At 37.0% G+C, this 108,918-nt stretch overlaps 5 non-coding genes and 4 gene segments (V, D, J or C); all 9 read left to right on the forward strand.

The window, feature by feature from the left end:
• Positions 1-243, forward strand: part of LOC102552841 (immunoglobulin kappa chain variable 12-41-like) — a 579-nt gene extending 336 nt beyond the window's left edge. Inside the window, 1 exon segment of the V gene segment in view lies at positions 1-243. This exon segment is cut by the window's left edge and continues 80 nt beyond it. Within this exon segment, the coding sequence occupies positions 1-243 (243 nt within the window).
• Positions 244-10,215: 9,972 nt separating this feature from the next.
• On the forward strand, positions 10,216-10,319 carry LOC120102598 (U6 spliceosomal RNA). The gene has a single exon (XR_005504233.1). It is a non-coding gene; the product is annotated as a U6 spliceosomal RNA (small nuclear RNA).
• Positions 10,320-31,784: 21,465 nt separating this feature from the next.
• Positions 31,785-32,382, forward strand: LOC690275 (immunoglobulin kappa chain variable 12-41-like). The segment is given in 2 exon segments: positions 31,785-31,930; positions 32,060-32,382. Coding segments are annotated over 2 exon segments (387 nt in total).
• Positions 32,383-44,559: 12,177 nt separating this feature from the next.
• LOC120102579 (U6 spliceosomal RNA) lies at positions 44,560-44,664 on the forward strand. Its single transcript, XR_005504215.1, has one exon. It is a non-coding gene; the product is annotated as a U6 spliceosomal RNA (small nuclear RNA).
• Positions 44,665-54,217: 9,553 nt separating this feature from the next.
• LOC102550806 (immunoglobulin kappa chain variable 12-41-like) lies at positions 54,218-54,827 on the forward strand. The segment is given in 2 exon segments: positions 54,218-54,374; positions 54,505-54,827. Coding segments are annotated over 2 exon segments (387 nt in total).
• Positions 54,828-59,611: 4,784 nt separating this feature from the next.
• On the forward strand, positions 59,612-59,716 carry LOC120102583 (U6 spliceosomal RNA). Its single transcript, XR_005504219.1, has one exon. It is a non-coding gene; the product is annotated as a U6 spliceosomal RNA (small nuclear RNA).
• A 21,246-nt stretch (positions 59,717-80,962) lies between these two features.
• Positions 80,963-81,067, forward strand: LOC120102589 (U6 spliceosomal RNA). Its single transcript, XR_005504224.1, has one exon. It is a non-coding gene; the product is annotated as a U6 spliceosomal RNA (small nuclear RNA).
• Positions 81,068-92,570: 11,503 nt separating this feature from the next.
• LOC690302 (immunoglobulin kappa chain variable 12-41-like) lies at positions 92,571-93,154 on the forward strand. The segment is given in 2 exon segments: positions 92,571-92,702; positions 92,832-93,154. Coding segments are annotated over 2 exon segments (387 nt in total).
• A 7,176-nt stretch (positions 93,155-100,330) lies between these two features.
• Positions 100,331-100,435, forward strand: LOC120102595 (U6 spliceosomal RNA). Its single transcript, XR_005504230.1, has one exon. It is a non-coding gene; the product is annotated as a U6 spliceosomal RNA (small nuclear RNA).
• The last annotated feature ends 8,483 nt before the right edge of the window (positions 100,436-108,918 follow it).

The following is a 108,918-nucleotide window of genomic DNA, read 5'->3' on the forward strand; positions in this document are numbered from 1 at the left end:
CAGGCAAGCCAGGACATTGGTAATTGGTTAGCATGGTATCAGCAGAAACCGGGGAAATCTCCTCAGCTCCTGATCTATGGTGCAACAAGCTTGGCAGATGGAGTCCCATCAAGGTTCAGCGGCAGTAGATCTGGCACACAGTATTCCCTTAAGATCAGCAGACTACAGGTTGAAGATATTGGAATCTACTACTGTCAACAGGCTTCTAGTGCTCCTCCCACAGTGATTCAGGCCATGACATAAACCACCCAGGGAAGCAGAAGTGAGAGTCCACTCTACTGCCACTGCTTCTTCTGGTGTCTCTGGATGCTGAGATTGTTTCACTTGGGCTAAATTCAAAGGTCAATGTGATGCTTTTGCATGAGGATCAGAGTAACTTTCATATCCTAATTTTTTCTTCCAAAAAAGAGCATTAAAACAGGGCATGCTTCTCATAATTCCCAAGAAAAAAAATAATTTTACACACACAGACACACACACACACACACACAGACACACACACACAAACACACACATACATAGAGATGTGGCAGAAAGGAAGAGAGGGAGAGAGATAGAAAGATTCCTTGGTACCACCATCTAAGAATTTGACAGGTATTTGACTTTGGGATAGGAGAGAAGAAGTCTCAATATGAGTACAGCTGAGGAATGTGTTCTTTGTATCTTGATGAGTCTCCTTAAGATTCTGAAAACAATAACCTTTGGGCCTTTGTTCTTTGTTTGTTCCTTAACTACTCTGTTTATGCCATGTTGATTACTTTGTTTATGCCTCAGGACTGACCATATTCTGTGTATGTACCTAGAATAATATAGAAGCAGACTGGAAAATATTAAACCGTCTTCAACTTCAGCTTCAGAACTTTCAGAAGTCGTGTTATAGAATTGTCTTTTGTCTTTACTTTTCTTTTTTTTTTAATCCTCACTCCTTCCCCCAAGACCCTCTTGGGTGAATGAGTTGTGTTGCATATAATTACATATATAATATATAATTATAACATATTATAATTATATTATAATTACTAATATAATCATATTATATATGTATAATATATTATTATAACTAATAATATAATTCTATTATATAATTATAATATATATATATGCTTATGTGTTTCTGTGTACATCACAGATGATGTTTAAATAGATACTTCAGTTGCAGAACTCTCTCTTCTTAGAGAATCAAGAGAAGCATTATCATACATGGTCAATTTATGTGGAAAATGTTATAGATTTAATTAGACATTAGTTGCCTGGAATCTTCTAATAAAACTTCCCACTAAATTTAAAATCTGGTTACAAATGGAAGATGCTGTCAACAGTAGGCAGCACTAGTAAGAACAGCTAAAGGAGCACAGCTTTACTATCCTTACCTGAGGATTTGAGTCACTCTCTGGGGGACATCACACTGTAGCTTTGTTGACAGTTATAAGTTTCAACATTTTCAGGCACCAGGATACTGATGTTGAAGATGAAATTTGTCCCTGTGTCCCTGTCAGTGAGTCCTGATCGGACCCTATGTTGTAAGTGCAATGCATCATATATCATAACTTAGAAACATTTCTTGGTTTCATTCAGAGACAATGTAAGTAAATATTACTATCAGGCAACATGTGATGTGGACGTTACTTTTAGATGTCGAAGGAGAGGGTGAAGATGGGGTTCTCGGAATGCCTCATCTAGCTCCTGAACCTGAAAAGCTAAAAAAAATATGTACAAAATAAATTATATTCTTACAGACTTTTTCTCAAAAACCTAGCAGCAATGATCCCTATTATTTTTTTTTTTTGGTTTTTAATGAATTTATTACATCGATTCATTTAAATGTTCTTTTATTTGATTCACGATATATTTAAGGTGCCAAGATGTTTTAATAACTTAGGCTCTATAGCGTAAGGTATCCATTAATAGCAGGTATGTCTTGGAAAACTAAACTTGTGCTGGAATTACATGTGTGCAAAGCATGCCCCAGCTGCAGTCATCTTTTTTTTTAATTTACATTTCGAATGTTATTCCCTTTCCCGGTTTACGGGCCAACATTCCCCTAACCCCTCCCCCTCCTCTTCTTTATGAGTGTTCCCCTCCCCATCCTCCCCACATTGCCGCCCTCCCCCCAACAATCACGTTCACTGGGGGTTCAGTCTTAGCAGGACCCAGGACTTCCCCTTACACTGGTGATCTTACTAGGATATTCAATGCTACCTATGAGGTCAGAGTCCAGGGTCAGTCCATGTATAGTCTTTAGGTAGTGGCTTAGTCCCTGGAAGCTCTGGTTGATTGGCATTGTTGTTCATATGGGGTCTCGAGCCCCTTCAAGCTTTCCAGTTCTTTCTCTGATTCCTTCAACGGGGGTACTGTTCTCAGTTCAGAGGTTTGCTGTTGGCATTCGCCTCTGTATTTGCTGTATTCTGGCTGTGTCTCTCAGGAGAGATCTACATCCGGCTCCTGTCTGCTTGCACTTCTTTGCTTCATCCAATGATCCCTATTATTAATTAACTCTTCTCACCTAGAACTATGAGCACCAGCAAATCTAGAAATTGCGTGGAAACTTCTATGCACATGCTTTGTCTTGGTTATAACTGATGCCTGCACAAATTTGGACCATATTAGTCAAGAAATATTCATGTAGTAGGCTGGGGTCTTGATACATATAAACCAGAAGGGATTGGGATAAGCAGGCTTAAACAACCATTAATATAGATTGCACTATTTTTTTCTTTGAGCCAAATTTGTATTACTTGTTTCAGGAACTCTTGTTACAAGTTACTAAAATACTTATATTAAATGAAGGAGGTAAAATCTCTTAATTCTAAGAAGGAGAACTGTAGAATCAGGTTCAAACAATGAAGAACAGAATGTGGTGTAACTGGGATCCACAGATCTTTTAAGAGAGATTTTACACATTAATTGTTTAAGGCTTTGTAACACTCTCTTCTTTGTGGCCCTAATACCCCAACATTCTTCTTCATTCTTACTGTATTTATTTCAAATCTGTATTATGGCTATCATTCAGAATTCTTTTGATTGTTCCCAGGCTCAACTAGTTAATTAGCATCCACCAGAAAATGACAAAAACCATGACATACAATCTAGGAAGTAAATCAATAAATCAAGTTTTCTCACTACACACTATTCTCCCTTTCCTTCTTTCCTCTCCTCTTTCCTTCTTTCTGTCACTTTAGTCCTTCTTATCTACCAAATATTAAAATTCCTTCATTTTCTCACAGCATATGTGTTATTTTCAGAAGGTTCTCGTGGGTGCCTTCTTATGAATTTCCATGAAAATCTGTTCCGTCCCTGTCCTCGTGCAACATAATACACATCAAGAGATATTGAACAATCTAGGCTCTACTACTATCTATACAGTATGTTCATGTTCATGTCCTGTTAAAACATCAGAGTTCATTTAAAAAGACTTTTTTTCAGTATTGTTAGACCTACATGCTTGCAAATAGCATTTTTTGTCAACAGCATGCACTGCAAATTTGTAAAGATATAAAACTGGACCTCCCATTATTTGCTAGTTTTTAAAATGCATCTTGTTTTTTTCATGTTCCTGTATCATGCAACCTTAGGGAGGAAAGAGTGGTCTCCTAACTCATGAAGAATTAAAATATGCCTCTGTTTTAATATATTTCACTCATTTAAGTGTGTCTAGTGAAGGATAATTAATGTGAATATAGTGTCCAGAGCATGAAAATGAATACAAAAGGTCTTATATAGTTAAGTTCACAGCATTTTAAAAAAATATTTTGAAGTTTTCACATAAGAACCACTTCCTTGGCATATCAGAGCTCAAAGTTGATAGACAGTCCTAAATTATGAATATTAAAATCACTTCATGTTAAGAATAAAACCCAATTAACAGAACATGGTAATCTGATACAGATACGTTGTGAAAATATAGATTATCATTAGTAGATGTGCATCATAGACTGAAATTTCATATTTCTATCAAGTTACCTCTGAAGTAGGTTAGTGGCATACTGACTAATTTGAGAATATGATTTTCAGGCATTAATGAATAATATTAGAGTTATATCTGTATTTGGATATCTTTAGTTATTCTGTTTATTTGTAATCCAAAAATATTTCATGGAGATTTTGTTTATTATATGAGTTAATTAAGGCTGTTTTATTTATTTTTTTTTATTTTGACTATTATGCTACACTTACTGATGACATTTCAAAGAACACATACACATATTATTTGTCCACCCAGTGTCTGTAGTTCTCTGAAAGACAGTAATAGTAACTACACTATACTTTTCTGTTGTGAAAATATGAGAGTCCTAAACTTCGAAACATTTATGAGCACAGCATGGACAGATCACACAGATATTCTGGGCAGAGAGCTCTGTATTCCAAGGGAGAAACTGAGAATACTATTTCCTACCAACATTAATGTCCAAAGAGCACCCAAACGAGTTAATGGCTATTACTCATGTTCTAATTCCTTATATCAAAACAATTACTTCATTTAGGTGACTTTTCTTTTTCTATATGCATTCCAACTGATGCTGATACCAATAAAATCAGGTGTATAGAATTCTGTTCTTATCAATGCCTCTGAAATTGTGCTGATATGGTGAAGACTTGGGTGTATAGCCACCTGCTTATGCCCGCAAATCACATCTCCCTGCCTGCTGCAACATTTACTACGACGTACAAAATGGATTAATTCTCTTAAAACAAACGTTCAAAGATTAAATATTTTCTTTTATGAATTACCTTGGTCATACATATATTCATTGCTGTCACAGAAATGGAAAAGCAGTTTAGATATTTGCCTTCCAAATAAGGACAGAAATGAACAAATAGGTAATGGAGGAAAACCTCATCCCTTCCATGCATATGAGAGTTGACACCACACTGGAGAATCATGTGATCAGGAAGCCTTACTTTCAGTAAAAAAAAATGGACTTTAGATTCAAAGAATAATCTGTTCTCAGTGTGGCTGACTGCCAGAGCAGCAGCAACTCCATTATCTGAGTGGGAGCACTCATGTCTGTGTGTAACTTGTGTGAGGATGATTCCTCTTAGGGCGTGAAATAAAATTTGGACATATAAAAGTTCACCTGAACTCTGTACAAAAACATCACATTGACCTTTATGTCTTAGCTACAGGAAACAGTTGCAGCATCTGGAGACCACAGAAGGAGAATTGTGGAAGCTCGTGCTCTTTCTTCTTCTTCCCTGGGTGGTTTATGCCATGGCTTGAATCACTGTGGGAGGATCACTGTAACCCTGTTGGCAGTAATACATTGCAGCATCTTCAGGATGTAGGCTGCTGATTTTGAGAGAAAACTGTGTGCCAGATCAACTGCCAATGAACTTGATGGAACATCATCTTCCAAAACATCTGCACCATAGATCAGGAGCTTAGGAGATTTCGCTGCTTTCTACTGATACCCTGATAAATACCTGCTGATATCCTGACTCGTCTGGCGTGTAATTGTGACAGTTTCTCCCAGAGAGGCAGGTACAGAGGCAGGAGACTGTGTCATCTTGATATCACATCTTGCACCTGATATTGGAAATTGAAAACAAATTCACACAAAATTTATTATGTCATATATAAGACAACGTTTATGGAGACCATGGAGCACTAACAACAGCCATATGTATGACATTCCTTTTATTCAGTCTTCTTCACCTGTAATCCAGAGCAGCACCAACCCCAGGATCTGATTAGGAGCACTCATGCCTGTGTGTGACATGTGTGAGCCTGACTCTAGCACACGGTATGACCTGGGGATAAAGAAGTCCTCATATCAGTGGGCTGTGCTCTGGGTATAAGCCAATCATCAAAGGCTAGGAACAGCTGCAGCCAGGTCAGTGATTCATTAAGAGGCCATGATCTCTGCTGGTTAAGATCCGAGAGACAGTATGGGTATATCTGTTGACTATGCTCATCTGAAAAGAACAGCTCCAGTCTGTGGGTTGCACTTATTTTGATTTCTGCCTGGTACAATATAGAATTTCCTTATTATGTTTCCTTTCATGGCCTAGGCTCTCAGATATGAACTCATTCTGGGAAATAAATAAATAATTATATAGTCCTCTCATATGTATTTGCATATGTTATTGAGAAGATGCAGCTACTACTTTTTCTAATTTTTATTTGTGAGATTGCATTTTAATTATGATATTTTGTCCTCTATTCCCTCCAAATCTTCAGAAATATTACTACTTACTCCCTTTTAAATACATGGCCTCTTTTTTCATTACTTTTTTATTGAATGTAAATATGTATTTCTGACTACATGAATATTCCAAGATATCAACATTTAATAATTCCATATACACGTACTCACATGTACATTTTCAGGTTAATTATTTGGACAATGTGGAACTAGAGTGATTTCAAGCCACCATGTGAATATTGATAATGAACCTAGTTCCTCTTCAAGAACAGTAAATCCTCTTAGTTGCTGAGACATCTTAAAACCATTCCCTGAAAATTACAACTTTATGTAGGTTATGGACTTTTTAAAAGCACATTCATGTTTATAATTTCTGTACTTCTCATTGTGTCCTTAAAACTCACCTTCTGTGATGTGTTTTATGGAAGCATGGTACAAAACATTCACATGCACAGCAATCATACGAAGTGTATTTATTTTCTAGAGATGCTTAGACTTGAATTTATTGTTACAAACATCCCAGGACCAGAAATGCTTCAGGAGGAAGACAATGAATATGTGTGCTAAATCTGCCTAACTGAGAGAGTCAACAGAGAATCCTTTCTTATTTTTTTAATTAATGTTTTAGAGATTCTCCCTATATTATACTCATCAAAGAATTTTACATTTAATTTTATGCCAAAACTTCCCATTTACATCTTGCCCTACCAATTTACCTTCTTTCATTGTCTTATTGCTCTGGCTAGTATTTTGAGTACTACATTATATAAGTAGGGAGAGAGTGGGCAGCCTTGTCTAGTCCCTGATTTTAGTGGGATTACTTCAAGTTTTTCTCCATTTAGTTTGAAGTTAGGTACTTGGTTGCTTTTAGTTAAGGGCCTTGAATTCCTGATCTTTCCATGACTGTTATCATGAAGGTGTGTTGAATTTTGTCAAATGCTTTTTCAGTATCTAATGAAATGATCATGTGTTTCTTTTTTCCTGGAATTTCTTCATACAGTGGATTACCTTGAAAGATTTCTGTATATTCAACTATCCCTGCATCCCTGGGATTAAGCCTAATTGATCATGATGGATGACTGTTTTGATGTTGTCTGGTATTCAGTATGCAGGAATTTTATTGAGTATTTTTGGGTCGATGTTCATAAGGAAAATTGGTCTGAAGTTCTCTTTCTTTGTTCGATCCTTGGGTGTTTCATGAGTAAGTGTAATTCTGGCTTCATAGAAGAAATTAGGTAGTTTTCTGTCTGTTTCTATTTTGCAGAATAGTTTGGACAATATCCTTATGAGGTCTTCTAGGAAGGTCTGATAGAATTCAGCACTAAACCCATCTGTTCCTGGGCACTTTCGGTTGTTGTTGTTGTTATTGTTTTTGTGACATTTTTGATAACTGCTTGTATTTCTTTAGGAGTTATAGGGCAGTTTAGATGTTTCATCAGATCCTGATTTAACTTTGATACCTGGTATTTTTCGAGGGAATTGTCCATTTCCTCCTGATTTTTAAGTTTTGTTGAATATAGGCTTTGGTAGTGGGTCTGATGATTTTTTTTTTTTAGAATTGTCTCAGATTCTGTTGTTATATCTATGTCTCCCTTTTCACTTCTGATTTTCTTAATTTGGATACACATTTTGTGTCCTCTGGTTAATTTGCTTAATGGTTTATCATTTTTCTTGATTTTCTAAAGAACCAGCTTCTGGTTTTCTGATTGTATAGTTAGCTTTGTTTCTACTTGGTTGATTTCAGCCTTGAGTTTGATTATTTCCTGCCTTCTATTCCCCTTGCATATGTTGGCTTCTTTTTGCTTCAGAGCTTTCATGTGTGCTATCAAGCTGCTAATGTATGCTCTCTCCTGGTTCTTTTTGGAGGCACTCAGAGCTATGAGCTTTCCTCTTAGCTCTGCTTTCATTTTACACCCCATAAGTTTGGGTTTGTTTTTCCTTCATTTCCATTAAATTCTAAAAAGTCTTTAATTTCTTTCTTTATTTCTTCCTTGACCAAGTAGAGTTCTTGAACTCCAATGACATGTTGGCTTTCTGTTGTTATTGCTGTTATTGAGGACCAGTCTTAGTCTGTGGTGGTCTGATAGCATGCACTAATTATTTCAGCCTTCTTATATCTGTTTAGGCCTGTTTTGTGACCAATTTCATGGTCATTTTGGGGAAAGTAGCGTGAGGTGCTAAGAAGAAGAAGGTATATCCTTTTATTTTTGAATGAAATGTTCTATAAGTATTTATTAAATCCATTTGGTTCATAATTTCTTTTAGTTTTTCTATGTCTCTGTTCAATTTCTGATATTTCCATTGATGACAGTGGGGTGATGAAGTCTTCTACTATTATTGTGTGAGGTGCAATGTGTGCTTTGAGCTTTAGTAAGGTTGCTTTAATGAATGTAGTTGCCCTTGCATTTGCAACATAGATAAATAAGATTGAGAGTTCATCTTGGACGATTTTTTTTCTTTGATAAATATGAAGTTGATGAAGTTTGGTTGCAAGTCAATTTTATTCGATATTAGAACGGCTACTCCAGGTTATTTCTTTGGACCATTTCCTTGGAAAGTTGTTTTTCAGACTTTGACTATAAGGCAGTGTCTGTCTTTGTCCTGAGGTGTGTTTCTTGTATGCAACAAAATGCTGGGTCCTCTTTATGTATACAGTCTGTTAGCCTATGTATTTTTATTGAGGAATTGAGTCCATCGATTTTAAGAGGTATTAAGGAATCGTGATTATTGCTGCCTGTTATTTTCATTGTTAGAGGTGGAATTATGTTTGTGTGTGTCTCTTATTTTGGTTTTGTTGCAAGAGTTTATTCTCTTGCTTTTGCTTGGGTGTAGGTTCCCTCTTTGTGTTGGACATTTCCATCTATTATCCTTTGTAGGGCTGGATTTAGAAGATATTGTGTAAATTTGGATTTGACATAGAATATCTCTGTTCCTCCATCTATATTAATTGAGAGTTTTGCTGGTACAGTAACCTGGACTGTCATTTGCGTTCTCTTAGGGTCTGTAGGACATCTGCCCAGGATCTTCTAACTTTCATAGTCTCTGCTAAGAAGCCTGCTCTAGTTCTTATAGGCCTGCTTTTATATGTTGCTAGACCTTTCCCCTTACTGCTTTTATTATTCTTTCTTCTGTTTTGTGCATTTGGTGTGTTGACTCTTATGTGATAGGGGGTATTTCTTTTCTGGTCCAATCTATTTGTAGTTCTGTAGGCTTCTTGTATGTTTATGGGCATATCATTCTTTCGGTTAGGGAAGTTGTCTTCAATAATTTTGTTGAAGATGTGTCCTGGGCTTTTAATTAGGAGTCTTCACTCTCTTCTATACGTATTATCATTAGGTTTGATCTTCTCATTGTGTCCTGGATTTCCTGGATGTTTTGGGCTAGGACCATTTTGCATTTTACATTATCTTTGAGGTATATGTCATTTTCTACCTCTGATATTCCCTCTTCTGTATCTCTTCTACTCTCTTGGTGATGCTTGCATCTATGACTCCTGATCTCTTCCCTAGGTTTTCTGTCTCCAGGTTTTTTTCTCTTAGTGCTTTCTTTATTGTTTATGTATCCAGTATTAAATTATGAATGGATTTGTTGAATTCCTTCGCCTGTTTGTTTGTGTTTTCCTCTAATTCTTTCTGGGAATTTTGTGTTTGCTCTTTAAGGGCTTCTAATGGTTTACTTGGGTTGTCCCATATTTTTTAAGGATATTATTTATGTTTTTCTTAAAGTCCTCCATCATCATTATGAAATGTGATTTTAAATCCAAATCTTGCTTTTCTGGTGTGTTTGGATACCCAATATTTGCTTTGGTAGGAGAACTGGGCTTTGATGATGCCAATTAGTCTTGGTTTCTGTTTCTTAGTTCTCTGTGTCAGTCTCTGGACACACTAAATAAGTCCCTTCATACTATGGTGGAGTCTCATCTTCCAGCACATTCCATTGTCTTAAATCTAATAATACTACATTCTATGTATAATCAAATTTTTGGACTGCTTGTTAAAACTTCATTGCATCCATAATGTATTATCTAAAGAAATATGTGAAATAATGAGATTTCTCAAAAATAGTCACACTGGTGCTCACTTTGGCAGCACATAATCTAAAATTGGGACAATACAGAGAATTATCATGTTCCTACTCAAGGTTGAAACACAGATTCATGAAGCATTCCATATTTTTAGACAACTTCCCTAACCTAAATAAAGAGATGCCCATAAACATACAAGAAAACCGCAGAACACCAAGCAGATGGGACCAGAAGATAAATTCTTCCTGTCACACAATAATTAAAACACCAAATGCATAAAACTAAGAAAAAGTATTGAAAGCAGTAAAGGAGAAAGTTCAAGTAATAAATAAGGGCAGACCTATCAGAATTAGAGGAGACTTCTCAACAGTCTCTAAAAGCAAGATCGTGGGCAGATGTCATACAGACACAAAGAGAACAAAATGTGAGCCCAGGCATTATACCCAGCAAAACTCTCAATTACCATAGAAGGAGAAACCAAGATATTCCATGAGAAAACCAAAATTTCACAATATCTTTCTACCAATCCAGTCCTACAGAGGATAATAGAAAGAAAACTCTATAACAAGGTGCAAAACTACAGTCAATAAATACAAGAAAATAATCTCACAACAAACCCAAAATTAGAGAACCACACAATCATAATTCCACCTCTATCTACAATCATTGGTCCTCAATATCTATCAACATCAATGGACTCAATTCGCAAACAAAAAGACAAAGACTAACAGGCTGGATACATAAGAAAACCCAGCTTTTTGCTGGATACTGAAAACATCCAGTGATATCTCAGTGATAAAGAAAGTTACTGCCCCAAAGTCAAAGCAAAAATGCTTTCCCAAGCAAATGCTCCCAAGAAATAAGCTTGGGTAGCAGTTCTACTATCTAATAAAAATAGACTTTCAACAAAACATTATTAAAAAAGATGGATACTATATACTAATCAAAGTCATAATCCACAAATTATACTCCTAATTCTGAACAACTATGCCTTAAATGCAAGGGCACCCACATTTGTAAAGAAATATTACTGAATCTCCAAGCACATATTGAATCTTATACTAATTGTAGGAGACTTTAACACCTCACTCTCATCATGGAAACAGAAAGTGAACAAAGAGGCAGTGAAATTGACAAATGTTATGAATCTAATGAACTTAACAGTTATCTATAGCACATTTCACTGGAAAAAAAATAAAAAAGAATATACATTTGTCTCAGAACCATGAGTACTTTCTACAAAAGTAACCATGTTAATTGGACACACAACAAAGCCTCAACCAATACAAGAAGATGTAACTAATCTCATGTATCTTATCATATCACCATGGACTAAGACTGGTCTGAAACAACAGTGAAAACAACAGAGAACCCACATACACAGGGAAGCTGAACAATTGTCTACTCAATGATAACTCAGTCAGGGAAGAAATGAGGAAAGAAATTAAAGACTTTTGAGAATTTAGAAAATATGAAGGCAAAACATACAGAAATTTATGGTATAAAATGAAAGCAGTGTTAAGAGGAAATTGCATAGCTCAGAGTGCTTTCATAAAAATAATTGGAGAGAGCATATACTAGCAGCTTAATAAATAGCACATGTGAGAGCATTAGAACAAAAAGAAAGAAACATATCCAAGAAGACTAGACAGCAGAAAATAATCAAACTCAGGGCTGAAATCAATCATGTGGAACAAAGAGAGCTGTACAAAAATCCACAAAACCAAAAGCTGGTTCTTTGAGAAAATCAGCAAGATAGATAAAATCTTAGCCATACTAACAAGAGGACACAAAGACAGTATCAAATCATACAAAATCAGAAACAGTAATGGAGACCTAACAGAAACTGAAGAAATCAAAAAAACAAAAACCAAAAAGCAAAAACAAACAAAAAAATCAAAAAAACAAAAAAGGAGATCCTACTACAAAAGACTACACTCAACAAAACTGGAAAATCTAGATGAATTGGACAATTTTCTAGACCAATACCAGTTTCCAAAATTAAATCAGGATCAGTTAAACCATCTGAACAATCCCATAACCCCTAAAGAAATTGAAGCAGTCATTAAAAGTCTCCCAAACAAAATTCTTGAGACCAGATGGTTTTAGTGTAGAATTCTCTAAACCAATACATCTCAAAATATTTCATAAAAAAGAAACAAAAGAAACACTACCGTAAAGGTCCTTACATAATTACAATGAAAACAATATACAGCAAGAAAATAGCTAACATCAAACTAAATGGGGCAATCTTGAAGCAATCTCACTAAAATCAGGGACAAGACAAGGCTGTCCACTCTCCCTCATCAATTCAATATAGTACTTGAAGTTAGAGCAAGAGCAATTAGGCATCAAATGATCAAAGGGATACAAATGATAAAGAAAGAAGTCAAGATATTGTTATTTGCTTATAATATGGTAGTATATATAAGAGAAGCAAAAACATCCCCTAGAGAACTCCTATTGTTGATAAACAACTTCAACAAAGTGGCTGGATACAAAATAAACTCAAACAAAAGGAAGCCTTTCACTACTCAAAGGATAAACTCTCTGAGAAAAAAATTACGGAAACTATGCCCTTTACAATAGTCACAAATAATGTGAAATATCTTGGTGTGACACTAACCAAGCAAGGGAAATATTTCTATGGCAAGAACCTCAAGTCTCTGAAGAAAGAAACTGAACAAGATTTCAGAAGATGGAAGGATCTCCCATGCTCATGGCTGGAAGGATTAATATAATAAAAATGGCCATCTTACCAAAAGCAACCTACAGATTCAATGCAATTCCTATCAAAATTCATACACAATTCTTCACAGAGAAAGACAGAGCATTTCTCAAATTTATCTGGAATACCAAAAACCAAGGATAGCAAAAACAATTCTCAACAATACAAAGAACTGCTGGGGGAATCAGCATCCCTGACCTCAAGCTATACTACAGAGCAATAGTGATAAAAACAGGATGGTATTTGTAAGGAGACAGGAAGATAGATCACTAGAATATAATTAAAGACCCAGAATTGAACCCACACACCTTTGGTAACTTGATTTTTGACAAAAGATCCAAAACCATCTGGAAAAAAGACAGCATTTCATTTTGTAATGATGCTGGTTAAACTGGCAGTCAACATGTAGAAGAATGCAAATTGAACCATCATTCTTATCTCCTTTTACAATGCAAACTCAATTGTGTCAAGGACCTCTACATAAAACCAGACACTATGAGTCTACTAGAAGAGAAAGTGGGAGAGAATTCAAACATACTGGCACAGTGGAAAATTTCCTGAAAAAAAAAAGTAGTGGCCTATGCTCTAATGTGAAGAAAAGACAAGTGGGACCTCAAAAAATTGAAAAGCTTTTGTAACGTTAAGGACACTGTCAGCAGGCCAAATGGCAACAAACAAATTGGAAAAGATCTTTATCAATCCTACATATGATAGAGAGTAAATACCAATGTACACAAAGAATTAAAGAAGTTAGATTCCAGAGAACCAAATAACCATATTAAAGAATGGGGTGCAGATCTAAACAGATTTTACAACATAGGAATCTCAAATGGCTGAGGAGCAATTACAGAAATGTTCAACAACCTCAATCATCAGGGAAGCGCAAATTAAAAGGACCCCGAGATTCCACCTTATATTAGTCAGAATAGCTAAGGTGACAACATATGTTGGAAAGGATGTGGAGATAGAGGAACATTCCTCCTTTGCTGGTGGGACTGCAATCTCGTACAACCACCCTAGGAATCAGTTTTGTGGTTCCTCAGTAAATTTGAAATAATTTTAACTGTGGACCTAGCTACATCACTCCTGGGCATATACTCAAAAGATGCTCCAACATATAACAAGGAGCCATGATCTACCATATTTATAGTACCCTTACTTACAATAGCCAGAAGCTGGAAACAACCCAGCTGTTCTGGGTCGGAGGAATGGATACACAAAATGTGGCAAATTTACACAAAGGAGTACTACTCAGCTATTAAAAACAATGTCTTAATGAAATTCTTAGGTGAGTGATGAAAGTAGAATATTTCCTCTTGAGTGAGGTAACTCAATCACAAAGGAACCCACATGGTATGTACTCACTGATAAGTGAATAATAGCCAAAAAGAAGGTCGGAATATTGTTAATCACAGAACATATGAAATGAAAGAAGACAGAAGACCACACCAATGTGTGGATGCTACAGTCCTACTGTGAAGGGGAAGAAAATACTCTTGGAAGTGCAGGGATAAATAGTTGAAGAGAAATATACGAAAGGTAATCGAGGGATTCTCTTCCTAGGAATCCATCCTATCGTCAGATACCAAACCAAGACACTATTGCTGATGCCACGAAGTACTTGCTGACAGGAGCATGGTATAGCTGTGCCCTGTGAGGACCTGCCAGAGCCTGAAAAATACAGATGTGAATACACATATCAAACATTGGATTAAGTATGGGGACTCCAGTGGATAACTTAAGGGAAGGACTGGAGGAGCTGAAAGTGTTTTCATCTACTGAGGAAGAACAACAGTATCAACCAACCAGACCACCCAAAGCTCCAGGATTTAAACCACTAATGAAAGAGAACATATGAGCGGACCCATGGCATGTGTAGCAGAGGGTGACTTTATCTGGCATCAATGGGATAGTATCCCCTTTGACCTGTGGAGATTTGATGACCGAGGGTAGGGTAATGCTCAGGCTTTGAGACAGGAGAGGGTAGGCAGGTGGAGAAGCACGCTCATAAAGGCAAGAGGAAGGCAGCAGGGCATGGGTGGGGTTGGAGGTGAAACTGCAAATGGGGATAACATTTGAAACACCAATAAATAAAATAATCAATTAAAGTAAAATAAAAAAAGAAAAATGAAGCCTAATAGAAAGAAAGAAACAGAAAAACACACTGTCGCTAAGAATGTTTGTTTAATTATAATACAGTGATTTATGTTTGGGGTGAGTTATGTGTATTCACTCCTAAAGGATAAAGGGTAACCACACACTACAGTGTTATTCATTTAGTCTGAAAACAGCACAAGGTTCTTTTCCACAAAGGAGATAAGAGGAACAGTAGATATGAAATTCACACTCAATTTGTTTCATAGCCATATCTACAGTCCCAAATATAGAGATGATATGGTCTAGTTTCTCAATAGTTAATTTTCATAAGTTCATACCATTAGCAATATTAAGGATAAAAATAATGGGCAAAAGAGACTTCTCAATATCCAATGAAATGTCACACTTTGGTGATCTTTTCACTGCCTATACTGATGTTTTGAGATCAGGATGGAAATTTTAGGATTTCAGTAAGGTTATACAATCCCACAGCTTTATTTGCTCTGAACTGGAGTACAATGGGTGTATAGGAAAGTAAACAAATTCCACATCGATCCTGAAAGGAATAGAAGAATTGAATGCCAATGCATCAGAAACTAAAATTTTCTCTTTTTTCCAATCCTTATTGTTACAGTGATTGACAGTCTAAAATCCAGTGATAGACAAGTGCCATTTGGTCCCCATGCTGGAAAGATTATTTTTTTTGATTTTTTTTTATTAACTTGAGTATTTCTTATATACATTTCGAGTGTTATTCCCTTTCCCGGTTTCCGGGCAAACATCCCCCTCCCCCCTCCCCTTCCTTATGGGTGTTCCCCTCCCAACCCTCCCCCCATTGCCGCCCTCCCCCCATAGACTAGTTCACTGGGGGTTCAGTCTTAGCAGGACCCAGGGCTTCCCCTTCCACTGGTGCTCTTACTAGAATATTCATTACTACCTATGGGGTCAGAGTCCAGGGTCAGTCCATGTATAGTCTTTAGGTAGTGGCTTAGTCCCTGGAAGATCTGGTTGCTTGGCATTGTTGTACTTTTGGGGTCTCGAGCCCCTTCAAGCTCTTCCAGTTCTTTCTCTGATTCCTTCAACGGGGGTTCTATTCTCAGTTCAGTGGTTTGCTGCTGGTATTCGCCTCTGTATTTGCTGTATTCTGGCTGTGTCTCTCAGGAGCGATCTACATCCGGCTCCTGTCGGTCTCCACTTCTTTGCTTCATCCATCTTGTCTAATAGGGTGGCTGTATATGTATGGGCCAAATGTGGGGCAGGCTCTGAATGGGTGTTCCTTCAGTCTCTGTTTTAATCTTTGCCTCTCCCTTCCCTACCAAGGGTATTCTTTTTCCTCATTTAAAGAAGGAGTGAAGCATTCACATTTTGATCATCCGTCTTGAGTTTCGTTTGTTCTAGGGATCTAGGGTAATTCAAGCATTTGGGCTAATAGCCACTTATCAATGAGTGCATACCATGTATGTCTTTCTGTGATTGGGTTAGCTCACTCAGGATGATATTTTCCAGTTCCAACCATTTGCCTACGAATTTCATAAACTCGTTGTTTTTGATAGCTGAGTAATATTCCATTGTGTAGATGTACCACATTTTCTGTATCCATTCCTCTGTTGAAGGGCATCTGGGTTCTTTCCATTTTCTGGCTATTATAAATAAGGCTGCGATGAACATAGTGGAGCACGTGTCTCTTTTATATGTTGAGGCATCTTTTGGGTATATGCCCAAGAGAGGTATAGCTGGATCCTCAGGCAGTTCAATGTCCAATTTTCTGAGGAACCTCCAGACTGATTTCCAGAATGGTTTTACCAGTCTGCAATCCCACCAACAATGGAGGAGTGTTCCTCTTTCTCCACATCCTCGCCAGCATCTGCTGTCACCTGAGTTTTTGATCTTAGCCAATCGCACTGGTGTGAGGTGAAATCTCAGGGTTGTTTTGATTTGCATTTCCCTTATGACTAAAGATGTTGAACATTTCTTTAGGTGTTTCTCAGCCATTCGGCATTCCTCAGCTGTGAATTCTTTGTTTAGCTCTGAACCCCATTTTTTAATAGGGTTATTTGTTTCCCTGCGGTCTAACTTCTTGAGTTCTTTGTATATTTTGGATATAAGGCCTCTATCTGTTGTAGGATTGGTAAAGATCTTTTCCCAATCTATTGGTTGCCGTTTTGTCCTAACCACAGTGTCCTTTGCCTTACAGAAGCTTTGCAGTTTTATGAGATCCCATTTGTCGATTCTTTTTTTTTTTTTTTTTTTTTTTTTAAGTTAGGATAGATGGCAGAGTACTTTATTTAATTGACAAAAATGATGGACTGGGTATTAGGTGTATCTTTTTTTTTTTTTTTTTATTTACTTGAGTATTTCTTATATACATTTCGGGTGTTATTCCCTTTCCCGGTTTCCGGGCAAACATCCCCCTCCCCCCTCCCTTTCCTTATGGGTGTTCCCCTCCCAACCCTCCCCCCATTGCCGCCCTCCCCCCATAGACTAGTTCACTGGGGGTTCAGTCTTAGCAGGACCCAGGGCTTCCCCTTCCACTGGTGCTCTTACTAGGATATTCATTGCTACCTATGGGGTCAGAGTCCAGGGTCAGTCCATGTATAGTCTTTAGGTAGTGGCTTAGTCCCTGGAAGCTCTGGTTGCTTGGCATTGTTGTACTTTTGGGGTCTCGAGCCCCTTCAAGCTCTTCCAGTTCTTTCTCTGATTCCTTCAATAGGGGACCTATTCTCAGTTCAGTGGTTTGCTGCTGGCATTCGCCTCTATATTTGCTGTATTCTGGCTGTGTCTCTCAGGAGCGATCTACATCCAGCTCCTGTCGGTCTGCACTTCTTTGCTTCATCCATCTTGTCTAATTGGGTGGCTGTATATGTATGGGCCACATGTGGGGCAGGCTCTGAATGGGTGTTCCTTCAGTCTCTGTTTTAATCTTTGCCTCTCCCTTCCCTGCCAAGGGTATTCTTTTTCCTCATTTAAAGAAGGAGTGAAGCATTCACATTTTGATCATCCGTCTTGAGTTTCGTTTGTTCTAGGGATCTAGGGTAATTCAAGCATTTGGGCTAATAGCCACTTATCAATGAGTGCATACCATGTATGTCTTTCTGTGATTGGGTTAGCTCACTCAGGATGATATTTTCCAGTTCCAACCATTTGCCTACGAATTTCATAAACTCGTTGTTTTTGATAGCTGAGTAATATTCCATTGTGTAGATGTACCACATTTTCTGTATCCATTCCTCTGTTGAAGGGCATCTGGGTTCTTTCCATTTTCTGGCTATTATAAATAAGGCTGCGATGAACATAGTGGAGCACGTGTCTCTTTTATATGTTGAGGCATCTTTTGGGTATATGCCCAAGAGAGGTATAGCTGGATCCTCAGGCAGTTCAATGTCCAATTTTCTGAGGAACCTCCAGACTGATTTCCAGAATGGTTTTACCAGTCTGCAATCCCACCAACAATGGAGGAGTGTTCCTCTTTCTCCACATCCTCGCCAGCATCTGCTGTCACCTGAGTTTTTGATCTTAGCCAATCGCACTGGTGTGAGGTGAAATCTCAGGGTTGTTTTGATTTGCATTTCCCCTATGACTAAAGATGTTGAAGATTTCTTTAGGTGTTTCTCAGCCATTCGGCATTCCTCAGCTGTGAATTCTTTGTTTAGCTCTGAACCCCATTTTTTAATAGGGTTATTTGTTTCCCTGCGGTCTAACTTCTTGAGTTCTTTGTATATTTTGGAAATAAGGCCTCTATCTGTTGTAGGATTGGTAAAGATCTTTTCCCAATCTGTTGGTTGCCGTTTTGTCCTAACCACAGTGTCCTTTGCCTTACAGAAGCTTTGCAGTTTTATGAGATCCCATTTGTCGATTCTTGATCTTAGAGCATAAGCCATTGGTGTTTTGTTCAGGAAATTTTTTCCAGTGCCCATGTGTTCCAGATGCTTCCCTAGTTTTTCTTCTATTAGTTTGAGTGTGTCTGGTTTGATGTGGAGGTCCTTGATCCACTTGGACTTAAGCTTTGTACAGGGTGATAAGGATGGATCGATCTGCATTCTTCTACATGTTGCCCTCCAGTTGAACCAGCACCATTTGCTGAAAATGCTATCTTTTTTCCATTGATGGTTTTGGCTCCTTTGTCAAAAATCAAGTGACCATAGGTGTGTGGGTTCATTTCTGGGTCTTCAATTCTATTCCATTGGTCTATCTGTCTGTCTCTGTACCAATACCATGCAGTTTTTATCACTATTGCTCTGTAATACTGCTTGAGTTCAGGGATAGTGATTCCCCCTGAAGTCCTTTTATTGTTGAGGATAGCTTTAGCTATCCTGGGTTTTTTGTTATTCCAGATGAATTTGCAAATTGTTCTGTCTAACTCTTTGAAGAATTGGATTGGTATTTTGATGGGGATTGCATTGAATCTGTAGATTGCTTTTGGTAAAATGGCCATTTTTACCATATTAATCCTGCCAATCCATGAGCATGGGAGATCTTTCCATCTTCTGAGGTCTTCTTCAATTTCTTTCCTCAGTGTCTTGAAGTTCTTATTGTACAGATCTTTTACTTGCTTGGTTAAAGTCACACCGAGGTACTTTATATTATTTGGGTCTATTATGAAGGGTGTCGTTTCCCTAATTTCTTTCTCGGCTTGTTTCTCTTTTGTATAGAGGAAGGCAACTGATTTATTTGAGTTAATTTTATACCCAGCCACTTTGCTGAAGTTGTTTATCAGCTTTAGTAGTTCTCTGGTGGAATTTTTGGGATCACTTAAATATACTATCATGTCATCTGCAAATAGTGATATTTTGACCTCTTCTTTTCCGATCTGTATCCCTTTGATCTCCTTTTGTTGTCTGATTGCTCTGGCTAGAACTTCAAGAACTATATTGAATAAGTAGGGAGAGAGTGGGCAGCCTTGTCTAGTCCCTGATTTTAGTGGGATTGCTTCAAGTTTCTCTCCATTTAGTTTAATGTTAGCAACTGGTTTGCTGTATATGGCTTTTACTATGTTTAGGTATGGGCCTTGAATTCCTATTCTTTCCAGGACTTTTATCCTGAAGGGGTGTTGAATTTTGTCAAATGCTTTCTCAGCATCTAATGAAATGATCATGTGGTTCTGTTCTTTCAGTTTGTTTATATAATGGATCACGTTGATGGTTTTCCGTATATTAAACCATCCCTGCATGCCTGGGATGAAGCCTACTTGATCATGGTGGATGATTGTTTTGAGGTGCTCTTGGATTCGGTTTGCCAGAATTTTATTGAGTATTTTTGCGTCGATATTCATAAGAGAAATTGGTCTGAAGTTCTCTTTCTTTGTTGTGTCTTTGTGTGGTTTAGGTATAAGAGTAATTGTGGCTTCGTAGAAGGAATTCGGTAGTGCTCCATCTGTTTCAATTTTGTGGAATAGTTTGGATAATATTGGTATGAGGTCTTCTATGAAGGTTTGATAGAATTCTGCACTGAACCCGTCTGGACCTGGGCTCTTTTTGGTTGGGAGACCTTTAATGACTGCTTCTATTTCCTTAGGAGTTATGGGGTTGTTTAACTGGTTTATCTGTTCCTGATTTAACTTCGATACCTGGTATCTGTCTAGGAAATTGTCCATTTCCTGAAGATTTTCAAATTTTGTTGAATATAGGTTTTTATAGTAAGATCTGATGATTTTTTGAATTTCCTCTGAATCTGTAGTTATATCTCCCTTTTCATTTCTGATTTTGTTAATTTGGACGCACTCTCTGTGTCCTCTCGTTAGTCTGGCTAAGGGTTTATCTATCTTGTTGATTTTCTCAAAGAACCAACTTTTGGTTCTGTTGATTCTTTCTATGGTCCTTTTTGTTTCTACTTGGTTGATTTCAGCTCTGAGTTTGATTATTTCCTGCCTTCTACTCCTCCTGGGTGTATTTGCTTCTTTTTGTTCTAGAGCTTTTAGGTGTGCTGTCAAGCTGCTGACATATGCTCTTTCCTGTTTCTTTCTGCAGGCACTCAGCGCTATGAGTTTTCCTCTTAGCACAGCTTTCATTGTGTCCCATAAGTTTGAGTATGTTGTATCTTCATTTTCATTAAATTCTAAAAGGTTTTTAATTTCTTTCTTTATTTCTTCCTTGACCAGGTTATCATTGAGTAGAGCATTGTTCAATTTCCACGTATATGTGGGCATTCTTCCCTTATTGTTATTGAAGACCAGTTTTAGGCCGTGGTGGTCCGATAGCACGCATGGGATTATTTCTATCTTTCTGTACCTGTTGAGGCCCGTTTTTTGACCAATTATATGTTCAATTTTGGAGAAAGTACCATGAGGAGCTGAGAAGAAGGTATATCCTTTTGCTTTAGGATAGAATGTTCTATAAATATCCGTTAAGTCCATTTGGCTCATGACTTCTCTTAGTCTGTCGACATCACTGTTTAATTTCTGTTTCCATGATCTGTCGTTTGATGAGAGTGGGGTGTTGAAATCTCCCACTATTATTGTGTGAGGTGCAATGTGTGTTTTGAGCTTTAGTAAGGTTTCTTTTACGTATGTAGGTGCCCTTGTATTTGGGGCATAGATATTTAGGATTGAGAGTTCATCTTGGTGGATTTTTCCTTTGATGAATATGAAGTGTCCTTCCTTATCTTTTTTGATGACTTTTAGTTGGAAATTGATTTTATTTGATATTAGAATGGCTACTCCAGCTTGCTTCTTCTGACCATTTGCTTGGAAAGTTGTTTTCCAGCCTTTCAATCTGAGGTAGTGTCTGTCTTTGTCTCTGAGGTGTGTTTCCTGTAGGCAGCAGAATGCAGGGTCCTCTTTGCGTATCAAGTTTGGTAATCTATGTCTTTTTATTGGGGAGTTGAGGCCATTGATATTGAGAGATATTAAGGAATAGTGATTATTGCTTCTCGTTATATTCATATTTGGATGTGAGGTTATGTTTGTGTGCTTTCATTCTCTTTGTTTTGTTGCCAAGACGATTAGTTTCTTGCTTCTTCTAGGGTATAGCTTGCCTCCTTATGTTGGGCTTTACCATTTATTATCCTTTGTAGTGCTGGATTTGTAGAAAGATATTGTGTAAATTTGGTTTTGTCATGGAATATCTTGGTTTCTCCATCAATGTTAATTGAGAGTTTTGCTGGATACAGTAACCTGGGCTGGCATTTGTGTTCTCTTAGGGTCTGTATGACATCAGTCCAGGATCTTCTGGCCTTCATAGTTTCTGGCGAGAAGTCTGGTGTGATTCTGATAGGTCTCCCTTTATATGTTACTTGACCTTTTTCCCTTACTGCTTTTAATATTCTTTCTTTATTTTGTGCGTTTGGTGTTTTGACAATTATGTGACGGGAGGTGTTTCTTTTCTGGTCCAATCTATTTGGAGTTCTGTAGGCTTCTTGTATGTCTATGGGTATCTCTTTTTTTAGGTTAGGGAAGTTTTCTTCTATGATTTTGTTGAAGATATTTACTGGTCCTTTGAGCTGGGAGTCTTCACTCTCTTCTATACCTATTATCCTTAGGTTTGATCTTCTCATTGAGTCCTGGATTTCCTGTATGTTTTGGACCAGTAGCTTTTTCCGCTTTACATTATCTTTGACAGTTGAGTCAATGATTTCTATGGAATCTTCTGCTCCTGAGATTCTCTCTTCCATCTCTTGTATTCTGTTGGTGAAGCTTGTATCTACAGCTCCTTGTCTCTTCTTTTGGTTTTCTATATCCAGGGTTGTTTCCATGTGTTCTTTCTTGATTGCTTCTATTTCCATTTTTAATTCCTTCAACTGTTTGATTGTGTTTTCCTGGAATTCTTTCAGGGATTTTTGCGATTCCTCTCTATAGGCTTCTACTTGTTTATTAATGTTTTCCTGTGTTTCCCTAAGTGTGTTCAAGTCTTTCTTGAAGTCCTCCAACATCATGATCAAATATGATTTTGAAACTAGATCTTGCTTTTCTGGTGTGTTTGGATATTCCGTGTTTGTTTTGGTGGGAGAATTGGGCTCCGATGATGGCATGTAGTCTTGGTTTCTGTTGCTTGGGTTCCTGCGCTTGCCTCTCGCCATCAGATTATCTCTGGTGTTACTTTGTTTTGCTATTTCTGACAGTGGCTAGACTGTCCTATAAGCCTGTGTGTCAGGAGTGCTGTAGACCTGTTTTCCTCTCTTTCAGTCAGTTATGGGGACAGTGTGTTCTGCTTTCGGGCGTGTAGTTTTTCCTCTCTACAGGTCTTCAGCTGTTCCTGTGGGCCTGTGTCTTGAGTTCACCAGGCAGCTTTCTTGCAGCAGAAAATTTGGTCTTACCTGTGGTCCCGAGGCTCAGGTTCGCTCGTGGGGTGCTGCCCAGGGGCTCTCTGCAGCGGCAGCAACCAGGAAGACCTGTGCTGCCCCTTCCGGGAGCTTCAGTGCACCAGGGTTCCAGATGGCCTTTGGCGTTTTCCTCTGGTGTCCGAGATGTGTGCACAGAGAGCAGTCTCTTCTGGTTTCCCAGGCTTGTCTGCCTCTCTGAAGGTTTAGCTCTCCCTCCCACGGGATTTGGGTGCAGAGAACTGTTTATCCGGTCTGTTTCTTTCAGGTTCCGGTGGTGTCTCAGGCTGGTGTCCTGCCGCTCCTGGGCCCTCCCCCACGGGAGCCCAGAGGCCTTATACAGTTTCCTCTTGGGCCAGGGATGTGGGCAGGGGTGAGCAGTGTTGGTGGTCTCTTCCGCTCTGCAGCCTCAGGAGTGCCCACCTGACCAGGCGGTTGGGTCTCTCTCTCACCGGGTCTGGGAGCAGAGAGCTGCTGCGGGCCGGGATCCGCGGGTGTGGGACTTCCCTGGAAAGATTATTAAAATTAAGATAGAGTTGGATCTTTGTTCAAAAAAAAAAAAAAACTCCAGAAAAAAGCAGACAATGATTAAGGGCAAATTGTATTATGCTAAAAACAAAACAAAACAAAAAACTGATGGCCAACACTTGAGACTGTTTCTTCTTGAGAATGATCAGGAGCATTAAGGAACATTCTGCATAGCCTATCACAGGTAAATTTGTGGAGAAACAAATACATGAGCAGTCCAATTCTTACTACTGGGAAGTACAAAAACACTGTTCTGGGATGCATCTTAATTATATGTAGTAGTGAATAATATAAATATAAAGCAAGACACCATCCCACGCTATTGATGGCGCCATAGGGCCTAATGGCATCTAGTGGGTATTTTCATTTCAAACAGCAAAATGTCTCCACCCGACTCACTAAGTTCCCAGTTTCCATTCTATGTTGCTGCCAGCTACTCTCTAGGCTCTGCAGGGATCTCACCATCTCTCCAGTTCCCACCCCTCGGTGCCATTGCAGTTCCATTCAGAGACTGCCTATCTCATGTGTCTTTTGCTCTGGAGTCTGATCATATTCTCAGCAACTGCCCCCTGTGGTTATAGTCAAAACTCTCAGTAACCCACTAAAATCAAATCTCCATAAGCTTGTAATTTAATCAACCAGATTTATTTCAATAAATTCTCACTCCACAAAATGTCCACACAATAAACTCAGAGCCAAATAAGATTGATATAAACTACCCATGTAGATAAGACAAATTGTCCTATAAAATCCATCCCTTATGAAATATTCATAACTACTGTGGCACTTTAAGTCCACACAGATCTGGGTCGCCCTTCTTTGCCTCCATCTTGGTTCTTCTCTTCTTCCCCTCCTCTCTCTTTTTTCCAAAATTGTGTGTCCACCTTACTTTTTCACCACCGAATCACAGCCATTGCTCTATCTTGCGCCTGCCTTCACCTGCATGCAGTCACCAATCCACATTTTACCGTTTCTGTATAATTAAAAAAAAAGAACTTTTCTCTCAGATGTAAGCTAAGCACAAGTATTACCATACTATGACTTATAAAGTATAAAAGATACCTAAAACCCAATCATCATGTTTGTCAATTCAATGGAATACTCTATAATCTACCTATTTATCTTATCCTAAGAAAGGCTTCAAATTTATGTGCTACATCTTGGCTATCTTGTATACTATCTGAAAGTTATCTAAATAAGTATGCATTCTCAATGTTGCATAGCCTGGATAATTAGTCTTCAACCCCATCAGAAATCAAAGAAAGACCAATACTTTCTGAAAACAAAGGAAGCCTAACTCAGCTTACCAAACTGAGGCTAGAAGTAGAGACAACTGCCAACATGTACATTCCCTTGTTAGCAATATATACAAACATCAGGCTTCAGCCTTCTGGCCCAGATCATCTGTCGGACCTTTGTAACAGAATTTTGAAGGACTGATTATTCTGACTTGGCAGAGCATATCAGTCAACTCTTTTGTGTAGTGTGTCATTTCTTGCACTGTAACTTGTCTGCAGATGAAATATGCAATTTCTGCCCAGTGGCTACCTAGCCACAATGCATTACCTCACCTGTTGGTACAGACACTCATTTTTTTTAATCCAAATAGGGGATCTGAACTAGGAGCAGATATGTCTCAACAACAAAAGAATAAACAACTTTGTGAATTTCTGACATTTCTGATAACCATCTATTCATGTAAAGTAATCTAGATTGTTATCCATTAACTATTCTTACCTATTTCTAAAAAGTACCTTGAAATTACCCTAAGAGTAAACTCAGAGCCATGGATTTAGTATCTAGCCCTTACATCATACTGCTTAATCATTTAGAAGCAGTTTATAATAGCAATTTAAGACTGTGTCAAAGTCTAGTATGTTTAAATGAATTGTATAGGCATAATGTCTATATGAGAGTAACAATATCAATCACAATTTTATATCAATAAGAAATTAGTATCAATGAAAACCTTAAATTTATATTAAATAAATTTTGTACCAATGTAAGAGATTATAACTTCAATTTAGTAATGAATAAAAGGATTTCTACCAAAATGACACTATGGCTGAACAGTCATTTCTAGATTCATTATATGACCATTTCTAAATTCCCCAGAATAACAACCTCAGAACAACCACCGCCACAGGCCCCCAAGTCCAGGGCATTGGGTCGTAACACTTCACAACTTCTTCAGACTGGGTATGGACATTAAGATATCTTGGGGGGGGGAGTAGGAAAAATGAGGAACCAGGTCAGGCCTTAAGTAGTCCACACCACTGATCACTGTAGTCTCTGTGTTTGTCCTGACTGGATCTGGCTGAAAGTCTTTAAGATCTGGAGCTCCAGCAGGTCAGTTCAGCATGTCTGAAGATAAGACTCACCAAAGCTATACATTCTCTAACATATAAATCTCAAAACAAAATTTTAATATCATCAAGATATCTGTATGGATTGTATCAGTCTGTGTGGTATGTACAGACTGGTTAGGATTAAATTCTTTTTGTTGTTTCATTCCTTTGAATCTAGTTATTCCAGGGGTATCCTTCTATCAAATATAATCCATATAGCTCAGGAAGATATCCAGATTGTAATCACCTTTGTTTTTCTTTTGTATTGCAAAAACTAAGTTTATATTTAGTTACTGTGGTTAAATGACATTTAACAAAGTAGTTTTTCTTGTGGTGCTAAGGATTGGATCCAGGGCACCTTTCCTAAAATCGCAAAGATAAGACCTTTTCCCCAAATCAGCATATGCATTAGTTGACAACCAGAAAAGCTTGTATCTTGTATTCTCTCCCAGATAAATAATATTTTCACAAAACTCAAAATCAATCCCATTTTGAAAACTGAACCAATATAAAAGCAATTGAAGTATAAACTCAAATATTATATGATCCTATTCTTAGGCTTTTCCAATCTATCATGCCACAAAATCAACCCAAAATTCCCATTGAAAGCACATTAGAGAATATGAACTTTCTGTACACCCTAATATAACATCTTTAAAGTAATCTTCTATTCATACCTGCCGATAAGAAGTAGGCAGTTTCTTTATCTATTATGCTTTCTGCTTGGGACCATTGCATTTTTCTCTGTATTAATTGTGAACTGTGGATAGAATTTCCCACATGACTCAATCAAAATCTGTATTCTTTCCTACTAACTATAAAAACAGTTTAATCACACTTCTATTAATAGCTGTTAGTAAGAAGTAGGCAGCTTGTCAAATCATGATTTTAACCCAAAATTCCTGTGAAGCCCACATTAGAGAGAATGTGTATGACTTATTGGAGCATTATATCTTTATACCATCTGTTAAGCTCTCCACCTGGATGCTCAGACCTCTATTCACTTCATTAGCAACTTACATAATATACATCTGTTATGCACTCTGCCTGGTACTACAGACTTCTATATTTTTATCTTAGTTCAGAATTGTGAGTGAAATGTCCCATGTGATTTTGACAAATGCTTTATAAAACTCTATTCTAAAGGCAAAAAATAAAAAAGTAGTCTTTGAATTAAGCCACACTCTCTACAACCTGACCCAGTGCACATTGTTTCTTTTCACATCAGGGAACCTAGTGTCTGGGAGCAGAGAATCTCTCTCCCTGTGTTCCTTTGTTTCAAGGTTCCTGTGATTGAGTCCATGTAATCTTAAAGTTTTAGTGGATTCTTGCCTAAAACGTTGGTTCGACACCTGTAGTAACTAATATAAATATAGATGTGGGGCACATGCACCAGGTCACACTAGCTCCTGCTTCTCTGTCTCCAGCAGCCTCTCCTCCTCTATGACTAGCTCTACATTGGCACCAGCTACTCTCTGGGCCCTGTGGCAGCTACTTTCTTGCAACTCTGTGCTGTAAACTCTGTTCACAGTCCCAGCATCTGCCCCCTGTTGTTATCGCCACAATTCCCAATATCCCTGCGAAATCAAAACTCTGGAAGCTTACCAGAGTTTTATTAATTTATTAATAAATTTATTAATCAGATTTATATCAGTAAATTCTTACTCCAAAAAAATCATCCAGACAATAAATTTACAGTCAAGTAATATTGATATAAACTACCCACCTAGATAAGACAAATTGTCCTATAAAATCCATCCCTTATAAAATATTCATAACTACATGTGACACTTTGAGGCCACACACATCCAGGTCATTCTTCTCTGCCTCCATCTTGGTTCTTCTCTCCCTCTCCTCCTCCTCCTCTCTCTCCTCTCTCCAAAACTTACTTCTTCACTGCCCAATCACAGGCCTTTCTTTATCTTGTGCCTTCCCTCACCTGCATAGACATCAATCCACAATTACGGACTTCTTTCCTCCTATGACCAAAAACAAAACAAAACAAAAACCTGGATTACACCCACAAGCATTGCAGGACTTAGGTATTTTCGATAAACTTGAAGTCCCAGATCTTGAGAGTTGCGTCAGAAATTCAAAATCATCATGTACTGCAAGTTTGAGAACAGTCAGAGCTGTGTGAGACCCAGAAGTTTTCAGGAGAAAAGCAACCCTGTGTCTTTAGACCAGTTAGGAAATATCAATACCAATGTATTGGACATAGTTTTAAGTGATAATGATGAAAACTCACAAGTTCCATAATAAATTAGGTTTTTGAAATAACCTAAAATTTATTATATGATAATGAAGTTTTCTAAGAGGTATATTAGTTTTATTCTTGGCCAATACTTTTTCAAGTCTACATGGTTTTATTTTAACTAACTCAAATGCAGATTGAAAGTTTCCATAAGGAATAAGCAATAATTGCTTAAATAGATTAACTTTTGAATCTATGTTTAATATATTATCATTTTTTCTTAACTGGCTTCAAATATTACTTTTTTTCTGATCAAATCTTGGGGTCATATAGAACTGTATGACCTTAAACTTGTATTAGAGGATGACATTGAAGTTCTAGAATTACTGCTTCCTACTTTCAAGAGCTGGGACTACAGGAGTCATCACCAAGCCCTCTTCACAAAATGCTCTTAAATATTTTTTTAATACTAGAAAAAAAGTCTATTAATTAAGTTAAATCACAGTATAATATTTCCTTCTTCCTTAGTAGCAAGAATTAGACTACATATATATAGATGTGTATGTGTATGTGTGTGAGTGTGTGCATGTGTGTGTGTGTGTGTGTGTGTGTGTGTGTGTGTGTGTGTGTGTGTGTGTTCTGCATGTATTTCTGTTTGATAGCCTGCACATTATTCTTCTTAATGGTTTTGTTGTATATTCCCAGGAAGAAACAGGCTCAGATTCAGTTCATTATTTTTCCTGAGCACATTACAATTACTATTAACTTTGGTTCAGCTTTTTCCTGGGCCCAACAAGAAGAAAGACTTTACTATGTCTTCATTTTTGCAATCTCTCGAGCAGAGGGAGGACATAATACAGATCTATCCAATAAAGATCACCAGACTGTGGGCTGGTATCTAGTATCAATCACTGTAACACTAGGAGCAAGAGAAGTTACTAGTTAGTTTTCTGTTCACTTGTCATCCAGAATTTTCTCCAGGTCTTTACCTACTTCTGTGAGAATGGTCGTGGCACATTTCATCCCTACATTTGGTCATGGGAGACTAGAGATCCTAGCAATTCTTTGTGTTGTAGATGTAAAAATACCTGTCCTAGGACAATGGATAATTACCTGAATAATTACCTTCCGTGTCAGAAGGGTAAGTGTAACACCTCTTTCATTTTCCATTCATCTATCATACTCCACTACAGTGTTGCTGAAGCAGCTGGATTGTTTATCATTATAACCTGGAGAGAAGTTGCTTGCTGACATCTAGTAATTTTCAAAGTTAAATATCTAAATGCCATGGGATGAAATCACATCAGCAAATATGGCAGAAAAAGCTTCCCCTGAACCACAGACACGGACTTTGACTTCCACTCTGATCTCGACAGATCATTAAAGGATGTGAAAAGAAAAGCAAGGATACTGAGCAGTCTTTTTTCCATTTTTGGTGGGGACTTTTTGTCTTGATTATTGCTAATGGCATTAACCTATGGAAATGATCCCTTTCCCTCTCCTTTTTCAAATGACGTTCTACGAACAGTGAAATAAAGTTACCAATTTGATGGATTCCATATATTGAGAGTGTGATGAAATTGCTTAATGAAAACATACATGTGTGAATAGATGCATATTAATTGGTAGAATCAGGGTATGGGTCATAATTTGTCTCTACTGAAGACTCTTGGATGTACCACTTTTAGCAAGCACTATAAAACATACTTTAGTCACACTTTTCATCAATTTTCAGGTTAATTATGTTTAAAATATATTCCAACACTACTTCTTGATGCTAATTTTGTCCGCAATATCATTTTCAGGCCCCTCATGGGTATCATCACCCTGGAAGATTTTTACATGCTACAGAATGATTACATACACATGCAAACTCTTTACTATCAATGGATCATGGAAACTCACACTAAATCCACCATAGCTTTACTCCCTATTAGGATCTACTTGGTACCCATTATTTTTAACTCCCTGTGCTCAGCTTCTATCTTCACTTCTGTACATGCTTCTCTCACCAAAGAGATTGAATTCCTTTGTTCTGAAATTAAATTAAGATTCATCTCTTTTTAGTTTCTGGAGAAGGCATGATGTCCATAGCATATGCACGTAGAACAATTGTACATTCAAAGACATGGATGATATTATGGATAGAAAATTAATATTCTTAAAAGACAATAAATTGTATTAATATACAATAACTCAGGTACAATAATGTAAAGCCTCACAGGAATATTGGGCTTAGATATAATCCCAGCCTAATCTAGGTAAAGAGCTCTTAATCATAGATGGATGGAGAGACAGCCATGAATTTCTCTGCTCTTGAGGTCAGTAGTTCTTGGGTAGCTTCTATGTCAAAAATAGAGTAAAATAAGATTGTTTACCTGAAAAATTAACATTATGAAAGTTCCTGATCTTCTCCACAAACCATGTCTTCCAGTATTATTCTATTATTGTTCTGGGAATCATTGTTATCAAAATTATTCTTGGTGAGTTCCATGAGGAGTTGTGTAGCTCAATCATGTGGATACATTTACAGTCTTTTCCATACACACGGCTTGGGAATAATTTGAAAGAGTAGAGTCAAAACACTGTAAGAACCAAAAGATTGGGGAGTTTTCTCTGAGATTATAATTCCATGAATATCAGAAGATATACCTGCAAAATCTCACCTAAATAACTGCCCAAAGATGAGCTGAAAAAAGGAGGACACCTCTGACCTTGCCAAACTGGATGGGATAAACCCCATATGGTCTCAGTTCTACCCGACGAAGTATGCACAACTAAATAGAGCTAGGAACAGGAGATGTCTTCCTTCCAGGGCAGAGCGCAGCAAATTGATTGACTGTACAATAATGATCAATCCTGTAGATACATACACACACACACACACACACACACACACACACACACACACACATATGTGTGTGTGTGTGTGTGTGTGTGCGTGTATGTGTGTGTGAGTGTGTGTAAGTACATTTAATTATGCAGTAACAATTAATGGAATAAGAGGTGATGGATTACAAGTAGAGGAAGAAGGGATATTTGGGAGATTTAAGAGGGAAGAAATAAAAGAGACAAAACTTATTATTAAAATTCAATCTCACATATAAGTAGAAAAAAATGATAAAGCTGCACCACATCAATAACCTTCACAGGTAAATATGAAATTGCCCTATAAGCATTTATATACTGTTTAAAACTTTACTGTAGGTTTCAAGCCCAGTTACAAGACAAATAAAACATAAAATCTTATAATGAATATGACAAAAATCAAAACAATATTCGTTTCATAGCCTGGTGATTTGTTTTGTTGTTTTTGCTGCTGCTGCTGCTGCTATCCAAAGAGGAGCACATTCTCTACAAATAAACCCAAATAAACCTGTACTGGCTCTCTGATCTAAAACATAAGAGGACCACAGGCCTCTTGAGTTACTGACCTGACCAGTGCCATGGCCATTCCTACCATTTGCTGATTTGCATGTGCCCAGAGGCCAGCCCACTGCTCAGTTGACTTCTTTATAGTCAGGTCTCACCCCGTGCTGGAGTCAGCTTCACACATGTTACACAGAAACATGAACGTGCCCACTCAACTCCTTGGGTTGCTGATACTCTGGCTTACAGGTAAGGAAGACTGAATAAACTGAAATTTATACAGATCAGTGTGTTAAGTGCTCAGTGGATGGTGTCCATAAATGTTGTCTTTTACCAAGATAAATTGTACGGGAATTCTTTTTCAATTTTCAATCTCAGGTGGTAAATGTGACATCCAGATGACACAGTCTCCTGCCTCCCTGTCTGCATCTCTGGAAGAAATTGTCACCATCACATGCCAGGCAAGCCAGGACATTGGTAATTGGTTATCATGGTATCAGCAGAAACCAGGGAAATCTCCTCAGCTCCTGATCTATGGTGCAACCAGCTTGGCAGATGGGGTCCCATCAAGGTTCAGCGGCAGTAGATCTGGCACACAGTATTCTCTTAAGATCAGCAGACTACAGGTTGAAGATATTGGAATCTATTACTGTCTACAGGCTTATAGTGCTCCTCCCACAGTGATTCAGGCCATGACATAAACCACCCAGGGAAGCAGAAGTGAGAGACCACTCTACTGCAAATGCTTCTTCTGGTGTCTCTGGCTGCTGAGACTATTTCCCTTAGGACTAACAACATCCATATGAATAACATTCCTATTTATTCAGTCTTTTTTACCTGTAAGCCAGAGCAGCAGCAACTCCAGGATGTGACTAGAAGCACTCATGCCTGTGTATGACATGTGTGAGGCTGACTCTAGCACACGGTATGACCTGGGGATAAAGAAGTCCTCACATCAGTGGGCTGTGCTCTGGGTATATGCAAATCATCAAAGGCTAGGAACAGCTGCAGCCAGGTCAGTGATCCATTAAGAGGCCATGAACCTCTGATGGTTGAGATCAGAGAGACAATATGGGTATATCTGTAGGGAGTATGCTCATCTTAAAAAGAACAGCTCCAATCTATGAGTTGCACTTATTTTGATTTCTGCCTGGTTCAATGCAGAATTTCCTTATTATGTTTCCTTTCATGGCCTAGGCTCTAAGATATGAACTAATTCTGGGAAATAAATAATTAATTAAATAGTCCTCTCATAGGTATTTGCAGATGTTATTAAGATGATGCAGCTACTATTTTTTCTAATTATTGTTTCTGAGATTGCATTTTAATTATGACATTTCTACTTTCTTCCCTCCAAATCTTCACAAATATTCCTATTTACTCCTTTTTAAATTCATGGCCTCTTTTTTCATTACTTTTTTATTTAATGCAAATATACATTTCTGACTAAATGAATATTCCAAGATATCAAATGTTAATAATTCCATATACACTTACTCACACGTACATTTTCAGGTTAATTATTTGGATTCTGTGGAATTAGAGTGTTTTCAAGCCACCGTGTGGATACTGATAATGAATCTAGGTCCTCTTCAAGAACAGTAAATCCATTTAGGTGCTGAGACATTTTAAAACCATCTCTGAAACTTATAACTTTATGTATATTATGAACTTTTTAAAAGCACATTCATGTTTATAATTTTGGCCCTTTTCATTGTGTCCTTAAAACTCACCTTCTGTGATGTGTTTTTTGTAAGCATGGTACAAAACATTCACATAGAGAGCAATCATACGAAGTGTATTTATTTTCTAGAGATGCTTAGACTTGAATTTATTATTACAAACATCCCAGGACCAGAAATGCTTCAGGAGGAAGACAATGAGTATGTGTGCTAAATCTGCATAACAACTGAGAGAGTCAACAGAGAATCCTTTCTTATTTCTTTTTTTAATTAATGTTTTAGATATTCTCACTATATTATAGTTTAACTTTCTAAAGTCTTTTCAATGAATTTTACATTTAATTTTATGCCAAATTTTCCTATTTACATCTCGCCCTACCAACTTACCTCCTTATTGCTCTGACTAGGATTTTGAGTACTATATTGAATAAGTAGGGAGAGAGTGGGCAGCCTTGTCTAGTCCCTGATTTTAGTAGGATTGCTTCAAGTTTTTCTCCATTTAGTTTGAACTTAGGTACTTGTTTGCTGCATATTGCTTTTATATGTATAGTTATAGGCCTTGAATTCCTGAACATTACAAGACTTTTATCATGAAGGTGTGTTGAATTTTGTCAAGTGCTTTCTCATTATCTCATGAAATGACATGCATTTCTTTTTTCTGGAATTTCTTCATACAGTGGATTACACTGAAAGATTTCTGTATATTCAACTATCCCTGCATCCCTGGGATGAAGCCTAATTGATCGTGATGGATGACCGTTTTGATGTTTTCTTGGATTCAGATTGCAAGAATTTTATTGAGTATTTTTCCGTTGATGTTCATAAGGGAAATTGATCTGAAGTTCTCTTTCTTTGTTGGATCTTTGTGTAGTTTACATATAAGTGTAATTATAGCTTCATAGAAGAAATTAGGTAGTTCTCTGTCTGTTTCTATCTTGTGGAATTATTTGGACGGTATCATTATGAGGTCTTCTATTAAGGTCTGATAGATTTCAACACTAAACCCATCTGGTCCTGGGCTCTTTTTGTTGTTGTTGTTGTTGTTATTGCTTTTGTGAGATTTTTAATAACTGCTTGTATTTCTTTAGGAGTTATACAACTTTTTAGATGTTTCATCTGATCCTGACTTAGCTTTGGTACCTGGTATTTGTCGAGGGAATTGTCCACTTCTTCCAGATTTTTAAGCTTTGTTGAATAAAGGCTTTTGTAGTAGGTCTCATGATATATTTTTTTTTGGAATTTTCTCAGATTCTGTTGTTATGTCTCCCTTTTCACTTCTGATTTATTTAATTTGGTTACACATTCTGTGTCCTCTGGTTAATCTGCTTAATGGTTTATCATTATTGTTGATTTTCTTAAAGAACCAGCTCCTGGTTTTGTTGATTCTTTGTAAGTTATCTTTGTTTCTACTTGGTTTATTTCAACTTTGAGTTTGATTATTTCCTGGCTTCTACTCCCCTTGTGCATATTTGCTTTTCTTGTTTCAGAGCTTTCATGGGTGCTATCAAGAAGCTAATGTATGCTCTCTCCTGCTTCTTTTTGGAGGCACTCAGAGGTATGAGTTTTCCTCTTAGATCTGCTTTCACTTTTTTCCCATAAGTTTGGGTTTATCGTTCCTTCATTTCCATTAAATTCTAAAAAGTCTTTAATTTCCTTTTTTTATTTCTCCCTTGACCAAGTCCTTATTGAGTAGAGTTTTGTTGAACTTCAATTTACATGTGGGCTTTCTGTTGTCATTGTTGTTATTAGTCTGTGGTGATCTGATAGGATGCACAAAGTTATTTCAAAATTCTTATATCTGTTTAGGCCTGTTTTGTGACCAATTATATGGTGAATTTTGGGGAAAGTAGCGTGAAGTGCTAAGAGGAAGGAGGTATATCCTTTTTTCTTTTTTTTTTTTGTTTCTTTTTTCCTTATTAACTTGACTATTTCTTACTTACATTTCGAATGTTATTCCCTTTCCCGGTTTCCGGGCCAAAATCCCCCTAATCCCTACCCCTCTCCTTCTATATGGATGCTCTCCTCCCCATCCTCATCTTCCCCGCATTACTGCCCTCCCCCCAACAATCACGTTCACTGGGGGTTCAGTCTTAGCAGGACCAAGGGCTTCCCCTTCCACTGGTGCTCTTACTAGGATATGCATTGCTACCTTTGAGGTTAGAGTCCAGTGTCAGTCCATTTATAGACTTTGGGTAGTGGCTTAGTCCCTGGAAGCTCTGGTTGGTTAGCATTGCTGTTCATATGGGGTCTCGAGCTCCATCAACCTCTTCCAGTCCTTTCTCTGATTCCTACAACTGGGATCCCATTGTCAGTTCAGAGGTTTGCTGCTGGCATTCGCCAATGTATTTGCTGTATTCTGGCTGTGTCTCTCAGGAGAGATCTACATCCGATTCCTGTCAGCCTGCACTTCTTTACTTCATCCATCTTGTCTAATTGGGTGGCTGTATCAGTATGGGCCACAAGTGGGGCAGACTCTGAATGGGTGTTCCTTCTGCCTCTGTTTTAATCTTTGCCTCCCTATTCCCTGTCAAGGGTATTCTTGTTCTCCTTTTAAAGAAGGAGTGAAGCTTTGGCATTTTGATCATCCGTCGAGTTTCATGTGTTCTAGGCATCTAGGGTAATTCAAGCATTTGGGCTAATAGCCACTTATCAATGAGTACATACCATGTGTGTTTTTCTGTGATTTGGTTACCTCACTCAGGATGATATTTTCCAGTTCTCTCCATTTGCCTATGAATTTCATAAAGTCATTGTTTTTGAGAGCTGAGTAATATTCCATTGTGTAGATGTACCACATTTTCTGTATCCGTTCCTTTGTTGAAGGGCATCTGGGTTCTTTCCAGCTTCTGGCTATCATAAATAAGGCTGCTATGAACATAGTGGAGCACGTGTCTTTTTTATATGTTGGGGCATCATTTGGGTATATGCCCAAGAGAGGTATAGCTGGGTCCTCAGGTAGTTCAATGTCCAATTTTCTGAGGAACATCCAGACTGATTTCCAGAATGGTTGTACCACTCTGCAATCTCACCAACAATGGAGGAGTCTTCCTCTTTCACCACATCCTCGCCAGCATTTCCATTCACCTGAGTTTTTGATCTTAGTCATTCTCACTGGTGTGAGGTGAAATCTCAGGGTTGTTTTGATTTGCATTTCCCTTATGACTAAAGATGTTGAACATTTCTTTAGGGGTTTCTCAGCCATTTGGCATTCCTCACCTGTGAATTCTTTGTTTATCTCTGAACCCCATTTTTAATAGGCTTATTTGTCTCCCTGAGGTCTAACTTCTTGAGTTCTTTAATATTTTGGATATAAGCACTGTATCTCTTTTAGGATTGGTAAATATCTTTTCCCAAAGTGTTGGTTGCCATTTTGTCCTAACCACAGTGTCCTTTGCCTTACCGAAGCTTTGCAGTTTTATGTGATCCCATTTCTCAATTCTTGATCTTAGAGCATAAGCCATTGGTATTTTGTTCAGGGAATTTTCTCCAGTGCCCATGTGTTTGAGATGCTCCCCCACTTTTTTTTATTAATTTTTTCATTGACATAAGTATTTCTTATTTACATTTTGAGTGTTATTCCCTTTCCCTGTTTCAGGGCCAACATCCCCCTAGCCCCTCCCCCTCCCCTTCTTTATAGGTATTCCCCTTCCCTTCCTCCCCCCATTGCCGCCATCCCCCCAACAATCACGTTCACTGGCTTCCCCACTTTTTCTTCTGTTAGTTTGAGTGTATCTGGTTTGATGTGGAGGTCCTTGATCCACTTGGACTTAAGCTTTGTACAAGGAGATAAGCAAGGATCATTCTGTATTCTTCTACATGATGACCTCTAGTTGAACCAGCACCATTTGCTGAAAATGCTATCTTTTTTCCATTGTTTCGTTTTGGCTCCTTTGTCAAAATTCAAGTGACCATAGGTGTGTGAGTTCATTTCTGGTTCTTCAATTCTATTACATTGGTCTATCTGTCTGTCTCTGTACAAATACCATGTAGTTTTTATCACTATTGCTCTGTAATACTGCTTGAGTTCAGGGATAGTGATTCCCCCTGAAGTCCTTTATTGTTGAGGATAGATTTAGCTATCCTGGTTTTTTTTTATTATTATTCCTGATGAATTTGCAAATTGTTCTGACTATTTGAAGAATTATATTGGTATTTTTATGGTGATTGCATTTAATCTGTAGATCGCTTTTGGTAAAATGGCCATTTCTACTATATTAATTCTGCCAGTCCTTGAGCATGGGAGATCTTTCCATCTTCTGAGGTCTTCTTCAATTTCTTTCTTCAAAGTCTTGAAGTTCTTATTGTACAGATCTTTTACTTGCTTGGTTAAAGTCACACTGAGGTACTTTATATTATTTGGGACTATTATGAAGGGTGCCCTTTCCCTAATTTCTTTCTCGGCTAGTTTTTCTTTTGTGTAGAGGAAGGCTACTGGTTTACTTGAGTTAATTTTATACCCAGCCACTTTGCTGAAGTTGTTTATCAGCTTTAGTAGTTCTCTGGTGGAACTTTTGGGATCACTTAAATATACTATCATATCATCTGCAAATAGTGATGTTTTGACTTCTTCCTTTCCATTCTGTATCCCCTTGATCTCCTTTTATTATCTGATTGCTGTGGCTAGAACTTCACGAACTATATTGAATAAGTAGGGAGAGAAGGGCAGCCTTGTTTAGTCCCTGATTTTAGTGGGATTTCAAGTTTCAAGCTTCAAGTTTCTCTCCAATTAGTTTAATGTTAGTAACTGGTTTGCTGTATATTGCTTTTACTATGTTTAGATATGGGCCTTGAATTACTATTCTTTCCAGGACTTTTATCATCAATGGGTGTTGAATTTTGTCAAATGCTTTCTCAGCATCTAATGAAATGGTCATGTGGTTTTGTTCTTTCAGTTTGTTTATATAATAGATCACGTTGATGGTTTTCCGTATATTACACCATCCCTGCATGCCTGGGATGAATCCTACTTAATCATGGTGGATGATTGTTTTGATGTGCTCTTGGATTCGGTTTGCCTGAATTTTATTGTGTATTTTTGCATCGATATTCATAAGGGAAATTGGTCTGAAGTTCTCTTGCTTTGTTGGGTCTTTGTGTGGTTTAGGTATAAGAGTAATTGTGGCTTCATAGAAGGAATTCGGTAGTGCTCCATCTGTTTCAATTTTGTGGAATACTTTGGACAGTAAAGGTATGAGGTCTTCTATGAAGGTATGATAGAATTCTGCACTAAACCTGTTTGGACCTGGGCTCTTTTTGGTTGGGAGAACTTTAATGACTGCTTCTACTTCATTAGGCTGTATGGGGTTGTTTAAATGGTTTATTTGTTCATGATTTAACTTCGGTACCTGGTATCTGTCTAGGAAATTTTCATTTCCTGCAGATTTTCAAGTTCTGTTGAATATAGGCTTTTGTAGTAGGATCTGATGACTTTTTGAATTTCCTCTTATTCTGTGGTTATGTCTCCCTTTTCATTTCTGATTTTTTTTTTTAATTTGGACACACTCTCTGTGTCCTCTCATTAGTCTGGCTAAGGGTTTATCTATCATGTTGATTTTCTCAAAGAACCAACTTTTGGTTCTGTTGATTCTTTCTATGGTCCTTTTTGTTTCTCCTTGTTTGATTTCAGCTCTGAGTTTGATTATTTCCTGCCTTCTACTTCTCCTGGGTATATTTGCTTCTTTTTGTTCTAGAGCTTTTAGGTGTGCTGTCAAGCTGCTGACATATGCTCTCTCCTGTTTCTTTCTGCAGGCACTCAGAGCTATGAGCTTTCCTCTTAACACAGCTTTCATTGTGTCCCATAAGTTTGGGTATGTTGTACCCTCCTTTACATTAAAGTCTAAGAAGTCTTTAATTTCTTTCTTTATTTCTTCCTTGACAAGGTTATCGTTGAGTAGAGCATTTTTCAACGTCCATGTATATGTGGGCATTCTTCCCTTATTGTTATTGAAGACCAGCTTTAGCCCATGATGGTCTGATAGGACGCATGGGATTATTTCTATCTTTCTGTATCTGTTGAGGCCTGTTTTTTGACCAATTATATGGTCAAGTTTGGAAAAAGTACCATGAGGAGCTGAGAAGAATCTATATCCTTTTGCTTTAGGATAGAATATTCTATAAATATCTGTTAAGTCTATTTGGTTCATTACTTCTCTTAGTCTGTCGACATCTCTGTTTAATTTCTGTTTCCATGACCTATCCATTGATGAGAGTGGGGTGTTGAAATCCCCTAATATTATTGTGTGAGGTGCAATGTGTGTTTTGAGCTTTAGTAAGGTTTCTTTTATGTATGTAGGTGCCCTGGTATTGGAGCATAGATATTTAGGATTGAGAATTCATCTTGGTGGATTTTTCCTTTGATGAATATGAAGGGTCCTTCCTTATCTTTTTTGATGACTTTTAGTTGAAAATTGTTTTTTTTTCAATATTAGAATGGCTAGTCCAGCTTCCTTCTTTCGACCTTTTGCTTGGAAAATTGTTTTCCAGCCTTTCACTCTGAGGTAGTGTCAGTCTTTATCTCTGAGGTGTCTTTCCTGTAGGCAGCAAAATTCAGGGTCCTCATTGCATAACCAGTTTGTTAATCTTTGTCTTTTAGTTGGGGAGTTGAGACCATTGATGTTGAAAGATATTAAGGAATAGTGATTATTGCTTCCTGTTATATTCATATTTGGATGTGAAGTTATGTTTGTGTGCCCTTCTTGTCAGTAGTACCCACCTATCCGGGCGGTGAGCTCTCTCTTATCCTTTTGTTTTTGAATGAGATGTTCTATAAATATTTGTTAAATCCATTTGGTTCAAAACTTCTGTTAGTTTTTCTATATCTCTGTTTAATTTCTGTTTCCATGATCTGTCCATTGATGAGAGTGGGGTAATGAAATCTTCTATTATTATTTTGTGAGATGCAATGTGTGCTTTCAGCTTTAGTAAAGATTCTTTTATTTTATTTAATATAGTAAAAATGGCCATTTTACCAAAAGCAATCTACAGATTCAATGCAATCCCCATCAAAATACCAATCCAATTCTTCAAAGAGTTAGACAGAACAATTTGCAAATTCAACTGGAATAACAAAAAACCCAGGATAGCTAAAGCTATCCTCAACAATAAAAGGACTTCAGGGGGAATCACTATCCCTGAACTCAAGCAGTATTACAGAGCAATAGTGATAAAAACTGCATGGTATTGGTACAGAGACAGTCAGATAGACCAATGGAATAGAATAGAAGACCCAGAAACGAACCCACACACTTATGGTCACTTGATTTTTGACAAAGGAGCCAAAACCATCCAATGGAAAAAAGATAGCATTTTCAGCAAATGGTGCTGGTTCAACTGGAGGTCAACATGTAGAAGAATGCAGATCGATCCATGCTTATCACCCTGTACAAAGCTTAAGTCCAAGTGGATCAAGGACCTCCACATCAAACCAGACACACTCAAACTAATAGAAGAAAAACTAGGGAAGCATCTGGAACACATGGGCACTGGAAAAAATTTCCTAAACAAAACACCAATGGCTTACGCTCTAAGATCTAGAATCGACAAATGGGATCTCATAAAACTACAAAGCTTCTGTAAGGCAAAGGACACGGTGGTTAGGACAAAACGGCAACCAACAGATTGGGAAAAGATTTTTACCAATCCTACAACAGATAGAGGCCTTATATCCAAAATATACAAAGAACTCAAGAAGTTAGACCGCAGGGAAACAAATAACCCTATTAAAAAATGCGGTTCAGAGCTAAACAAAGAATTCACAGCTGAGGAATGCCGAATGGCTGAGAAACACCTAAAGAAATGTTCAACATCTTTAGTCATAAGGGAAATGCAAATCAAAACAGCCCTGAGATTTCACCTCACACCAGTGAGAATGGCTAAGATCAAAAACTCAGGGGACAACAGATGCTGGCGAGGATGTGGAGGAAGAGGAACACTCCTCCATTGTTGGTGCGATTGCAAACTGGTACAACCATTCTGGAAATCAGTCTGGAGAATCCTCAGAAAATTGGACATTGAACTGCCTGAGGATCCAGCTATACCTCTCTTGGGCATATACCCAAAAGATGCCCCAACATATAAAAAAGACACGTGCTCCACTATGTTCATTGCAGCCTTATTTATAATAGCCAGAAGCTGGAAAGAACCCAGATGCCCTTCAACAGAGGAATGGATACAGAAAATGTGGTACATCTACACAATGGAATATTACTCAGCTATCAAAAACAACGAGCTTATGAAATTCGTAGGCAAATGGATGGAACTGGAAAACATCATCCTGAGTGAGCTAACCCAATCACAGAAAAACACACATGGTATGCACTCATTGATAAGTGGCTATTAGCCCAAATGCTTGAATTACCCTAGATGCCTAGAGCAAAGGAAACTCAAGACGGATGATCAAAATGTGAATGCTTCACTCCTTCTTTAAAAGGGGAACAAGAATACCCTTGGCAGGGAAGAGAGAGGCAAAGATTAAAACAGAGACTGAAGGAACACCCATTCAGAGTCTGCCCCACATGTGGCCCATACATATATAACCACCCAATTAGACAAGATGGATGAAGCAAAGAAGTGCAGACCGACAGGAGCCGGATGTAGATCGTTCCTAAGAGACACAGCCAGAATACAGCAAATACAGAGGCGAAGGCCAGCAGCAAACCACTGAACTGAGAATAGGACCCCCGTTGAAGGAATCAGAGAAAGAACTGGAAGAGCTTGAAGGGGCTCGAGACTCCATATGTACAACAATGCCAAGCAACCAGAGCTTCCAGGGACTAAGCCCCTACCCAAAGACTATACATGGACTGACCCTGGACTCTGACCTCATAGGTAGCAATGCATATCCTAATAAGAGCACCAGTGGAAGGGGAAGCCCTGGGTCCTGCTAAGACTGAACCCCCAGTGAACTAGACTGGTGGGGGGAGGGCGGCCATGGGGGGAGGGTTGGGATGGGAACACCCATAAGGAAGGGGAGGGGGGAGGGGGACGTTTGCCCGGATACCGGGAAAGGGAATAACACTTGAAATGTATATAAGAAATACTCAAGTTAATAAAAAAAAATATTTAAAAAAAAAGATGGGGAACAGGCCGAAGAATGTGGTATGATGAACCTACTAGAATTTATTTGGCGTAATCCTCATATATGGCAAGCACTTATAAAATAAAAGCCCTAAAAACACTGAGATATATTTTACAATACACAATATGTATGAATTTATCTCATGATTTTGAGTAGTAGCCCAAGTTCTGCAATTAAAGATAAGGAAGCATTTCTTTTTATCTCTTATGCTTGAAAATAATTTTAAAATATTCCTAAACTTATATATCAAAATAAAATGCAACATTAATGTGTCAGTTTGTACTCATCTTAGTAATATTGGTTATGGGGGGTAATGCCTCTGAAACAAGTGATTTCAAATTTGCCAATGAAAAATTAAATAAAACCTTGGCGTTGCAATTGCAAAAAAAAAAAAAAAAGATTCTTTTATGGATGTAGTTGACCTTGCATTTGCAGCATAGATAAATAGGATTGAGAGCTCATCTTGGGGGATTTTTTCTTTGATAAATATGAAGTTGATGAAGTTTGGTTGAAAGTCAATTTTATTCGATATTAGAATGGCTACCCCAGGCTATTTCTTTGGACCATTTCCTTTGAAAGTTGTTTTTCAGACTTTTAATATATGGCAGTGTCTGTCCTTGTCCTGAGGTGTGTTTCTTGTATGCAACATAATGCTGAGTCCTCTTTATGTATCCAGTTTGTCAGTCTATGTCTTTTTATTCTGGAATTGAGTCCACTGATTTTAAGAGCTATTAAGGAATAGTGATGGTTGCTTCCTGTTATTTTCATTGTTATAGGTGGAATTACGTTTGTGTGTGTCTCTTATTTTGGTTTGGTGCAAGGGGTTTATTCTCTTGCTTTTTCTTGGGTGTAGTTTCCCTCCTTGTGTTGGACTTTTCCATCTATTAACCTTTGTAGGACTGGATTTGTAGAAATATATTGTGTAAATTTGGCTTTGTCATAGAATATATTGGTTTCTCCATATTTATTAATTGAGAGTTTTGCTGGCATAGTAGCCTGGACTGGCATTTATGTTCTCTAAGGGTTTTTATGTCATCTGCCCATGATCTTCTAACTTTCATAGTATCTGGTGAGAGGTCTGCTCTAGTTCTTATAGGTCTGCTTTTATATGTTGCTAGATCTTTTTCCCTTACTGCTTTTAATATTATTTTTTCTGTTTTGTGCTTTTGGTGTTTTGAATCTTATGTGACAGGAGGAATTTCTTTTCTGGTCCAATCTATTTGGAGTTCTGTAGGCTTCTTTTATGTTTATTGGCATCTCTTTCTTTCGGTTAGTGTAGTTTTCTTCAATAATTTTGTTGAAGATGGGTACCGGGACTTTAATTAGGAGTCTTCACTCTCTTCTATGTGTCTTATCCTTAGGTTATATCTTCTCATTGTGTCCTGGATTTCCTGGATATTTTGGGGTAGGACCCCAAAATATCCCCAAAGGGGATATTTTGCATTTTACATTATCTTTGATGTTTATGTAGTTGTTTTCTACCTCTGATATTCTCTCTTCTATATCTCTTTTACTCTCTTGGTGATCCTTGCATCTATGACTCCTGATCTCTTCCCTAGGTTTTCTGTCTCCACGTTTGTTTCCCTTTGTTCTTTCTTTATTTTTTATATATCCATTTTTAAATTTTGGATGGATTTCATCAATTCCTTCACCTCTTTGGTTGTGTTTTCCTGTAATTGTTTACACAATTTTTTGTTTGTTCTTGTAGGGCTTCTAATAATTTACTTGAGTTGTCCCATCTTTTTCTGAGGATATTATTTATGTCTTTCTTAAAGTCCTCCATCATCATTATGAAATGTGATTGTAAACCAAATCTTGCTTTTCTGGTGTGTTTGGATACCCAATATTTGCTTTGGTAGGAGAACTGGGCTCTGATGATGCCAAGTAGTCTTGGTTTCTGTTTCTTAGTTCCTGGTGTCAGGCTCTGGACACACTACATCAGTCCCTTTATACTATGGTGGAGTCTCATCTTCCAGCACATTCCATTGTCTTAAATCTAATAATATTACATTCCATCTATAATGTAATATTTGAAATATTGTTAAAACTTCGTGCATCCATAATGTATTATCTATAGAAATATGTGAAATAATGAGATTTCTCAAAAGAATATCACACAAGTGCTCACTTTGGCAGCACGTGTACTTAAATTGGAACAATATAGAGAATTAACATGGCCCCTACTCAAGGATGACACACAGATTCATGAAGCATTCCATATTTTTAAACAACTTCCCTAACCTAAATAAAGAGATGCCCATAAACATACAAGAAAACCGCAGAACACCAAACAGATGGGACGAGAAAATAAATTCTTCCTATCACACAATAATTAAACCACCAAATGCACAGAACAAAGAAAAAGTATTGAAAGCAGTAAGGACGAAAGTTCAAGTAGCATATAAGGGCAGACCTATCAGAATTACACCAGACTTTTCAACAGAGTCTCTAAAAGCAAAATCTTGGGCAGATGTCATACAGACACCAAGAGAACAAAATTGTGAGCCCAGGCTACTATACCCAGCAAAATTCTCAATTACCATAGAGGGAGAAAACAAGATATTCCATGACAAAACCAAACTTACACAATATCTTTCTACCAATCCTGTCCTACACAGGAAAATAGAAAGAAAACTCTAAAACAAGGAGGAAAACTACAGAGAATAAATACAAGAAACTAATCTTACAACAAACCCAAAAGAAGAGAACCACACAATCATAATTCCTCCTCTAACAACAAATTTAGCAACAATCTTTGGACCTTTATATCTCTCAACATCAATGGACTCAATTCACAAACAAAAAGACATAGATTAACAGGCTGGATACATAAAGAGGACCCAGCTTTTTGCTGGATACTGAAAACATATCTCAGTGTTAAAGACAGATACAGCCCTAAATTCAAAGGCAAAAATTTCCCAGGCAAATGCTCCCAAGAAATAACCTTGTATAACAATTCTACTATCTAATAAAAGTAGACTTTCAACCGAAGAGTATCAAAAAAGATTGAGAAGTACACAATACACTAATCAAGGAAATAATCTGCAAAGATGAAGTCCTAATTCTGAAAAAATATGCCTCAAATTAAAGGGCACCCACATTTGTAAAAGAAATATTACTGAATCTCAAAGCACACATGGAACCTTATACTAATTTTAGGAGACATTAACACCTTACTCTCATCATGGAAACAGAAACTAAACAAAGAGGCAGTGAAATTTACAATTGTAATGAACCTAATGAACTTAACACATATCTATAGCACATTTATCTGGAAAAAAAAAGAATATACATTTGTCTCAGCATGTCAGGGTACTTTCTACAAAATTATCCATATTAATTGGACACACAACAAAGCCTCAACCAATACAAGAAGATTTAAATAATCTCATGTATCTTGTCATATCACCATGGACTAAGACTGGTCTGCAACAACAGAGAAAGCAACAGAAAGCCCACATACACAGGGAAGCTGAACAATTGTCTACTCAATGATAACTCAGTCAGGAAGAAATGAGGAAAGAAATTAAAGACTTTTTAGAATTTAGGAAATATGAAGGCACAACATACAGAAATTTATGGTATACAATGAAAGCAGTGTTAAGAGGAAAATGCATAGCTTATAGTGCTTTCATAAACATAATTGGAGAAAGCATATACTAGCAGCTTAATAGTACATGTGAGAGCATTAGAACAAAAAGAAAGAAACATATCCAAGAAGACTAGACAACAGAAAATAATAAAACTTAGTGCTGAAATCAATCAAGTAGGAACAAACAGATCTGTACAAAAGTCCACAAAAACAAAAGCTGGTTCTTTGAAAAAATCAGCAAGATAGATAAAACCTTAGCCATACTAACAAGAGTACATAAAGACAGTATCAAAACTAACAAAATCAGAAATGAAAATGGAGACCTAAGAGAAACTGAAGAAATAAAAATAAAGAAAAACAAAAATCAAAAAACAAAAAGAAAAAAACAAAACAAAAAACAAAAAACTGTGAGATCCTATTACAAAAGCCTATAGTAAACAAAACTGTAAAATCTAGATCAACTGACTAATTTTCTATACTGATACCAGGTTCCAAAATTAAATCAGGATAAGGTAAACCATGTAAACAATCACATAACCCCAAAAGAAACAGAAACAGTCATTAAAATTCTCCCAAACAAAAATCCTTGAAACCAGATTGTTTGAGTGCAGAATTCTCTAAACCAATACTTCTTAAACATTTCATAAAACAGAAACAGAAGGAACACTCCCCTAAATGCTTTGAGAAGCCACATTTACAGTGATACCTAAACAAAACATAGACCTAAGACAGAGATCTATTGATCAATTTCCCTCATGAATATTGATGGCAAAATACTCAATAATATTCTTATAAACTGAATCCAAGAACACATTAAAATGATCATCCATCAAGACCATGTAGGGTTCATCCATGGGCTCATGGATGTATCAGTATATATAAATCTATCAACAAATTTCACCATTTAAACAAACTCAAAGGAAAAAATCATCATCTCCATAAATGCTGAAAAATCTTTTGACAATATAGAGCACCATTTCATGCCAAAAGTGTTGAAGAGAATAGAAATTCAAGGTCCTTACCCAATTACAATGAAAACAATATACAGCAAGAAAATAGCTAACATCAAACTAAATGAGGCAATCTTGAATCAGTCTCACTAAAATAAGGGACAAGACAAGGCTGTCCACACCCCCCTATCTATTCAGTATAGTACTTGAAGTTAGAGCAAGAGCGATTAGGCAACAAATGATCAAAGGGATACAAATAATAAAGAAGGAAGTCAAGATATTCCTATTTGCTGATAATATGGTAGTATATATAAGAGAAACAAAACATCTGCTAGAGAACTGCTATTGATGATAAACAACTTCAGCAAAGTGGTTGGATACAAAATTAACTCAAACAAAAGGAAGCCTTTCACTACTCAAAGGATAAACTGACGGAGAAAAAATTAGGGAAACTATGCCCTTTACAATAGTCACAAATAATGTGAAATATCTTGGTGTGACACTAACCAAGCAAGTGAAATATTCTATGGAAAGAACTTCAAGTCTCTGACAAAAGAAATTGAACAAGATTTGAGAACATGGAAGGAACTCCCATGCTTATGGGTTGGCAGGGTTAATATAATAAAAATGGCTATCTTACCAAAAGCAAACTATAGATTTAATGGAATAACTATCAAAATTCAAACACAATTCATTACAGAGAAAGCAAGAACATTTCTCAAATTTATCTGGAATACCAAAAACCCGGGATAGAAAAAACCATTCCCAACAATACAAAGAACTCCTGGGGAAATGAGCATCCCTAATCTCAAGCTTTACTACAGAGCAATAGTGATAAAAACAAGATGGTATTTTAAGGAGACAGGCAGATAGGTCATTAGAATATAATTAATGACCCAGAATTCAACCCACACACCTTTGGTCACTTGATTTTTGACAAAAGATCCAAAACGGTCTGGAAAAAAGACAGCATTTCATTAGCTAATGATGCTGGTTCAAGTGGCAGTTAGCATATACAAGAATGCAATTCGACCCATTCTTATCTCCTTGTACAATGCTCAAACGCAAGTGAGTTAAGGACCTCTACATAAAACTGGATACTATGAGTCTACTAAGATAGAAAGTGGGAATGAATTCGAACATACTGGCACAGTGGAAAATTTCCTGAAAAAAAAAAGTGGCTTATGCTCTAATATCAAGAAACGACAAATGGGACCTCATAAAATTGAAAAGCTTTTGTAAGTTGAAAGATACTGTCAGTAGGAAAAAATGTCAACAAACAGATTATATATATATATAACATATATATAATAGCCAGAAGCTGGAAAGAACCCAGATTCCCTTCAACAGAGGAATGGATACAGAAAATGTGGTACATCTACACAAGGGAATATTACTCAGCTATCAAAAACAATGACTTTATGAAATTCGTAGGCAAATGGATGGAACTGGAAAATACCATCCTGAGTGAGGTAACCCAATCACAGAAAAACACACATGGTATGCACTCATTGATAAGTGGCTATTAGCCCAAATGCTTGAATTACCCTAGGTGCCTAGAACACATGAAACTCAAGACAGATGATCAAAATGTGAATGCTTCATTCCTTCTTTAAAAGGGGAACAAGAATACCCTTGGCAGGGAATAGAGAGACAAAGATTAAAACAGAGACAGAAGGAACACCCATTCAGAGCCTGCCCCACATGTGGCCCATACATATACAGCCATCCAATTAGACAAGATGGATGAAGCAAAGAAGTGCAGGCAGACAGGAACCGCATGTAGATCTCTCCTGAGAGACACAGCAAGAATACAATAAATACAGGGGCGAATGCCAGCAGCAAACCACTGAACTGAGAACAGGAACCCTGTTGAAGGAATCAGAGAAAGAACTGGAAGAGCTTGAAGGGGCTCGAGACCCCATATGAACAACAATGCCAAGCAACCAGAGCTTCCAGAAACTAAGCCACTACCTAAAGACTATACATGGACTGACCCTGGACTCTGACCTCATAGGTAGCATTGAATATCCTAGTAAGAGCACCAGTGTAAGGGGAAGCCCTGGGTCCTACTAAGACTGAACGTGATTGTTGGGGGGAGGGCGGCAATCGGGGGAGGATGGGGAGGGGAACACCCATAAAGAAGGGTAGGGGGAGGGACTAGGGGGATGTTGGTCCGTAAACCGGGAAAGGGAATAACACCCGAAATGTAAATAAGAAATAATCAAGTTAAAAAAAATAATAAATAAATAAATAAAAGTAAATAAATAAAAAAAAGTAGTAGGCAGCTTGTCAAATCATGATTTTAACTCAAATTTCCTGTGGAGCCCACATTAGAGAGAATGTGTATGACTTATTGGAGCATTATATCTTTATACCATCTGTTAAGCTCTCCACCTGGATGCTCAGACCTCCACTCATTTACTAGCAACTTATATAATATACATCTGTTATGCACTCTGCCTGGTGCTACAGACTTCTATTCTTTTTATCTTAGGTCAGAATTGTGAGTGAAATTTCCCATGTGATTTATTCAAACTCTTTATAAAACTCTATTCTAAAAGCAAAAATTGCAGCCTTAGAATTCAGCCACACTCTCTACTCCCTAACACAGAGCAGCTTGTATCTTTTCACATCAGGGGACCTAGTGTCTGAGAGCAGAGATTCTCCCTGTGTTCCTTTGTTTCTAGGTTCCTGTGATTGAGTCCATGTAATCTTAATTTTTTAGTAGATTCTTGCCTAAAACGTTGGCTCAACACCTGCATTAGTAAAAAATATAATATAGAAGGTGAGGCGAGGGGTTAGGGTTATGTTTGCCTGGAAACAAGTAAAGGTAATAACAATTGAAATGTAAATAAGAAATACCCAATTTAATAAAGATGGAGAAAAAAATATAGATGTGGAGCACATGCACCATGGAACACTACCTCCTGCTACTCTGTCTCCAGCAGTCTCTCCTCCTATATGGCTAGCTCCACATTGACACCAGTTATTCTCTGGGCCCTGTGGCAGCTAACCTCTTGCAACTCTGTGCTATAAACTCTGTTCACAGTCCCAGCATCTGCCCCCTGTGGTTATTGACACAATTCCCAATATTCATGTGAAATAAATACTCTAGAAGCTTGTAATTTATTAATCAGATTTATATCAGCAAATTCTTACTCCAAATGTCATCCAGAAAATAAAATTAGAGTCAATTAATATTGCTATAAACTACCCACCTATATAAGTCAAATTGTCCTATAAAAATCCATCCCTTTTATATTTTTTTATAACTACCTGTGATACTTTGAGGCCACACAGGTCCAGGTCATTCTTCTTTGCCACCACCTTGGTTCTCCTCACCCTCTCATCCTCCTCCTCTCTTTCCTCTCTCCAAAACTCTATGCCAAATCACTGCCCAATCACAGGCCTTGGCTTATCTTTTGCCTGCCCTCACCTGCATATAGACATCAGTCCACAATTACGGACTTCTTTCCTCCTATGAACAAAAAACAAAACAAAACAAAAACCTGGATTACATCCACAAGCATTGCAGGACTTAGGTAATTTCGGCAAGCTTGTAGTCCCAGCTCTTGAGAGTGGTGGCAGAAATTCAAAATCATCATATACTACAAGTTTGAGAACAGACAGAGCTATGTGAGACCCAGGAATTTGAAAGAAAAAGGAACCCTATGTGTTTAAACCACTTAGGAAATATTGATTCCAACATATTAGACGTAGTTTTAAGTGTTAATGATGAAAACTCACGAAGTTCCACAATAACTGAGATATTTGAAATAACCTAAAATTTATTATAAAATAATGAAGTTTTATGAGTTAGGTGTATTAATTTTATTCGTGGCTAATACTTATTCGAGTCTACATGGTTTTATTTGAACTAACTCAAATGCAGATTGAAAGTTTTCATAAGGAATAAGCAATAAGTGCTCTAATAGATGAACTTTTGAATCTATTTTTAATATATTATCATCTTTGATTCTTATTTGACTTCAAGTATTACATTTTTCTGGTCAAATCCAGGGTTCATGTAGAATTGTATGACCTTAAATGTTTAGTAGAGGATGACATTGAAGTTCTAGAATTACTGCTTCCTTCTTTCAGGAACTGGGAATACAGGAGTCATCACCAGGCCCTGTTCACACAATGCTCTTAAATATTAGTACTAGGAAAAAAAGTCTATCAATTAAGCTAAATCCTAGTATTATATTTTCTTCTTCCTTAGTAGCAAACATTAGACTGCATTTATATAAATGTGTGTATGTGTGTGTGTGTGTGTTCTGCATGTATTTATGTTTGATAGCCTACACATTATTCTTTTTAATGGTTTTGTTGTATATTCAAAGGAAGAAACAGGTGTAGATTCAGTTAATTATTTTTCCTGAGCAGATTACAATTACTATTAGTGATTTTTCAGATTTTTCCTGGGCCAAACAAGAACAAAGACTCAAATTTGTCTTCATTTTTGCAATCTGTCCAGCAGGGGGAGGATATAATACAGGTCTATCCAATAAAGATCACCAGACTGTGGGCTGGTATCTAGTTTCAATTACAGTTACACTAGGAGCAAGAGAAGTTTCTAGTTAGGTTCTTGTTCACTTGTCATCCAGCATTTTCTTCTTGTCTTTACCTACTTCTGTGAGAATGGTCTGGGCACATTTCATCCCTACATTTAGTCATGGGAGACTAGAGATCCTAGCAATTCTTTGTGTTGTATATGTGAAAATACCTGTCTTAGGACAATGGCCCTGACTAATTACCTTCCTTTTCAGAAGGGTAAGTGTAACACATCTTTCATTTACCATACATCTATCATAATCCACTACAGTGTTGCTGAAGCAGCAGGGTTGTTTATCATTATAACCTGGAGAGAAGTTGCTTGTTGATATCTACTAATTTTCAATGCTAAAAATATAAAGGCCATGGGATGAAATCACATCAGCAAATATGGCAGAAAAAGTTTACCCTGAACCACAGACATGGAGTTGACTTCCACTCTGACCTCAACAGATCATTAAAGGATGTGAAAAGAGGCAAGGCTATTGAGAAATCCATTTTTTCCATATTTGGTGGTTTTTTTGTCATGATTATTGCTAATGGCATTAATCTAGTAAAATGATCCCTTTCCCTCTACTTTTTCAAATTATTTACTACCAACAGTGAAATAAGTTACCATTTTGATGGATTCCCTATATTTGAGAGTGTGATGTAATTGCTTAATGAAAATATACATATGTGAATAGATGCGTGATAATGGGTAGAATCAGGGTATGGGTCATAATTTGTCTCTACTGAAGACTCTTGGATGTACCCTTTTTAGCAAGCACTATAAAACTTACTTTAGTCACACTTTTCATCAATTTCAGGTTAATTATTTTTTTTCTTTTTTCTTTTTTTTCGGAGCTGGGGATCGAACCCAGGGCCTTGCGCTTGCTAGGCAAGTGCTCTACCGCTGAGCTAAACCCCCAACCCCAATTATTTTTAAAATATATTCCAACACTTCACCTTGATGCTAATTTTGTCCCCAATATCATTTTCTGGCCCCTCATGGATATCATCACCAGGGAAGATTTTTACATGCTACAAATCATTACATATACATGTAAACTCTTTGCATTCATTTGATCATCGAAACTCACACGAAATCCACCATAGCTTTACTCCCAATTAGGATCGTTGGTACCCATTATTGTATCTCCCTGTGTTTAGCTTCTATCTTCACTTCTGTACATGCTTCTCTCACCAAAGAGATTCAATTCCTTTGTTCTGAAATTAAATTAAGACTCATCTATTCTTAGTTTCTGGAGAAGGCATGATGCCCATAGCATATGCAAGTACAACAACTGTACATTCAAGACATGGATGATATAAGATCAAGAATTGAAAACTAATATTCTTAAAAGACAATAAATTGTATCAATATGCAATAATTCAGGTACAATAATGTGAAACCTCACAGAAATATTGGGCTTAGATATAATTCCAGCCTAATCTAGGTAAAGAGCTCATAGGCATAGATAGGAGGAGAGATACCCATGAATTTCTTTGCTCTTGATGTCAGTAGTGCTTGGGTAGCTTCTCTGTCAAAAATAGAGTAAAATAAGACTGTTTTCCTGAAAAAAAAATTAATGTTCTGAAAGCTCCTGCCCTTCTGCATGAACCATGTTTTCTAGTATTTTTCTATTATTCTTCTGGGAATCATTGTTATCAAAATGATTCTTGCTGAGTTCCATGGGAAGTTGTGTAGATCAATCATGTGGAAACATCGACAACCTTTTCCATACACAAGGCTTGGGAATGATTTGGAAGAGTAGAGTTGAAACACTGTAAGAACCAAAAGATTGGCTAGTTTGCTCTGAGATTGAATCTCCTATGAATATCAGAAGATATACCTGCAATCTCACCTAAATAACTGCCGAAAAGCGAGCTGAAAAAGGGAGGACACCACTGAACTGGTCAAACTGGATGGGATTAACCCCATACAGTCTAAGTTCTACACAACGAAGTATACACAACTGGATAAAGCTAGGAGCAGGAGAGGTCTTCCACTCCAGGGCAGAGCACAACCAATTGATCCAATTGATTGACTGTCCAATAATGATCAACCGTGATATATATGTGTGTGTGTGTGTGTGTGTGTGTGTGTGTGTGTGTGTCTGTTATATTGTACTAACTCAATAGTTTATAGATAAGAATATGTGTGTGTGTTTGTGTGTTTTTGTGTGTGTGTGTGTGACTGTGTATAAGTACATTCAATTATGTATAACAATGGAAAGAAGGTGATGAATTACAAGTAGAGGAAGAAGGGATATTTGGGAGATTTTAGAGGGAAGAAATAAAAGAGACAAAATTTATTATTAAAATTCAATCTCACATATAAGCAGAAAAAAAAGATGAAGCTACACCACCTCAATAACCTTCACAGGTAAATATGAATTTGCCCTATAACCATTTATATACGGTTTAAACTGTACTGTAGGTTCCAGGCCCTGCTTTGAGAGAAATAAAATAGAAAATCTTATAATGAATATGACAAAAATGAAAACAATGTGCATCTCATAGACTGGTGATTCGTTGTTGTTGCTGCTGCTGCTTTTGCCCCTGCTATCCAAAGAGGAGCACATTCTCTACAAATAAACCCATATAAACCTGTACTGCCTCTCTGATCTAAAACATAAGAGGACAACAGGCCTCTAACGAGTCATTGAGCTGACCAGTTCCAGGGCCATTCCTACCGTTTGCTGATTTGCATGTGCCCAGAGCCCAGCCCACTGTTCAGTTGACTTCTTTATAGTCAGGTCTCACCCTGTGCTGGAGTCAGCTTCACACATGTTACACAGAAACATGAATGTGCCCACTCAACTCCTTGGGTTGCTGATACTCTGGCTTACAGGTAAGGAAGACTGAATAAACTGAAAATTTATACAGATCAGTGTGGTAAGTGCTCCATGCATGGTGTCCATAAATGTTGTCTTTTACCAAGATAAATTGTATGGGAATTGTTTTTCAATTTTCAATCTCAGGTGGTAAATGTGACATCCAGATGACACAGTCTCCTGCCTCCCTGTCTGCATCTCTGGAAGAAATTGTCACGATCACATGCCAGGCAAGCCAGGACATTGGTAATTGGTTAGCATGGTATCAGCAGAAACCAGGGAAATCTCCTCAGCTCCTGATCTATGGTGCAACCAGCTTGGCAGATGGGGTCCCATCAAGGTTCAGCGGCAGTAGATCTGGCACACAGTATTCTCTCAAGATCAGCAGACTACAGGTTGAAGATCCTGGAATCTATTACTGTCTACAGGGTTATAGTGCTCCTCCCACAGTGATTCAGGCCATGACATAAACCACCCAGGGAAGCAGAAGTGAGAGCCCACTCTACTGCAAATGCTTGTACTGGTGTCTCTGGCTGCTGAGACTGTTTTGCTTAGGCTAAATTCAAAGGTCAATATGAGACTTTTGCATGAGGATCAGACTAGCTTTCATATTCTAATTTTTTCCAAAAAGGAACATTAAAACAGGGAATGCTTCTCATAGTTCCCAAGAAAATAAATAACTTTACACACACACACACACACACACACACACACACACACACACACACACACACGTAGATGGGGGGCAGGGAGAGGGAAATAGGGAAAGAGAGAGAAAGAGTCCTTGGTCCTTGGTACCACCATCTAAGAATTTGGCAGGTACTTGACATTGGGCTAGGAGGGAAGAAGGCTCAGTATGAATACAGATGATGAATGTGTTCTTTGTATCTTGATGAGTCTCATTAAGACCCAGAATACAGTAACCATGGGACCTTTGTTTATATATTTTTTATTTTCATTTTTATTAACTTGGGTATATCTTATTTACATTTCAATTGTTATTCCCTTTCCTGGTTTCTAGGCCAACATCCCCCTAACTCCTCCCCTTCCTCTTTTATATGGGTGTTCCCCTCATCATCCTCCCCCCATTACTGCCCTCCAGCCAAGAGTCCGTTCACTGGGGGTACAGCCTTGGCAGGACCAAGGCCTTCCCCTTCCACTGGTTGCCTTACTAGACTATTCATTGCTACCTATGCAGTTGGAAACCAGCAACAGTACATGTATGGTCTTTGGATAGTGGCTTAGTCCCTGGAAGCTCTGGTTGGTTGGCATTTTTGTTTATATGGAGTCTCAAGTCCGTTCAATCTCTTTCAGTCCTTTCTCCTTTTCTTTCAAAGGGATTCCTGTTCTCAGTTCAGTGCTTTGCTACTGGCATTCGCATATGTATTTGCCATATTCTGGCTGTGTCTCTCAGGAGAGATCTACATCCAGTTCCTGTCAGCCTGTACTTTGCTTCATCCATCTTATTTAGTTTGGTGGCTGTTTATGTTATTCATGTTCTAGTTCCTTATTTCAAAACACTTACTTCATTTAGGTGGCTTTTATTTTCTTTTTCTATAGACATTCCAACTGATGCTGATACCAATAAAATCAGGAATATAAACTTCTGTTCTTTGTAATGGCTCTGAAATTATGCTGATATGGTGAAGATTTAGGTGTATAGCCACATCCTTGTTCTCCAAAACCATGACTCCCTGCCTGCTGCCCCATTTAATACCATGTAGAAAATGGGTTATTTCTCTTAAAACAAACATTCAAAAATTAAATACATTCTTTTATGAATTACCTTGTCTATACATACATACATTGCTGTCACAGCAATGGAAAAGCAGTTGAGACATTTGCCTTCCTAATAAGGACAGAAATGAACAAACAGGTAATGGAGGAAACCCTCATCCCTTCCATGCATATGAGAGTTGACCCCACAGCTGAGAATCATGTGATCAGGAAGCCTTTCTTTCATTAAAAAAATGGACTTTAGATTCAAAGAATAATCTGTTCTCAGTGTGGCTGACTGACAGAGCAGCAGCAACTCCATTATCTGAGTGGGAGCACTCATGTCTGTGTGCAACTTCTGTGAGTTGTGTGAGTTCTGTGACAAAATTCTATGAATTTTGTCAAATGTTTTCTCAGTGTCTAATGAAATGATAATGTGTTTATTTTTCCTGGAATTTCTTCATATAGTGGATTACATTTAAAGATTTCTATATATTGAACCATTCCTGCATCCCTGGGATAAAGCCTACTTGATCATGATGGATCATTATTTGATGTTTTCTTGGACTCAGTTTGCAAGAATTTTATTGAGTATTTTTGTGTCGATGTTCATAGGGATATTGGTCTGAAGTTCTCTTTCTTTGTTGTATCTTTCTGTGATTCATGTATAAGTTAATTCTGGCTTCATAGAAGAAATTAGGTAGTATTCTATTTTGTTTCTATTTTGCGGAATAGTTTCAACAGTATCGCTATGTGTATCTGATAGAATTCAGCACTAAACCCATCTGTTCCTTGGTTCTTTTGCTGGGGTTGTTGTTAGTGTTCTTGTGAGATTTTTAATAACTGCTTGTATTTCTTTAGGAGATATAGGGCTGTTTAGATGTTTCATCTGATCCTGATTTAGCTTAGATACCCGGTATTTGTGAGGGAATTGTCCATTTTCTCCTGAGTTTTAAGTTTTTTTGAATATAGGCTTTTGTAGTAGGTTCAATGATTTTTTTTCTTTTTTTGGAATTGGCTCAGATTCTGTTGATATGTCTCCCTTTTCACTTCCGATTTTCTTAATTTGGTTACACATTCTGGGCCCTCTGGTTAATCTGCTTAATGGTTTATCATTCTTGTTGATTTTCTTAAAGAACCAGCTCCTGGTTTTGTTGATTCTTTGTATAGTTAGCTTTGTTTCTACTTGGTTGATTTCAGCCTTGAGTTTGATTATTTCCTGCCTTCTATTCCCATTGCGTATATTTCCTTCTTTTTGTTTCAGAGCTTTCAAGATGCTAATGTACGCTCTCTCCTGGTCCTTTCTGGAGGCACTCAGAGCTATGAGTTTTCCTCTTAGCTCTGCTTTCATTTTTTTCACATAAGTTTGGGTATGTTGTTCATTCATTTCCATTAAATTCTATAAAATCCTTAATTTCTTTATTTCTTCCTTGACCAAGTTATTATTGAGTAAAATTTTGTTGGACTTCAATGTACATGTTGGCTTTCTGTTGTTATTGTTGTTATTGAAGGCCAGCTTAGTTTGTGGTGATCTGATAGGATGCACAAAATTATTTCAACCTTCTTATATCTATTTAGGCCTGTTTTTTTTTTGGCCAATTTTATGGTCAATATAGGGGAAAGTAGTGTGAGGTGCTAAGAAGAAGAAGGTATATCCTTTGTTTTTGAATGAAATGTTCTATAAATATTTGTTAAATCCATTTGGTTCATAACTTCTCTTAGTTTTCCTATGTCTCTGTTTAATTTCTGTTTCCATGATCTGTCCATTGATGGGAGTGGAGTGATGAAATCTTCTACTATTATCTTGTGAGGTGCAATGTGTGCTTTGAGCTCTAGTAAGGTTTCTTTTATGAATGTAGTTGCCTTGCATTTCCTGCATAGATAAATAGGATTGAGACTTCATCTTGGTGGATTTTTTCTTTGATAAATATGAAGTTGATGAAGTTTGGTTGAAAGTCAATTTTACTCGATATTAGAATGGCTACTCCAGGTTATTTCTTTGGACCATTTATTTGGAAAGTTGTTTTTCAGACTTTTACTATAAGACAGTGTCTGTCTTTGTACTAAAGTGTGTTTCTTGTATGCAACAAAGTGCTGGGTCCTCTTTATGTCCAGTTTGTCAGTCTATGTATTTTTATTGGGGAATTGAGTCCCTCGATTTTAGGAGGTATTAATGAATAGTGATTGTTGCTTCCTGTTATTTCCCTGTTAGAGGTGGAATTATGTGTGTGTGTCTCTCTTATTTTGGTTTTGTTGCAAGGAGCTTATTCTCTTGCTATTGCTTGGGTGTAATTTCCCTCCTTGAGTTGGACATTACCATCTATTATCATTTGTAGGGCTGGATTTCTAGAAAGATATTGTGTAAATTTGATTTTGAGATTGAATATCTTGATTTCTCCATCTATATTAATTGAGAGTTTTGCTGGTATAATAGCTTGGACTTGCATTTGTGTTCTCTTAGGGTTTGTATGACATCTGCCCAGGATCTTTTAACGTTCATAGTCTCTGGTGAGAGGTCTGCTCTAGTTCTTATAGGTCTGCTTTTATATGTTGCTAGAACTTTTTCCCTTACTGCTTTTGATATTCTTTTTTCTGTTTTGTGCATTTGGTGTTTTGACTTTTATGTGACAGGAGGAATTTCTTTTCTTTGTCAATCTATTTGTAGTTTTGTAGGCTTCTTGTATGTTTATGGGCATCTCTTTCTTTAGGTTAGTGAAGTTTTCTTCAATAATTTTGTTGAAGATGAGTACCGGGTCTTTAATTAGGAGTCTTCACTCTCTTCCATACATATTATTCTTAGGTTTGACCTTCTCATTTTGTCCTGGATTTCCGGGATGTTTTGGGCTACGACCATTTTGCATTTCACATTATCTTTGATGGTTATGTCATTGTTTTCTACCTCTACTATTCTCTCTTCTACATCTCTTGTACTCTCCTGTTGATGCTTGCATCTACTCCTGATCCCTTCCTTAGGTTTTCTGTCTCCAAGTTTGTTTCCCTTTGTTCTTTCACTATAGTTTATATATCCATTTTTAAATTTTGGATGGATTTGTTCAATTCCTTCACCTGTTTGGTTGTGTTTTCCTGTAATTCTTTATGGTATTTTTGTGTTTGCTCTTTAAGGGCTTCTAATGGTTTACTTGGGTTGTCCCATATTTTTCTAAGGATATTATTTATGTCTTTCTTAAAGTCCTCCATCATCATTATGAAATGTGATTTTAAATCCAAATCTTGCTTTTCTGGTGTGTTTGGATACACAATATTTGCTTTGGTAGGAGAACCTAGCTCTGATGATGCCAAGTAGACTTGGATTCTGTTGCTTAGTTCCCTGTGTCAGTCTCTGGACACACTAAATCAGTCGCCTTATACTATGGTGGAGTCTCATCTTCCAGTATATTCCATTGTCTTAAATCTAATAATATTACATTCCATCTATAATCTAATTTTTGGACTGCTTGTTAAAACTTCCTTGCATCCATAGAGTATTCTCTATAGAAATGTGTGAAATAATGAGATTTCTCAAAAGAAAATCACACTGGTGCTCAGTTTGGCAGCACATATACTAAAATTGGAAAAACATAGAGAATTACCATGCCTCCTGCTCAAGGATGACACACAGATTCATGAAGCATTCCATATTTTTAGACTACTTTCCTAACCTAAATAAAGAGATGCCCATAAACATAAAAGAAAACCACAGAACACCAAACAGATGGGACCAGAAAATAAATTCTTCCTATCACACAATAATTAAAACACCAAATGCACATAACAAAGAAAAAGTATTGAAAGCAGTAAGGGAGAAAGGTCAAGTAATATATAAGGCCAGACCTATCAGAATTACATCAGACTTCTCAACAGAGTCTCTAAAAGCAAGAAGATCTTGGGCAGATGTCATACAGACACCAAGAGAACAAAATTGTGAGCCCAGGCTACTATACCCAGCAAAACTCTCAATTCCCATAGAGGGAGAAAACAAGATATTCCATGACAAAACCAAACTTACACAATATCTTTCTACCAATCCCGTCCTACAGAGGAAAATAGAAAGAAAACTCTAAAACAAGAAGGAAAACTACAGAGAACAAATACAAGAAACTAATCTTACAACAAACCCAAAAGATGAGAAACACATAATCATTATTCCACCTCTAACAACAAAATTAGCAACAATCTTTGGTTCTTAAAATCTCTCAACATCAATGGACTCAATTCACAAAAAAAGACATAGACTAACAGGCTGGATATATAAAGAGGACCCAGCTTTTTGTTGGATACTGAAAACATATCTCAGTGATAAAGACAGATACTGCCCCAAAGTCAAAGGCAAAAATTTCCCAGTCAAATGCACCCAAGAAATAAGCCTGGGTAGCAATTCTACTATCTAATAAAAATAGACTTTCAACAGAACATTATCAAAAAAGATGGAGAAGTACACTATATACTCATCAAAGAAATAATCCACAAAGATGAACTCCTAATTCTGAACAGCTATGCCTCAAATGCAGGGCACCCTCATTTATAAAAGAAATATTACTGAATCTCAAAGCACACATTGAAACTTATACTAATTGTAGGAGACTTTAACACCTCACTCTCATCATGGAAACAGAAAGTAAACAAAGAGGCAGTAAAATTGACAAATGTTATGAACCTAATGAACTTAACAGATATCTATAGCACATTTCACTGAAAAAAATAAAAAAGAATATAAATATTTCTCAGCATCTCAGGATACTTTCTACAAAATTATCCATATTAATTAGACACACAACAAAGCCTCAACCAATACAAGAAGATTTAAATTATCTCATGTAGCTTATCATATCACCATGGACTAAGACTGGTCTGCAACAACACTGAAAACAACAGAAAGTCCACATACACAAGAAGTTGAAAAATTGTCTACTCAATGATAACTCAGTCAGGGAAGAGATGAGGAAATAAATTAGAGACTTTTTAGAATTTAGTAAATATGAAGGCACAAACTACATAAATTTATGGTGTCCAATGAAAGCAGTGTTAAGAGGAACATGCATAGCTGAGAGTGCTTTCATAAAAATAATTGCAGAAAGCATATACTAGCAGCTTAATAGCACATGTGAGAACATTAAAACAAAAAAGAAACATATCCAAGAAGACTAGATAACAGAAAATAATCAAACTCAGGGCTCAAATCAATCAAGTAGGAACAAAGAGAGCTAAACAAAAGTCTACAAAACCAAAAGCTGGTTCTTTGAGAAAATCAGCAAGATAGATAAAACCTTAGCCATTCTAACAAGAGTACACAAAGACAGTATCAAAACTGACAAAATCAGAAATGGAAATGGAGACCTAACAGAAACTGAAGAAATAAAAAAAAACACCAAAAAAGAAAAAAGAAAAAGAAAAAAAAAAACAAAAAACAAAAAAACTGTAAGATCCTATTGCAAAAGCCTATAGAAAACAAAACTGTAAAATCTAGATGAACTGGATAATTTTCTAGACCGATACCAGGTTCCAAAATTAAATCAGGATCAGTTAAACCATCTAAACAGTCCCATAACACCTAAACAAACAGAAGCAGTCATTAAAAGACTCCCAAACAAAAATCCTTGAAACAAGATGCTTTTAGTGCAGAATTCTCTAAACCAATACTTCTTAAAACATTTCATAAAATAGAAACACAAGAAAAACTACCCTAAATGCTTTGTGAAGCCACAGTTCCAGTGATACCTAAACAAAACATAGATCTAACAAAGAGATCTATAGATCAATTTCCCTCATGAATATTGATGCCAAAATACCCAATAATATTCTTATAAACTGAATCCAAGAACACATTAAAATGATCATCCATCAAGACCAAGTAGGGTTCATACAGGGATGCATGGATGTATCAATATACAGAAATCTATCAACAGATTTCACCATGTAAACAAACTCAAAGGAAAAAAAAAACACACGATCATCTCAATAGATGCTGAAAAACCTTTTGACAATATAGAGCACCATTTCATGCCAAAAGTGTTGAAGGGAATAGAAATTCAAGGTCCTTAACTAATTACAATGAAAACAATATACAGCAAGAAAATAGCTAACATCAAACTAAATGGGGCAATCTTGAATCAGTCTCACTAAAATCAGGGACAAGACAAGACTGTCCACTCTCCTCCATCTATTCAATATAGTACTTGAAGTTAGAGCAAGAGCGATTAGGCAACAAATGATCAAAGGGATACAAATAATAAAGAAGGAAGTCAAGATATTCCTATTTGCTGATAATATGGTAGTATATATAAGAGAAACAAAAACATCCCCTAGAGAACTCCTATTTCTGATAAACACTTCAGCAAAGTGGTTGGATACAAAATTAACTCAAACAAAAGGAAGCCTTTCACTACTCAAAGGATAAACTGACTGAGAAAAAATTATGGAAACTATGCCCTTTACAATAGTCACAAATAATGTGAAATATCTTGGTGTGACACTAACCAAGCAAGTGAGATATTTCTATGGCAAGAACTTCAAGTCTCTGATGAAAGAAATTGAACAAGATTTGAGAACATGGAAGCAACTCCCATTATTATGGGTTGGCAAGATTTATATAATAAAAATGGCTATCTTACCAAAAGCAATCTACAGATTCAATGCAATTCCTATCAAAATTCAAACACAATTCTTCACAGAGAAAGAAAGAGCATTTCTCAAATTTATCTGGAATACCAAGAACCCAGGATAGCAAAAACAATTCTCAACAATGCAAAGAACTGCTGGGGGAATCAGCATCCCTGACCTCAAGATATACTACAGAGCAATAGTGATAAAAACAGGATGGTATTTGTAAGTAGACAGGCAGATAGATCATTAGAATATAACTAAAGACCCAGAAATGAACCCACACAACTTTCTTCACTTGATTTTTGACAAAAGATCCAAAACAATCTGGAAAAACAACGGCATTTCATTAGCTAATGATGCTGGTTCAACGGGCAGTTAGCATATACAAGAATGCAATTTACTCATTCTTATCTCCTTGTACAATGCTCCATCTCAAGTGAGTTAAGGACCTCTACATAAAACCAGACATTATGAGTCTAGTAGGAGAGAAAGTGGGACTGAATCAGAACATACTGGCACAGTGGAAAATTTTCTGAAAAAAAAAAAAAAAACAACCAACAACAACAGTGGTTTATGCTCTAATATCAAGAAACAACAAATGGAACCTCATAAAATTGAAAAGCTTTTGTAAGGTTAAGGACACTGTCAGTAGGACAAAATGGCAACAAACATATTAGGAAAAGATCTTTATCAATCCTACATCTGATAGAGGGTAAATACCCAATGAATACAAAGAACTTAGACTCCAGACAACAAAATAACCACGTTAAAAATGGGGTACAGATCTAAACAGAGATTTTACAACAGAGGAATCTCAAATGACTGAGGAGCAATTAAGGAAATGTTCAACAACCTTAATCATCAGGGAAACGTAAATTGAAAGGACCCTGAAGTTCCACCTTACATTAGTCAGAATAGCTAAGATAAAAAACTCTGGTGACAACATATGCTGGTGAGGATGTGGACAAAGAGGAATATTCCTCCTTTGCTGGTGGGACTACCACTGGTACAACCACTCTGGGAATCAGTTTAGTGTTTCCTTAGTAAATTGAAAATAATTTTAACTGTGGGCACAGCTACATCACACCTGGGCATATACTCAAAAGATGCTCCAACATATAATAAGGAGCCATGATCTACCATATTTATAGCACCCTTACTTATAATAGCCAGAAGCTGGAAACAAGCCAGGTGTTCCTGGTCACAAAAATAGATACAGAAAATGTGGTATATTTACACAAAGGAGTACTACTCAGCTATTAAAAACAATGTCTTAATGAAATTCTTAGGTGATTGATGAAAGTAGAAAATTTCTCTTGAGTGAGGTAACTCAATCACAAAGGAACACACATGGTATGTACTCACTGATAAGTGAATAATAGCCAAAAATGAGGTTGGAATATCGTTTGTCACAGAACATATGAAATGGAAAAGGAGAGAAGACCACACCAATGTGTGGATGCTACAGTCCTACTGCGAAGGGGAAGAAAATACTCTTGGAAGTGCAGGGATAAATAGTTGAGCAGAAACGTATGAAAGGTCATCTAGGGATTCTCTTCCTAGGAATCCATCCCATCTTCAGACATCAAACCAAGACACTATTGCTGATGCCAAGAAGTACTTGCTGACAGGAGCCTGGTATAGCTGTGCCCTGAGAGGGCAGAGCCTGAGCATGAACAAGACATGAATGCACACAGCCAAATATTGGAGTGAGTATGGGGACCCAAGTGGATAACTTAAGCGAAGGACTGAATAAGCTGAAGGTGTTTTCAACCACTTAGGAAGAACAACAGTATCAACCAACCATACCACCCAAAGCTCCCAGGTTCAAAACCACTAATGAAAGAGTACATATCGAGGGACCCATGGCATGTGTAGCAGAGGGTGATTTTATCTGGCATCAATGGGATAGGATCCCCTTTGTCCTGTGGAGGTTTGATGACCCAGGGTAGTGTAATGCTCAGGCCTTGAGACAGGAGTGTGTAGGCAGGTAGAGAAGCACCCTCATAAAGGCAAGAGGAAGGCACCAGGTTATGAGTGGGGTTGGAGGTGAAAATGCAGAGGGGGATAACATTTGAAATGACAATAAATAAAATAATCAATTAAAAATAAAATAAAAAGAAAATGAAGCCTAAAAGAAAGAAAGAAACAGAAAAACACACTGTCGCTAACAATGTTTGTTTAATTATAGTACAGTGATCTATGATTGTGGTGTGTTATGTGTATTCACTCCTAATGGATAAAGTGTAACAACACACTAAAGTGTTATTCCTTTAGTCTGAAAACAGCACAAGGGTCTTTTCTACAAAGGAGACAAGAAGCACAGTAGATATGAAATTCACACTCAATTTGTTTCATAGCCATATCTACAGTCCCAAATATAGTGATGATACGGTCTAGTGTCTCAATAGTTCATTTTCATAAGTTCATACCATTAGCAATATTCAGGATAAAAATAATGGGCAAAAGAGACTTCTCAATATCAAATGAAATGTCACACTTTGGAGATCTTTTCACTGCCTATACTGATGTCCTCAGATCAGGATGGAGATTTTGGATTTCAGTATGGTTATGCAATCCCGCAGCTGTATTTTCTCTGACCTGGAGAACAATGGCTGTATAGGAAAGTAAACCAGTGTCCCACTGATCCTAAAAGGAATAGACGAATTGAATGCCAAGGGCATCAGAAACTAAAATTTTCTCTTTTCTCCAATCCTTATTGTTACAGTGATTGACAGTAAAATCAAGTGATAGACAAGTGTCATTGCCTCCCCCTGCTGGAAAGATTATTAAAATTAAGGTAGAGTTGGCTATTTGTTCAAAAGAAACTCCAGAAAAAAGCAGACAATGATTAAGGGCAAATTTTGCTTTGCACAAAGAAAAACAAAAACAAACAAACAAAAAAAAACAAAAAAAACTGATGGGCTACAGTTGAGACGCTTTCTTCTTGAAAATGATCAGCAGCTAAGGAACATTCTATATAGCCTATCACAGGTAAATATGTGAAGAAACAAACACATGAGCAGTCCAATTCTTACTACTAGGAAGTAAAAACACACTGTTCTGGATGTATCTTACTTATATGTAGTAGTAAATAATATAAATATAAAGCAAAACACCATCCCACGCTGTTGATTGAGCCATAGGGTCTCTTGACGTCTACTGGGTATTTTCATCTCAAACAGTGAAATGTCACCACCCGACTCACTAAGTTCCCCATTTCCATACCATGTTGCTGCTAGCTACTTTCTGGGCTCTTCAGGGATCTCACCATCCCTCAAGTTCCCACCCCTCGATGCCATTGCAGTTCCATTCAGAGACTGCCTATCTCATGCATCCTTTGCTCTGGAGTCTGCTCATATTCTCAGCATCTGCCCCCTGTGGTTCTTGTCACAACTCTCAGTAACCCATTAAAATCAAATCTCCATAAGCTTGTAATTTAATCAACCAGATTATTTCAATAAATTCTCACTCCACAAAATGTCCACACAATAAACTAAAGCCAATTAATATTGTTATAAACTGCCCATGTAGATAAGACAAATTGTCCTATAAAATCCATCCCTTATGAAATATTCATAACTACTGTGGCACTTTAAGGCCACACAGATCTAGGTCGTCCTTCTTTGCCTCCACTTTGGTTTTTCTCTTCTTCCCCTCCTGTCTCCTTTCTCCAAAATTGTGTGCCCACCTTACTTTTTCACCACCCAATCACAGCCATTGCTGTATCTTGTGCCTGCCTTCACCTGCATGTAGACACCAATACACATTTTACCCTATCTGCATAATTTAAAAAAAGATCTTTTCTCTCATGTGTAAGCTGAGCACAACTATTACCATTCTATGATTTATAAAGGATAAAATATACCTAACACCCAAGTCATCATTTTTGTCAATTCAATGGAATACTCGATAATCTACCTATCTATCCTAACCTAACTCTCCTGAAGAAAGGCTTCAAATCCATGTGTTATATCTTGGCTATCTTGTATATTATGTGAAATTATCTAATTAAGTATGTAATCTCAATGTTGAAACACCTGGGTAATTAGTCATCAACCCCATCAGAAATCTAAGAATGAACAATACTATCTGAAAATAAAGGAAGCCTAATTCAGCTTACCAAACTGAGACAAGTTGAAGAGACAACTGCCAACCTGTATATTCCCATGTTAGAAACATGTACAAACATTATGCTTTGTCCTTCTGGCCCAGAATGATCTGACAGAGCTTTGTAACAGAATTTTGAAGGACTGATTATTCTGGCTTGGCAGAGATTATCAGTCAACTCTTCTGTGTAGTGTGTCATTTCTTGGACAGTAACTTGTCTGCAGATGAAATAGGCAATTTCTGCCCACTGGCTACCTAGCCACAATGTATTACCTCACCTGTGGGTAGAGACACTCATTTTTTTTTAAATCCAAATAGGGGATCTGCTTCTAGGAGCAGATATGTCTCAACAACAAAAGAATAAACAACATTAAATGTCACATTTTGTGAATTTCTGACATTTCTGAAAACCATCTCTTCATGTAAAGTAATCTAGATTGTTATCCATTAACTACTCTTAGCTATCTAAAAATTATCTTGAAAATACCCTAAGAGTAGTAAACTCAGAGCCATGAATTTAGTATCTGGCCCTTAACTCATATTGCTTAATCATTTAGAAGCAGTTTATAATAGCAGTTATAGGACTGGGTGTAAGTCTTATATATTTAAATGATTTGTATAGGCATAATGTCTATATGAGAGTACAATATCAATCACAATTTTTTATCAATAAGAAACTAATATCAATGAAATAATTAAATTTATATTAAATAAATTCTGTTTCAAATTAAGAGATTATAATTTGATTTAGTAATGAATAAAAGGATTTCTATAAAACGACATTATGACTAAACAGTCATTCCTAGATTAGTTATCTCTGCTAAAATATGACCATTCCTAAATTCCCCAGAATAACAAAATCAGAACAACCATCCCCATACCCACAGGTCGAGGACACTGGGTCAACAATTGTTCACATCTTCTTCAGGCTGCGTATGAACATTTAGATATATTGGGGGTGGGGGTAGGAAAAAGGAGGAACCTGGTAAGGCCTTAAGAAGTCCACACCAATGATCACTGTTGTCTCTGTGTTTCTCCTGACTGGATCTGGCCAAAAGTCTTTAAGATCTGGAGCTCAAGCAGGTCAGTTCAGCATGTCTGATGATGAGATTAACAAAGCTGTACATTCTGTAATGTATAAATCTCAAGACAAAATTTTAGTATCATCAAGATATCTGTATGGATTGTATCTGTCTCTGTAGTGTACAGACTCGTTGGGATTAAATTCTTTTTTGTTGTTTTATTCCTTTGAATCTAGTTATTCCAGGGGTATCCCTCTATCAAATATAATTCATATGTCTCAGGGAGATATACAGATCCAAATCATCTTTCTTTTTCTTTTTCTTTTGTATTTCAAAAACTAAGTTTATATTTAGTTACTGTGGTTAAATGACATTTAACAAAGTAGTTTTTCTTGTGGTGCTAAGGATTTCATCCAGGGCACATTTTCTAAAATCGCAAAGATAAAACCTTTCCCCAAGTCAGCATATCCTTCAGTTGGCAACCAGAAAAGATTGTATCTTGTATTCTCTCCCAGAAAAATATTTTCACAAAACTCAAAGTCACACCTATTTTGAAAATTGAAACAATATGAAAGCAAATGAAGTATAAACTAAAATATTATATGATCTTATTTTTACTCTTTTCCAATCTATCATGGCAGGAAATAAACCCAAAATTCCCATTGAACCCACATTAGAGAATATGAAATTTTTGTAGACCCTAATATACCATCTTTAAAGTAAAATTCTGCTAATACCTGCCCATAGGAAGTAGGCAGGTTTTTTTTTTATCTATTATGCTCTCTGCTTAGAGCCATTGCATTTTTCTCTGTAATAGCTGTGAATTGTGAATTTCCCACATAACTCAAGCAAAATCTGTATTATTTTCTTCTAACTATAAAAACCATTTATATTAATAAATTTAAAATGACACTTCTATAAATACCTGTTAGTAAGAAGTAGGCAGCTTGTCAAATCATGATTTTAATCCAAATTTCCTGTGGAGCCCACATTAGAGAGAATATGTATGAATTATTGGAGCATTATATCTTTATACCATCTGTTAAGCTCTCCACCTGGATGCTCAGACCTCTACTCACTTCACTAGCAACTTATATAATGTACATCTATTATGCACTCTGCGTGGTGCTACAGATTTCTAATTTTTTTTATCTTAGGTCGGAATTGTGAGTGAAATTTCCCATGTGATTTGGACAAACTCTTTATAAAACTCTATTCTAAAAGCAAAAAGGCAGTCTTTGAATTCAGCCACACTCTCTACTCCCTAACTCACAGCAGCATGTTTCTTTTCACATCAGGGGACCTAGTGTCTGGGAACAGAGGTTCTCCCTGTGTTCCTTTGTTTCTAGGTTCCTGTGATTGAGTCCATGTAATCTTAAATTTTTAATAGATTCTTGCCTAAAACTTTGTTTCAACACCTGTAGTAGTAAATAATATAATATAGAAGGTGAGGGGAGGGGTTAGGGGTATAGTTGCCTGGAAATCAGGAAAGGTAATAACAATTGAAATGTAAATAAGAAATACTCAATTTAATAAAGATGGAGAAAATATATAGATGTGGAGCACATGCACCATGTCACACTACCTCCTGCTACTCTGTATCCAACAGTCTCTCCTCCTCTATGTCTAGCTCCACATTGGCACCAGTTACTCTCTGGGCCCTGTGGCAGCTAACCTCTTGCAACTCTGTGCTGTAAACTCTGTTCACAGTCCCAGCATCTGCCCCCTGGGGTTATTGCCACACTTCCCAATATCCATGTGAAATCAAAACTCTAGAAGCTTATAATTTATTTATCAGATTTATATCAGTATACTATTACTCCAAAAGTAATCCAGAGAATAAAATTAGAGTCAATTAATATTGCTATAAACTACTCACCTATATAAGAAAAATTGTCCTATAAAAATCCACCCCTTATATATTATTCATAACTACCTGTGATACTTTGTGGCCACATAGGTCCAGGTCACTCGTCTCTGCCACCACCTTGGTTCTCCTCACCCTCTCCTCCTCCTCCTCTCTTTCCTCTCTCCAAAACTCTATGCCAAACTTACTTTTTCACTGCCCAATCACAGGCCTTGGCTTATCTTTTGTCTGCCCTCACCTGCATATAGACATCAGTCCACAATTACGGACTTCTTTCCTCCTATGACCAAAAAACAAAACAAAACAAAAACCTGGATTACACCCACAAGCATTGCAGAAATTAGGAATTTTTGGCAAGCTTGTAGTCCCAGCTCTTGGGAGTGGTGGCAGAAATTCAAAATCATCATCTACTACAAGTTTGAGAACAGTCAGAGTTATGTTAGGCCCATAAATTTTCAGGAAAAAAGCAACCCTATGTCTTTAAACCAGTTAGGAAATATTGATACCAACGTATTAGACATAGTTTTAAGTGTTAATGATGAAAACTCACGAAGTTCCACAATAACTTAGGTATTTGAAATAACCTAAAATTTATTATAAAATAATGAAGTTTTATAAGAGTTAGGTGTATTAATTTTATTCGTGGCTAATACTTATTCGAGTCTACATGGTTTTATTTGAACTAACTCAAATGCAGATTGAAAGTTTCCATAAGGAATAAGCAATAAGTGTTCTAATAGGTGAACTTTTGAATCATTTTTAAAATATTATCATTTTTGTTTCTTAATTGACTTCAAAAATTACTTTTCTCTGATCAAATCCAGGGTTCATGCAAAACTGTATGACCTTAAACTTTTAGTAGAGGATGACATTGCAGTTCTAGAATTACTGCTTCCTACTTTCAAGAACTGGGACTACAGGAGTTATCACCAGGCCCTGTTCACACAATGCTCTTAAATATTATTTAATATTAGGAAAAAGTCTATCAATTAAGCTAAATCCTAGTATAATATTTTCTTCTTCCTTAGTAGTAAAAATTAGGCTGGATATATATAGATATGTGTGTGTGTGTGTGTGTGTGTGTGTGTGTTCTCCATGTATTTATGTTTGATAGCTTACACATTGTTCTTCTTACTGGTTTTGTTGTATATTCACAGGAAGAAACAGGTTCAGATTCAGTTGATTATTTTTCCTGAGAAGATTACAATTACTATTAATGATTGTTCAACTTTTTCCTGGGCCCATCAAGAACAAAGACTTAACTTTGTCTTCATTTTTGCAATCTCTCCAGCAGGGGGAAGACATAATACAGGTCTATCCAATAAAGATCACCAGACTGTGGGCTGGTATATAGTATCAATCACTGTAACACTAGGAGCAAGAGAAGTTTCTAGTTAGTTTCTTGTTCACTTGTCATCTAGAATTTTCTCCTTGTCTTTACCTACTTCTGTGAGAATGGTCTGGGCACTTTTCATCACTACATTTGTCATGGGAGACTAGAGATCCTAGCAATTCTTTGTGTTATAGATGTAAAAACACCTGTCCTAGGACAATGGCCCTGAATAATTACCTTCCTTGGCAGAAGGGTAAGTGTAACTCCTCTATCATTTTCCATTCATCCATCATAATCCACTACAGTGTTGCTGAGGCAGCTGGATTGTTTATCATTATAACCTGGAGAGAGGTTGCTTGTTGACATCCAGTAATTTTCAAAGTTAAAATTATAAAAAACATGTGATGAAATCACATTAGCAAATATGGCAGGAAAAGAATCCCCTGAACTACAGACATGGAGTTTGACTTCCACTCTGACCTCAACAGATCATTAAAGGATGTGAAAAGAGAGGCAAGGCTATTGAGCAGTCTTTTTTTTTTCCATTTTTACTGTTTTTTTCTTTGATTATTGCTAATGGTATTAATCTATTGAAATGATCTATTTCCCTCTACGTTTTCAAATTATTTACTACCAACAGTGAAATAAAGTTACGAATTTGATGGATTCCATATATTTGAGAGTGTGATGTAATTGCTTAATGAAAATATACATGTGTGAATAGATGCATAATAATGGGTATCAGGGTATGGGTCATAATTTGTCTCTACTGCAGATTCTTGGATGTACTGCTTTAGCAAGCACTATAAAACATACTTTAGTCACACTTTTCATCAGTTTTCAGGTTAATTATTTTTAAAATATATTCTAACACTTCTTCTTAATTTGTCCCCAATATCATATTCAGGCCCCTCATGGATATCATCACCCTGGATGATTTTTACATTCTACAGAATGATTACATATACATGCAAACTCTTTCCAATCAATGGATCATGGAAACTCACACTAAATCCACCATAGCTTTACTCCCAATTAGGATCTACTTGGTACCCATTATGGTATCTCCCTGTGTTTAGCTTCTATCTTCACTTCTATACATGCTTCTCTCACCAATAGATTCAATCCCTTTGTTCTGAAATTAAATTAAGATTCATCTATTCTTAGTTTCTGGAGAAGGCATGATGCCCATAGCCTATGCAAGAAGAACAATTGTACATTCAAAGACATGGATGATATTACTGATAGAAAACTAATATTCTTTAAAGACAATTAATTGTATTAATATGCAATAACTCAGATACAATAATGTGAAGCCTCACAGAAATACTGGGCTTATATATAATTCCAGCCTAATCTAGGTAAAGAGCTCATAGGCATAGATGAAAGGAGAGAAACCCATTTATTTCTCTGGTCTTGATGTCAGAAGTGCTTCGTAGCTTCTCTGTCAAAAGTAGAGTAAAATAAGATTGTTTACCTGAAAAAATTAATGTTATGAAAGCTCCTGAACTTTTCCACAAACAATGTGTTCCAGTAAAATTGTATTAGTCTTTTGGGAATCATTGTTATCAAAATGATTCTTGCTGAGTTCTATGGGGAATTGTGTAGATCAATCATGTGGATACATCTACAATCTTTTCCATACACAAGGCTTGGGAAAAATTTGGAACAGTGGAGTTGAAACACTGTAAGAACCAAAAGATTAGAGAGTTTACTCTGGGATTGAATCTCCTACGAATATCAGAAGATATACCTGCAATCTCACCTAAATAACTGCCCAAATGTGAGCTGAAAAAAGTAGGACACCACTGAATTTGCCATACTGGATGGGATAAACCCCATATGGTCTCAGTTCTACAAAAAGAAGTATAAACAACTGGATAAAGCTAGGAGGTGGAGAGGTCTTCCTCTCCGGGGGAGAGCATAACCAATTTATTGTCTGTATGATAATGATCAACCATATATATATATATATATATATATATATATATATATATATATATATATATATGTATGTGTGTGTGTGTGTGTGTGTGTATGTATGTATGAGTGTGTCTAAGTACATTCAACTATGCAATAACAGTTAATGGAAAAGGAGGTGATGAATTACAAGTAGAGGAAGAGGGGATATTTGTGGGATTATAGAGGGAAGAAATAAAAGAGACAAAATTTATTATTAAAATTCAATCTCACAAGCAGAAAAAAAGTTTAATCTATACCACTTCAATAACCTTCGCAGGTAAATATGAATTTGCCCTATAACCATTTATATAGTGTTTAAAATTTACTGTAGGTTCCAGGCCCTGCTATAAGAGAAATAAAACAGAAAATCCGATAACGAATATGACAAAAATCAAAACAATAAGCATCTCATAGCCTGGTGATTCGTTGTTGTTGTTGTTGCTGCTGCTTCTGCTGTTACAAAAGAGGAGCACATTCTCTACAAATAAACCCAAATAAACCCGTACTGCCTCTCTGATCTAAAGCATAAGAGGACCACAGGCCTCTAATGAGTCACTGACCTGACCAGTGCCATGGCCATTCCTACAGTTTCCTGATTTGCATGTGCTCAGAGGCCAGCCCACTGCTCAGTTGACTTCTTTATAGTCAGGTCTCACCTCGTGCTGGAGTCAGCTTCACACATGTTACACAGAAACATGAATGTGCTCACTCAACTCCTTGGGTTGCTGCTACTCTGGCTTACAGGTAAGGAAGACTGAATAAACTGAAAATTTATACAGATCAGTGTGGTAAGTGCTCAGTGGATGGTCTCCATAAATGTTGTCTTTTACCAAGATAAATTGTATGGGAATTGTTTTTCAATTTTCAATCTCAGGTGGTAAATGTGACATCCAGATGACACAGTCTCCTGCCTCCCTGTCACCATCACATGCCAGGCAAGCCACGACATTGGTAATTGGTTAATATGGTATCTGCAGAAACTGGGGAAATCTCCTCAGCTCCTGATCTATGGTGCAACCAGCTTGGCAGATGGGGTCCCATCAAGGTTCAGCTGCAGTAGATCTGGCACACAGTATTCTCTTAAGATCATCAGACTACAGGTTGAAGATATTGGAATCTATTACTGTCTACACGCTTCTAGTTGCTCCTCCCACAGTGATTCAGGCCATGACATAAACCACCCAGGGAAGAAGTGAGAGCCCACTCTACTGCAAATGCTTCTATGTTGTCTCTGGCTGCTGAGACTCTTCCCTTAGATTAAATTCAAAGGTCATTGTGATGCTTTTGCATGAGGATCAGAGTAACTTTCATATCCTAATATTTTCTTCCAAATAGAGCATTAAAACAGGGCATACTTCTCATAGTTCCCAAGAAAAAAATAACTTTACACACACACACACACACACACACACACACACACACACACATAATGGGGGTGGGGAAGAGACGGAGATAGGGAGATAGAAAGAAATAGTCCTTGGTCCTTGGTACCACCATCTAAGAATTTGGCAGGTATTTCACATTGTGCTAGGAGGGAAGAAGACTCAGTATGAATACAGCTGAGGAATGTGTTTTTTGTATCTTGATGAGTCTTCTTAAGATTCTGAATACATTAACCATAGGACCTTTGTTTAAGCTTTTTTTCCCCATCTTTATTAACTGGGGTAATTCTTATTTACATTTTGATTGTTATTCACTTTCTGGGTTTCCAGGCCAACATTCCCCTAACCCCTCCCCTCCTCTTGTATAAGGGTGTTCCCCTCCCCATCCTCCCCCCAATACCCCCCTCCACCCAAGAATCCATTCACTAGGGGTACAGCCTTGGCAAGACCAGGGGCTTCCCCTTCCACTGGTGCTCTTGCTAGGCTATTAATTGCTAACTATGCAGTTGGAACCCAGTGTCAGTCCATGTATAGTCTTTAGGTAGTGGCTTAGTCCCTGGAAGCTCTGGTTGGTTGGCATTGTGGTTTATATGAAGTCTCAAGTCCCTTCAAGCTCTCTCACTCCTTTCTCCTTTTCTTTCAAACGGAGTCCAGTTGTCAGTGGTTTGCTACTGGCATTCGCATATGTATTTGCCATATTTTGGATGTGTCTCTCAGGAGAGATCTACATCCAGTTCCTGTCAGCCTGCACTTCTTTGCTTCATCCATCTTATTAAGTTTGGTGGCTGTATATGCTACTCATGCTCTAATTACTTATGTTAAAACACTTACTTCCTTTAGGTGGCTTTTCTTTTCTTTTTCTATATGCATTCCAACTGATGCTGATACCAATAAAATCAGGTATATAAACTTCTGTTCTTAGTAATGGCTCTGAAATTATGCTGATATGGTGAAGATTTAGGTGTATAGCCACATCGTTATTCTCCAAAATCACGACTCCCTGCCTGTTGCCCCATTTAATACCATGTAGAAAATGGGTTATTTCTCTTAAAACAAACATTCAAAAATTAAATACATTCTTTTATGAATTACCTTGTCTATACATACATACATTGCTGTCACAGCAATGGAAAAGCAGTTGAGACATTTGCCTTCCTAATAAGGACAGAAATGAACAAACAGGTAATGGAGGAAACCCTCATCCCTTCCACACATATGAGAGTTGACCTCACAGCTGAGAATCATGTGATCAGGAAGCCTTTCTTTCAGTAAAAAATGGACTTTAGATTCAAAGAATAATCTGTTCTCAGTGTGGCTCTCTGTCAGAGCAGCAACAACTCCATTATGTGAGTGGGAGCACTCATGTCTCCTTGTAACTTGTATGAGGGTAATTCCTGCTTAGGGCGTGACATAAAATTTGGACATATAAAAGTTCACCTGAATCTGAACAAAAATATTACGTTGACCTTTATGTCTTCCCAACAGGAAACAGTTGCAGCAGCTGGAGACCACAGAAGGAGAATTGTGGAAGCTCCTGCTCTTCTTTCCTGGGTGGTTTATGCCATGGCTTGAATCACTGTGGGAGGATCACTGTAACCCTGTTGGCAGTAATACATTGCAGTATCATCGGGATGTGGGCTGCTGATTTTGAGAGAAAACTGTGTGCCAGATCCACTGCCACTGAACCTTGATGGAACATCATCTTTAAAACATCTGCAGCATAGATCAGGAGCTTAGGAGATTTCCCTGTTTTCTGCTGATACCCTGATAACTACCTGCTGATATCCTGACTTGTCTGGCATGTAATTGTGACAGTTTCTCCCAGAGATGCAGATAGAGAGGCAGGAGACTGAGTCATCTTGATATCACATCTTGCACCTGATAGTGGAAATCGAAAATAAATTCACACACAATTTATTCTGTCATATATAAGACGTTTATGGAGACCATGGAGCACTAACAACAGCCATATGTATGACATTCCTGTTATTCAGTCTTCTTCACCTGTAAGCCAGAGCAGCAGCAACCCCAGGATCTGACTAGGAGCACTCTTGTCTGTGTGTGACATGAGTGAGGCTGACTCTAGCACAGGGTATGGCCTGGTCATAGAGAAGTCCTCACATCAGTGGGCTGTGCTCTGGGTATATGCAAACCTTCAAAGGCTAGGAACAGCTGCAGCCAGGTCAGTGATGCATTAAGAGGCCATGACCTCTGCTGGTTGAGATCAGAGACAATATGTGTATATCTGTAGGGAGTATCCTCATCTTAAAAAGAACAGCTCCAGTCTGTGAGTTGCACTTATTTTGATTTCTGTGTGGTTCAATGTAGAATTTCCTTATTATGTTTCCTTTCATGCCCTAGGCTCTCAGATATGAGCTAATTCTGGGAAATAAAGAAATAATTATATAGTCCTCTCATAGGTATTTGTAGATGTTATTGAGATGATGCAGCTACTACTTTTTTTAATTTTATTTGTAAGATTCCATTTAATTATAACATTTCGTCCTTTCTTCTCTCCAATTCTTCACAAATATTCCTATTTACTCCATTTTAAATTCATGGCCTCATTTTTCATTACTTTTTTTATTGAATGCAAATATGCATTTCTGACTACATGATTATTCCAAGATATCAAATGGTAATAATTCCATATACACTTCCTCACATGTACAGTTTTCAGATTAATTATTTGGATCTCATGGATCTAGAGTGTTTTCAAGCCATCATGTGGATACTAATAATGAACCTAGGTCCTCTTCAAGAACAGTAAATCCTCTTAGTTGCTGAGACATCTTAAAACCATTCTTTGAAAATTACAACTTTATGTAGGTTATGGACCTTTATAAACACATTCATGTTTATAATTTCGGCACTTCTCATTGTGTTCTTAAAACTCACCTTCTGTGATGTGTTTTTGTAAGCATGGTAGAAAACATTCACATGCACAGCAATAATATTTATTTTTTACAGATGCTTAGACTTGAATTTATTGTTACACACATCCCAGGATCAGAAATGCTTCAGGAGAAAGACAATGAGTATGTGTGCTAAATCTGCCTAACAACTGAGAGTCAACAGATAATCCTTTCTTATTTTTTTTAATTAATGTTTTAGAGATTCTCACTATATTATAGTTTAACTTTCTAAAGTCTTATCAAAGAAGTTTACATTTAATGTTATGCCAATACTTCCCATTTAAATTTTATCCTACAGATTGACCTCCTTTCATTGTCTTATTGCTCTGGCTAGGAATTTAGGTACTATGTTTTATAAGTAGGGAGAGTGTGGGCAGCCTTGTCTAGTCCCCGATTTTACTGGGAGTGCATCAAGTTTTCTCCATTTAGTTCAAAGTTAGGTACTTGGTTCCTATATATTGCTTTTATATGTATAGTTATGGGCCTTGAATTTCTGATCTTTCCAGGACCTTTATCATGAAGGTGTGTTGAATTTTGTCAAATGCTCTCTCAGTATCTAATGAAATGATCATGTTTTTTTTTCCCTAGAATTTCTTCATACAGTGGATTACCTTGAAAGATTTCTGTATATTGAACCATCCCTGCATCACTGGGATAAAGCCCAATTGATCATGATGGATGACCGTTTTGATGTTTTCTGAGATTCAGTTTGCAAGAATTTTATTGAGTATTTTTTTCATCGATGTTCATAAGGATAATTGGTCTGAAGTTCTCTTTCTTTCTTGGATCTTTGAATGGTTCATGTTTAAGTGTAATTCTGGTTTAATAGAAGAAATTAGGTAGTTTTCTGTCTGTTTCTATTTTGCAGAATAGATTGGACAATATCTTTATGAGTTCTTCTAGGAAGATCTGATAGAATTTAGCACTAAACCCATCTGTTCCTGGGCTCTTTTTGTTCTTGTTGTTGCTATTGTTTTTGTGAGATTTTTAATAACTGCTTGTATTTTTTAGGAGTTATAGGGCTGTGTAGATGTCTCATCTGATCCTGATTTAACTTTGATACCTGGTATTTTTTGAGTGAATTGTCCATTTCTTCCTGATTTTTAAGTTTTGTTGAATATAGGCTTTTGTAGTAGGTCTGGTGATTTTTTTTTTTTTGCAATTATCTCAGATTCAGTTGTTATGTCTCCCTTTTCACTTCTGATTTTCTTAATTTGGATACATTTCTGTGACCTCTGGTTAATCCACTTAATGGTTTATCATTCTTGTTGATTTTTTTAAAGAACCAGCTCCTGGTTTTGTAGATTCTTTGTATAGTTAGCTTTGTTTCTACTTGCTTGATTTCAGCCATGAGTTGGATTATTTCCTGCCTGCTATTCCCCTTGCATATATTTGCTTCTTTTTGTTTCAGAACTTTCATGTGTGCTACCAAGATTCTAATGTATGCTTTCTCCTGGTTCTTTTTGGAGGCACGCAGAGCTATGAGTTTCCCTCTTAGCTCGGCTTTCATTTATTCCCCATAAGTTTGGGTTTGTTGTTCCTTCATTTCCATTAAATTCTAAAAAGTCTTTAATTTCTTTCTTTATTTCTCCCTTGACCAAGTTATTATTGAGTACAGTTTTGTTGAACTCCAATAACATGTGGGCTTTCGGTTGCTATTGTTGTTATTGAGGAGTAGCCTTAGTCTGTGGTGATCTGATAGAATGCACAAAATTATTTCAACCTTCTTATATCTGTCAAGGCCTGTTTTGTGACCAATTTTATGGTCAATTTTGGGGAAAGTAGCATGAGTTGCGAAGAAGAAGAAGGCATATCCTTTTGTTTTGAATGAAATGTTCTATAAATATTTATTAAATCCATTTGGTTTATAACTTCTGTAAGTTTTTCTATGTCTCTGTTTAATTTCTGTTGCCATGATCTGACCATTGATGAGAGTGGGGTGATGAAATCTTCTACTATTGTTGTGTGAGGTACAATGAGTGATTTGAGCTTCAGTAAGGTTTCTTTTATGGACGTAGTTGCCCTTGCATTTGCAGCATAGATAAATAGGATTGAGAGTTCATCTTGGGGGATTTTTTCTTTGATAAATATGAAGTTGATGAAGTTTGGTTGAAAGTCAATTTTACTCAATATTAGAATGACTACTCCAGCTTATTTCGTTGGACCATTTATTTGTAAAATTGTTTTTCAGACTTTTATGATAAGGCAGTGTCAGTCTTTGTCCTGAGATATGCTTCTTGTATGCAACAAAATGTTGGGTCCTCTTTATGTATCCAGTTTTTTAGTCTATGTCTTATTATTGGGGAATTGTGTCCATTGATTTTAAGAGGTATTAAGGAATAGTGATTGTTGCTTCCTATTGTTTTTGTTGCTAGAGGTGGAATTATGTTTGTATGTGTCTCTTATTTTGGTTTTGTTGCAAGAAGTTTATTCTCTTGCTTTTGCTTGGGTGTAGTTTCCCTCCTTGTGTCGGACATTTCCATCTATTATCCTTGTAGGGCTATTTTTGTAGAAAGATATCGTGTAAATTTGTTTTTTTCATAGAATATCTTGGTTTCTCCATTTATATTGAGAGTTTTGCTGGTATAGTAGCCTGGACTGGCATTTGTGTTCTCTTAGGGTCTGTATGACATCTGCCCAGGATCTTCTAACTTTCATAGTCTCTGGTGAGAGGTCTGCTCTAGTTCTTATAGGTCTGCTTTTATATGTTGCTAGGCATTTTTCCCTTACTGCTTTTATTATTCTTTTTTCACTTTTGTGCATTTGGTGTTTTGACTCTTACGTGATAGGAGGAATTTCTTTTCTGTTCCAATCTATTTGGAGTTCTGTAGGCTTCTTGTATGTTTATGGGCATTTCTTTCTTTAGGTTAGTGAAGTTTCGTTCAATAATTTGGTTGAAGGTATGTTCCGGGCCTTTAATTAGGAGTCTTCACTCTCTTCTATACATATTATCCTTAGGTTAGCTCTTGTCATTGTGTCCTGCATTTCCTGCATGTGTTGGGCTAGGTTATTTTTGCCTTTTACATTATCTTTGATGGTTATGTCGTTGTTATCTACCTCTGATATTCTCTCTTCTATATCTCTTTTACTCTCTTGGTGATGCTTGCATCTATGACTCCTGACCTCTTCCATAGGTTTTCTGTCTCCAAGTTTGTTTCCCTTTTTCTTTCTTTATTGTTTATATATCCACTTTTAAATTTTGGATGGGTTTGTTCAATTCCTTCACCTGTTTGGTTGTGTTTTCCTGAAATTCTTTATGGTATTTTTGTGTTTGCTCTTTAAGGGCTTCTAATGGTTTACTTGGGTTGTCGCATATTTTTCTAAGGTTATCATTTGTGTCTTTCTTAAAGTCCTCAATCACCATTATGAAATGTGATTTTAAGTCCAAATCTTGTTTTTCAAATGTGTGTGGATATCCAATATTTGCTTTGGTGGGAGAACTGGGCTCTGATGATGCCAAGTAGTCTTGGATTCTGTTGCTTAGTTCCCTGTGTCAGTCTCTGGACACACTAAATCAGTCCCCTTATACTATGGTGGAGTCTCATCTTCCAGTACATTCCATTTTCTTAAATCTAATAATATGATATTCCAACTATAATCTAATTTTTGGACTTCTGGTTAAAACTTCCTTGCATCCATAATGAATTATCTATAGAAATATGTGAAATAATGAGATTTCTCAAAAGAAAATCACACTGCTGCTCACATTGGCAGCACATATACTAAAATTGTAACAATACAGAGAACTAGCATGGCTCCTACTCAAGGATGACACATAGACTCATGAAGCATTCCATATATTTAGACAACTTCTCTAACCTAAATAAAGAGATGCCTTTAAACATACATGAAAACCACAGAAACCAAACAGGTGGGACCAGAAAATAAATTCTCTCTATTACACAATAATTAAACCACAAAATGCACAGAACAAAGAAAAAGTATTGAAAGCAGTAAGGGAGAAAGTTCAAGTAATATATAAGGGCAGACCCATCAGAATTACACCAGACTTCTCAACAGTCTCTAAAAGTAAGACGATCCCTGGCAGATGTCATACAGACACCAAGAGAACAAAATTGTGAGCCCAGGCTAGTATACTCAGCAAAACTCTCAATTACCGTAAAGGGAGAAACCAAAATATTCCATGCCAATACCAAACTTACACAATATCTTTCTACCAATCCATTCCTACAGAGGATAATAGAACGAAAACTCCAAAACAAGGAGGAAAACTACAGCCAATAAATACAAGAAAATAATCTCAGAGCAAACCCAAAAGAAGAGAACCACACAATAATAATTCCATGTCTAACCACAAAATAAGCAGCATTCATTGGTCCTTAATATCTATCAACATCAATGGACTCAATTCATAAACAAAAAGACATAAATAAACAGGTTGGATACATAAAGGACCCAGCTATTTGCTGGATACTGAAAACATATGTAAGTGAGAAAGACAGATACTACCCCAAAGTCAAAGGCAAAAATTTTCCCGGCAAATGCTCCCAAGAAATAAGCTTGGGTTACAATTCTAGTATCTAATAAAAATAGACTTTCAACCAAACATTATCAAAAAGATGGAGAACACTATATACTAATCAAAGAAATAATCCACAAATATGAACTCCTAATTCTGAACAACTATGCCTCAAATGCAAGGGCACCAACATTTGTAAAAGAAATATTACTGAATCTCAAAGCACAGATTGAACCTTATAGTAATTGTAGGAGACTTTAACCCCTCACTCTCATCATGGAAACAGAAACTAAACAAAGAGACAGTGAAATAGACAAATGTTATGAACCTAATGAACATAACAGATATCTATAGCACATTTCACTGTAAAAAATAAAAAAGGATATACATTTGTCTCAGCAGATCTTTATCAATCCTACATCTGATAGAGGGTAAATACCCAATGTATGCAAAAACCTCAAGAAGTTAGACTTCAGAGAACCAAATAACCATATTAAAGAATGGGGTACAGATCTAAACAGATATTTTACAACAAAGGAATCTCAAATGCCTGAGGAGCAATTAAGGAAATGATCAACAACCTTAATCATCAGGGAAGTGTAAATAAAAACGACCCTGGGATTGTACCGTACATAAGTCAGAATAGCTAAGATCAAAAACTCTGGTGACAACATATTCTGGCGAGAATGTGGAGACAGAGGAATATTCCTCCTTTGCTGGTGGGACTACAAGCTGGTAACTCGACTTTGGGAATCAGTTTTGTTGTTCCTCAATACATTGGAAAGAATATTTACTGTAGACCTAACTACATCACTCTTGGGCATATACTCAAAAGATGCTCCAACATATAACAAGGAGCCATGCTCTAACATACTTATAGCACCTTTCCTTATAAGAGCCAGAAGCTGGAAATAACCCAGGTGTTCCTTGTCAGAGGAATGGATTCAGAAAATGTGGTACATTTACACACAGGAGTACTACTCAGCTATTAAAAACAATGACTTAATGAGATTCTTGGTGAATGATGAAAGTAGAAAATTTCTTCTTGAGTGAGATAATGCAATCACAAAGGAACACACACGGTATATACTCACTGATAAGTGAATAATAGCCAAAAAGAAGGTCGGAATACTGTTGATCACAGAACATATAAAATGGAAGAAGACAGAAGACCACACCAATGTGTGGATTCCACAGTCCTACTGTGAAGGGGAAGAAAATACTCTTGGAAGTGCAGGAATAAATAGTTGAAGAGAAACGTATGAAAGGTCATCTAGGGATTCTCTTCCTAGGAATCCATCCCATCTTCAGATACCAAACCAAGACACTATTGCTGATGCCAAGAAGTACTTGCTGACAGGAGCCTGGTATAGCTGTGCCCTGAGAGGGTCTGCCAGAGCCTGAACAATACAGATGTGAATGCACACATCAAACATGTGTGCATTCCACCCAAAGCTCCAGGATTTAAACCACTAATGAAAGAGAACATATCAGGGGACCCACGGCATGTGTAGCAGAGGATGACTTTAACTGGCATCAATAGGATAGGATCCCCTTTGTCCTGTGGGGGTTTGATGACCCAGGACAGGGTAATGCTCAGGCCTTGAGACAGGAGTGGGTAGGCAGGTGGAGAAGCACCATCATAAAGGCAAGAGGAAGGCAACATTTTTTGGTGTGGAGTCTGCTCATTTTCTCAGCATCTGCCCTGGTAGTTATAGTCACAGTTCTCAGTAACCCATAAAATCAAAACTCAATAAGCTTGTAATTTGTCAATCAGATTTATATCAATAAATTCTCACTCTACAAAATATCTACACAATAAACTAAAGCCAATTAATATTGATATAAACTACGCATGTAGATAAGACAAATTGTCCTATAAAATCCCTCCCTTATGAAATATTCATAACTACTGTCTTCTTTAAGGCCACACAGATCCAGGTCATCCTTCTTTTCCTCCATCTTGGTTCTTCTCTTCTTCCCCTCCTGTCTCCTTTCTCCAAAATTGTGTCCACCATACTTTTTCACCACCCAATCACAGCCATTGCTGTATCTTGTGCCTGCCTTCACCTGCATGTAGACACCAATACACATTTTACCCTTTCTGCATAATTAAAAAAAGATCTTTTCTTTCAGATATAAGCTGAGCACAATTACCATTCTATGATTTATAAAGGATAAAATATACCTAACACCCAAGTCGTCATTTTTGTCAATTCAATGAATACTCGATAATCTACCTATTTATCCTAACCTAACTCTCCCGAAGAAAGGCTTCAAATCCATGTGTTATATCTTGGCTATCTTGTATATTATCTGAAATTATCTAATTAAGTATGTAATCTCAATGTTGAATCACCTGGGTAATTAGTCATCAACCCCTTCAGAAATCTAAGAAAGACCAATCCTATCTGAAAATAAAGGAAGCCTAACTCGGCTTACCAAACTGAGACAAGTTGAAGAGACAACTGCCAACCTGTCCATTCCCTTGTTAGCAACATATACAACATATACAAACATCAGGCTTCAGCCTTCTGGCTCAGGATCATCTGACAGAGCTTTGTAACACAATTTTGAAGAGCTGATTATTCTGGCTTGGCAGAGATTATCAGTCAACTCTTCTGTGTAGTGTGTCATTTCTTGGACAGTAACTTGTCTGCAGATGAAATAGGCAATTTCTGTCCAGTGGCTACCTAGCCACAATTTATTACCTCACCTGTGGGTAGAGACACTCATTTTTTTAATCCAAATAGGGGATCTGCTTCTAGGAGCAGATATTTCTCAACAACTAAAGAATAAACAACATTAAATGTCACATTTTGTGAATTTCTGACATTTCTGAAAACCATCTATTCATTTAAAGTAATCTAGATTGTTATCCATTAACTACTCTTACCTATTTCTAAAAATTATCTTAAAAATACTCTAATAGTAAACTCAGAGCCATGAATCTAATATCTGGCCCTTAACTCATACTGCTTAATCACTTAAAAGCAGTTTTTAATAGCAGTTATAAGACAGGGTCTAAGTCTTGTATATTTAAATATATTGTATAGGCATAATGTCTGTATGAGAGTAACAATATCAATCACAATTATATATCAATAAGAAATTGATATCAATGAAATCCTTAAATTTGTATTAAATAAATTCTGTACCAATGTCAGAGATTATAACTTCGATTTAGGAATGAATAAAAGGAATCACAACAAAATTACATTATGGATGTACAGTCATTTCTAGATTAGAAATATCTGTTAAAATATGATAATTTCTAAATTCCCCAGAATAACAACCTCAAAACAACCACCCTCAAATCCCCCAAGTCCAGGACACTGGGTCGACAACACTTCACACCTTCTTCAGGCTGGGTATGGACATTGAGATATATTGCGGGTGTGTAGGGGTAGGAAAAATTAGGAACCTGGTCAGGCCTTAAGAAGTCCACACCAACGATCACTGTAGTCTCTGTGTTTATCCTGACTGGATATGGCTGAAAGTCTTTAAGATCTGGAGCTCAAGCAGGTCAGTTCAGCATGTCTGATGATGAAACTCACCAAAGCTGTACATTCTCTAATATATGAATCTCCAAACAAAATTTTAGTATCATAAAGATATCTGTATGGATTGTATCAGTCTGTGTGGTGTGTACAGACTGGTTAGAATTAAATTCTTTTTGTTGTTTTATTCCTTTGAATCTAGTGCACCCCTCTATCAAATATAATCCATATAGCTCAGTGAGATATCTAGATCCTAATCACCTTTCTTTTTCTTTTTCTTTTGTATTTCAAAGCTAAGTTTATATTTAGTTACTGTGGTTAAATGACATTTAACAAAGTAGTTTTTCTTGTGGTGCTAAGGATTGGATCCAGGGCTCATTTTCTAAAAACACAAATATAAAATCCTTTCCCCAAGTCAGCATATCCTTCAGTTGGCACCCAGAAAATTGAAACAATATAAGAGCAAATGAACTCTAAACTAAAATATTATATGATCCTATTCTTAGGCTTGTCCAATCTATCATGCCAGGAAATAAACCCAAAATTCCCATTGAACCCACATTAGAGAATATGAACTTTCTGTAGACCCTAAAATAACATCTTTAAAGCAAACTTCTACTAATACCTGCCTATAAGAAATAGGCAGGTTTTTTTTTTAATCTATTATGCTCTCTGCTTGGAGCCATGACATTTTTCGCTGTACTAATTGTGAACTGTGGATAGAATTTCCCACATAACTCAAGCAAAATCTGTATTCGTTCCTTCTAAGTATAAAAACAATTTAATCAAAGTTCTACTAATAGCTGTTAGTAAGAAGTAGGCAGCTTTTCAAATCATGATTTTAACCAAAATTTCCTGTGGAGACCACATTAGAGAGAATATGTATGACTTATTGGAGCATTATATCTTTATACCATCTGTTAAGCTCTCCACCTGGATACTCAGACCTCTACTCACTACACTAACAAGTTATATAATAAATATCTTGTTACATATTATATATATATATATATATATATATATATATAATATATCTGTTATGCACTCTGCCTGGTGCTACAGACTTCTATTTTTTTTTAATCTTAGTTCAGAATTGTGAGTGAAATTTCCCATGTGATTTGGACAAACTGTTTATAAAACTCTATTCTAAAAGCAAAAAAAGCAGTCTTTGAATTAAGCCACACTCTCTATTCCCTTAGCCAGATCAGCTCGTTTCTTTTCACAGCAGGGGACCTAGTGTCTGGGAGCTGAGATTCTCTCTCCCTGTGTTCCTTTGTGTCAAGGTTCCTGTGATTGAGTCCATGTAATCTTAAATTTTTAGTGGATTCTTGTCTAAAAGGTTGGTTAGACACCTGTAGTAGTAAATAATATAATATAGAAGGGGAGAGGATGAGTTAGTGGGATGTTTGCCTGGAAACCGGGAAAGGTAATAACAATTTAAATGTAAATAAGAAATACCCAATTTAATAAAGATGGAGAAAAAAATATAGATGTGGGGCACATGCACCATGTAACACTACCTCCTGCTACTCTGTCTCCAGCAGTCTCTCCTCCTATATGGCTAGCTCCACATTGCCACCAGCTACACTCAGGACCCTGAGGCACCTACCCTCTTGCAACTCTCTGCTGTGAACTCTGTTCACAATCCAAGCATCTGCCCTCTGATGTTATTGCCATAATTCCCAATATTCTATCAAAATCAAAACTCTAGAATCTTGTAATTATCAGATTTATATCAGTAAATACTTACTCCAAAAATCATCCAGACAATAAATTTAGAGTCAATTAATATTGATGTAAACTACCCACCTAGATAAGACAAATTGTCCTATAAAAATCCAACCCTTATAAAATATTCATAACTACATGTGACACTTTGAGGCCACACAGACCCAGGTCATTCTTCTTTGCCTTCATCTTAGTCTTTATCACCCTCTCTTCCTCCTCCTCTGTCTCCTCTCTCCAAATCACTTTGCCAAGCATACTTTTTCACTGCCCAATCACAGGCCTTGCTTTATCTTGTGCCTTCCCTCACTTGCATATAGACATCAATCCACAATTACAGACTTCTTTCCTCCTATGACCAAAAAACAAAACAGAACAAAAACCTAGATTACACCCACAAGCATTGCAGGACTTAGGTAATTTCGGCAAGCGTGTAGTCCCAGCTCTTGAGAGTGGTGGCAGAAATTCAAAATCATCATCTAATACAAGTTTGAGAACAGTCAGAGCTCTGTGAGACCCAGAAATTTTCAGGAAAAAAGCAACCCTAAGTCTTTAAATAGTTAGGAAATATCGATACCAACGAAATTGACATAGTTTTAAGTGTTAATGATCAAAACTCACGAAGTTCCATAAATTTATTATAAAATAATGAAGTTTTATAAGAGTTAGGTGTATTAGTTTTATTCTTGGCTAATAATTTTTCGAGTCTACATGGTTTTATTTGAAATAACTCAAATGCAGATTGAAAGTCTCCATAAGGAATAAGCAATAACTGCTCAATACTTTAACTTTTGAATCTGTGTTTAATATATTATCATCTTTGTTTCTTAAATGACTTCAAAAAATACTTTTTTCTGATCAAATCCAGGGCTCATGTAGAACTGATTACTTTAAACTTGTAGTAGAGGATGACATTAAAGTTCTAGAATTACTGCTTCCTACATTAAAGATCTGGGACTACAGGAGTCATCAGCATGCCCTGTTCATGCAATGCTCTTAAATATTTTTAATACTAGGAAAAAGTCTATCAATTAAGCTAAATACTCTTATAATATCTTCTTCTTCCTTAGTAGTAAGAATTAGACTCCATATACATAGAGATGTGTGTGTGTGTGCGTGTGTGTGTGTGTGCGTGTGTGTGTGTGTGCGTGTGTGTGTGTGTGCGTGTGTGTGTGTGTGCGTGTGTGTGTGTGTGTGTGTGTGTGTTCTGCATGTATTTAAGTTTGATAGCCTACACATTATTCTTCGTAATGGTTTTGTTGTATATTAACAGGAAGAAACAGGCTCATATTCAGTTCATTATTTTTCCTGAGTACATTACAATTTCTATTAACAATATTTCAGCTTTTTCCTAGGCCCAACAAGAACAAAGACTCAACTTTGTCTTCATTTTTGCAATCTCTCCAGCAGGGGGAGGACATAATACAGGTCTATCAAACAAAGATCACCAGACTGTGGGCTGGTATCTAGTATCAATCACTGTAACACTAGGAGCAAGAGAAGTTTCTAGTTAGTTTCCTGTTCACTTGTCATCAGCATTTTCTCCTTGTCTTTATCTACTTCTGTGAGAATGGTCTGGGCACCATTTAGTCATGGGAGACTAGAGATCCTAGCAATTCTTTGTGTTGTAGATGTAAAAACACCTGTCTTAGGACAATGGCCCTGAATAATTACCTTCCTTGGCAGAAGGGTAAGAGTAACTCCTCTTTCATTTTCAATTCATCTATTATAATCCACTACAGTGTTGCTGAAGCAGCTGGATTGTTTATCATTATAACCTGGGGGGAGGTTGCTTGTTGACATCTAGTAATTTTCAACGTGAAAAATGTAAAGGCCATGGGATGAAATCACATCAGGAAATATGGCAGGAAAAGCTTCCCCTAAATAACAGATATGGAGTTTGACTTCCACACTCACCTCAACAGATCATTAAAGGATGTGAAAAGACAGGCAAGGATTTTGAGAAGTCCTTTTTTTCCATTTTTTGTGGGTTTTTTTTTTAACCTTGATTATTGCTAATGATATTAATCTATGGAAATGATTTCTTTCCCTCTAATTTTTCAAATTATTTACTACCAACTGTGAAATAAAGTTATCAATTTGATGGATTCCATATATTTGAGTGTGCGATGTAATTGCTTAATGAAAACATACATGTGTGAATAGATGCATAATAACGGGTAGAATCAGGGTATGGGTCATAATTCATCCCTACTGAAGACTCTTGGATGTACTGTTTTTAGCAAGCACTATAAAACTTACTTTAGTCACACTTTTCATCAATTTCAGGTTAATTATTTTTAAATATATTCCAACACTTCATCTTGACGGTAATTTTGTCCCCAATATCATTTTCCGGCCCCTCATGGGTATCATCACCTTGGAAGACTTTTACATCCTACAAAATGATTACATATACATGCAAACTCTTTCCATTCAATGGATCGTGGAAACTCACAGTAAATCCACCCTAACTTTACTCCCAATTAGGATGTACTTGGTACCCATTATGTGATCTCCCTCTGTTTAGCTTCTATGTTCACTTCTGTACATTCTCTCTCACCAAAGAGATTGAATTCCATTGTTCTGAAATTAAATTAAGATTCATCTCGTATTAGTTTCTGGAGAAGGCATGATACCCATAACACATGCAATTAGAACAATTGTACATTCAAAGACATGGATGATATTACTGATAGAAAACTAATATTCTTTTTTTCATGTTTATTAAATTGGGTATTTCTTATTTACATTTCGATTGTTATTCCCTTTCCCACTTTCCAGGCCAACATCCCCTAACCCTTCCCCTTCTATACGGTTGTTCCCCTAACCATCCTCCTCCCCTATTACCACCCCCCCAACACTCCCGTTCACTGGGGTTCAGTCTTGGCAGGACCAAGGGATTCCCCTTCCACTGGTGCTTTACTAGGCTATTCATTGCTACCTATGAGGTTGGAGTCCAGGATCAGTATCTTTTTTTTTTTACACTTCTTTTTTTTTTTTTTATTAACTTGAGTATTTCTTATTTACATTTCGAGTGTTATTCCCTTTCCCGGTATCCTCCCCGCATTGCCTCCCTCCCCCCAACAATCACGCTTACTGGGGGTTCAGTCTTAGCAGGACCCAGGGCTTCCCCTTACACTGGTGACCTTACTAGGATATTCAATGCTACCTATGAGGTCAGAGTCCAGGGTCAATCCATGTGTAGTCTTTAGGTAGTGGCTTAGTTCCTGGAAGCTCTGGTTGCTTGGCATTGTTGTTCATATGGGGTCTCGAGCCCTTCAAGCTCTTCCAGTTCTTTCTCTGGTTACTTCAATAGGTACATTCCTGTTCTGTGTCTCTCAGGAGAGATCTACATCTGACTCCTATCTGCCTGCACTTCTTTGCTTCATCCATCTTGTCTAATTGGGTGGCTGTATATGTATGGGCCACATGTAGGGCAGGCTCTGAATGGGTGTTCCTTCTGTCTCTGTTTTAATCTTTGCCTCTCTATTCCCTGCCAAGGGTATTCTTGTTCCCCTTTTAAAGAAGGAGTGAAGCATTCACATTTTGATCATCCATCTTGAGTTTCATGTGTTCTAGGCATCTAGGGTAATTCAAGTATTTGGGCTAATAGCCACTTATCAATGAGTGCATACAATGTATGTTTATCTGTGATTGGCTTACCTCATTCAGAATGATATTTTCCAGTTCCAACCATTTGCCTATGAATTTCATAAAGTCATTGTTTTTGATAGCTGAGTAATATTCCATTGTGTAGATGTACCACATTTACTGTATCCATTCCTCTGTTGAAGGGCATCTGGGTTCTTTCCAGCTTCTGGCTATTATAAATAAGGCTGCTATGAACATAGTGGAGCACATGTCTTTTTTATTTGTTGGGGCATTTTTGGGTATATGCCCAGGAGAGATATAGCTGGATCCTCAGGCAGTTCAATGTCCAATTTTCTGAGGAACCTCCAGACTGATTTCCAGAATGGTCGTACCAGTCTGCAATCCCACCAACAATGGAGGAGTGTTCCTCTTTCTCCACATCCTCGACAGCATTTGCTGTCACCTGAGTTTTTGATCTTAGCCATTCTCACTGGTGTGAGGTGAAATCTCAGGGTTGTTTGGATTTGCATTTCCCTTATGACTAAAGATGTTGAACATTTCTTTAGGTGTTTCTCAGCCATTCGGCATTCCACAGCTGTGAATTCTTTTTTTATGTCTGAACCCCATTTTTAATAGGGTTATATATTCTTAAAAGACAATAAATTGTATCAATATACAATAACTAAAGTACAATAATGTGAAGCCTCTCGGAAATATTGGGCTTATATATAATTCCAGCCTAATCTCGGCAAAGAGCTCATAGGCATAGATGGAAGGAGAGAAACCCATGAATTTCTCTGGTCTTGATGTCAGTAGTTCTTGGGTAGCTTCTCTGTCAAAAATAGAGTAAAATAAGATTACCTGAAAAAATTAATGTTTTGAAAGCTCCTGCCCTTCTCCACAAACCATGTCTTCCATTATTATTCTCTTATTCTTCTGGGAATCATTGTTATTAAAATGATCCTTTCTGAGTTCCATGAGGAATTGTGTATCTCAATCATGTGGATACATTTACAACCTTTTCCATGCACAAGGCTTGGGAAAAATTTGGAACAGTGGAGTTGAAACACTGTAAGAATCAGAAGATTGGGGAGTTTGCTCTGAGAGTATATCTCCTATGAATATCAGAAGACATACATGCAAAATCTCACCGAAATAACTGCCCAAAGGTGAGCTGAAAAAAGTAGGACACCACTGAATTTGCCATACTGGATGGGATAAACCCCATATTATCTCAGTTCTACAAAAAGAAGTATACAGAACTGGAAAAAGCTAGGAGCAGGAGAGGTCTTTCTCTCTAGGGGAGAGCATAACAATTGATTGACTGTACGATAATGATCAACCCTGTATATATATATATATATATATATATATATATATATATATATACATATATATATATGTGTGTGTGTGTGTATGTGTGTGTATGTGTGTGTATATATGTGTGTGTATTTTTTGTGTGTATGTGTGTGTATGTATGTGTATGAGTGTGTGTACATACATTCAATTATGCAGTAACAGTTAAAGGAAAAAGAGGTGATGAATTACAAGTAAAGGAAAAGGGATATTTGGGAGATTTTAGAGGGAAGAAATAAAAGAGACAAAATTTATTATTAAAATCTAATCTCACATATGACAGAAAAAAATTTGAAGCTACACCACCTCAATAACCTTCACAGGTAAATATGAATTTACCCTATAAGCATTTATATACTGTTTAAAATTTACTGTATGTTCCAGGCCCTGCTATAAGAGAAATAAAACAGAAAGTCATATAATGAATATGACAAAAATCAAACAATATGCATCTCATAGCCTGGTGATTCGTTGTTGTTGTTGCTGCTGCTTCTGCTATCCCAAGGGGAGCACATTCTCTACAAATAAACCCATATAAACCCGTACTGCCTCTCTGATCTAAAGCATAAGAGGACCACAGGCCTCTAATGAGTCACTGACCTGACCAGTGCCATGGCCATTCCTACAGTTGCTGATTTGCATGTGCCCAGAGCCCAGCCCACTCTTCAGTTGACTTCTTTATAGTCAGGTCTCACCTCGTGCTGGAGTCAGCTTCACACATGTTACACAGAAACATGAACGTGCCCACTCAACTCCTTGGGTTACTGATACTCTGGCTTACAGGTAAGGAAGACTGAATAAACTGAAAATTTATACAGATCAGTGTGGTAAGTGCTCCATGCATGGTGTCCATAAATGTTGTCTTTAACAAGATAAATTGTGTGGGATTTCTTTTTCAATTTTCAATCTCAGGTGGTAAATGTGACATCCAGATGACACAGTCTCCTGCTTCCCTGTCTGCGTCTCCGGAAGAAATTGTCACGATCACATGCCAGGCAAGCCAGGACATTGGTAATTGGTTAGCATGGTATCAGCAGAAACCAGGGAAATCTCCTCAACTCCTGATCTATAGTGCAACCAGCTTGGCAGACGGGATCCCATCAAGGTTCAGCGGCAGTAGATCTGGTACACAGTATTCTCTTAAGATCAGCAGACTACAGGTTGAAGATACTGGAATCTATTACTGTCTACAGCGTTATAGTAATCCTCCCACAGTGATTCAGGCCATGACATAAACCACCCAGGGAAGCAGAAGTGAGAGCCCACTCTACTGCAAATGCTTGTATTGGTGTCTTTGGCTGCTGAGACTGTTTCTCTTGGTCTAAATTCAAAGGTCATTGTGATGCTTTTGCATGAGGATCAGAGTAACTTTCATATCCTAATTTATTCTTCCAAAATAGCATTAAAACAGGACATATTTCTCATAGTTTCCAAGAAAAGAATAACTTTACACACACACACAAACACTCACACAGCTGAGGAATGTGTTCTTTGTATCTTGATAATCCTCCTTAAGACACTGAATGCATTAACCATGGTACGTTTGTTTATGCTTGTTTTTTCATCTTTATTAACTTGGGTATTTCTTATTTACATTTCGATTATTATTCCCTTTCCTGGTTTCCATGCCAACACCCCCCTAACCACTCCCCTTCCTTCTTTATAAGGGTGTTCCCCTCCACATCCTCTCCTCATTACTGCTGTCCACCCAAGAATCCATTCACAGGGGGTACAGCGTTGTCAGGACCAAGGGCTTCCCCTGCAACTGGTGCCCTTACTAGGCTATTAATTGCTAACTATGCAGTTGCAACCCAGGGTCAGTCTATGTATAGGCTTTGGGTAGTGGCTTAGTCCCTGGAAGCTCTGGTTGGTTGGCATTGTTGTTTATATGGAGTCTCAAGTCCCTTCAAGCTCTCTCAGTCCTTCATCTGATTCTTTCAAAGGGATTCCAGTTCTCAGTTCAGTGGTTTGCTACTGGCATTCGCATATGTATTTGCCATATTCTGGCTGTATCTCTCAGGAGAGATCTACATCCAGTTCCTGTCAGCCTGCACTTCTTTGCTTCATCCATCTTATTAAGTTTGGTGGCTGTATATGCTACGCATGCTCTTATTACTTATATTAAAACACTTACTTCCTTTAGGTGGCTTTTATTTTCTTTTTCTATATGCATTCTAACTGATGCTGATACCAATAAAATCAGGTAGATAGACTTCTGTTCTTATTTATGCCTCTAAAATTGTGCTGATGTCGTGAAGATTTAGTGTATAACCACATACTTGTTCCCCAAAACCATGTCTCCCTGCCTGATGCCCCATTTACTACCATGTAGAAAACGGGTTAATTCTCTTAAAACAAACGTTCAAAGATTAAATACTTTCTTTTTGAGTTACCTCGGTCATACATACATACATTGCTGTTACAGCAATGGAAAAGCAGTTGAGACATTTGCCTTCCTAATAAGGACAGAAATGAACAAACAGGTAATGGAGGAAACCCTCATTCCTTCCATGCATATGAGAGTTGACCACACAGCTGAGAATCATGGGATCAGGAAGCCTTTCTTTCAGTAAAAACTGGACTTTAGATTCAAAGAATAATCTGTTCTCACTATGGCTGACTGCTGTAGCAGCAGCAACCCCATTATCTGAGTGGGAGCACTCATGTCTGTGTGTCACTTGGGTGAGGCTGATTCCTGCTTAGGGCATGACATAAAATTTGGACATATTAAAGTTCACCTGAACGCTGAACAAAAACATTACGTTGACCTTTATGTCTTAGCAACAGGAAACAGTTGCAGCATCTGGAGACCACAGAAGGAGAATTGTGGAAGCTCGTGCTCTTTCTTCTTCTTCCCTGGGTGGTTTATGCCATGGCTTGAATCACTGTGGGAGGATCACTGTAACCCTGTTGGCAGTAATACATTGCAGTATCATCGGGATGTGGGCTGCTGATTTTGAGAGAAAACTGTGTGCCAGATCCACTGCCAATGAACTTGATGGGACATCATCTTCCAAAACATCTGCACCATAGATCAGGAGCTTAGGAGATTTCCCTGGTTTCTGCTAATACCGTGATAATTACCTGCTGATATCATGACTTTCTTTCATGTAATTGTGACAGTTTCTCCCAGAGATCCAGATAGAGAGGCAGGAGACTGAGTCATCATGATATCACATCTTGCACCTGATAGTGGAAATTGAAAACAAATTCCCACACAATTTATTCTGTCATATATAAGACGTTTATGGAGACCATGGAGCACTAACAACAGCCATATGTATGACATTCCTTTTATTCAGTCTTCTTCACCTGTAAGCCAGAGCAGCAGCAACCCCAGGATCTGACTAGGAGCACTCTTGTCTGTGTGTGACATGAGTGAGGCTGACTCTAGCACAGGGTATGGCCTGGAGATAGAGAAGTCCTCACATCAGTGGGCTGTGCTCTGGGTATATGCAAACCTTCAAAGGCTAGGAACAGCTGCAGCCAGGTCAGTGATGCATTAAGAGGGCATGACCTCTGCTGGTTGAGATCAGAGACAATATGTGTATATCTGTAGGGAGTATCCTCATCTTAAAAAGAATAGCTCCAGTCTGTTAGTTGCACTTATTTTGATTTCTGCCTGGTTCAATAGAGAACTTACTTATTCTGTTTACTTTCATGCCGTAGGCTCTCAGATATGAACTAATTCTGGGAAATAAATGAATACTTATATAGTCCTTTCAAAGGTATTTGCAGATGTTATTGAGATGATGCAGCTACTACTTTTTCTATTTTTTTTGTGAGATTGCATTTTAATTATGACATTTCTTCCTTTCTTCTCTCCAAATCTTCACAAATATCCTTATTTACTCTCTTTTAAAGTCATGGCTTCTTTTTCATTACTTTTTTATTTAATGCAAATATGCATTTCTGAGTACACGAATATTCCAAGATATCAAATGTTAATAATTCCATATACACTTAATCACATGTACATTTTCAGGTTAATTATTTGGATCCCGTGGATCTAGAGTGTTTTCAAGCCACCATGTGGATAATGATAATGAACCTAGGTCCTCTTCAAGAACAGTAAATCCTCTTAGTTGCTGAGACATCTTAAAACCATTCTTTGAAAATTACAACTCTATGTAGGTTATGGACCTTTATAAACACATTCATGTTTATAATTTCGGCACTTCTCATTGTGTCCTTAAAACTCACCTTCTGTGATGTCTTTTATGAAAGCATGGTACAATATATTCACATACACAGCAGTTACATGAAGTGTATTTATATTCTATAAATTCTTAGACTTGAGTTTATTGTTACACACATCCCAGGACCAGAAATGGTTCAGCAGAAAGACAATGAGTTTGTGTGCTAAATCTGCCTAAAAACTGAGAGAGTCAACAGAGAATCCTTTCTTACTTTTTTAATTAATGTTTTAGAGATCCTCACTATATTATAGTTTAACTTTCTAAAGTATTATCAAAGAAGTTTACATTTAATTTTATTCCAAAACTTTTCATTTACTTCTTGCACTAGGATTTTCTGTACTATATTTTATAAGTACGGAGAGAGTGGGTAGCCTTGTCTAGTCCCTGATTTTACTGGGATTGCTTCAAGTTTTTCTCCCTTTATTTTAAAGTTAGGTAATTGGTTCCTATATATTGCTTTTATATGTATACGTATGGGCCTTGAATTCCTGATCTTTCCAGGACTTTTATCATGAATGTGTGTTGAATTTTGTCAAATGCTTTCTCAGTATCTAATGAAATGATCATGTGTTTCTTTTTTCCTAGAATTTCTTCATACAGTGGAATACCTTGAAAGATTTCTTCTTTTTTTTTTTTTTCTATTAACTTGAGTATTTCTTATTTACATTTCGAGTGTTATTCCCTTTCCTGGTTTCCGGGCAAACATCCCCCTCCCCCCTCCCCTACCTTATGGGTGTTCCCCTCCCAACCCTCCCCCCATTGCCGCCCTGCCCCCAACAGTCTAGTTCACTGGGGGTTCAGTCTTAGCAGGACCCAGGGCTTCCCCTTCCACTGGTGCTCTTATTAGGATATTCATTGCTACCTATGAGGTCAGAGTCCAGGGTCAGTCCATGTATAGTCTTTAGGTAGTGGCTTAGTCCCTGGAAGCTCTGGTTGCTTGGCATTGTTGTACATATGGGGTCTCGAGCCCCTTCATGCTTTTCCATTTCTTTCTCTGATTCTGTATATTGAACCATCCCTGCATCCCTGGGATAAAGCCTAATTAATCATGATGGATGACTGTTTTGATGTTTTCTGAGATTCAGTTTGCAAGAATTTTATTGAGTATTTTTGCATCAATGTTCATAAGGAAAATTGGTCTGAAGTTCTCTTTCTTTGTTGGATCTTTGGGTGGTTCACGTATAAGTGTAATTCTGGCTTCATAGAAGAAATTAGGTAGTTTTCTGTCTGTTTCCATTTTGCAGAATAGTCAGGACAGTATCCTTATTAGGTCTTCTAGGAAGGTCTGATAGAATTCAGCACTTACCCCATCTGTTCCTGGGCTCTTTTTGCTGTTGTTGTTGTTGTTGTTATTTTTGTAGATTTTTAATAACTGCTTGTATTTCTTTAGGAGTTATAGGGCTGTTTAGATGTTTCATCTGATCCTGATTTAATTTTGATACCTGGTATTTTTGGAGGGAATTGTCCATTTCCTCCTGATTTTTAAGTTTTGTTGAATATAGGCTTTTGTAGTAGGTCTGATGATTTTTTTTTGTAATTATCTCAGATTCTGTTGTTATCTCTCTCTTTTCACTTCTGATTTTCTTAATTTGGATACACATTCTGTGCCCTCTGGTTAATCACCTTAATGGTTTATCATTCTTGTTGATTTTCTTATAGAACCAGCTCCTGGTTTTGTTGATTCTTTGTATAGTTAGCTTTTTTTTTTTTTCAGCTTAGTTGATTTCAGCCTTGAGTTTGATTATTTCCTGCCTTCTACTCCCCTTGTGTATATTTGCTTGTTTTTGTTTCAGAGCTTTCATGTGTGCTATCAAGATGCTAATGAATGCTCTCTCCTGGTTCTTTTTGGAGGCACACAGAGGTATGAGTTTTCCTCTTAGCTCTGCTTTCATTTTCCCCCCATATGTTTGGGTTTGTTGTTCCTTCATTTCCATTAAATTCTAAAAAGTCTTTAATTTCTTTCTTTATTTCTTCCTTGACCAAGGTATTATTGAGTAGAGTTTTGTTGAACTCCAATAACATGTGGGCTTTCAGTTGCTATTGTTTTAGTGAGGACCAGCCTTAGTCTGTTGTGATCTGATAGCATGCACTAATTCTTTCAACCTTCTTATATCTGTTTAGGTCTGTTTTGTGACCAATTTCATTGTCAAATTGAGGGAAAAAAGTGTGAGGGGCTAAGAAGAAGAAGGTATAGCCTTTTGTTTTTGAATGAAATATTCTATAAATATTTATTAAACCCATTTGTTCATAAATTCTGTTAGGTTTTCTATGTCTCTGTTTAAATTCTGTTTCCATGATCTCTCCATTGATGAGAGTGAGGTGATGAAATCTTCTACTATTATTGTGTGAGGTGCAATGTGTGCTTTGAACTTTAGTAAGGTTTCTTTTATGGATGTAGTTGCCCTTGCATTTGCAGCATAGATAAATAGGATTGAGAGTTCATCTTGGGGGATTTTTTCTTTGATAAATATGAAGTTGATGAAGTTTCATCGGAAGTCAATTTTATTCGATATTAGAATGGCTACTCCAGGTTATTTCTTTGGACCATTTCCTTGGAAAGTTGATTTTCAGACTTTTACTATATGGCAGTGTCTGTTTTTGTCCTGAGGTGTGTTTCATGTATGCTACAAAATGCTGGGTCCGCTTTATGTATCCAGTTTGTCAGTCCATATCTTTTTATTGGGGAATTGAGTCATTGATTTTTAGAGGTATTAAGGAATAATGATTGTTGCTTCCTGTTATTTTTGTTGTTAGACGTGGAATTATGTTTGTGTGTGTCTCTTATTTTGGTTTTGTTGCAAGAAGTTTATTCTCTTGCTTTTGCTTGGGTATAGTTTGCTTGGGGTGTCGTAGTGTTGGACAATTCCATCTATTATCGTTGTAGGGCTGGATTTGTAGAAAGATATTGTGTACATTTGGTTTATTCATAGAATATCTTGGTTTCTCCATCTATATTAATTGAGAGTTTTGCTGGTATATAGCCTGGACTGGCATTTGTGTTCTCTTAGGGTCTGTATAACATCTGCCCAGGATCTTCTAACTTTCATAGTCTCTGGTGAGAGGTCTGCTCTAGTTCTTATAGGTCTGCTTTTATATGTTGCTAGACCTTCTTCCCTTACTGCTTTCAATATTCTTTTTTCCGTTTTGTGCATTTGATGTTTTGACTCTTATGTTACAGGATGAATTTCATTTCTGGTCCCATCTGTTTGGAGTTCTGTAGGCTTCTTGTATGTTTATGGGCATCTCTTTCTTTCAGTTAGTGAAGTTTTCTTCAATAATTTTGTTGAAGATGGGTACCGGGACTTTAATTAGGAGTCTTCACTCTCTTCTATGTGTATTATCCTTAGGTTAGATCTTCTCATTGTGTCCTGGATTTCCTGAATGTTTTGGGCTGGGACCTTTTTGCATTTTACATTATCTTTGATGTTTATGTAGTTGTTTTCTACCTCTGATATTCTCTCTTCTATATCTCTTGTACTTTCTTGGTGATGCTTGCATCTATGACTCCTGATCTCTTCCCTAGGTTTTCTGCCTCCATGTTTGTTTCCCTTTGTGCTTTCTTTATTGTTTATATATATATATATATCGATTTTTAAATTTTGGATGGATTTCTTCAATTCCTTCATCTGTTTAGTTATGTTTTCCTGTATTTCTTTAAATGATTTTTGTGTATGTTCTTGTAGGGCTTCTAATGGTTTACTTGAGTTGTCCCATATTTTTCTAAGGTTATTAATTATGTCTTTCTTAAGGTCCTCCATTATCATTCTGAAATGTGATTTTAAATCCAAATCTTGCTTTTCTGGTGTGTTTGGATACCCAATATTTGCTTTGGTAGGAGAATGGGCTCAGATGATGCCAAGTAGTCTTGGTTTCTGTTGCTTAGTTCCCTGTGTCCGTCTCTGGACACACTAAATCAGTCCCTTTATACTATGGTGGCGTCTCATATTCCAGTCATTCCATTGTCTTAAACCTAATAATACTACATTCCATCTATAATCTAATTTTTTGACTGCTGCTTAAAACTTCCTTGCAGGGGGTTGGGGATTTAGCTCAGTGGTAGAGCGCTTGCCTAAGAAGCACAAGGCCCTGGGTTCGGTCCCCAGCTCCGAAAAAAAAAGAACCAAAAAAAAAAAAAAAACTTCCTTGCATCCATAATGTTTTATCTATAGTAATATGTGAAATAATGAAATTTCTTAAAAGAAAATCACACTGGTCCTCACATTGGCAGCACATATACTAGAATTGTAACAGTACAGAGAATTAGCATGGCTCCTACTCAAGGATTACACACAGATTCTTGAAGCATTCCATATATTTAGACAACTTCCCTAACCTAAATAAAGAGATGCCCATAAACATACAAGAAAACCACAGACAACAAACAGATGGGACAAGAAAATAAATTCTTCCTGTCACACAATAATTAAAACACAAAATGCACAGAACAAAGAAAAAGTATTGAAATCAGTAAGGGAGAAAGTTCAAGTAACATATCAGGGCATACCTATCAGAATTACACCAGACTTCTTCTCAACAGTCTCTAAAAGCAAGAAGATCTTGGACAGATGTCAAACAGTCTCGAAGACAACAAAATTGTGAGCCCAGGCTACTATACCCAGCAAAACTCTCAAATACCATACAGGGAGAAACCAAGATATTCCATGACAAAACCAAACTTACACAATATCTTTCTACCAATCCAGTCCTACATAGGATAATAGAAAGAAAACTCTATAAAAGAAGGAGGAAAACTACATCCAAAAAATACTGGAAACTAATCTCACAACAAATCCAAAAGAGGAGACCCATACAATCATAATTCCACCTCTAACAACAAAATAAGGGACAATCTTTCATCCTTAATATCTATCAACATCAATGGACTCAATTCACAAACAAAAAGACATAGACTAACAGACTGGATACATAAAGAGAACCCAGCTTTTTGCTGGATAATGAAACCATATCTCAGTGATAAAGACAGATACTGCCCCAATGTAAAAGGCAAAATTTTCCTAGGCAAATGCTCCCAAATAAGCTTTTGTAGCAATTCTACTTCCTAATAAAAATAGACTTTCAACCAAGCATTATCAAAAAGATGGAGAAGAACACTATATACTAATCAAAGAAATAATCCACAAAGATGAACTCCTAAGTCTGAACAGCTAAGCCTCAAATGCAAGGGCACCCACATTTATAAAAGAAATATTACTAAATCTCAAAGCACACATTGAACCTTATACTAATTGTAGGAGACTTTAACACATCACTCTCATCATAGAAACAGAAAGTAAACAAAGAGGCAGTGAAATGGACAAATGTTATGAACCTAATGAACTTAACAAATATCTATAGAACATTTCACTGGAAAAAAACAAAAAAAGAATATAAATTTGTCTCAGCACCTCAGGCTACTTTCTACAAAAGTAACCATATTAATAGGACACACAACAATGCCTCAGCCAATACCAGAAGCTTTAACTAATCTCATGTATCTTATCATATCACCGTGGACTAAGACTGGTCTGCAACAACAGTAAAAACAACAGAAAGCCCACATACACAGGGAAGCTGAACAATTGTCTACTTGATGATACCTCAGTCAGGGAAGAAATGAGGAAAGAAATTAAAGACTTTTTAGAATTTAGCAAATATGAAGGCAAAAAATACAGAAATTTATGGCATAAAATGAAAGCAGTATTAAGAGGAAATTGCATAGCTCAGAGTGCTTTCATAAAAATAATTGGAGAAAGCATATACTAGCAGCTTAATAGCACATGTGAGAACATTAGAACACAAAGAAAGAAACATATCCAAGAAGACTAGAAAGCAGAAAATAATCAAACTCAAGGCTGAAATCAATCATGTGGAACAAAGAGAGCTGTACAAAAATCCATAAAACCAAAAGCTGGTTCTTTGAGAAAATCAGCAAGATAGATAAACCTTAGCCATACTAACAAGAGTACACAAAGACAGTATCAATACTAACAAAATCAGAAACGGAAATGGAGACCTAACAGAAACTGAAGAAATCAAAACCCCAAAAATCAAAAAGCAAAAACAAACAAACAAAAAAACCAAAAAACAAAACCTGGGAGATCCTATTACAAAAGCCTATAGTAAACAAAACTGTAAAATCTAGATGAAATGGATAATTTTCTAGACCAATAACAGTTTCCAAAATTAAATCAGGATCAGTTAAACCATCTAAACAGTCCCATAACCCCTAAAGAAATAGAAGCAGTCATTAAAAGTCTCCTAAACAAAAATCCTTGAGACCAGATGGTTTGAGTGCAGAATTCTGTAAACCAATACTTCTTAAACCATTTCATAAAATAGAAACACAAGAAACACTACCCTAAATGCTTGGTGAAGCCACAGTTACAGTGATACCTAAACAAAACATAGATCTAACAAAGAGATCTATAGATCAATTTCCCTCATGAACATTGATGCCAAAATACTCAATAATATTCTTATAAACTGAATCCAAGAACACATCAAAATGATCAACCATCAAGACCAAGTAGACTTCATCCAGGGATGCTTGGATGTATCAATATACAGAAATTTATCAACAGATTTCACCATCTAAACAAACTCAAAGGGAAAAAAAATCATCTCAATAGATGCTGAAAAACCTTTTGACTAATAGAACCATTTCATGACAAAAGTGTTGGAGAGAAAAGAAATTCAAGGTCCCTACTTAATTATAATCAAAACAATATACAGCAGGAAAATAGCTAACATCAAAGTAAATGGGGCAATCTTGAAGAAATCTCACTTAAATCAGGGACAAGACAAGACTGTCCACTCTACCCCTATCTATTCCATATAGTATTTGAAGTTAGAGCCAGAGCTATTAGGCAACATACAATCAAAGGGATACAAAGTATAAAGAAGGAAGTCAAGATATTACTATTTGCTGATAATATGGTAGTATATATAAGTGAAACAAAAACTTCCACGAGAGAACTGCTATTGCTGTTAAACAAGTTCAGCAAAGTGTCTGGATATTAAATTAACTCAAGCAAAAGGAAGCCTTTCACTACTCAAAGGATACACTGACTGAGAAAAAAAATCAGGGAAACCATGTCCTTTACAATAGTCAAAAATAATGTGAAATATCTTGGTGTGACACTAACTAAGCAAGTGAAATATTTCTATGGCAAGAACTTCAAGTCTCTGAAGAAAGAAATTGAACAAGACTTCAGAAAGTAGAAGGATCTCCCATGCTTATGGGTTGGCAGGATTAATAAAATAAAAATGGCTACCTTACCAAAAGCAATCTACAGATTCAATGCAATTCCTATCAAAATTCAAACACAATTTTTCACACAGAAAGAAAGAGCATTTCTCAAATTTATCTGGAATACCAAAAACCAAGCATAGCAAAAACAATCCTCAACAGTACAAAGAACTCCTGGGGGAATCAGCATCCCTAATCTCAAGCTATACTACAGAGTAATAGTGAAACAAACAGGATGGTATTTGTAAGGAGACAGGAAGATAGATCATTAGAATATAATTAGAGACCCAGAAATGAACCCACAGACCTTTGTTCACTTGATTTTTGACAAAAGATCCAAAACCATCTGGAAAAAAGACAGCATTTCATTAGCTAATGATGCTGGTTCAACTGGCAGTCAGCATGTAGAAGAATGCAAATTGAACCATCATTCTTATCTCCTTGTACAATGCCAAACTCAATTAAGTCAAGGACCTCTACATAAAACCAGATACTATGAGTCTACTAGAAGAGAAAGTGGGAGTGAATTCGAACATACTGGCACAGTTGAAAATTTCCTGAAAAAAAAAAAAACAAAAAAACAAACAAACAAACAAACAAAAAAACACCAATGGCTTATGCTCTAATATGAAGAATCAACAAATGGGACCTCATTAAATTGAAAAGCTTTTGTAAGTTTAAGGACACTGTCAGTAGGACAAAATGTCAACAAACAGATTGGGTAAAGATCTTTATCAATCCTACATCTGATAAGGGGTAAATACCCAATGTATATGAAGAACTCAAGAAGATAGACTGCAGAGAACCAAATAACCATATTAAAGAATGTGGTACAGATCTAAACAGAGATTTTACAGCAGAGGAATCTCAAATGGCTGAGAAGAACTTAAGGAAATGTTCAACAAACTTAATCATCAGGGAAGTGTAAATAAAACGACCCTGAGATTCCACCTTACATTAGTCAGAATGTCTAAGATCAAAAACTCTGGTGACAACATATGCTGGCGAGGATGTGGAGACAGAGGAATATTCTTCCTTTGCTGGTGAGACTACAAGCTGGTACAATTACTCTGGGAATCAGTTTTGTGGTTCCTCAGTAAATTGGAAATAATTTTAACTGTGGACCGAGCTATATCACTCCTGGGCATATACTCAAAAGATGCTGCAACATATAACAAGGAGCCATGCTCTACCATATTTATAGCACCCTTACTTATAATAGCCAGAAACTGGAAACAACCCAGGTGTTCTTCGTCAGAGGAATGGATACAGAAAATGTGGTACATTTACACAAAGGACTACTACTCAGCTATTAAAAACAATGTCTTAATGAAATTCTTAGGTGATTGATGAAAGTAGAAAATTTCTTCTTGAGTGAGGTAACTCAATCACAAAGGAACACACATGGTATGTACTCACTGATAAGTGAATAATAGCCAAAAATGAGGTTGGAATATCGTTGATCACAGAACATATGAAATGGAAAAGGAGAGAAGACCACACCAATGTGTGGATGCTACAGTCCTACTGCGAACGGGAAGAAAATACTCTTGGAAGTGCAGGGATAAATAGTTGAGCAGAAACGTATGAAAGGTCATCTAGGGATTCTCTTCCTAGGAATCCATCCTATTTTCAGATACCAAAACCAAACACTATTGCTGATTCCACGAAGTACTTGCTGACTGGAGCCTGGTATAGCTGTGCCCTGAGAGAGTCTGCCAGAGCCTGAACAATACAGATGTGAATGCACACAGCTAAACATTGGAGTGAGTATGGGGACCCCAATGGAAGGAGCTGAAGGTGTTTTCATCCATTTAGGAAGAACAACAGTATCAACCAAGCAGACCACCCAATGCTCTCAGGTTCTAAACAACCAACAAAACAGTACATATCCAGGGACCCATGCCATGTGTAGCAGAGGATGACTTTATCTGGCATCAATAGGATAGGATCCCCTTTGTCCGTGGAGGTTTGATGAGCCAGGACAGGGTAATGCTCAGGCCTTGAGACAGGAGTTGGTAGGCAGGTGGAGAAGCACCCTCATAAAGGCAAGAGGAAGGCAGCAGGGTATGGATGGGGTTGGAGGTGAAACTGCAGAGGGGGATAACAATTGAAATGCAAATAAATAAACTAACAAATAAAAATAAAATAAAAAAGAAATACGAAGCCTAAAAAAAAGAAAAAAAGAAAAAAGAAAGAAAGAAAAAGGAAAACACTGTCACTAAGAATGTTTGTTTAATTATAATACAGTGATCTATGGTTGTGGTGTGTTGTGTGTATTCACTCCTGAAGATTAAGGGTAACCACACACTAAGGTGTTATTCATTTAGTCTGAAGACAGCACAAGGGTCTTTTTCACAAAGATACAAGAGGCACAGTAGATATGAAATTCACACTTAACTTGCTTCATAGCCATATCTACGGTCCCATATAAAGAGATGATATGGTCTAGTGTCTCAATAGTTAATTTTCATAAGTCATACCATCAGCAATATTCAGGATACAAATAATGAGCAAAAGAGACTTCTCAATATCCAATGAAATGTCACACTTTGGTGATCTTTTCACTGCCTACACTGAGGTTTTGAGATGAGGATGTAGATTTTGGATTTCAGTATGGTTATGCAATCACACAGCTGTATTTGCTCTGAACTGGAGAACAATGGGTGTATAGGAAAGTTAACAAGTGCCACACCAATCCTGGAAGGAATAGAAGAATTGAATGCCAATGCATCAGAAACTAAAATTTTCTCTTTTCTCCAATCCCTATTGTTACAGTGACTGACAGTCTAAATCAAGTAATAGACAAGTGTCATTGGCTCCCCCTGCTGGAAAGATTATTAAAATTAAGTAGAGTTGGATCTTTGTTCAGATGGACTCCAGAAAAAAGCAGACAATGATTAAGGACAATTTATATTATGCTAAAAAATTCAACAAAGAACATAAAACAAAAAATAACCTGATGTGCTACACTTGAGAGTGTTTCTTCTTGAAAATGATCGGCAGCATTAAGGAACATTCTGCATAGCCTATCACAGGTAAATGTGTGGAGAAACACACGGCATGAGCAGTCCAATTGTTACTACTAGGAAGTAAGAAAACACTGTTCTTGGATGTATCTTAATTATATGTAGTAGTAAATAATATAAATAAAAAGCAAGACACCATCCCACGCTGGAGATGGCGCCATAGGGCCTCATGGCTTCTACTGGGTATTTTCATCTCAAACAGCAAAATGTCTCCACCCGAATCACTAAGTTCCCAGTTTCCATTCTATGTTGTGGACAGCTACTCTCTGGGCTCTGCAGGGATCTCACCATCCCTCTAGTTCCCACCCCTCGATGCCATTGCAGTTCCATTCAGAGACTGCCTATCTCATGTGTCTTTTGTGGAGGAGTCTGCCCATATTCTCAGCTTCTGCCCCCTGTGGTTCTTGTCACAACTCTCAGTAACCCATTAAAATCAAAACTCAATAAGCTTTTAATTTATCAATCAGATTTATATCAATAAATTCTCACTCCATAAAATGTCCACACAATAAACTCAGAGCCAAATAAGATTGATATAAACTGCCCATGTAGATAAGACAAATTGCCCTATAAAATCCCTCCCTTATGAAATATTCATAACTACTGTGTACTTTAAGGCCACACAGATCTGGGTCGCCCTTCTTTGCCTCCATCTTGGTTCTTCTCTTCTTCCCCTCCTGTCTCCTTTCTCCAAAATTGTGTGCCCACCTTACTTTTTCACCACCCAATCACAGCCATGTGTGAAGCTGACTCCAGCACGGGGTGACACCTGACTATAAAGAAGTCAACTGAGCAGTGGGCTGGCCTCTGGGCACATGCAAATCAGCAAACTGTAGGAATGGCCATGGCACTGGTCAGGTCAGTGACTCATTAGAGGCCTGTGGTCCTCTTATGCTTTAGATCAGAGAGCCAGTACAGGTTTATATGGGTTTATTTGTAGAGAATGTGCTCCTCTTTGGATAGCAGCAGCAGCAGCAGCAACAACAACGAATCACCAGGCTATGAGATGCTTATTGTTTTGATTTTGTCATATTCATTATAGGAATTTCTGTTTTATTTCTCTTATAGCATGGTCTGGAACCTACAGTACAGTTTAAACAGTATATAAATGCTTATAGGGCAAATTCATATTTACCTGTGAAGGTTATTGAGTTGATGTAGCTTCATCATTTTTTTCCTGCTTATATGTGAGATTGAAATTTAATAATACATTTTATCTCATATTTCCTCCCTGTAAAATCTCTAAAGTATCCCTTCTTCCAGTACTTGTAACTCATCACATCTTTTCCATTAATTTTTATTGCATAAGTACATGTACTTACACACACACACACATACACACAAACAAACACACACGGAAAGAGACAAACACACACATATATTCTTATCTATAAACAATTGAGTTAGTATAATGTTACACACACAGATATATATATATTTATACATATTAATATATACATTTACATAAATACAAATACACACACACATATATATATATGTATATATATTTTTTCAGGATTGATCATTATCATACAGTCAATCAATTGGTTTTGCTCTCCCCTGGAGAGGAAGACCTCTCCTGCTCCTAACTTTATTCAATTGTGTATACTTCTTTGTGTAGAACTGAGATCATATGGAGTTTATTCCATCCAGTATGGCAAATTCAATGGTGTCCTAATTTTTTCACCTCACCTTTGTGCAGTTATTTAGGTGAGAATTTGCAGGTATATCTTCTGATATTCATAGGAGATACAATCTCAGAGCAAACTCTCTAATCTTTTGGTTCTTATAGTGTTTCAATTCCATTTTACAAATTGTTCCCAAGCCTTGTGTATGGAAAAGGTTGCAGATGTATCCACATGATTGAGCTACACAACTCCTCATGGAACTCAGCAAGGATCATTTTGATAACAATGATTCCGAGAATAATAATAGAATAAGACATAGTTTGTGGAGAAGGGCAGGAACTTTCATAACATTAATTTATTCAGGTAAACAATCTTATTTTACACTATTTTTGACAGAGAAGCTACCCTAGAACTACTGACATCAAGACCAGAGAAATTCATGGGTGTCTCTCCTTCCATCTATGCATAAGAGCTCTTTACATAGATTAGGCTGGAATTATATCTAAGCCCAATATTTCTGTGAGGCTTCATGCAATTGTGCCTGAGGTATTGCATATTGATACAATTTATTGTCTTTAAGGAATATTACTTTTATATCAGTAATATCATCCATGTCTTTGAATGTACAATTGTTCTACTTGCATAGGCTATGGGCATCATACCTTCTCCAGAAACTACGAAGAGATAAATCTTAATTTAATTTCAGAACAAAGGAATTCAATCTCTTTGGTGAGAGAAGCATGTACAGAAGTGAAGATAGAAGCTAAACACAGGGAGATACCATAATGGGTACCAAGTAGATCCTAATTGGGAGTAAAGCTATGGTGGATTTAGTGTGAGTTTCCATGATCCAATGAATGGAAAGAGTTTGCAAGTATAGGTAATCATTCTGTA

Source organism: Rattus norvegicus, chromosome 4 (assembly GCF_036323735.1).
Source record: "Rattus norvegicus strain BN/NHsdMcwi chromosome 4, GRCr8, whole genome shotgun sequence".
NCBI lineage: Eukaryota > Metazoa > Chordata > Mammalia > Rodentia > Muridae > Rattus > Rattus norvegicus.